This window comes from Xyrauchen texanus, chromosome 14 (assembly GCF_025860055.1).
Source record: "Xyrauchen texanus isolate HMW12.3.18 chromosome 14, RBS_HiC_50CHRs, whole genome shotgun sequence".
NCBI lineage: Eukaryota > Metazoa > Chordata > Actinopteri > Cypriniformes > Catostomidae > Xyrauchen > Xyrauchen texanus.
In genome coordinates this window covers 14225502-14369680 of record NC_068289.1, presented here as the reverse complement: position 1 = coordinate 14369680, position 144179 = coordinate 14225502, and the positions used below count along the sequence as shown (strand labels likewise).

Genomic DNA, 144179 nt, shown 5'->3' with positions numbered 1-144179 from the left:
ACCATATTTGCTTGTGTTTAAACATGTAATTTCAAAAACTATAGGCATCAATTCTCCCTTTGCTTCAATAACAGCTTTCCACTATTCTGTATGTTGCAGGGATGTGCTCCCATTCAGACACACAAGATCAGTGAGGTCAAGCACTGATATTGGGCGATGAGGCTCACAGTTGGCGTTCCAGATCACCCCAAAGTCGAAATTGTGGTTCAGGCCAGTCCATTTCTTCCACTCCTGTTAAACATTTCTTAATGGACCTCGATTGTGCGAGGGAGGATTGTAATGCTGGAATAGAAAAGGGCTCTCCCTAAACTGTTCCCACAAAGTTGGAAGCCCACAATTCCCTAAATCCCACTGTATGGAGTATTATTATGATTTGTGTTCACTGGAATTAATGGCAGAATTGAATGGTTGTATTTATCTGGCTCTCTCTTATTATCTTAATTGTGTAAAGATTAAATGAGCAGCTGAAAAAATGACACAGATACCATGTTTGTTATACTGAGAATATTCCTATTATTCAATATAACATTGAGCTGATCCCATTATTTTAAATCCATTTCAGAAGCACATTCATTTGTGTAGTGATTTGTATTGCATAGTTCTTTCTAAATATGACAGATCCGAGAGGATAGCATAAAGTGGTGCCTCCATTGGTAAGTTCAGCAAAGCAAAATGTCATATTTAGTTCCAGAAAGTTCTTACAAGTGATCATATTCAGTTACTTGTCCATACACTGAGTTGTATCTTTCAAAGTACTGGCTGTTTTGAGCCTGTATCCTTCCTCTGGTTGGTGCCTGTGACTAATATGAAGTGAAAAATGTAAACGTCACTCATTGTTTTAAGGAAATATTGTTTGAACGAAAATAATAATTTACAACTATGCAAGATATTTATGCAATGAATGAAAAAAACTCACAAAATCCAGCCCTGTTTCTCTGTGACCTGAGGTTTTGTTTTTCCATGTCCTGTAAATATGACAAATCATGTTTCGTTCTCTGCTTTTACATTTGGCAAATGCTTAATTATTCCAAAATAAGTACTAAAGAGATGCATCTGCCTTGCAGATATAATGGAATAAAACCTGGGATGAAATATTCACACTCATGTAAATGTGATCACTTATTTACTAGCACATACTATATGAAAAGAGAAAAGTTACTGTCACTTCTTTACTACCACATAACCAGGAATCAATTAATGTGCTCTAGACACCCGAGTCATCTGTACATCTCACCTGTGAATCCAGATGCTGAGGATTATTGTTAGACACATGATAATGACTCCAGTACATGCAGTGATGATCATGATGCGGGGGAATTGATTGTCTTGTCTGTTCTGGTCTAAGAGTCATACAAATCTGATATCAGACAACCAGCACTCATCTTAGTTCCACTATAAAATAAAACAGTTTATTTTACAGACCTATAGAAAATCTGATAAAAAAGGAAACAAGGAATAACCTGTTATTGTTATTGTTATTGTTAATATCCATCTTATTGCTGCTGGATAACAGGAATAGTTGCCTGCGTCAGACATTTGTATTTGAGATATTTTCAATTCCCTTGAAACCTCTGGATCAATATACATCCTTTCTGAGGTGAAGTTTGTCGTAGTTCTGTTTAAGTATGGGCTTTGAATAAATATAATGGAGTTGTTCATTTTCCATGTAATGTCTTCATCAGCCGGAGTTCTGTTGCAGTGAAGTGTAACTGTTTCCCCCACAAAGACAGTTTTGTTGATGTGCTGCTTTATCTTTTGCTCTGAACTGGATCTGGAATTATCTGATGAAAAGACACAGAAGATCACAGTCACTATTTTTTTTTTTTTTAAGTATGTATTGGGTGTTAAAATTTAGAATATTATTACAATATCATCATGCAGTACCAATGAACATGTACAAGTTAATGAGACACACATGCAGCTCATGTCCACAGACACTGCAAGCAGAAACAAGGACATTGCAGACAAATAGAGCAGTGGTTCACAAATGGCTTTGCTTTGGGACCCAGATTTTACACTGGACATCAAGTAGCACCTCAACTTGCAACACAGTACCAGATTTGCCTGGTCAAATCAGACCGATCTATTTGTAAAATCAAATGCTGAAATTGATCAATTGTACCATGAACTGTATAAGTGTGATTTACAGATCAAACACTGGGCCAAATAATACTGTATTAATCTTTGCCGTATTATTGCACCTGTGGAACAGACTCCTGACTCACCAGTTGAGTTGCAACCAACCACTTAAATAGAGGACCCAAAACTAAACAATCAATGACAAAAACAATGTTAAAACTTTAAAGCAATACCTGCATAGGTCAGTAGAGTAATGATGACACACAGAGACAGATGAAGAATCCTGGTTTGGAAAACCTCCATAACAAGAATTCTAATTTAATATGCGAGACAGAAATCAGCCTCTAACTCCTGCAGCATTATAAAGCACTTCTGATCTACTGAAGATTGTCTGCTGACAGGAAAAAGGGGAAGTGGTTACATAAGAGTGGGACACTACTGTGAACCACTGAGCTCAAAAGAGCAACATGATGATCAGTATGAAACAGGTTAAGATGATTATCATTATGTACCTTTTGAATAAAATTCACATATACATAACAGATTATATATCCATAGCATGTTTAAACTCATAGTTGTATATTGCATACATTAAAGTTACAATATGGGTAGATTAGCTATAACACGCCAAAGGACGTAAATGCACATGAATACATAGAGGAAACTGTATATCAAAAGTCCTGTAACTGGTCAACATTTATTTAATGTTTTTTACCATTTTTTTGCCTTTGCCTTTGCTAGTTCATGTTAAATGGTCGTGCAGTGTGACAAATATTTTGTTAAAGTACAAATATTCCATGTAGTCTCTCCATTAAACAATATAAAAAGGTCATAAAGACTTGTAATTATTTATGGAGTATAGCATTTCACACCACAGAAATATCTCAACTTCCCAAATGTATTTCATGTAAATATACATTATTTTAATGATATATTGCTATATAGAGATCAAGCAAGTTGCTTGTACAAAATGGTTTTGTATCTGTGATCTTGTATGAATTTAGGCACAAAGTAGCACCTCAAACTCTGAGCAAGTGTTTATGTCTTGAAAGTGCATTTCTGTCGAGCATTTGATGAAAATGCCCCTGAATTTATGTGCATAATGTAGTGACTTTACATATTTTAGCTTACATTTAGACACTATACTCAGTAGTCAACACAGCATATTAAAACAACCTGTTTGATGAGTTGTGAGACAAGCCTCATAACCCACACATTTCCTGTCTTCAAGGACCACTGAGACGCAGAGGATTATTTTGGACCAATGATAAAGCAAACTCTCAACGGTCCATTTTATGCTTCTTCCACAAGAGCATTTTTGTATATGCTTAAAGATTTAACATTTACTACTTCAGTGTGGGTGAAAATGAGAAAAGGATCTAAGAATAAAATGAGCATTTAGTTTTAAACAACATTTATTTTATTTTTTTTGTAAGACTGAAAAGAACTGTAGAACAAACTTTGTTATAAGCCAAATGAGGGATGTAGGTCTAAAAGTGTCTTGAGGATTAATAAGCAAAATAATTAAACCAGTGACCTTTGTATTGTTCTTTCCATTTGGCTTTTCTTGATACTAAAAGTAGACATGAAGCCAATTGACCAAAAGCCATTACCACGTGAGGTGGTGTACAGTACGTTGTTCGAGATACAAGTGTTTAACTGCACTAATGCCAACGGCAGCACAACACATTCTGTCACCTGTTAAACGACGAATGCTTCTGTGTAGTAAAAAAATGTGAAAGGAATAGTTCACCCAACAAATAAAAATGATCTCATCATTTACTCACCCAAATACCATCCACAGCCTTAAAGCTCCAAAAAGCACATACAGGCAGCATAAAAGTAATCCATATGACACCAGTTGTTTAATTCATGTCCTTCATAAATTCTCGGTTCACAAAAGTATTTGTATTTTAAAAAAATTTGTTGGAACAAATGACCTGCTCCCGTCCACGTGTAAATAGTGCACAAGACATCTGAATGTTTTCTGTTCTTTCAGACAAACTGTAATTATAAATTTTACATTTATGCATTGGGCAGATGCGTTTATCTAAAGCAACTTACAGTGCACTTATTAAAGGGACAATCCCCATAGCAAAAAAAGCTATGTTTTTCTTTTAAACCATTGCCTATACTTATTTACAAATGTTTCTTTACTGCTTAAATAAATTTTTTCAAAGTCAAATATTTTCCCCAACTCTGCTTTGTCATTTCTCCAGCAAAAGTGCTCGAGTTTTCTTGAAAAAATTAACATGACTGGTTGGACATTGTTTTACTTTGATACGAGCTCTATCATGTAAGTTTCATCATTTTGTATAAGCATCGATAAATTGCATTCAGTTCATAATGTATGGTCAATCCTAATGCTGTTAAATAACAACAGTTTCACAAATGATGCTGGCAAAACACTGTGAACTGAACCAGAGAAGGTTACTGGTGGTGGACTTCCTCCTCCTGGCGTTAACTGAACATTTTGTTTAATGCTTAATAAAAAGTAAAGTACAGCAACAATAAACCTTCTATAATATACCATCTGCAAATATGCAGACCAAAACAATTGATTAACTTTTAAAAATGTATTTCACAAACCTCACAAAACTTGCACAAATCCAGCAATTTTCTAAACAAAAACCAGAAGCTGCAATCAGCCATCTAAGCACAAAAATCATATTTTGGAAAATATTTTCTATTTCTACAAAATGTTGTGATTTATGTAAAAAAAATATATATATTTTTTCAATTTTATGAATGTCATTTTTAACCATGCCTTTAGTATCTGCATTTTATCGGCCTATATCAGGCCACCCTGATCACTCACCAATGCAAAGCAGCTGACCATTAATATGTAGTACAATATGATTTATACAGTAAAAGAACACATACACACTTTTTAACAAATAATTAACAATAGTAGATATTAGAGTTAAATGATAGACTGTATATTTTTTAACACCTTATACGATCAAATTTGTGAAATTTCGTAGCAAAATCTGGTCTACATAGCAGTTTATTCTGGCCAAGAGCCACCCATTTAGACAGCAAGGGTCTCTCTGACTTATATGTAAAGTTAGCATCACACTAAACAAAGTTTCCTTGAATTTTCAGGTCATTTACACCAGGGATGAGCAACTTTGATGTGATGAGGGCCTGTATTATTTTCTCCTTTCTATCAAAGGGCCAGATTGCAAGTCTGCACTCATGCAATGTATTTTAAAGATTTTAATAACTATAAAAACTAATTTTCTACATTTCGAATGGGGGCACAGATTTGCCAGGCAGTGCGAGTCTTGTCTTTGATAGATATGCACTTGCATGAGCTCAAATGATACATCACGTTCAAAATAAACAAATCTATTAAAATGAAAAAATAATAAAATAATTAAAATAATAATTAACAGTTACAATTTCTTGTATGCTCATTGTCTCACTTTCCAAATAATTAATCGTTTAAAAATAAGCATTATGTAAATGTTCATAAAAAAGTCAACAGTAAATAAAATTAACAGAAATATAACATTCCATTGTAATAAACTGGATTGAGGCTTGCCAAAGTCCTTTTAGCACGTCAGTTCACTCGAATGCCATCTTTGCTATTCTAATTTAAAAAGGGGCAAGTCAGTCCAGCTCCTATCTACTTGAATGTGAAAAAAATTAAATCTCAAAAATGGTTGGTCAAGATTATGATCAATAAATATGTTTTAAATCAGCAGTAAAATCAGACAACACGGATAAATTGAGCTTCTTTACCTCAAATTACGCTAAAAACGGAATTTTCCCACTTTGTATAGCTGATGCACATGTGCATTCTCGAGTTGATTGTCAGGCAATGTCTGTATCTAAAAGGTGATTGGCTCTTTTACCTGAAGGCAGGACTTCCTTTCTACATCTGTTGACCGTTAGAAGTGACCCGTTTCTGCTAAAGAGTCTCTGGGCTTGCAAACCACACAAACCTAAACACCTCCTAAAGCGGAGTGCATGATATAAAGTATGTTCACTTCCTGATAACTGTTGTGAACTAGAGGCCGCAGCCAGAAGATGCTTCTTTATCCCTTGCCTGTTAATGCAAGCACTTTAAAATATGCCAAAAATATAAAAAAAAAAACATTTTGTCTAATAAATGTCTAATCAAATGATCCTCTTGAGAGCACACTCCAAAAACTTGCCTATATTGCAGATTTACGCATTTCAGTTTCAAAACAGAATTCCATGAAATGTAAATGAGTAATCTTTAGCAAAATGAAATGAATAAAACCTAAATATATTTAAATGTTATTCATTTTGTTACTCATGTTACAAATGTTATTCATTTTGTTCTGAATTTTGTTTGAGTAAATTAAAAAATTTTTTGTCATGACCGAAAGAACTAGGTCACGAGTACAAGCGGCCGAAATGGGCTTCCTCAGAAGGGCGAGGAGCTCGGAGTAGAGCCGCTGCTCCTTTGCGTTGAAATGAGTCAGTTGAGGTGGTTTGGGCATCTGGTAAGGATGCCCCCTGGGCGCCTCCCTAGGGAGGTGTATCAGGCACGTCCAGCTGGGAGGAGGCCTCGGGGAAGACCCAGGATTAGGTGGAGACATTACATCTCCACACTGGCCTGGGAACGCCTCGGGGTCCCCCAGTCAGAGCTGGTTAATGTGGCTCGGGATAGGGAAGTTTGGGGCCCCCTGCTGGAGCAGCTGCCCCTGCGACCCGACTTCGGATAAGCGGTTGCAGATGGATGGATGGATGGAAATTAATTTCTATTAATTTATCAACTTAACAAATGTTTAAGATACACAACACGAGGTATTAAACCGCTGTACTCACAACTAGTAACTGAACGCAACGAGTGTCCTCTTGTCTTGAGGACCGCATCTCTCCACTTATGCTTGCACTTTTTAGTTACAGCATTCATTCATCCTTATCCTAGGTAAAATCCTTTTCTTAAATCCATTTCCTTCTTTTAGCCTTTGAGTCTCTGAGCTTTGACTGAATTATATGGCAGAAAACATTTTTCTAATTAAGAAGAGAGCAGTCGGTTGGCCAGACAGCGTAACTGCTGTCCTCCTTCACCTTCCAACCAAAATGTTCAAATACTCACTACAAATAGTTTAAGGATTAATTTGCTTCATTTGTCTTACTAATTTTACAATTTAGTTGAATATTAGGCTTGCAAAATCCACCTGTAATTTACTGTAATTGAACTACTTTTAAGGGACTACACTAAATGTTTCAGTAATTTATTTACAGTTATTTCTGATGTAATTGTGTTAAATACTGTATAGACTATAGAACAATTCTATATAAAACAATAGTGAATTTCAAATCTAAATGTAATGTCTTATGTTAAAATATGTTTTCGAATTTAATGCTGGCCCCTTAAATTATTTGGCCAGTTCATGAATAATAGAATTGATGTATATGATTTATTTGGAAGAATTAAAAGAACCATTTCATGCCTATCCATGTATTTTTTCATCTGGTCGAGGATGATCAGCGTTTTAGAAAGTAATTTGTAATATTGGTCCAACACTGATCCTGCTACACTAACATATATAGATGTATGTGTAAATGTTACCTTTGAATACCTAAGAATAATAGAGCAGGCTTACAGACCTGCTGAATCATTTTGTTTCTTTAACCAGCTAATTGAAATGGGAACTGAATCAGATCTCCCATTACTAAGTCAAAAGCAATATCCAGCTTCATAAGCATTTGTCACTTTAGTTTGCCATGCTAGAATGCCATTTTGCTACCGATGCTTTTTACAACTTTGACAACACTGCTATGGTACTCACCTGCTCCATCTCTTATTACAACAGTGGTTTCTAACATTTCTAAACAGAATAAACTCTGAAGAGAGAAGCAGGAAGTGTGAATAGTTTACCTCAGAGAGATGGCAGTCGGATGACTCATGTCTGTTTCCCTATGACCAAAAATGCCAAACTGGAACAAATTTTACAGAACTGAACTAATGATTTTACCTAAAACCCTAAATATACTGTAATGTGAGAGGGGAAAAAAAGTACAAATAGAAAAGTGACACAAGTATCTCTTTGGTCACATGTTTAAAAACACAATACACCACTCAACACATTACATGACACATTTTAATGTACACATATACATCATTTTTCTGTTCTGTTACATTTGTCTTCAGTGTTTATTTTAGTTGTGTCTTCTTGTATACATAATAAATGCAATTGCTCCTGTAAAACAAAACAAATTCCTGATGTGTGTGAACACACTTGGTGAATAAATCTGCTGATTCTGAACACATTTGGGATGAACAGTGCACTGTTAAACTTCCCCATAATTTGAGGTATAAGTAGCCTCAGAAACATTTGCTTCATCCCATCCAGCACAGCAAGTACACAAAAACTGCAACCACATTGAGGAACTGATATCAAAAATGTGTTTAAATAGAGTTGAAAGGAATTGTATGAATATACTGTACAAACTGTATGTTTCAAATGATCAAGGAACACTAGGCTTAAATTCAGTTAAAATAAACTTTGAAGGTTGGAAACCTTTGGGTGTGTACTTGTACCACCACAAATTGAATGAAAATGTCACATGACCCATTCACTGAGTTGATTGTGTACAAAAAGATTCACGATTAAGATTATGGAACAAATATACTGCATCAGTGGCCTACTTAATGTGTGGTACTCTAAGATGTTAACTGGAAACTATTTCTCACCTTAGCCACAAGGCAGAAGTGTGATGTGTCTTTGCAGCTTTTGTAAAAAAGGTTTACAAAATGAAAACAAGTTGGTATTGACAAGTATATTATAAAAATAAATACATTAATTGTTGCAACAAAGCCTTTGATAATTCAGAAATACATTTTCAATAGTGCAGAGAATGTTGCACTCACTAAGAAAGCACACAATAGATAGAACTGCAAACACTACTAAGTCTTCATTGTTACTAGTAGTAATGTTAGTAGAATACTACAAAGCAACCATGAAGACATAACTTGATATAAACTCCTTTTAGTCAGAAACAGTTGCATCTGGAAGTTTTACAACTTTTATTTTAATATCTGAATAGGCTCCTATGGACATAATGTAATATTGCATCATAAGCAGAAGTTGTAAAGATGTGGGTTTAAGCACCCTGTAATATGAAACCCATGCAGAATGATGTTGCAAATAATATGGCAATTTTCCACTGCACGTTACGGTTCAACTCGCCTCAACTCTACTCGCTTTAAATTTCCGAGCTTGCATTTCCACTGCAGTTTAGTGCCCTTCAATGTGGGTTGGATTATAGGCTGATCGCCATAGTTGCGCCGCATCTACTGCTGTGACATCATCTTAAACACGACACAAACTGACCAAATCAATAACACGACCGCTAGCTGTTAGCTACTAGCTCATTGTGCTGCATAAAGCAGTTGTTGCATGGTGATATTACACAAGTAATATGCCTGGTTGTTTTAGAAGCAAGCTTCCAGTAGCTGGTCAAATAAATAAAGTGATGCTTTCAAGCAGAGAATAGAGTTAACATTATAATATGTACCATCCTCCATCGTGGCTGAGTCCAGGGCACTCTCCCTCCCATTGCTCACCGGTTTAGATAGCGTCCGTTAGGTTGAACCACTTCCACTTTTCCTTGATGGTTCTGTTAACTTTTCCCTACACTATTGGTTGATCCAGTAGTAGCCATGTGCGGCCAAAAGCTGAGACACTTCCAGAGACTTTTCCGTTTCACTCATCGCTAATGAGTGTACCGTCTGCACCTTGTTTATTGACCACGGCGTGGTTTTGCGCACATCCGCTTCTTTTTTCACAATTCGAAATTTGCATGAACAAATTAGACTGTTATCGCTGTTGCTAACTTTAAAACTAGCGTGTCGATGTTGGAAATCCAGTGACGCTGGTAGTGATGATTCTCCCTGACCAATCAGTGATCTGCAGGATTTTGACGTCACATTTAGTATCGGCTCGGCTCGCTTGGAACCTCGACCAAGGTGGTACTAAAAAATACCAGGTATTATCCACAGTGGGAAAACCCCCAAAAAAGTGAGCAGAGTCAAGTTGTGTCAAGATGTCCTGTGCAGTGGAAAAGCTCCAAAACATCCTGAGGAAAGACAAGTGCCTTTCACATTTACTAGCGTACTTACTGTAGCTTACACGATAAAGAAATCTTGCTGTTTTAACGTAAAAATTTGTGTTCGTGCTGCCTTAACATTTTACGTTTTTCTTAAAAGGAAAAGACTGTCATGGTCCTGTCATTCTGTCAGGTTGTGTTTTTGTCTGGTGGGACCATGACATCATCATCACATGTTATGTCTTGTGTTTTGTGTACGTTCTTTGTGTGCTCTTTGGTCGGACTTATTTGTGTCCAGAGTATGGTGTCTGGATCCTGACTTCCTGTCTGGTTCGGTTTCGGTCGGAATCTGTACACTCATGCTCCATGTTCTGTTTATTTTGCTCTAATTGTGTTAACGATTTCTCCCTCATGTGTGTCAGGTGCCGTTAGCATGCGGAATCAGCATTTCAACGGCAACCATGATTGTTTCCTTGGGAAAGCTGATCATGCCAACTTTCAGCTGGCGAGTGGCACCTGTCCCTTGTTTGTTCCTGCTTATTTTATTTCCTTCATGTGTCATGCTCATGGCTGGATTGTTGAATGTAGTCTGTAGTGATTGTTGTAGTTTGTTGTGTGTTATCATTATAGAAAGCTGTTAGGTATGAAGTAACTTACCTCACTCTCTCAGCCTAGTTGGTCCTGTCTCATATATCTGTTTGGTTGCCCATCTCTGCCTGTGTGTTGGGAGTGTGGTTAACTTCCTGTCTGCTGTGCGCTTGATCTCTGCACCCACAATTCTTCAACAGAGAATTCATCATGGATCTCCTCCTGACTACCACGATATAAACACTCGCCTACGAACACACTCTTCATGGAGGATTTCTCACAGATCTGCTCACTGACGATGGTGTGCACACATCAACGAACACCTATCTCCTGATTACTGCAGCCGGTGCCGGGTTCTCCACTCTTCGCCAGCCCATTTGAAGTTACAATTTATTGTTAATAAATACTTTGAACTTTTCCTCTGCATTTGGGTCTCTTTGTCTCGCTTTCTGACAGAACAATCCAGCCATGATGGACCCAGTGGAGGAATCTACTATTCGCTCCCCCCTGTCTCAGCAGGGATCTTCACTGGGATGTCAGCAGGATTCAATCTCAACTAATAACCAGGCTCTGGAGATGATGGCATGGCAGCTCTCTGAGCTCACCTCAGTTATCCAACAATTCCGCCAGTTCGTTCCCCTGTCACTGCCTGTGCTCACAGGCATGGAGGCTGATCCTGTGATCAGCTCTTTCTGTTCAATGTAAATATTTGTTAATAACTTAAAAGATGTAATTTGCTACCATCTACTTTGTGCACAGGTATAATTTGCAGAAATGGTCAGTGAACAAATCATTGAACACATCTAATCAAATATTTTTGGTGAACAGATTCAAAAGACTTGAGTTACAGAGATGAATCAAAATCACTAAAATCACCTTTTGCTCTAATGCCTGGCAGGCTGTTGGGCTCATTAATATTAACCACGTTTACTCAAACTGATTTGCTGAACCAAAACATAGACAGCGACATGTGAGTGCTACTCCATGAGATTAATGTTTTTGCTTTAGTTCTGCACACTGTAGAAGCAACCAGCTTGTAGAGGCTTCTACTTGGTCTTAAAGGCTTCGTTTTATGGCAAATATTATTCCCTTGACCGAATATGCCGGAGAGCCCTCAACCAGATGTGGGGGCAGGGGGGGAGTAATTGGGTGCAAATTGGAATGAAAGACAGGTTCAATTTTAGAGATATGGAAAATGGGATGAATATGATGGAGTTTGAGGAGGACCGCCACCAGACTAATGAGCCTGGCTTTGGTAAATGGTACGATAAATATGTTACCCAGCTTACGTGAAGGGACACAGAGTAGAATGTCCTTGGAGGACAACCAAACCCTCTGCCCGCACATGTAATTTGGGGGCTTAGTCTGATTATGGCAAGGAGCTGTGTGCATACTCAACCCAAACTAAACTATCGCTCCAAGAAGAAGGATTACAGCAGGCCATACATCACTGAGTCTTTTCCAGTTCTTGATTAGCTTGCTTCACTTCCAAATTGTCTGGGGTGTCACCCAGAGGACAAACTCACTGTAGCCCCCAGCTGTCGACAGAACTCTGTCCAAAAACATGGCACAAACTGGGGGCCTCTGTCAGAAACCACTGTCTCCCTCGTTGAGGGGAATTTAGGGAGGGGAATGAAATGAGCCGCCTTCGAGAAATGGTCCACTACAGTCAAAAAGACTGTGTTGCCATGGGAGGGGGAGAGGCCAGTTACAGTCCATGGCTATGTGTGACCAGAGTTTTGATGGGACAGACAGCAGATGGAGGAGCTGGGAGATTACAGTAGATCTTATTCGTCATGCAAACTGGACAAGAGGCAATGAACTGGCAAATGTCCTGTGCAAGCGATGACCAACAGAAACGCTGCCTAATGAGTGCCTGGGTGTGAGTAGTCCCTGGGTGCCCTGGTCACACACAGATGCATCTTTCCATCTGAGGGAGAGCGCTGTGAGAGGACAGCTCCAACACCAAATTTGGACGCATCCACCTCCACCACGAACAAAGCTCATCCAATCAGACCCTGGGAAGTTACCATTTGGAAGCCAAATCGATGTCAATGAAGTTCCCTTTAGCTCCGGAATCCACCAAAGCCGAAACAGTATGACACTCGAGACCATTTTGCAGCGGGCCAGGAGAAGTGTGCAAAGTCCAATAGTGTTGCGGTGTCTTTTAATGAGCATGAAGCAGAGAGATGGCCCGGCCGAGTACAAGAGAAGCATAACCCCATAAGAAGTTGTCGCTGTCTTTCTTTATGGGACATTGGACCCCTACCAAACGCGGATCGTGCTTGCCGGTTCACCTGTCAAACACAAGGGAGGAAGAAAAACAAACAACAGAATGAGCTGGCACAGATGCCGGAACCATGACAAAGGAGATCTAAAATATGAATATGATTGTATAATGTAACTAAACTTATATTATATATGAGCGATCAATCTAAAGACTGCCGAGCCTGTGATGAAATCATCCGCACTGTGGTGAGAATTGTATGACTATGACATTTTGATGTTGCAGGTAAAAAGTCAGTATTCTTGTCATGAGACTGCCCTGATCAGCCACGTGGAAGTTCTTGTCTTGTGTTGAAACCAGGAAGTAAGATTAGCATATTTCTCTGTATTCACATTTGTTAAATAGTTATTTTAATTTTATGAAAATCACTCTTTTACCATTATCAAACCTGTTCTGTATTATTTTCACCTGCTAACTTTCTGACTTGTGAAAATTATGAATGATCAAATATCTAGTTTATAACCCTGATATTCCACTGTCTGAGTCACAGAGTTAAGCAAGACCATGTCAATGTGTCTGAAACATTTATTTGGTAAATCTGAAATCAAATAAGCAAATAGCATTTGTAGAATTAATACACATACAGAGAAATCAATCAATTTGAGACAGATTATTTGTTCACCAAAAGTCTTGTTCTTCATTGAGTTTATGAAGGCTGTAGAACGGGTGATAGAAAAGATAAAGATAAAGCAAGTGAGAACTGTTGAATTATAGGTTATTCACAATTGTTCTCACAAACACATGCTGACTGTACAGACTGAGGAAAATAGTTTACAATGTATGTGTATAATTGATCACTTAAAAAAATGAGACCATTTTCAATTAAATGAAGAAAAAAATAGTTTACATTTTTTCATCAATACTGTGGCTCCATGGATTCCTGTTAAAGTTTAGCAGCATCTGCAGTTAAACGCCCAGTGTTAGGCAAGACACAGTAAACAAACATGATGTGGTAAACATGCGATATGGTGAGGGTGTGTAAGTGGGTGTTAATTGGTCAACTGACTTACACATGCTGTTTCTGTTTGTCTAAGTAAGAGTTTGTTGTGATCTTCACCTGATTACAAAAAAATTATAATTTTGACTCATACACACTTTCCTTTTAAAAAAAGCACAAATATGGGTTCCAGTGCAGCATGGAATGTGGATGGATGTGAATGGATGTGAATGCGACCAATCAGTAAACATTAAAACACTCACTGTTTCAAAAGTATAGTCACAAGACATGAACATTATGTGTCAACATGATTTTAGTGTGTACTAAACTTTTCTGTGTGAAATTATAGCCAATTTTACAACTTAATTGCCATGATGACGTAATGTTAAAAAATACTGTAAAAATTACAATTTAAACAACTTTACAGCTCAAAAAATAAATGAGTTTTAACAGAAGAAGTGCTTGTGTAAAATTATAAGCTTCATATTTCTGCATTTAAACCCTCCAAATATTGTCCCCCTTTACTTCCATTGCCTCACTGTAACCTCGATTTTTGCTTTTTTGAAAGAAAAGGAGAGACAAGTCCAAATTAATTTGTGTGGTAATCAACATTATGCAAAAAAATGCTGATGATTGACTTGGATTGAACCCGAAATATTCCGTTAACAAAATAAGAAGAGCAATTGTCACTGGATTTGCATTAAGAATAGTGTATGTGTAATGTAACTTGTGATGCATTTTTATATATATATATATATATATATATATATATATATATATATATATATATATATATATATATATATATATATATATTATTTTTTATTCTTTAATAAATTATTTATTAAAGGGGTCATGAAGTGCTTTTTTTTTAAATAATTTTATTAGCATCCCTGAGGTCCAATGATAAAGTTATTTTATTTAATTTTTATTTCACCAAAACAGTCCCAATTTAGTAATTTATGATAATTTTCCACCCTGCCTCTGGCCCTCTGTCTGAAATGCTTGGTTTAGGCCTAAGCACCTTCTTAAAACTTAAATGCAAATGCCCACTGTTATGACACTGTTATGGCTAACATCATGCAGCCCCTCAAATTTAGCCAACTCAATCAGAAGAGAATTAAACTTGACATAATAAAACAAAATTGCAGGGTTTATACATAACACACATCCAAGCCATTGCATCTGAATATATTAAACTGTTCTCAAACGCAACTGTTAACACAAGGTACCATAAACCAGAGGTGGGGGACTCAAGTTACATGACTTGATTTGAGTCTGACTGTAGTTGCAAATTTAAGGACTTGTGACTTGATTTGACTTTAAATTGAGAACTAGCGACTCGAGACTTAACTTGACTTGAACTGCATGACTCGACAATGACTTGAATGTTTTTTATTATTATTATTTTCAATAACTTATTATAAACAATAATGAAATGTGTTTAAAAAAATATTGCGACATCGAATTAATTCATATGCAAAAATGCAAGCCAGCCAGCACCACTGATCTGCATCTGTGCAGTTAACGCTGTACTCACAAAATACCAAAATGGCAGATGATTGTCGAGTTCCCAAAATAATCTCAGATGGATATAAAGATTTCGATTTGGACCGTGTGAATGAAAAAAATATGAAAATATGCAACACAAAAATATCTGATATAGCCACCACAACTTTGAATTTCATCAGACATTTAAAAAATCTACACAGAAAGGTAAGTAAATAATTTCTAATCATTTAATTATCCAGAAAGATTCATATGTAAAATTATTGTTAAAATGTTTGAGGGTTGTCAGTAAATTAAAATGATTCACGATTGATCTCGTGTTTTGCAGCGCGACAAGTTTAAAATATACCGACAAATGTCCCGACAAGTTTGAAATGTGTCTGCCTTTTCTAAACCTTCTCAACAGTCAACAATATACCATAACCATTTGTTGGCAATATAAAAAAATAACAGGCAGATTTGCAGTCACAACACTTTATTTAAAACATGACAAGTAGTTTAAAATATATAGAATGACTCGTGACGAAATCCAAGTGCTCTCATAGTGATTATGACTTCTGAAGACTTGAACTAAAGCCCTTGAATGCAACACATTTATGACTATTTTATATAACTGTAAACCTGAAGGGAACTGACTGTCTTCAGAAAAGTTTTGTTGTCATTTTCTTTTCATCTCTATAATGCCTAATAAAGTATTGTTTATAATATATATATATATATTAGTAAATTGCATCAATGAACATGCCAGAGATGGGACCAAGTCACACATGTGCAAGTCTCAAGTAAGTCTCAAGTCTTAACCTTCAAGACTCAAGTAAGTCCCAAGTATTTTTTTCTTGGGCAAGTCAAGTCAAGTCAAGTCACAGGCTATGTCAAGTCAAGTCCAAGTCAAGTCACCTTATTTTTACCTGCAGAATCTGATCATAATAAAGTGAAAAGACAAGATATAAGTAACTGTCAGTAAATTACAATACTCATGTTCAGTAAAATACATCATGGAATCAAACAAAATTGTAACTTCATAAAATTATTTATTTTTCACTTCTGCCAACAGTGTTTGAAATGTTTTAAATTTTCAACATTGAGTCCATAAAACAAATAACAGCTTAACATCCAACAGACTCCTCTCTGAACACCTCCCTCTCTCTCTCTCTCTCTCTCAAACACAGTTATGTACATTAAACTTTGTTACATTTCTCCTCTCTCTCTCACACACACTCACTCTCACACACACTCTCTCTCTCTCACACACTCTCTCTCTCCCACACACACTCTCTCTCCCACACACACTCCCACACCCACACTCCCACACCCACACTCCCACACTCACTCTCACACACACTCTCTCTCCCACACTCCCACACCCACACTCACTCACTCTCGCGCTCACACACACACACTCACTTTCGCGCTCTCACACTCCCACACCCACACGCACGCACTCACTCACTCACACACACACTCAGAGTATATCCATTAGTCATTACCTCTTTTACAAGGTATTGCACCTTGAGGTACCAGCGCGCGTGAACGTCATGGCAACGTACAAAACAAAGTACCTCGCGCGGGAAACACTTAACGTAAATGCGCGTAACTAACGTAAATCAAGCAGGCTAGTATGCAGCATAACACCGTGTCCTAACTACACGCGACGCGATAAAATTCCAGCGACAGCAAGTGTGTCTGTCCACACTAGACGCGACGCGACTGTGAGACGCCACACGTCAATCAAAAATCACAGCCATTCAGAACAGCGTGTGGGCGGAGTCTCTCTGTGAAAGCGCACTGCTGGCCCGCACTCGCATTGGAAATGGTGTGCACAGCTCGGACTACTGTCATTGTCATTGCGACTCCCCACCCTGCCTGTATTTCAGTAGATTGTCTCGAATGACACCCCTGGATACAGGGACACAAATCGTCATGCCTATTCACTCTACTTTACATTGAAAATAAAGTGGAATTTGTTTTACACAGGTTGATGCGTCATTAGTAGCCTACTATAGCTAAATGCTACATTCATTCATTCATTCGCTGTAGATGAAAGTCTAAACTTAACTTACCATGTGTTTTCAATGCTTCAGCTATACTTCTCCAGACGGAATCCTTTTTCCTGATGTCTTTGTGGAATTTGTGGGATTTATCGTAGAGAATTGAATGCCTTTGAACTTCGACAATCAGTTCCTCGTCGTCCATGTTTGATGATTAAATATTCATGACACGCAGAACTTCCATCCAATGAGATCTCTGTGTGGGCGGATCTGTCAGCCGTGACGTCGCAGAAATAGGAACCGTTTATAAATTAGAAACTTCGCGTGTCGCCGTCGCGTCTGGTTAGGACAAAAACGCTGATTAACATGGAAAAGATACCTTTTATCGCGTGTCGCGCCGTCGCGTGTAGTTAGGACACGGTGTACACTTACTGGGCAGAATGGCTCTTCAAATGGCGGACGAAATTGGAGGTTGTCGTCTGGCTGTCCGCGATCTTAACGTTGCATGTCTTGCAAAGCGCTGTTCGTCTTTTGCCATCTTGATACAAATTTTTGAAGCCGAAAGCGATGACCCTCGGTAACGTTACCCCTCCGGCTGACATGTTGATGTGTTATCTGATCTAAGTGGGCGTGGTGTGCGTAAGGTACGAAGGGCATGGCTGATGATAGCCTATAGTGTCGTGATCCAGTCATGACAAAACTATTCTCAGCCTGCGCTCCAGCTGGATCAACTTTATTTTTTAAAATAATGTACATATTTTATATTCAAACTGAAAACATGATGTGATTAACACTCAAGTCATTCAAGTCTTCATGTCTCAAGTCAAATCAAGTCCCGAGTCTTTAACTTCCAAGTCCGAGTCAAGTCTCAAGTATTTTATTTTTTGTCAAGTCAAGTCACAAGTCATAAAAATAGCGACTCGAGTCGACTCGAGTCCAAGTCACCAAGTCACAAGTCCCCATGTCTGGAACATGCCCTGTAATTTTAACGTGGGCACTTCACAAAAAAAAAGTATTCACAAAAACTGTGAATACTTATAGATACCTTATTATCTGAACACATTACTTTTATACAATTCATATAAAACAATTAATGTATAGATATGTATATAAGTTCATTTTTTCAGATCAAAAATAAATATTTATTTCAAAAATGAACCTCTATTTATTTTAGTACTGTGGCTTGACTCGACTTGACTTGCTTGAGGTAAGTCACTGGCTTGACTTGACTTGCTTGATTTGTCTGCACTGCACTTGAGACTTGACTTGAGACTTGATGGTTAAGACTTGAGACTTGCTTATGACTTGAACATGTGTGACTTGCTCCCACCTCTGCCATAAACTATCAAACAGTCATGACACTTGAAATATTCATGAATAAAATTCCTTTGCAAAGCTTTAATTATATTTTGTCTGTTCACAAGCAATCCATGCTGTCATGAGCAGCAAAAAATGAGCACATCATATTCCAAAGAACGGTGAAATGATGCACAGTTGGGCGAAAGAACGTGTCTAAGATGCATTTGTCCTCAAATAAACAAGAGGCAGCAGCTAAATGAGAGAATTGCTTCTCCCTTTCAGTTCTAACTTGACAGATACAAGGCAGCAGTCACATAGTCTGTGTAGTTTGTGTTTATATACAAAACAATTAAAAATAATCCAGATGGGTCCCCTTTGGTGTTACGCAAGGCCTGCCATTTGGAGTTGAACTGTGCACCAGTGGGCAGGGCCAAGGGTGCGATGGCGCATGTTGTGGGATGAGTAAATACAAATGAGCAACGTGTTGTGATATCATTAACACAGAGATTTCAAAACGAGACATTAAAGTAGGGTGGCAAATATAAATGCTCTTTTCAGACTGGGGAGGAAGATTAGAGTTATTAAATTAACAGTATGAATTTGTAGTACAGTTAACTCTTTTATGTCTAAATATCAAAGGAAATTTGATTCTTCATTTCAGGACCTGTGAGAGCTGTAAAATTCATAAAAAATGTTTTGCTGGAAAATGATGGCATTTGGTTCAAAACCTTATGTTTATGTTATATCCTTGAAAAGGGACATAAAGAGAAAGTACATGAGAAGGATGTCTTTCGAGAGGCTGGTAGAGTGTGGTATATTCTACACCAGGGGGTCTACCACAAATGAAAAAGAAAATGTGGGTTGTGTTCGATTGTGCTGCTTCTTTTCAAGGTGTTTCAATTAATTCCGTGTTGACTTGGGCATAATCCTTCAGTTCATCAAGAATCAATGGCGATGATGGCAGATATTGAAGGGATGTTCCACCAAGTTAAGATGCCGAAGGAGGATGTTAACTTTCTGAGGTTTCTTTGGTGTCTTTTGGTGACATCGGTCAATCCTCAGCAGAATTCCATTTGGTGCAGTCTCTTCAACCAGCTGTGCTAATTATGCCTTGAAGAAGATGGCTGAGGACAATACAGATATAGCATATACAGAAGTCTTGAACACTGTGCGTAACAAATTCTGAGCGGATGACTGCCACAAATCTGTCTCCAGTGAAAGACAAGACATGTTGTTGGTGCAGAACCTTAGATCAGTATGTGCCACCGGAGGTTTTAAGCTCAGTAAATGGATCTGTTATAGTCATTATAGCCTTGAACTCAATTCCTGAAGAGGAGAGGTCAAAAGAGGTGATGCATCTTGATTTGCCCAGAGACAAACTCCCAGTTGACAGTGCACTTGAAATTCCAGTGGAATATTGAAACTGAGACTTTTGTTTTCAAGACCACTCCAAATCAAACCTTTACCATTCTATGTCAGCTCTGCCTATGGCCCACTAGGAGTCCTTGCTCTGATTTTGCTACCACCGAAAAGGATCGGACAAGGGTTTTGCAGAATTAATTATGGATGAGATGAAGAAATTCCTGAATCCTTTGAGCAAAAATGGTTCAAATGATTAATAGAGCTAGACATACTTTCAGACCTAAACATCAACAGATATTTCAATCCCAACAATTTTGGAAAGATATGCAGTGCTCAATTACACCACTTATGTGATGTCAGCGCAACTGGTTTTGGCACTGCTAGCTATCTGCACCTCACTAACATCTGTGGTTCAGTCCATGTTGCCTTTGTTATGGGTAAATCTAGAGTAGCTCCTTTAAAGTTGATAACAATTCTTAGACTAGAACTAGCAGCTCCAGTAATTGCTGTACAGAATGTTAAGAGTTTGAGCTAACTCTAAAAACTCTTTCTTGACAGATAGAACATCAGTCCTCAAGTACAAATTCAACGACACTCCAGATACAAAACATATGTGGCAAACAGGGTCTCAACTATCAGAGATCTACCACAGTAGTCCAGTGGCTCTAAGTGAATTTTTCATTTAAGCCAGCAGATGATGCATCTCAAGATTTGGCAGCTGTTTCTTTTCTTGATGGAAGGTGGCACAAAGGGCCACAATATTTTAAAAGCTCTGACTGGCCAAGGCTTCCTAAAGAACCACTTCGCATTTTAGATAATGATGCAGAGATCAAGAGGTCAGTTACAGTCTTTGGCATAACTGTTGCCAGTGAAAATCCAGTCACCCAGCTCATAGAAAATTTCTCGTCTTAGGACAAATTATGAAGGGCAGCAGCATGGCTTTTGAAGCGCAGACATGTGCCTTTGCACTTATCTAAAAAAAGGAAGGAAGCACATGCAATACATTCACAATGTCCTCAAGCTCCAGAGCAACTTGAAGAGCATATGAGAAAAGTCAAATCTCAGCTTGACATTCAAATGCTTTCTGTAGAAGACCTCGCAATTGCAGAAGTATCACATGTGCACCTTGTCCAGCAGCAGCACATTCTAGAGGAAATTGTATCATTTAAAAAATGTATAATTTGAAAAAGACTGTGAAACACTGTAGCAGAATCTACAAACTTGATCTGGTCTTGCACAATGGCATCTTAAGAGTTGGAGATAGGTTGAGTAAAATGGCAATATCAGAAGAGTTCAAGCACCCACTCATTTTGATAAATGACTGTCATCTGTCAAGAATCTTAATGGATCACATCCATAAAATGCTGGGCCATTGTGGGAGATGCCAAATACTTGCCAAACTCCGTAAGAAATACAGGATCACAAAAGATAATGCCATTGCCAGAAAATAATCCTAGAATGCTTGTTTTGTGGACTATGGTATACACTCTGCGATGGAGCACAAGATGGCTGACCTGTCTGTGAGTTGTATCACATCTGACATAACACCTTTTAGTCATGTAGGAGTAGATTACTTCCTATTGAGGTGAAGAGGGGTTAAAGTTAAGTGAAGAAATACAGAGTAATATTCACCTACTTCAACTGAAGGGCTGTCCATCTTGAAATGGCATATTCTTTGAACACAGACTCCTGTAAACATGCCATCAGAAGATAATCTTCATAAGAGGACAAGTCAAAGAGATTGTTTTTTATAAAGGAACCAACCTCGTTGGAGCACAGTGGTAATTGAAAGAAGTCATTACTGATCCAAACCAAGTAAAAGTCAGAACACAATGCTGACAAGAAAATGACAAGTGCAATTTAATCCTTCTTCAGGATCTAGTATTGGAGGCGTATGGGAGCAACTTATCAGAATTGTTAAAAAGGTTCTATAATCTTTTCTGAGACAGCAGAACATAGATGACAAAAACTTGCAGACCACATTTTGTGAGGTGGAGGCAATACTCAATGATCACCCATTTACAATTATATCTGAGTATTTCAAAGAGCCAGAAGCTTTGACCACTAGTCATCTGCTTCAGCTTAAGGGGATGCCTGTCTTGCCTGCTGGTGTCTTTTAAAAGGAGGACATCTATTCTAGAAGAAGATGGAAGAAATTACAGTACATTAGTGACCTCTTCGAGAAGAGATGGACAAGGGAAAACCACCCACTTATACAAAAAAGGCAAAATGTGGAATAAAATCAGAAGAAACTTCACAACGGGTGACAATAACTATTGTTGATGATGCTTCACCTCGAAAGTCATGGCTTTTAGGATGAGTATTGTATTGGAAACCTTTCCAGACAACAGAAGACATGTGCATTGTGTCAACATCATATCAGCAAGGTAGGCTCTTGAAAGACAAGACTTGACAATTGAGTGCAAAGACTTTCACCTCGACTTGACTTTACATCTGACTAAAGACTAATGTTGACTTCAGTATATTTTGTCTGTATATTTTGAATTATGTATTTTGATTATATTTGATTGTGTATGTTTATGATTATTGATTGCACATGTTTTATCATCACGAAGTGCTTAGAGCGGCAAGTCATGAAACACATAAAGATCAGTCTTCCATCACATTGGACCCATTTCAGTACGCCTACCAACCCAACTGCTCAACAGAGGATGCCATATTTGCTACCATCCACCTTTCTCTGGCCCATCTGGACAAAAAGGACAACTAAGTAAGGATGCTGTACATAGACTTCAGTTTGGCATTCAACACAATCATCCCACATCAACTGATAACAAAGCTTTACCTGCTGGGTATGGCCACCTCCCTCTGCAACTGGATTCTGGACTTTTTGACTGAAAGACCTCAGTCCATCAGGATTGGCAACACCACCTCCAGCACCTCCGGCACTCCCCAGGGCTATGTGCACAGTCCACTTCTGTTTACCCTGCTGACTCATGTCTGTGCTGCAAAATACAGTTCAAATCACATTCTCAAGTTTGCTGATGACACAGCAGTTGTGGGCCTCATCAGCAACAATGATGAGTCAGTGTACAGAGAGGATGAACCTGCTCGCAGAATGGTGTAGAGACAACAATCTGTCTCTTAATGTTGATAAGACTAAAGAGATGATTGTTGACTTCAGGAGGACCAAACGCTCCAAGTTTCTTGGTGTTTATATGATGGAGGGCCTCTCCTGGACTCTCAACACCACCTGTCTAGCCAAGAAAGCCCAGCAATGACCAGTAGCACTGCTGAAGAGAGCCAAACTCCCAACTCCTATTCTCACCACCTTGTACAGAGGGAAGATAGAGAGCGTCCTGACAAGTTGTCTCACCGTGTGTTATGGGAAATGAACACCCTACTACTGCAAGACCCTACAGCGAATTAAAGATAGCTAAAAAGATCATCGGACCCACCAACGACACCACATACAACAACCGCTGCTTTCGCAAAGCCACCAGTATTGCGGACGACCCCTCTCATGGACTCTTCACCCTCCTGCCATCTGGCAGAAGGTACAGGAACATCCATGCCACCACCAGCAGACTCTGCAACAGTTTCTTCCCTGAGGTAGTTAGATTAATCAACACCCTACTGCCTCCCAATGCTCACCTGGACTAGTCAAACTCCTAACCCAGTTTGACTCAAAAACGTTGCACACCTGCAATTTACAAATCTCCATCAGTCACTTATTATTTTGGAACTTGTTTATGCTATACTTTTAGTATAGTTAAATATACATATACATATAATTATGCTATACTTATTGCTGCTAGACTACAAAATAGTTTACAGTCTATAGCTCATCTTCTGTGTATTTATTGTCCTGTGTATATATTGTTCTTTTCTGTGTATTTATTGTCCTGCACTCACACTGTTGGGTATTGCACGTTATGTAGTCTTGCATGCTTTTCTGTGTTGCACCATGGTCCTGGAGTAACAACATTTTGTTCCAATGTATATTAGCTATATTTAGGAATGACAATAAAAACCCAATTGACTTGACTTTTATTGTTGGAATATACATCTATACTGACTTTAATTTGTTTGTTCTGGTTTTATACCTTTATTGGTTAGACAGACAGAGTAGTGAGAGGTCCTAACTGGAACTGGAAAATGTAGACTGTGTTTGACTACCGATGGGGGTAAATGTTTACCTGTCACCATCTCTGATGGTGACGAGTCCGTCTACAGGTTGGAGGTTGACCACCTGGTGACCTGGTGCAATCAAAACAACATTGAGCTCAATGTTCTAAAGACAGTGGAGACTTCAGGAAGATCTCAGCCTCACCTGCACCTGCCCCATCACCCTCTGTGACTCCACAATCGACACTGTGGAGTCTTTCCGCTTCTTGGAAACTATCATCTCCCAGTACCTCAAGTGGGAGCTGAACATCAGCTCCCTCATCAAGAAAGCACAACAGAGAATGTACTTCCTGCGGCAGCTGAAGAAATTCAATCTGCCAAAGACAATGACAATGATGGTGCACTTCTACACAGCCATCATCGAGTCCATCGAGCTGCAATCTGCCGCCGCTCCAGGACCTGTACGCCTCCAGGACCCTGAAGCGTGCTGGAAAGATTGTGGCTGATCTCTTCCACCCCGGCCACAATCTCTTTGAGACACTCCCCTTTGGCAGAAGGCTGAGGTCCATCAGGACAAAAACCTCACGCCACAAGAACAGTTTCTTCCCATCCGCCACTTGCCTTATCAACAAGGTCTGGTACCCACCCTGACACTCTCCACACTCCACCTCTGGCTCTACATGCCACTGTACTTACTCTGCTGCTCTTTTATTTGTATTCTTACTTTTAATATATACTATGTGGACATATTTATATTTATATTGCTTATATTTTAATACTTGTTTTTTATATTTAGAGAATGTGTGACATGCGCCTACAACACCAAAACAAATTCTTTGTAAGCGTAAAAAACAGACTTGGCAATAAAGTGTTTTCTGATTCTGATTCTGTGTTTTCTTTTCTTTTTTTTCTTCATGTTTCATGTATTAAATGCATTTGTAAATAAATCTTATGATGCCTACAAATGACAAATTGACAAATGACAAATTTCTTGACATGGTTAGGACAGAGTGGCTCAGTAGAAATGTATTTAAGCCCTTACAACTACTGTAATTACTCATTATATTTTGAATAGTTCTGCATTTTCATAACTTATAAATCATTTCATATTATTTCAGACATCCCAAGTCCCCCGGAAGTTCCGGGAGTCTCCCGCGTATTGATAGCGGCTCCCTGATGCCCGCAAATTAGTTAAAATGTCCCGGAATGAAGAGCGAGCGAGCAAGAGAGGTTAGACTGTGCTCCAAACCGTGTAGCGCGCACGGCAGAGAGGGAGAGAGCGAGGGACCTTGCATCAAGAAGTGCATGTAAGACAGAGAGCATCCTGATTGGCCTGTTTCGGTAAGTCAACCAATCAATTGTCAGTGTGGGCGGGCTTTTATCTCTTCTCCCGAACCCGAATCAGGAGGATAGTGTATCTAGACACAGGAGGGCCATGGCAGAGGGAGAGTGCCCCAAAAAGCGAAAATATAAGACACATTTTACGCCAGACTACACGAAAGTGTACCCCTGTCTAATAAGAGTGAAACATAATGACAGTCTTGCACGCTGTACAGTTTGTAACTGTGACTTCAGCATGCCCATGGCGGGTTAAATGATTGTAAAAGACATGTTGAGGTGAGTTAAACAAGTTTCATTTCATGTAAATATTATTCAGGCCGGGGGATACCTCCCTGAAATGACTTTTTGGAGGTTGGGATGCCTGTTATTTGTTGTAGTGCATACTACACTGAAATAATGTTAACCTAAAAAATGTGCTTCATGTTATAACAATAAAATTACCTAGTTTTATAATTCGAAGATATAATTTACATCACTGAATCAACCTGAATAAATTAGGTACCAGTTAAATAAATGTAGGGGTTAAATCAGGTAGGAAAAGCACCTTAAAGTAACAATTGCAGGTTTCTGCTTTTTACAGTGAACGTGATTAGCAGAAGAGCAAACTATTGTGACAAGGGTTGGGACTGAGCCCATATTTAAAAAACATAGAAAAATATGTTTTAGTGAGTAAAGCAGAAACGTTTCATTGAGAAAAGTGACAGGACAAGATAAGCAGGAAGCAACTAACCACAAAGAGCCAATAACTCTGATTAGCAAAATGTTTACTGTTAAAACGTTTGCTACCATGTGATAAAATACCTTGATGTACATCAAAATTACTTCAAAAATTACTAAATCTGTTTTTCTTTTGTTCAGAAACGTTTTGCAAACCCTTATTGTACCCTTAACTGTACACTCACCTAAAGGATTATTAGGAACACCATACTAATACTGTGTCTGACCCCCTTTCGCCTTCAGAACTGCCTTAATTCTACGTGGCATTGATTCAACAAGGTGCTGAAAGCATTCTTTAGAAATGTTGGCCCATATTGATAGGATAGCATCTTGCAGTTGATGGAGATTTGTGGGATGCACATCCAGGGCACGAAGCTCCCGTTCCACCACATCCCAAAGATGCTCTATTGGGTTGAGATCTGGTGAGTGTGGGGGCCATTTTAGTACAGTGAACTCATTGTCATGTTCAAGAAACCAATTTGAAATGATTCGAGCTTTGTGACATGGTGCATTATCCTGCTGGAAGTAGCCATCAGAGGATGGATCCATGTTCTCATTCTGTTTACGCCAAATTCTGACTCTACCATCTGAATGTCTCAACAGAAATCGAGACACATCAGACCATGCAACATTTTTCCAGTCTTCAACTGTCCAATTTTGGTGAGCTCTTGCAAATTGTAGCCTCTTTTTCCTATTTGTAGTGGAGATGAGTGGTACCCGGTGGGGTCTTCTGCTGTTGTAGCCCATCCGCCTCAAGGTTGTGCATGTTGTGGCTTTGCTGCATACCTCGGTTGTAACGAGTGGTTATTTCAGTCAAAGTTGCTCTTCTATCAGCTTGAATCAGTCGTCCCATTCTCCTCTGACCTCTAGCATCAACAAGGCATTTTCGCCCACAGGACTGCCACATACTGGATGTGTTTCCCTTTTCACACCATTCTTTGTAAACCCTAGAAATGGTTGTGCGTGAAAATCCCAGTAACTGAGCAGATTGTGAAATACTCAGACCGGCCCGTCTGGCACCAACAACTATGCCACGCTCAGAATTGCTTAAATCACCTTTCTTTCCCATTCTGACATTCAGTTTGGAGTTCAGGGGGTTGTCTTGACCAGGACCACACCCCTAAATGCATTGAAGCAACTGCCATGTGATTGGTTGATTAGATAATTGCATTAATGAGAAATTGAACAGGTGTTCCTAATAATCCTTTAGATGAATGTATATGGTTTAAACGACAATAAAAAACACTTGACTTGACTTATTGAAGTGAATCCAGGAACAATTAAGATTTAATTTAATAACCTTAAATTGTACATTTAGTCACATGACTTTAGACATTTTTATACAGGTTGCCCAATATTGTCTATACTTAGCTTCTGTATTCTCATTTAAATGGTTTGGGGTAAAAGTATCACCACATACATTTATTACAATGTGCTGTTTTTGGGAGCAAATTCTTAAAAAAGTCAATTCTTAAGGTTAAAAATACAAAGTGGAAATGTAAAGCTCACAAATATACATTGCTTGTATATTATGCATATTTTTGTTGTTAGTAATAAGATAAGATAACCAGTAAAACCACTGAGCACATTTCCACAGAAGCACTGTCACATCCTGTCACTATCTACCACAGTGTGTTTGCTTTAAGCCATATAAAAGCAACTTACACTTGTTCACATTCTAGTTTGTGTCTGTATGATATTCTAAAATTACCAATTACAACATCATTCTAACTATATTTCCATTTTCCTGATCTTCCATTTTCTCCCCTGTTGATTTGCATTATTTATTGCATAGGCTACAGTAAATGTTTATTAGTGTACTTTCCTTACTTGTGTTCAAATATTTTGCATTTTGAGGAAATTTGCAGTGTTCAAAAAAATAAAATAAAAAACTGCACATGCTTTTTGTGATTGCTTAGTGCCCCATTCACTAAGTAAATTATGCAGATCAGGCAATGGCACAAACACATCCACGAAATCGCTGCTGAATGTAATTTACACATGCGGTTATTATCTTGTGCGACAATTCTGAGCTCTATAGCGGAGGATGCAGCAGACCACCATATTCTGACACACCTTGGCAGCAGAGGGGTTACCAGGATATCATGTTTGGGGGGGCATTTGGCTTGTTTGGGGGGGCAACATAAACAATTGAAAAAATCGGCGCAAAATTAAGCTATACTACACACAATCTGTTTTAGTGCATATCTTTTTCTAAGCCAGGAACCCAGAGATAGGCACAGGGCCCATATTAGACTATAGGGCTATCACATAGTTAGTTAAACCAGGTCAACATTAATAATATGATGATGATATTATTATTATTTATTATTATTATTATTATTGACAGATTCATATATCAGATCACGGTGATTGCCTGGTGATGAGTGACAGGTGTTTGCTTGTGAGAAGACGTGCTACACGAGTAGGCAACCGAGACGAGAGAGTTTTTTAAATTAATCTGAAGTCACGTTTGTATAGACAAGAGCTAAATTTATTTGTTTCTTCTTCTAAGCTGTTCCAGACTTAGGTGCTACTTTTAGGGATAAAATGCTTCGTGAATTACTCTTAGTAAAACACATTAGGAGTCTAAAGTTATGAAGCTACTTGTAGCCTCTTATAAGATTCTTTGTGAATGCGGCCCCAGGTAAAACTTTTTGATATGCTAATTTGAACGGTATGAGAACAGTATTTTAATGTTATTCTCTGGTTGTAAGTGCTGACGACTGTGACTACTGCGCACTCTGGTTGTTAATGTGATCTGGCAGCAGACTGACACACACCCAATAACGGCCAATAGAAAAGCAATAGGCAAAATTTTTTTTAATGAACGTTCTAGTTAGGACTGTTTCGTTTTTTATTTAAGGGGCTACTGGAGGAGTTTTGAGACCTATAGTCAAAATAGACTTAGATAAATGTATTTAATTAAATACTACTATTTTTCACAGTCTCATTTTTACTTTAAGACCGGGGTAAAGCAAGGAAAACTAAAATTTACCTCAACAAGGCGAGATAATGAACGACTCTAGTCTCATTCGTGGAGGTGGAAAAACAAGTTCTTTGTGAAATGCAAGATTTATTGTATTAAAATTGAAATGCAAAAGAAAAGGTATGAGTCTGCTGTTTTTGTCAATTTTAAGTTTTAATTTAAAATGATTGAGATTTTAATATAAATATATGGTTAAATATTTTTCCACTTAATTGCTCGAGCAAATTAATATATACATCTGTATAGAAGTGATGCACTGAATACGTTGATTAAATTGGGTTTTAACGTGAATACGTCTATTAAAGAGTGTATATGTGTACAAAGAGAATCGCAATGCAGACAAAACTTTTTTTTTTTAAATAAAATTTGTTGATAACTTCTGGATTTGAACTAAAAAAAATAGTGAGTATGCCTATGTGTTTCTGGTACAGTACAGCCACGGATCAGTTAGCCTACAAAGTAACGCAGCATATGTGAAAGCATCTCGCGCTGCTTGTGCACCGCATACAGTGCACTGCACACTGCTTTCTCATCGCCGCACATTCTAGCAGTTCTGGCGCCTCGATCAGTCCCCGAAAACTCGACGTACATTCACATCATATGTTAATGCAGCGGTAGAGTTACACTCACAGGACACTGCACTTATTCGCAATCACAAAAGTTCATTGTTTGCTCGTGCTTTAAAGCTCTGCCAGGTAAACATTTCATTGGCGTTCTGTTCTGACATAATGCACTTTTTCTGAGCGCGTACACCGAGCTCGCCAAGCACTGTGAAACAGCGCCAAAACTGGATTTTTGTTGTGTCAGACCTCACTCATCTGCTAGCGATGGAAAAATATGCACAAAACAATCCACTTTTAAATTGTAATTTATCATCAGATGGACAGATTATTTCTAGGGGATTATCCTAGGCTTATCCTAGGGGAGGCACTGCCTCCCCCAGCCTCCCCCTAGACACGCCCCTGCTTGGCAGGACTGAACAGCCTCACTGACTACTGTGATCCAGACACCTGAATCATCTCTATAACATGCCGAAAGTGTGCATCATGTGCCCTCTGGCCCGCTATCCGGTTTTGTGACCTGTCTTTTAGAGATCTCCAGCTGTGTACTTATCACAGTCGTACATAGCTATGTGCTTCAGTTCGTGAGTCGTCTGACTGGTTTGTGTTGATCGATCTGTGAGACATGTACTTTTATGTGTATATAACACTTCTTCACAGGTCATTCTTGAGATTTGCATTCAAAGGGACTGCATACCAGTTCAAAGCCATGCGTTTCGGCTTGTCCCTGGCACCCCGCACAATTATGAAATGAGTATATTAATGAATCGACCACTTCTCCATAAATCTTCAACATGTTTTGCACTAAACAACCCTTTTGGAGTGTACTATGTGTGAAGTTTACTATGGTAATATGTATAATTTAGAAGGTATGTGTCAGTTTAAGGCTCTTCCCATTTATTTGAATGGCATCCACAAACAGTTATTTAGGCTGCTTTCAAAATGTTGGCAGCTGACTTGTTGCTTTGCTGCTTAATAAGTTAACGGCTTAAGCTGACTCCACACTAGCAGACTCAAAACAACATTTTGATTATGTTAATTAAGCTAACACCAGAAAAGCATTGGAAAAATCAGCTAGTGAGATACCAGCTTCAACCGACAGCGTTTTTGAATGAATGGAACTATTAATGAAACTGGTCTCAGAACAGTTTGAAAAGCTTATTTTCATCCTGCCTTTTCATACAGCCTTTTCCAGTTTTTCAATCCAGCCTTAAGGCCTTTGTACATCAAATGCAAATGGTTGACATGATTTCTCACTGCAATCAACACTTTGAGTTGAAACAATAGATTCCTAATGAGACATTCTCATCTGGAGCGAACATTCGTGCACAGGGACAAAGCAAACCTTTTTTTTATGGTGAGTGTGTGGATTTTGTTTTCTTCACTCCATGAACAAATGCCCTGGCCAATAATATATAAGCTATAGATCATCTGTCAGAAGCAGTTGCGGTTACCTAAACCAGAGCAATTGGTGGCAGTTACACACAGATGCTGTTTTGACCACCAACATTAAATGCTGAGAAAGAAACCCTGAACCAGCAGTGAGGATGTTTATTAAATCTGCATCAAATGCCTTAACAACTGATTTTTTTTTCTCTCACATGGGTTCTCTTAACTTGTAAATGATATTGCTGCATTGCATTCCCTTTAAAAATTATCTAATCTTATATGGATTGTCTAAAATATACCTTATACTTTCCCTTCTAAAGGGACTTTGTTCCATTCTCACTCAAAGCGCTCGCGCTTGTTACAGTGTGGCGTGCTGTCATAGCAATCATGTTACATTCCGTTTCCGTTTCTCCTATGAAGGCCTTCCTGTTTAAATGAGGCTTGTTTAAAGGAGGACACTCGGTATACTGCAGCCTTCAAAGGATGCGTCCTACCTAGCACGCAGCCTTCCAAACAAGACACAGCTTTGAGTGTGCATTACAGTGATTTTAAACAAATGCACTTAACACAAGTATATACAGTATGCGTGGCAGTTTAATATAATTAATATTGTTCCAAATGATAATGTTTTTTAGTTTTTTTTAACTGTTAATCCAATTTTTTTACCACTCTATTCTTTCAAATCACCCATCAGACTGTGTATTCAGGACATTGCTGTCATGTTGTCCAGCAGGTGAACTGAAATAGTTTGTGAAGATTCTCAGAAGTTTTCTTCCTCATTGAGCAAATCAACAACACACTCGTTATCACAGCTTCAGCTGGTAGAAAGATGTGTTGTATTTTTGTGATCTGCTCGCTAGAGAATTGTTTTCTTTTCTTTCTTGTTTGATTTGCAAACTTGTCAAGTGGTTAGTTCTTCTTCTCCTCAGAGATTAGCGCCACCTTTTGTAAAGGCGTAAATGTGCTAACGGCGAACATTCGCTTTGCTTTGTATGGGAAAAGGCCACTCATCTGTGATTCGCCTCTCATAATCACATCGTGTTTGGTGTGAAAAGTCTTTACTGTCTTGACACTCTCAATGCAGTTCATTGACATCAGGGCTATTAGCCTGTATGATTGGCTTAGACTCACATGATCCAAGTTGACACATTGATCCAAGTTACATTTTCTCCTGTGGTAGAGCCATGGAGCATGGCATCTCAATTTTTAAATATTGTGCGTTCCATTCAGAAGGGCTCATCCCTTTGCCCTAATCCCTTCAGAGGGTTTGCCCTCCAGAGTGAGAGCACAAAGGCTCACATGAATGAACATCACCTGCACCAAATCAAAAATATTCTCATGTTTAAAAAGTTGTAAACAAATGTATAGTGCATTTACTAAATAAATAACATGCCACTGTGTATTATTATTTTATTTAAAGTCCTTTAGAATAATGGATCCAGCGAATTTACATTAAAATAATACAAGCTTTAACCAGTTTCAAACAAAAAGCCAGGGGGTTAAAATTATTTTTAAAAGTTAATTATAATAATTAAAAGCTATTATAGACTATGAAGTTGTAAAGATGTCACATGTTTTCCTTTCTAGAAAGAGATTGATGTTGCAGCTGGTTTAATTCACACTTGGCAAACCTCCAGATTTGTAACGCATGCTGGTTCCAGTTCGCTTGGCAGCAAAGTGTCCATTAGTTGAACCCTATGTAAATGCCCGTTTGACATTTATACCGAACCTTATAATGAATGATCAAAATGGGTTTGTGCTTGGAAGACAAGCCCTCCATAACATACGTAGAGTCCTAAATATACTATATAAAAAACAAAATGCCAAGGACCATGCGATCCTGTCGTTGGATGCGGAAAAAGCCTTCGACAGGATTGAATGGGGATACCTTTTTGAAGTGCTTAAGAGATTTGGGCTGGGTGATGGGTATATTAAATGGATTAGGCTCCTTTATAATGATCCACAGGCAGAAATAATAACAAATAACCAAATTTCAAAACCCTTTAGCTTAAGTAGAGGTACACGACAGGGGTGTCCATTGTCCCCTTTGTTATTTTTATTTGCAGTAGAACCCCTTGCAATGGCAATCCGGAGGAGTTCTGAAATAAAGGGCATAACAATAGGTGAGAGGGAACATCGTTTATCTCTGTTTGCAGATGATATCGTGGCATTTCTTACAAATATAGACCCTTCTATTCAAGCACTTAATAATATACTAACTATATTTGAAGAGTTTTCAAGTTACAAAATTAATAATAATAAAAGTGCCTTGCTATTAATGAATGATGATGAAAAGAGTAACTGCCTGATCTCCAGGCAATTCGCCAGCTCTCCTGAAGGTTTTACATACTTAGGGATTAAGATAACCCAAAACATAAAAGAAATCATTCCAATGAATTACGAGCCATTAGTAAAGAAAGTTATGGACTCACTCGAGAGGTGGAATGCATTGCCAATATCTATTATTGGACGTATAAGTATCCTAAAAATGTCGATCCTACCTACATTTTTATATCTTTTCCAGTCAATTCCACTTCCTCTTCCAACTTCCTTCTTTGCTATACTCAAGAAAGCATTCGCAAGATTTATATGGAATAACAAACGTTATTTATATGGAATAACAAACGGTTACGTCTCTCCTTACTTTACCTACCATACGAACGGTGAGGGCTTAAAGTACCAAATATAAACCTTTATTATTGGGCAGCTCAACTTAGTTCTGCTAGATACTACTTCATATACACAGACATTCCAGCGTGGATAGATATAGAAAGAAATGGAATAATGATTCCATTACAGATGTATCTTTACTCTTCTTCAATTAAAATGCTCAAAAAAAATACACATAATCCTTTCCTTAGGAATACCATTTCATTATGTATGAAGCTCACAAGTTTCTAGATGAAGCAATTACAATGTCAGGTTTGTCACCAATTTGGGGTAATACAAAGTTTGCACCGGGTAGAAGTGATAGGGGATTTGAAAACTGGATGTATAAGGGAATAAGTCAAGTAAAAGATTTATACGAGGAAGGTATAATGTTGTCATTCCAACAACTGATGAGAAAATATGATATCCCTCAGAAACATTTTTTTAAATATTTACAAATAAGAAGTTTTATACATTCTGAAATTAAAAGTTATTCAGAACCCCCTTTGTCAGCTATAGAAAATCACACTTTAAAACACTCAAGGGACAAGAGCAATCTGTCATTATTTTATAATATACTTCTAGAGGGGTCAAAAGAGAGTTCGCTGTCTTATTTAACAACATGGAAGAATGATCTTCAGGAAGATATTTCTAAAGAAGAGTGGATGGAATCTTGTGTATTTGCCCAAAATCACAGCATCAATACTAGGAGTAAATTGCTCCAATATAAATGGCTTTTGCGGACATACATCACCCCAGTCAAACTACATAAATTTAATCCAAATATTCCAGATAGTTGTTCAAAATGCAAACAAGAAATTGGTACCCTTTATTATTGTATATGGGAGTGTAATGAGATTCAAGGATTTTGGAAGGAGATTGTTTTTATGATTGGTAAACTGACTGAAGTAAAAATCCCTCTTGCACCCAAATTTTGTCTGTTTCATATATACCCAATAAATCTTGAGGTGAATGCAAGAAAGCGCAAACTAATTGATTTTAGTCTAATTCAGGCCAAGCGTGCTATTGCTTTAAAATGGAAGGAAACCCAAGGACCTAATCCAGGTCAGTGGTTTAAAGAAATGACCAGCAATCTTGCCTTGGAAAAACTTACTTATGTAGTTAAAGGGAAACTAAAAGACTTTAATAAAATTTGGGCTCCTTTTTACATTACTGTAACCAAGTTGACCAGACAATATGGGATGATTGAACTACCCAACTCTTTTGTATTGGGCATGTCCAATAATTGACTCAGTTCTTGTAATCCAGCAGAATAAATAATAGCTCTGGTAAAATAGCAGAATTAATCTATAAAATGTCAGGTTGTGTACTGTGATATATCAAAATGTATATTTAATTTATTTTATTTTATTTTATGGATTAGTGTTGTTTTGGATGTTCTGTAATGTGTTGCTTATTATCTTTATTTGTAATTGTTTATTTGTTTATTACTCATTTTTATTTTGTTTATTTTGTTGTTTTTTATGTTCAAACAAAAAACCAATAAACATTTAAAAAAAAAAAAAAAAAAAAATGCCCGTTTGAAAGGGCTCTTTGAAGCAGCTATTTATGAGCCCTTCGGTTGTGACTGACCCCTTAACATAACAGCCAAAATCGTTACCCCTTCGAAGTGCACTTCGGAGTGATTTATCCCATTTTAAATGCAGGAAGGGTCTGATATCAGCCTCTAGATTGTGCACTTCCGGAGAACTCTGAACCAGGTGTGGTATTATATACAGTATGTGTGTATATATATATATATATATATATATATATATATATATATATATATATATATATATATATATATATATATATATATATACCCTTTGTGTTGGCTAAGCTCCAATATTGTAGATGTGCATCATCTGTTTTGCAGCTTTGCTGGATTTGTGCCCCCTTGTGTAATTTCCTCTTGCAGTCAGAACTTAAGGACTTATGAAATTTGATCTAGATGGTTTAAAACTCTGATATTCCTCTCTGAAAATTAAAATGTAAGAGTCACAGGGTTAGGCAAGTCTAACCCATATATTTGGTGAATTTGAAATCAAATAAGCAAATAGCATTTATAGGACTAATACACATACAGATATATCAATCATTCTGAGACGGAGTATCTTGTGCAGCAAACGTCATGTTCTTCATTGAGCCTATGAATGCTGTAGACCTGGTGATAAAAATGACATAGCAAGTGAGAGCTGTTGAATTATAGGCAGTGGCAGAGCCAGGAGCTTTTCACAGGGATGGCCGGGCAGTCTGTGGTGGCACATTGTCAGATGGGAGGGGGGATGATGGTGGTTGTTGGTGTAGAAAGACTTACAGTACTAACTTTTGCCCAAGACAAAAAATTAACAAAACAGCAATTGTGAGTGGGTAGTCATGTGGCCCATGGTGGCCACAGTCACACCTGTCCACCCCCTAGCTCTGCCCCTGATTATAGGTGATTCACAATTATTCTCACAAATACACACAAGCACATGTATGTTTAATTTTCACTTTCAATTCACATTGTTTTCATCAACAACAATAACATGATGTGCTAAACATGCTGAGGGTGTGTAAGTGGGTGTTAAGTTGTGCAACCGACTTACACATGCTGTTACTGTTTGTCTATCAAAGTAAACGTTCATTGAGATCTTCAAGTGTGCACATAGGAATCAAAACAAAATAATTAAAAAAAAGATGTTAACAGACCTTTCAAAGGCTACATTTAAATAGCAGAATTCAATAACAGGTTCCCATTTACAGTATAATTAATAACAACATACTGTGCTGTTTAATAAACACAAAGAGTACTTACAGCCTTCTTGTCTGTTTCACTGACATCAGAGTTCACCTTCTGCATCTGTTTCCTGTTATAATAATGAAGAATATACAGCAAATAAGATTTAAAGAGAATGAGAATAAGATTAAACATTTTAATATCTAATCAATTCTTAATATTCATATTTAAATAACAAAATAAGGAAAGCATGGGATTGTCCCTGGATTTGTATTATACATAATGTACTGTATCTGTATTATACATAATGTACTGTATCTGTAATGATGTTTGGATACTTGTGATACTTGTGATACTTTTTCATGAAACATTGTTTCTTAAAAAGATATTTATAAATAATTATTTATTTATAGTATTATATAAATGTCAGGGTTTATGAGGTGAGAGAGAGGATCCAAATGCACCTCTTTCAATGATTAATAACCAGGGGGGCCTGGGTAGCTCAGCGAGTAGTGACACTGACTACCACCCCTGGAGTTGGGGGTTCGAATCAAGGGTGTGCTGAGTGACTCCGGCCAGGTCTCCTAAGCAACCAAATTGGCCTGGTTGCTTGAGAGGGTATAGTCACATGGGGTAACTTCATGGTCTCGATTAGTGGTTCTCGCTCTCAATGGGGCGTGTGATAAGTTGTGTGTGGATTGCGGAGAGTAGCATGAGCCTCCATATGCTGAGAGTCTCCACGGTGTAATGCACAACGAGAAACATGATAAGATACACGGATTGACTGTCTCAGAAGTGTAGGCCACCCGGATTGAGGTGAGTAACCGCGCCACCACGACGACCTACTAAGTAGTGGGAATTGGGCATTCCAAATTGGGATAAAAGGGGCTAAAAAAGGAGGCGAAGAAGGAGGTGAATCAATGAAAAAGGTAAACAAACCAAACAGCAGTATGCTGGCTTAAAATGCTCTACATACATACAAGACCCGACAAACAAACAAGGAAAAAAAGAGCATATATATACACACAAGTGCTAACAAGATGACGAGACAATGGAGGGAACTAAGAGTCTCAACAGGAGTCCAATACATGACAGTACTGGACAGTACTTGATGCCCAAAAAGAAAATGATAATGGTCCATGGAGGAGCCAGTGGAGGTCCCAGAGACAGGCATAGACCAGGGGTCCAGGGTGGAGCCAGTGACCAGGGAAATGACTTCAGGAAGGGAGTGGGGTTTGGAGGCCAGGAAGGTGGCTTTATGAAGTGAGCGGGGTCCAGTGGTACGGGAGGTGGATCCAGGAAGGGGGTGGGGTCCGGTGGCCTGGGAGGTGGCTCCAGGAAGGGAAGTGGCAGAGGATCAGGAGACCAGGATGGAACTGGCAGAGGGTCAGGGGCGGAGCCACAGTAGGTGGAGACCCAGGGGGTAGAGCTGCTGAAGGTAGAGACTCCGAGGGCAGAGCTGCAAGGGATGGAGGCTCTGGAGACAGAGCTGCAGGAGGCATGGGCTCAGGGAGCAGAGCTACAGGAGACGAGGCCCAAGAGGCAGAGCCGCAGGAAGTTCAGGAGATGGAGCCACAGGAGTTAGAGACTCAGGGGTGGAGGAGGATGCGTAGAGCCATGGAAGAGGGCTGGAAGGGCAGAGCTATGGAAGGTGGAGCAACAGAGGGCTTAGAGACTGAAGTCATAGGAAGCGCTGGAGGAGGAGCGGGCGGAGCCGATTGAGGACGAGTGGGTGGAGACACAGGAGTCTCAGAAAATAATGTTGCAGGAGGCAGAGACTCAGGGGCGGAGCTGTGGAAGTGGTGGAGGAGGAGGAGCGGAGCCGTTAGAGGACCCTGGATTGCAGCCAAGGCCGAGTCATGGCAGGCCATTTTCTGCCAGACTGTATTGGCAGTTAAGAATATGCCTGAGGTATTCTGCATAACCGTGTGATTGCTTCATTTATTAAACAGGAAAGGAGGACTGATTTTCAATTGAAACAAATTGAAGTGCTTTTTGCATTGTTATAGCAACATCAGGAGTTTAGTGTAAATTAGGCTGCTTAAGCATTCAGTGTCGGATCAAGATTTGAAAAGTAGTGGTGCGTACCATTCAACTCGGAATGTCAGATTTTACAACTTGTTGGCTCATGCAGAAATTCTCAACTCCGATTTTGCTGAGATGCAGGGACATGATGTCACACAAACATGTCGACACTCAGGGAGATATACAAAGTAAATGATAAACATTCACTGTATTAAGTAATATCGATAAATGAGTTTGTTTCCACATTACATGATAATAAAGCTTGTTTATCAAAGGCCTGCAGAAACAGGTGTATAAAACATTATAATCTCTTTTGATAATCGTACACCTGAAGCACAAATGCTAGCGCTGCAGCATTGTTTATCAGTTGGGTTACTAGGAGACATCACTAATGAGAGTCAAACCCCTGCTAAGCTAACGGAACCATTGCAGTTCCCGAATATTGGAAAATGGAATACATTTATGGTCAGAGATATCGGAGGTACAGCATAACGTGTACCCTGACGAAACAAAATTTATTGCAAGCAACATTTAAATCACAAATATTATTAGATAGATTTTTCCCAGGTATTATAGACCTCCTTGGTAGATTAATATGAAAAATAGAGTTTTGACGTACATTTCACAAAACTATCATGCTGCAGTTAAAATTAGGCTTGCTTAAGCTTTAAATGTAATTTCAAGTTTTGGCTTTCGTGCATGGATGTGTTTTTAAAATGTCATTTGGTATTACTAGTTGACAGCCACATAACGTATGTAGGGTGCACTGGTTGGTTAGATCAGTTTTACTATCAGATGTAATTAATAATGAATGTTTATTAATTATTAATTAATAATTAAATAAAATATTATAATTTAATTTGTTAAATTCTATCCTCGGGGCACCACTCTTTGACAAGAGAAAAATTATAGTATGTGACTGATCAAGTCTCATAAAATTCTACCCTGAAGATTGAGTATTTTGATTGATAATCAAAATAATCAAAAAGGGAAGAAGCTAGTCAAATTATTGCCATACGAATCCAACAGCAATCTGGTTACAGTTGGCTTCTAACGACAACAATTTAACAATACTGAAGTAATACAGGAGTTCTTGACGTGGCAGAGGCTGGCTTCAACACAATATTCAAACAAACAACTAGGAGTACTTATTATAATATAACAAGATTTATTATAATCAAACAGCAATGAACACTGCCAATACTAGATGAACATAACACATAAACATAAAGTGGAAATCCTAACTAAATGGTGGAGCTATATGCTAGTGTGTGTGTGTGTGTGTGTGTGTGTGTGTCGATTCGGTAACAAAGACACAAAATGGTGGACTAAACTCCTCGTGTGGAACTAGTTCAAACTGGAGGGCTAGGCCGGAAAGGGCGGAGCCAACGATTATTTGAAGGTGTAGGGAAAGAAAGATGGCTGGATCAGATCCAGCACAATGGAGCTAATACCACGTGTGGGTGATAATGAGCAGACACACAAAGGAACTTTATGAAACAGGCGGGAGAATTTGAAAAACACCAGCCTGATTCGTACATAAACCGCAGTGCTGCTCGCTCCGTGAATTTCAGTGTGTGTGTGAGAGAGAGAGCGAACAAACAGGGGTTCATGCATGGAAACAGCGCAATTGAATCGTTAATTCAGATCACTCAAATAAAATAAAATTTCCCCAAAAATGACGATCTCATAAATCAACACAGAAATCAGCGATCGTAGTTAAATGTACAATTGTAAACAAAACATCAAATATTCTGCGATCAAATATATGATTTAGCTTTATAAGAAAAGTCACAGTTTCTAAACTAAATCTGCCCAGATATAAACCTTACTTGTGAAATCCTGTGTGATTTCAGCAGGGTTGTCTGTTGAATTCCTGTTGCATTGAGCGGTCAGGACAAAACGATCTGGATTTGGTCCTTTGTCTTTCGCTCGTCAGCGAGAAGACACGTCTCTGCGTTGTTTCTCGGGTCCGGTGATCGAGAGAAACGCAGGAGGTAGTCAATGCCTTTTCCGTTTTCTAAATAAATTCACTGTTGTCTCGCAGTGAAGATGAAATGAACCGGTTGTACTAAGTACACTACACGACTGGAACAAAGCTAAGTAAATCTTACTCTACCATGGCCAAATGGTGAGGTTTAAAAAAACGTGGTCTCTCTTAGTCCAGAAGGAGGGAAATTCCTTGGTGTCTCTTTAAAGTGCAGCTTGTGCAGTAGTATGCAGCAAGGCTGTAAGCAGAGAGAGCTAAATCAAATCGGACCGCTAGTTTTGTCAAGAAGATGACGTCATCGGTCATAGGCCGCGTTTGACCAATGAAGTTTGAGATTGAGTCCATGGGCGGGACTTCCTGTTTGGCTGTGAAGCATTCTGGGAAACCGAGTTTAGGGGCATTCTGTCTCTGCTGCCATATTTAGTGGGGCAAGGCCCTACATGTATGATTACGGCATACGGCGTCTTATTCATTGTGAAATTCATGTGGGTTGCCAGAATGTTGAAACACAAGCCGAAACATAAACAGAAATTCCGGCCTTAAAACTTCAAAGTAGAATATACTGGCTGATGCATTGTTATCGGAGAACGCAGTATTTCAACTTAGCATGTTTCCTAATTCTCTAATGACATATTATGGCCATTTTATGATTTAGCACAGTATAAATATTACAGATAGCACCTTTAAGTTTGCAAGGCATAAAAATACATGTACATGATCATTGGTAAAATGTCAGGGCATAACCGCTGGTCCATCAGTTCATGCTTCTTTAGCCATGGTAGTAGAACCTCTTGAAAAAGAAAAGAAAAGGTTATGTCTCTCACCTGTGAATGCAGATGCTGAGACTGATTATCAGACACACTATAATAACTCCAATACATGAGCTGATGATGTAGAGGGGGATTCGGTTGTGTAAATCTTGTCTGTTCTGATCTAGAGTCAAACAAATGTAATAATCTTATCAATTAACCAGCACTCTACCTATATATTATGTATGTATGTATGTACTGTATGTATAGGCTTACTTTAAAAAAGAGGGTTCCTTAAACTTTCTTTAATAGTATTAATAATTCAATTTAGATCTACAGTATAACTATGTAAAGAACGCTTTTGTCTTGAAATAATTTTTAGTGTTACAGCTTAGGGTTCTTTACTATTGTTGCATTCAAGTCCCCCTTAGTCAAGTCCGAGTCAAGTCCAAGTCTTTAAAAAAACGAGTCAGAGTCGAGTCAAAGTCCAAAAGGGGCCGAGTCAGAGTCGAGTGGTGTGGTGGTGGTGTAGTGGTCTAAGCACATAACTGGTAATCTGGTAATCAGAAGGATGCTGGTTCGAGCCCCACAGCCACCACTATTGTGTCCTTGAGCAAGGCACTTAACTCCAGGTTGCTCTGGGGGATTGTCCCTGTAATAAGGCCTCTGTAAGTCCCTTTGGATAAAAGCGTCTGCCAAATATGTAAATGAGTCCGAATGAATCTGTAATTGAATCAGAATTCAAATTTTAACCATAAACATTTAGCTTATTTTAACTTTCACAAGTAAGAAAACACAATTGTCAATATAAATGCAACAAAAACACTTAGTTTCATGCTGAAAAATTGAATTTGGTTTCAGAATGAAAGCTTTAGGTGTATGAAGACAAAACTGTCCTTCAACAAAATTATTATTGCGTACTGTTGACATTTCCGTTATTTGTTGCTTTTTTTCTGAATTTTGATTTTTATATTTTGTTTTGGTCAACCGTGAGAGATGATGTGGGTGACTTGACTTAATTAAGCTCTTAAACATGATGAAACAGCAATTCGAGCACCGTCTTAACTGCACAAAAGCCGTGTGTGATTTTACTAGTAGTCAGGTCCTGTGCCGTGCGAAACTACCTTGTAGTTTCTAGTAAATTGGCTTTATGTGTTTTTGCGTCATGCTAGCCACCTCAGTAATCGATGTTATACAGCAATCTCCGTTGTAACGTTCAAGCTTATTGGTTGACTGAGTGTACCAGCCTGCAGGTGTGTTTGCTCAACACAGTGATACAAAGTCTGGCTACCTCTATGACATCAAGGGGTGCTACAACTGCTTGCAGACAGAGTACATTTATTTCTGTTTCGTTATTTTTATTAATAAATTTTTTTCATTGCATCACAAATCAAATGTGAGTCCCAAAGGCTTGAGTCAGAGTCAAGTCAGAGTAAAATGCATCCGAGTCCTTGTCAAGTCCAAGTCCATTAAAATTGATGAACTCGAGTACCCCAACTCTATTCTTTACACATGCACTTTCAAAACAGTGTTCTTTATAAACCTAAAAAAAAAGGTTATTTAGCACCAAACATGCTTCTGTTATTGTTACAATACAAATATCTCTATTCTGGTGTTATTTAGAAATATTTTTTTAAAAGAGTGCCGTTCCTCTATATACTGTAGTTAATTAAATTGTTTATATAGAAATAAATGAAAGAAAGTGAGCAATACCTGTTATTGTTAATATCCATCTTATTGCTGCTGGATAACAGGAATAGTTGCCTGCGTCAGACATTTGTATTTGAGATATTTTCAATTCCTTTGAAACCTCTGGATCAATATACATCCTTTCTGAGGTGAAGTTTGTCATAGTTCTGTTTAAGTATGAGCTTTGAATAAATATAATGGAGTTGTTCATTTTCCAAGTAATGTCTTCATCAGCCGGAGTTCTGTTGCAGTGAAGTGTAACTGTTTCCCCCACAAAGACAGTTTTGTTGATGTGCTGCTTTATCTTTAGCTCTGAACTGGATCTGGAATTATCTGATGAAAAGACACAGAAGATCACAGTCAATGCATGTTTTTCAATAACTGCTTTGTGGGTGGTAAATTTATGAAAACTATTACACTGTCACAAAGCAATAGTAACAATGCATACATACAAAAATACATGAGACATATTGTTAATGTCAAATTGAATTTGATGCTTACTCTAATGCATATTGGATTTGGAATAATCCGATGGATAAAAACACAAGAATACAATCAGAAAATGTAAAAAAATAAAATAAAAAAGAACAATATAATAAAATAAAACAATTGTATAATATAATGCACTCATCAAACTTGTCCTTTGTTCCCATATCAAAGTGCAGAATCCTATTTATTGGACATCACATAAAATTGAGGCAGGTAAGATATAACAATTTAAATTCAGTGCTTGTGTAAGTCAGGAGAATAATGATGAACAATCTGGGTTTGAAAATGTGCCATTACTAGAACCAATAATTGCAAGATGTTAAGAAGTATAAATTGTCTTATTGTCCGCTCAGTATATTGAGGGTTGTAGACATACTGTACTAAAGAGAATGTACCAGTATAGGAAACAGGTTAAGACAGCCAATGAGTTAATACAAATCTGATGCCGCCAAAATAATGACAGATGATGTGAAATTACAGGAACTAATGTTTTCACAGTCATCCTTGTCTTTTAATAATATTTCAGGGATGTCAGTTAGTTTTCGAATGAAGAGTTCTGTAACAATGACCGATATATATTTGTTTTAAGTTGAAATTAACTGAAATCAAAATAAACACATGGTTTAATAGTAAATGTTAAGATTCCATTCTAACCTTTTAATAATTTGTCTTTGTTTAGAGTGAAACATTAACTGAATGTTGTTCAAATGTTGTTCTAAAAGGTAAACTCAGATGCATCTGAGTCACATGCATCCAATTTTGAATCATTTGTGGTTTCATTTATTAGAACACAACACACACACACACACACACACACACACACACACACACACACACACACACACACACACACATGTTGTGTTTCCATGTTTTATGGGGACTTTCCATAGACATAATGGTTTTTATACTGTACAAACTTTATATTCTATCCCCTAAACCTAACCCTACCCCTAAACCTAACCCTCACAGAAAACTTTCTGCATTTTTACATTTTCAAAAAACATAATTTAGTATGATTTATAAGCTGTTTTCCTCATGGGGACTGACAAAATGTCCCCACAAGGTCAAAAATTTCAGGTTTTACTATCCTTATGGGGACATTTGGTCCCCACAAAGTGATAAATACACGCTCACACACACACACACAAACACACACACACATTTGCTTTACTGTACTGAATACTGAGTGTGACAAGCAGAAGAACAAACCATTAGTACAAGGGTTGGGAACCTATGTTGAAACAACACTGAAACATTTGGTTTAGTGAGTAAAGCTGTTGCATTTCACAAAGGAAAGTTAAAGGAAAATACAAGCAGGAAGCAGCTAACCACAGAAAGCTAATAACCCAGAAAATCTAAACGTGTAACAATGTTTCATTAAGAACGTTGGCAAATCATAAAGAACTAAAACCTCAAATTCAACGTACAACTGATGATACCATGGAATTAATGAGGCAAAAAGTTCATAAACATTAATTTACTGAGATTTGAACTTGTGTAAGACACAAGAGCTCATGCAATCTTGTTGGAAATACATAGGCAGCGCACTAGTGGTTGTTACAGCTTGCATTGGTACCACATTTTTAGTTACTTTACAGCTTTTTATACTGGTTGGCATTCTCTTATGAGTTCCACCTATGTGCCACACCAGAATCGCATTCCAGTGAGGGGCGGTGGGAGTATTTGAGGAGAGAAGACAGCAGCAGACAGAGAGAGAGAGACGCATGAGCTCTGTCTTTGTGTGTGACGTGATGTTGAATGTGTCTGAAAACAGCATGTGCGTTGAATGTTTTGGCTGAAAAGCCTTATTGTGTGACACTAAAAAGTGTATGTACAACAAATGTCTACGTGTTGTGTCAAGCCGGTCCCAACTGTAAAGTACCTACGATGTAAATTTTCATTTTTAATGGTTTGGGTTGATAATATGGCCTATAATGTTTTTTGGATGTTCATGCCGAAAGTAAAAAAAAAAACACAAAGCAAAAATACAAAAACATGTCACCTAAATACTTTGCTCACCTATTCACTGCTTGTAAATGTAATGAATGTAAATTTGTGTTTCTAATGTAGCAAGACTAAGAATTACTTTGTGCTGCTGTTCGCAGTGACCAGAGAAACCACAGAGCACATTTTATACCATCAAACAGTCACATCCTGTCACTCTCTACCACAGTGTTTGTTCACATTCAGCTTTATGCCTGTATTTATTTTCTTTTTTACATTTCTGAGTACAATATATTTCAACCTTTTGATCAAATATCATTCTATCTGTATACATTCTAGCCATTTTTCTGGTATTCCTGTTACAAACCATCAAATCATATTTGCAATTATTAGCTAAATATTAATTTATATTATTTATGGTATGATTGCTTCTCAGTGTACTTGCCTTACTTGTGTACTTTGGATTTTGGGGAAATTTGCAGTGTACAATGCAAAACATTAAGTATAGTATTCATACAATAAAATTATTGGTGTGTTGAATATTAAAGGATGAATTTGTATGTTTAATGACTACTTTATCCACATTCCCTGATACAATCTCTGAAGGATATATATAAGGACTTGACACCTGACTGCTCAGGTGCTGAAAATACAAATAATTGGTTTCAAGCACAAACGTTTAGTCTTAAAATTAATTCAAAATATTTGCAATGAATCATCCTTTTCATACAATTTGTTCTTTTGGATGTGTTGAGCCGGTTTGTAAATTGAGCTGAAATAACCACTTAAGTTTTCAGAACATCAAGTCAAACTCAATTGCTTAAAATAATTGATGCATCAAATATGTGCTTAATCAAACATTATTGTAGACAATCATTTTTGACTCAAATATTCATCATAATAACAGAATATTAGAATAATATACAGAAATGCCAGGTAAGTAACTGATAAGACAGAAAATAAAACCAAATTCATTCCTGATCTTTTTGTAATGATCCCAGGACCTCATTGTGCAACCATTGAAAAAGACCCAAGTGAAATGTCTGCCTGGCCACTGAAGCTATAAATGTCCTTTGTGAACCTGTGTGAAGACTGTAGATATTTTTAAACTCAACATATACAAAAACTAGATACAGCAAGTGAGAATGAAACAAAAGACATTACATAAAAGGAAGCATTTAACATGTTTTTTCAAGACATGTTAATTACTTCTATCTCAAATTTATATCCAACATAAAATATTGGCTCTCTATTTTTTTGTATCAATATAAGGGTATAAGATCTTATTAATAAGTTAAAATGTATGTGGGTGTTGAGGTGTGAGTGTAGGTTTAGCAGTTGACTTACACAAGCTGTTAATGTGTCTCTGTCAAAGTTCACTGAGCTCTTCACCTCTATAGGCCATGTATTAATGCAAGAAGAGCTGCCTGCATCAGACGCTTGTATTTGATATATTTTCAATTCCCTTGAAATGTCTGGATCAATATACATCCTGTTATAGGTGAATTTTATCATAGTTCTGTTTAAGAATGAGGTATGACTAAATATAAGATAAGGATGCATGGAGCAGACAGGATGAGGACTTGTGCTCCACCTTTGAGAATGCCCTTACTGGAAGGGTGGAGGCCAAGCTTAATATGTTTAGTGATATTGTGTACTAAGAATGCATAGGTAGATTTTTTGAAACAGTTGTAAGGAAGAGTGGTCCCAGGGTGATGTTTTGGAGAGAGAAGGAGATACTTCAGTGGGAACTCAGAAGGCAACAGATTTCTGACGTCACTGGACTTCCTGTTCCTGTTGGCATGCTGCATGAGTGTTTATAGCCTGCTTAGCATTGCTCATTCTTATTCTCATACGTTCATCTTTTTATCCTTTGACATTTTACTGCGTGTTTTGGGTTTTTCCACTTTTATACTGTTTTATCTGTATGTATTTTACCTGTTGCTGTTGGCGCCTTAGCTCAAGTCTGTATTTGTAGCCTGCTAACTTTTTTTTAGCATCGCTTATATATCTGTTTTCATCCTTTAAACCTTAACATCTGCCATTTTTCAGCATGCATCGGGATTTCCCCAGCATTATTCTCTTATTGCGACTCAACTGCGTGCAATTTCCATGTGCTTCCGCTTTCTATTTTTAGCGCGATTGAACTGCGTGCATTTTTCAGCACACCCCCATTTTCTCCTCTGTGTTACACAGATTATTGCATCAATCTCAAAGCACCACTTATCAAGTACAACCAACAACAACAAATAATTGCGTGAGGGATTCACATCAATCTCAAACCCTAACCGCTCAGGAACAACCAACAACAACAAACAATTGCGGTAAGTCATGGCATCCGCTCATATTATTTCTTCCTGCATTGCATGTCACATGTTTCCAATAACCTCTTCTGTCAGCAGTGATGAATTCATATGTGATAAATATAAGGAATTAGTCAGGCTGACGGAAAAGATTAATGAGTTACAGACACGCATCCGAACGCTAATGGAGGTCAGTAAGAAAGAGAAACCAGTAGATAATGTTTCAGATGCGGGCAATACAGAGAGCAACATGCACACTTTGGTTCCGGCTGTAGAGCCCATGCAGAAGGGCGTTTGGGTGACTCACTCAGCAAAGCGACACCACTCTCCCATTCCTGTTAGAGATTACAATCGATTCTCCCCACTCAGTGATGCACCCACTGAGAATCTTGTTGAAAGAGCCCTTGTCATTGGTTAGGAACTTTGAAATAGAGACTCCAGCCACAATTGTTAAATGCATTTCGGGTTCCAGAGCGTCTGACATAAAAATCAAATTTACAAGTGCTGGCTAATAATAAACATAGATTTTCTAAAATTGTTATTCATTTCAGCACTAACGATGTCCAGCTTCGCCAGTTGGAGATCACTAAAAACAATGTTTAAAAGTGTGTGAATTTGCATAAACGATGTCAGACACTGTAATATGCTCTGGTCCCCTCCCTGCTCATTGTGGTATGGAGTGCCACAGGGATCAGTTTTAGGGCCTCTGCTTTTCTCCTTGTATATGCTTCCCCTGGGAGATATTATGAGGAATCATGGAATAAGTTTGCACTGTTATGCCAACGATATCAAACTTTATATTTCTTTAAAACCTGATGAGATTTCACAATTCTACAAATTAGCAGAGTGTATCAATGAAATGAATACCAGAAATGGACAGCCATACATTTCCTTCTACTTAATTACGACAAAAGAGAGGTACTAATTATTGAACCAAAAACCTCTAAAAAATAAAATGCTAAAATATAATTTGACTCTTGATGGATGTACTGTTTCATCATCTTCAACAGCAAAGAACTTTGGTGTTATATTTGATACCAATCTGTCCTTTGAAAATCTAATTTCCAATGTTTGTAGAAGACCATTCTTCCACCTAAGAAATATTGCTAAATTATGACACATGCTCTCTGTTGCTGATGCACGAAATTCATGCGTTTGTGACCTAAAGACTAGATTATTGTAATGCATTACTGGGAGGCTGTCCAGTAAGATCAATAAATAAACTTCAATTGGTTTAAAATGCAACAGCCAGAGTCGGTGCCAGCCAAACAGTCTACTACGATGGACATCAGTCTATAGGATGAACTGATGCCAACTCCAACCATAAGACATGGGACACTACATATGCCATTGCCTGAACCTTGGATTTAGGATAGACCTCATCAAAATTACCGGCCAGTTTGAACTGCGATGCACCTCACTGATTTCTGCCTGCATCACCTCGGTTTAATAATGGACTACACTCTTGAAATGGAATACATTGACTATCAATGAATTGCCAACAAATCCCTTCATCAGCCAACTAACAAGGACAATTGCATCTATATGAACTTCAGCAGTTAATACAGGATGGACTTAGTCATTAGTCATTGTTTGAACACTGCCCCATAACACTTAATTAGTATAATCATTTTAAACCTTGACTTGCACTATACATAAGTAATATTGGCATTATATTCATGATGTTAGCCAGAGGGGAACAGACCCCCACATTGAATCTAGTTTCTCCCAAGGTTATTTACTCCACTAACCAACATCTTATGGAGTTTTGTGTTCCTTGCCACAATCGCCTTGCTCACTGGGGTTATAAATACAATGATTATTTAATTAATTATTTTTAAACACAATTCACAATCATATTTTATCAAACTACACAATGATGATTCTAAGACATTATAGACATTACAATTTTATCTTCTGTTAATGCCTGATCTTCTGTAAAGTTGCTTTGAAACGATGTGTGTTGTGAAAGGCACTATACAAAGTAAAATTGACCTGAGTTGACTACTTCAGCATGTGAAAGAGCGATGGCATAAGACATATTGTGGGATGGCATAAGGGCTAGATTAGCGGTCTTGAGGAAGGCAGAGAGAATCTGACTGCGGATTCTCTCTGACTATACAAAGTAAAATTGACCTGAGTTGACTACTTCAGCATGTGAAAGAGCGATGGCATAAGACATATTGTGGGATGGCATAAGGGCTAGATTAGCGGTCTTGAGGAAGGCAGAGAGAATCTGACTGCGGAGAAGAAAGAAGGGGCAAGAAAGGGTGAAATTCATCGAGGATCCTTTTAAGTGTTCCAGAAACCTGCTGGATGAAAAGAGCAGCTGGTGATGGCAAAGGAGGAACTAGAAGATCACATGGAACAGCAACTTGCTGACCCCTACAAAGACAACCAGCTTGGCTCCCCTGGATATGTCCCACAGCCAGTAAAGCAAGTAGTTGAATTTGATGTAGATCCACCTAAGCTGAGTGAGTTGAGGCAGGTGGTAGAAAAAGCCAGGGCAACTTCAGCACCAGGCCCAAATGGGATACCATACAAGCTGTATAATAAGTGCCCCATGTTTCTTAAAATGTTGTGGAGACTATTTAGGGTTGCCTGGAAGAAGCAGTGCATACTCATGGAGTGACAAATGGCAGTGGCCATCTTCATACCAAAAGAGCAGGGATCCATCCACATTAGTAAGTTTAGGAACATCGCTCTATTGAACGTTGAGGGAAATCTTTTCTTTTCGGTGGTAGCAACGAGGATACCAGGTTTTCTTAGATGCGTTGAACATGTGTCAGTAATATGGGAGCAGATCCAGTTTGCCAAAAGAGATAAGAAAGACATCCACATAGTCTTGCTGGACTTGGAAAATGCCTATGAATCAGTTCCACACCAGCTTATTAGCTCTGCACTGAAGTTTTTCCATGTACCAGAGTGCATTAGGAGCCTGGGAGACAGCTACTATGGGGACCTAAAGATATGTCATGCAACACAGGACTACACAACGCTAAAGTTGTGAAAAAAGGAATAGCAATGGGATGTTCAATCTCTCCCATCCTGTTCACAGCTGTATTTAAGACCATCCTGATTGGTGCAAGACAAATTGTCAGAGGAATCCTTGCACAATCTGGGGTGAGACTGCCAGCTCTCAGTGCTTGCTCGCAGTTATATGGATGATGTCACAGGCATCCATCAGAATGCTGCATGTCAAACCAGCTCTTGAAAAAGCTGGGAGGGGACCTGGGTAGCTCAGCAAGTGTTGATGCTGACTACCACCCCTGGGTTCACGAGATAGAATCCAGAGTGTGCTGAGTGACTCCAGCCAGGTCTCCTAAGCAACCAAATTGGCCCAGTTGCTAGGGAGGGTAGAGTCACATTGGGTAACCTCCTCGTGGTCGCAATTAGTGGTTCTTGCTCTCAATGAGGCGCATAGTAAGTTGTGTGTGGATCATGGATAATAGCATGAGCCTCCACATGCAGAGTCTCCATGGTGTCTCACACAGCGAGCCATGTGAAAAAATGTGCGAATTGATGGTCTCAGAAGCGGAGGCAACTCCACCACCCGGATTGAGGTGAGTAACTGCACCACCACGAGGACCTACTAAGTACTGGGAATTGGGCATTCCAAATTGGCAGAAAAGGGGATAAAAAAAAATTTGAAAAAAAAGAACGAAAAAAAGACTGGAAGAGCTTTGGCATGGGCCAGAATGAAATCCCATAGTCTTTCTATTAGAAAGGGGATGAGTGATGGTCAGATTTCATTTGAGGTGGAGGGGGAAAGAATCCTTGTTGTGGTAGAGCAGCCTATTCGAAGTTTAGGGAGAGAATACACAGCAGATCTTTCAAACACATGGCAGAGTTGGTCCTAAAGCAACTGAAAGAGAGACTGGATAATTGTCATCTCCCAGGCAAATTCAAGGATTGGTGTTACCAATTTACACTCTACCATCACCTGATGTGGACCCTAAAAATGTGTGATTTCTGCAGCAGCATTGGCATGGATGGACACCAAAAACAACAGTTATATCAGGAAGTGGCTTGGCCTCCCACGTTGTGTCTCAGATGAATCAACATTTGGGAGAAATGCTTTACAACTGCCTCTAAAATCACTCACTCTGGGCTACAAGCAGGAAAAGACCAGTCTTGTTTTGCAGTTTCGGGAAGCCTCCCGAAAACATAGATGAGCAATGGTAGTTATGGAATTAACTAGGATAGAAGAGGAAGGGTATAGGTTTAGGGCAGTCAGCTAGATGAAGCAACAGGGCTGGACCATATGGAAGGGGACATCTGATAGAGCAGGGGTTCTCAAAGTCTACATTCAAAGGTCCAAATCTGATTTTCATCAATGTCAAAGGTCCGGAACTATTGGTTATTACAAAACTTATTTTTAATAAACATGCATAAAAAAAATCAACATTCATTTCATTTCAAAAATAAGGTGTTTTTGAAAAATTTCCAAAAAAATTCTTAACAACACACAACAAGAGGTAGGCCCAAAGTAACATGGTGCAAAATACTGAACAGTCTAATGTGAGAAATGGCACTGTCTGTCTCCCATCAGCTGTCGAAACCGTGGCACAAAAGGTGTGGTTGCCAGACGGAGACACTGGCCTAAATGTTCATTAGTCAAGCTGCTGCGGTATGAGTTCTTTACAGCATTCATTGCTGAGAATGCAGACTCACACCGATAGGTCGACCCAAACATGGTAAGAACACAGATGGCTACTTTCTGCAGATTGGGGAAATTTTCAGCTGTGACCATTTTAGTCCAAAATGTAACAGTGTCACAGTACACTTCCTGCAAAGTCACATTTTCCTGTAAGTCAATGAGTTCAGTCTGCAGAGATGCCATGCTTGCCCATGGGAAGATGCTCTTGGTTTCTTTTGAAAACTCCTCAACATTCTTGACCAGGAATGGAGATGGAATGCAGAGCAGCACTTGTCTGCCTACATTGAACCCCTCAAAGCGCATCCTGAAATTTTCAGCTAGCTTCTCCAAAAAGGAAAGATGGTGACGATGGTGATTGCCATTAGTCTGCTGGAGAAGAGTTGGAAAGTGGATATGTGGCCCTGTGATGTCACCCTTAAAGATCTCCAGCCGCCTTTCAAAGGAGCTGCACGGCTGCCATCAGATCACACACTGTGTTGCCTTGGCCCTGGAGCTTCAGATTCAGTTCATTTAGATGAGATGTTATGTCCAATAAAAAGGCCACAAGCTCCATGCTGTCATCATCCCTCAAAAAATCCAAGTAATGCCTGGCTTTGACATTCTTCTGCTGGGACAAAAACATCTCCAAATCTTTCCTGATGGCCCAAAACCTTTCCAAGACTCTTCCATTACTCAGCCACCTAGCATTGTTATGGAGGAGTAAGTCGTCATAAGCAGCATTTACCTGATAAAAGAAAAAAAAGAAAAATAATACATTTTTTAATCAATAATACAAGAAAAATACATGATCTTTGTGAACACAAACACCTTTGTAAATTCTGTAAGTCTGTTGTATGTAGATTTTGATGACAAACTTTAATACTTCCAAATGCATATAATTACATTATCTCCTACATTTTATTCACAATTAAAAATGATTATATAAATAAAAAAACATTTGTGAAATAAGGGTTGACTTAATATCAATCAGTGGGGACATATTCAGCATTTCCTGCATTAATTATGCCTTAGTTTCCCATTGATAAAAAGTGTTAAAGATTTAAATGCTTTGGCTCTGAAGCAATGTGTGTGTGTGTGTGTGTGTGTGTGTGTGTGTGTGTGTGTGTGTGTGTGTGTGTGTGTGTGATCATCACTTAATAATCCCCTATTGACCCACACACACAAAAACACAGTAGAAAAAGTCAAAATAATTCTCACCTCAGTCAGGAATGCCCGCAGAAGACGGTGCTGAAGGGCAGAGGATGCTCTCAGGTAGTTCACAAGCTTCATAATAGTTTCCATGACGTCTGAATATTCTTTTCCAAGGCTAGCACACAGCACGGACTGGTGTATAATACAGTGGTATGTCAGCAGGTCGGAGTGCTCCTCTTTCAGACGTTGAACAGCTCCCTTCTCCTTCCCTATCATGGCTGGAGCACCATCAGTAGTGATGGACACAATATTCTTGACATCAATTCCCCGTTCATTAAGCATCTGCATGATAGCTTCATAGATGTCCTCTCCTCTAGTGTGACAGAGTGGAGTAAGGCCCAGTAAGTCTTCACAGAATGTCCCCTTTGCCTTGCTGAAGTATCTGACAAACACACATAGCTGGGCTTGGTCTGTGCAGTCTGTTGACTCATCCACCGCAAGTGAAAGGCAGGGTGCATCTTTGATATCATCAGTTAACTGATTAATTAAGTCATGGGCAAGTATCTCTGTCCTCCTGGTCGAAGTGTCATTGGACAGTGGGATTTTCTTTAATTTATCTGACATCTCCTGTCTCTCCTTTCCCTCAAACAAAGCATCTGCTATCTCCACTAAACACTCCTTAACTATCTCTGCATCAGAGAACGGCTTCTTGTTTTTGCCAAGTACCCAGGCCACTCGGAAAGATGCTTCTGTAGCTCTCTCTTTCTGTGTCACAGCTCTCACAAGCAACTTATTTGTTGATTCATATGATGACTTTAGCTGTCGTAGTTTTGCTGTCCTTACCTCTGTATTTTGTGGATATTGCTGTTCAAAATGTTTGTGTTTTGTTTCAGTAATGTCGTTTGACATTTCCACTCTTCACAACTCCAACGGTCTCATTACAAATTAAACAGAATGGCTTCGTGCTGGATTGGGGCAAAATGAACGCATACCTCTCGGTCCAATCATCTTTAAAAATTCTGTTTTCTCCGTCAACTTTTCTTTTCTTGGACGATGCCATCCTCCACACCCATTCAAACGCTTACTGCGGTGAACTTGAAGTGTCGCGTCGCGCCCGATTACGTCAAAAATCAACGCTCACTGGATGTCATGGCAACTAAATCACGGAGGAAAACTTTAAATATCTCGCCTTCACTTTAATTTCGGACCATCTCACAAAAGACATGTGATTTTACAAATGATTTTAACATGCGTTTATCAAAGTAGAAATCCACACTTTTAATCCATTACACACAATTAGTGCTCTTGAAATATGAAAAGCAGGCCAGTCCGGATTGAATTCCCTCCGGGTCCGGATCCGGACCGGAGTCCGGACTTTGAGAAGTACTGTGATAGAGTGTTAGAATGGGCTGACCAGTGGAAGGTATCCCAGGCCAGGCTAAGTTTCTAATAAGATCCACCTATGATATCCTACCAAGCCCTTGAATTTGTGATGTCTCTGTGGTATGTCAAAGAGTAGAGTTGCTCCCTCTGTGATGTCCCAAGAGCAAATTTGCAGCACATATTGGTTGGGTGCAAGACAGCCCTGGCACAAGTATAGTACAGGTGGCGGCACGATCAGGTCCTGTGGAAACTGGCAGAGATCCTAGAGGTGCATAGAGTAAAGGCAAACAAAGACAACCATGCTCCCCAGAGGCAGGGTGTTGATATTGTTAAAAGGGAGGTGCTGCACTAGGCACAGCATGGAAGGAAGCCAGATCAATCTTGGCGCCTGGAAGTGATTTGTCAACTACATCTTGAGGCAGATGTAGTGTTGTGGTCAACTTCAGCTAGGAAAATAATAATAATTGAACTTACTGTTCCATGGGAAGAGGGTCTGGAGACTGGCTATGAGAGGAAGAAGCTAAAATATGCAGTTCTTTACTCTTTTACTTAAAGGGGTCATGATATGAGGAATAACATTTTCCTTGGTCTTTTGACATATACAGTAAGAGGTCATTGTATTATAAAAATATTTTGTAAGTTTCTGAACTAAAAACTTTATTTAAACCATGCCGCAGAAACGGCTTGTTTGGAATTTGTGGAACTTGTGACGTCATAAGGACCAAATACATCTGCATATGCAATGCCTATTTTTCCATCATTCCACCCTTGGTCCCACCCACTGGTGCTCAGAGTCAGTCACACATGACCTGGAGAGAGATGGAGACTTTCATGGGAGATTCATCCAAAGTTGACTTACACAGGACACCTCTATGTGCCTGTCTGGATTGAAATGCTTTTCTACATAAACATGCTACTAACCGAATGACTTTGACCATTACATACATCTCGCACTGCTTTTAAAAGATGCAGTGTCAAGTTACAACTCTAAGGGCGTACTCAAACTAGGACAGTTTGCCTTGCACTGTGCCCAAGCACAATTTTGCCCACTCCCCACTCCCCCGCTGGCCTGTACTAACATTGCACTTAACGTTCCGGGCCTGAGCATTCTTACGTTATCACGATACATGGCCCTTTCACATGTCTAATTGTTGACAGCATCGTACCACTGGAATTTATCCTTTTCGTCCGATGAGCTGCCAGCTGCCATTGTCCATCCCGTACCTTCAGATACTTAACCTGCAGTTTTTTTCAGCATTGCTCAGTGGTTCTTTGGTATCCACGAGCACAAATATAGTCACACATTTTACCAAATATCTCTGAGTTTTTGTGTGTTGTAACCAGTTGTTCCTGTATACTTTTGTCTGCCCAAATTGTCTGTCCAGTAAACACTGCACCTCTGCCGTAGACCAGTGATCGCTTTGCTGCCATGTTATTAAATGGAACAATCGCATCACTGACATCATGTTTCAAGTTCCGTGTTCGGACACAGTTAGCGATCACACTAGATGCATACCATGCCTGAGTCCAACTGAACCGTGCCCGAGCCCACCTCTTCAAGGGCACAGTACAGATTACCAAACACCCTAAAATGCAGACCCCATTGTTTTTCATTCAGATGTGCTGTTTTTCATTGTAAACATCTTTGATAGTTTTGATGCGTTTCTGGCAATGTGTGTGTGTAAACAAAACGGGAAAATGTGAGATTTGAAGACCAGCATCTCTACTTTGGCCTGTTGAGGCCGGTTGAAGCACCAAACATCCCCATGTATTGTCCGTATGTATTCAGAAGATTTGAGTGTGAATTGCTTGTGAAATAGTCACAATATGACACAAGATTTGCAAAGGAACTGTTATTGAAAGATGGGACAGTTAAAATTGGACTACTGAATAGAAAACTGTAAGTAACCAATTGAATTCATGAATATTTCGTATGTCATGACTGTTTGATAGTTTATGCTGTGCTTGAGTGAACAGTTTGATATATTCAGATTAAATTTGTTGGGTGTACATTATGTGTTAACCATGAAATGTATGGTGGGCTGCATGATGTTAGCCAATCACAACAGTGTGCATTTACATTGAAATCTTAAAGGGTCAAATATCTTAAAACCAAGTGTTACATACAGAGGGCCAAAAACAGGTTGAAAAGTGGATCTCAGGGAAGATAATACATTTATATAAAAAAAAGAGTATGTCATGACCCCTTTAATGGCTTTCACACAGAGATCCCAGTTTTGGGATCTCTGTGTGAAAATTGTAATTCCCGCAACTGTTCATTAACACTGCACCAGTTTAACTGTAATCTGGGCTCACATTCACACACATCCTTTAAAAATACAGTAAAGACAAAATTAACATCATGATATAACATCTAATGTACATTGTTTTTAGTTCACTGATGTTTACTGAGTTTTATGGCTTGAGAAGATTTTCATACTATTGTAAACAAATAAATTGCATACAATACCACTGAACTGATGGTTAATTTCATCGTCAGCTCAGATGGCAAGTAGCGGGTCTTGGCATCACTCAAATCCGTAGTAATTGTTATCCTATTTTTTGCTCTTTTTTTTTTTTGCCTTCATGCAAAGTCAGAGCCAGGATAATTTACCTGAGGTGGCATTTTAAATTTCGAAGAGGGCACAGATTTTCCATTCTGAAAGGCAGTGCGAGTCTTGGCTTTGATAGATATGCACTTGCATAAGCTCAAATGATACATCACACGTTCAAAATAAACAAAATCTATTAAAATGAAAAGAAAAAACACTTTCACAGTTTGCACATTTTCTCACTTTCTCACAATAATTAATCATTTAAAAATAAGCACTACGTAAATGTTAAAAGTAAAAAAGTCAACAGTAAATAAAATTAACAGAAATATAACATTCCATTGAAATAAACTGGATTGAGGCTTGCCAAAGTCCTATTAGCAAGTCAGTTCACTCGATGGCCATCTTTGCTATTTTTCTCTATAAACAAGGGGCATGTCATTGCAGCTCCAATCTGCTTGAATGGGGAAAGACCGAGATCTCAAAAACGCTTGGCCAAGAGTGACATTTTCCCGCTTTGTATAGTTGATGCGCATGAGCGTTCTCGAGATGACTTGACAGGAGATGTCTGTATCTAAAAGCTGATTGGCTATTTTACCTGAAGGAGGGACTTCTTTCTACATCTGTTGGTAACCGTTGGGCATGCTGTTTTATTGTTCATTGAGAATTAAAATATACTTGTGCTTTTTCTATGAAGTATGCTTTCTATTTTTTGTCTGTATATAGTTACAATAAGTGAAGGTAGTGAAATATAAAACTATGACATACTCTCTGCAGAAATGCAATGTACACCCGAGTTATAAATTCACAAAAACTGCAGAAAATATTTATATGGTCCTTTCAAACCCTTTATAAACAGCTTGAAACACATTACCTACACATTGGGTTGTTGTAACCCAGCAAAAAATTATCACTACCCATAAGATGGGTTAGAAAATCAACCCATAGAGTTGGGTTGGTTGTACAACCCAACATGTTAGGTTAAAATAACCACGGTTGGGTTTGTCCATATTTGACCCAGCCATGGGTTGCAAAACAACCCAAATTGGGTTCTTTTCAACCCAACATTTTTTAGTGTGTACCAATTTCTCCCATTAATTGTAATAGAAGTGACCCGTCTCTGCTAAAGTGTCTCTGGGCTTGCAAACCACACAAACCTAAACACCTCCTAAAGTACAGTGCATGATATAAAGTATGTTCACTTCCTGATAACTGTTGTGAAGCAGAGGCCACAGAAAGAAGATGCTTCTTTATCCCTGGCCTGTACATGTGTACAAATGTACATTCTGTACATTTGAGAATCCAGTGCTGGGTAACTTTTGGACAGAACACATGCTGGGTTATTTTTGAATCAGCTTGCTTGGTTATATACATTACCAGTGTGGTGGGTTGTTTTTTGAAACAATGCTAGTTTAAAATGACTACATATCGAAGGTTACTCATTTTAGATAATAATGATAATAATAACCATAGTGATAATGACAGTAATAAAAATAACAATGAGGGACAGTGTTTATTATGGGATCACTTCACAAAATTCAAAATAAATAATTAAATAAATAGACACATTTATTTAATTAAATACACTCCAGGATCAGAGTCCAGTGTAAATTAGTTTTCAGTTGTTCTGTTCTGGTTAAGAAAATGTCTGGTTACCTTGCACACAATTTTCTCCATGCATATTAGGGGAATCTACAAACCTGCATGACTTTCTTTTTTCCATGAAACACAAATTAAATTTTATTTTTAAAGAATTTTACTGACCAATTTTTTAATATAAAAAAGTTAATGAGGACTTGGGCTGTTGAGTTTCAAAATGACAAAAATAAAATAAAAAATAGAAATAAACAAACAAACATAGAAGTACCATAAATGTACTTCATATGATTTGTCTACTGTCTTGTATGTATTTTAAGCCATGTTGTAGTGATTATGTGAGGAAGAGACTGACATTTAAGCAATTATTCACTGAAAATCTTGACATCTGCACTAAAGCGCTCCATATGGGAGGAGTAGCGATGTCCAATTCCTCAACTAATCTCTTTTTTGAGTTGCATCTTTTCAATGAATCAATTGGTCAACAAAACCAGTCATAATAATCTGTTTACAAATCAGACTGAATCCAAACTGAAATCAGTGAATAACAACTTAAATTTCACTGTGATTCTGTTTCTCACTCAATCACTACGATTTACGAACAAGAGTGAGAAGTATTTTCTTAAAATAAATAAATAATCACATTCTGCTTTCCACAGAAGCAATAAAGTAATACAGGTGTGGAACAAAATCAGGGCAAACTATTTCTTCCTTTTTGGGTGAACTGTTCCTTGCAACGTATGAAAATTGTTTCGTAAAAGTACACATCATTTTTAACACAAATTATTCCATAGAAAAATGTATCATTATTTTAGCATTACTGTATTTTAAGAATTTCAGTAAAAGCAATGTTATTAATATTATTATTAAAATCTCAAAAGCAGTATTTATGTTTTACATATTATTTTTAATTCAGAGACAGATAAATCTATTCAAAGTTAAGATCGTCTTTTACGTGGGCACAGGACAACACGATATAATCCTCATATAATCTCTTTAGTTATCCCTAGCAGGGACAAATGCATCAGGTACTGTAGGTAGATCTTCAGAAATTATTGAAAACATTTTAAATAATAAGTTATGAAATAACCTTACTTCTCTAGACATTAAATATGTTTAGCATTCCTGAAATTGATGCATGTAAATACTTGCACATTTAATTTGGAACAATCAGAAAGGCAAATAAGAACCAGTCGTTTTCAACAACTACATGTATAGTAAATGCTATTGTAAAAAGTGAATAATATTATACACCAATCAAATGCTGGACTGGGATTTGTACACGCATTATGGAACATACTATTACTTTTTATAATAAAAGTGGAGGAGGAGAAATAAAAACCTTAAATCAGTACCTGCATAAGTCATGAGAATAATGATGAAACAGAGATCCAGAAGAATCCTGATTTGAAAATTCGCCATAACAGCAACCTGAAGAAGTGATTATTCTCTTACTGCTCACACAAAGTGTTTAGGAGTTACGAAGAGAGTGTTCTGGTAAGAGGAAGAGGCTAAATGAAACGTGCTAACTGAACGAAAAGTCAGCGTAGTAATGATCAGAAATGCAACCATTTTTTTTACCAAAATGTAAAAATAGCCTATTGTTTTTCAGTAGTACTGAGCTGAAATCAGACTGCTAAATATTTGATGAAATAAATACAAATGCTGAAATTCTTATCTCTTATTTAGGTTTGTCTGTGAAAATTAAAACTGTAAAAAGTAAACTGTTATCAGACAAGTGTTTGCAAGCACTCATTATTCCCACTAGGTGGCAGTTCATAAATAATAAATAATAGTAATAAATAAATTACATCAATTTAGATAATTTAGGTTAGATTAAGGTTAGATAAACTCCTAATTAGTAACTGTTCTATAGGCCCTGCATTTTTATTCTACATGACACATGCATGCACATGTGCTTTGTTATACTGCTTGCTACTAAATATGTTATAGGCCTACTGTATGGCAGAATGTTGTATGGCAGCAATGTAGTGCACTGATATTTCATTTAGAAAAGTGACAGGAAAAGACGAAAAGCTTTGTGTATTCTAAATAATATGTAACCTCTTTAAAGGTGCAATCAAGTCATTATTTATGCATGTTGTCTTGGACTTGGACTGACACCTAGGGGCATAGATGCAGCATAATTTAAAGGCAAAACGTTTTCAGTTACTGATGCCGTTGTAGAAATTCACCATTCACAGTGAGCCATTATAAATTCAATCCAGGAGTGAAAGTGTCCAATAACAGGGCGGTTGCTCAGATTAAGTGAGAAATATTCGGCTTGTCAAGTGATCAAAACATGGCTGACCGATCCACAATGTTCTCAGCGAGCCCACTGTATAGATGAAATTACTCTGACGTCACAACGCTGGAAACCGCGCTTCCGGGTTCATTCGAGCAGCAGATTTAATTGGTGGAAATAGGCAGCGCAGCAGTTTTAATAACCTTCTGTGTGGGTTATTTTCTGAAATATCAGCAAAACAACTTTAAACTTGTTTCAATGAGCCTGTATGATTATGCTGGACATGTAAAAGTTTGATAAATACACATCCTCACATGTTTAATACACATCTAAACCCTAAGAAATGTGTGTGTGTGTGTGTGTGTGTGTGTGTGTGTGTGTGTGTGTGTGTGTGTGTGTGTATATATATATATATATATATATATATATATATATATATATATATATATATATATATATATATATATACTAACACTTGAAATGCAATATGTGTCTTTACTGCTTAAATTATTAACCCACCTACAATAAATAAAAATATTCTTCAATATGATCAATAAAATACTTCAATATGATCATATTCCATATCAAAACTTAATAACAGCCATATTAATAACTTAATTAATGTTAATAATAATAATATTATTTACTGTATTCAAAATAAATGCAAATATATCATGAAAACCATAATTAATAGATGAGACATGAACAGTAGTGAGAAATTTATTGTATTACTATTTTCCTTTTTCCTCCATTTTTCCTGCTTCAATTCACTTTCTTTTGAGTGTCTTTGCAGAATGTGCATGTCTTCTCTTAAGGAGAAAACGTGATTTGGAAAACAGTGTGGATATAAATTCAGTATCAATTAAATTTATTTGTGCAGTGCTTTTAATAATACATACTGTGTTATGGTTGCTTTAAAAGGAACACTGAAATTTTGTGTTTAATATTTATAGTGTATGTCCAAATACATCTTTATTTGTATTGGCTATTGGTTAAATTGGTCAAAAATTGGTTATTTTTATAACAATATCGACTCGCTATAATTCTGTGATCATTTGTCATCTTATGCGTTTTTATAATGGGGGTTTTGAACTTATGAGTAAAATAAGGTCTGTGGTAAACATTATTTGAAGATACGTGGACATTTTGTTCAACAACATAAATTACACACAGTTGTACCTCAAACATGAATTTTGAAGCTGTATTGAATTACATACTTTTTTTAAAAAATCGACCGCCTGTTTCAAAATTCACGTTTGAGTTATGACTGTGTGTAATATAGCAAAAACCCTATTATAAAAACCCATAGGAAAATCCAGAGCTCTATTAAACAAAGCTTTTTCACAATGAACCTCTGAACTAAATCCCACTTTTCACATGATCACTAAGGGGAGGTGTTGCATGTGTCATGGTCGCCATTTCCCATTCACAATTATTTGCTGACTCTTCCACAGACTACAATAATTATGGGCATCTGCATGAACACTCGAGATTCAGACACTAAATGTGGTTCTGTTAAAAAAAAAAAAACATTCTGCAAAATAAATTCTGTTTTTATTAAAACTGAGGTTTTTAACTCAGTCGTGGAACTATGATATTGTTTCATAACTGTATTGGTTTAAAAAGTACTTGGACACTTAAGAATGAATGTATATACTTTGGATGCCAATCAAGTGGCTTTTATTTTAAAGGAAGATAGCAAAAGCACTCTCCATGTGCTTAAATTATGATGAACTACACCTGTGATTACTCTGCCAGGCAGGGCACTTCGTGAACTTCAAGCTTTAACTAATAATTACATAGGGGGAAAAAAGAAGAAGATTAAAAAATTATATTATAGAGACTTGGGGTGGGTTCTTTTCAGTAACTCCAGCACCTTAAGAACCTCCTACAAATGCGCTAGCTAAACATCCAGAACACACTAGCAACCCCATAGCAAGCTGCTCTTAACTTCTCAGAACACCTAATCATTGTGGCAGCGAGTTGCACTGACAAGCATTCTTATTCTGTATATTTGTTTCTAAGATAATCACATCCAGTCCACCTTATTTTGTAACACAGACATATGTAACGACATTCTGGCGAATGTGACCAAGTTTTGCTGGCACTGACCGCAGTGTAAATAACTATATTTATAATATAGTTATAATACCAGAATTTGGTGATATGGGCTAATAAACTATCACACAACCACAGGATGTAGAGCAGAATTATGTGGCAATGTCGGATAATTTTCTAACATCAGCATTTATAGTAAAGGAGTAAGTAAATCATTCACTTGTTGCTGTGTTGTTGTATTGAAGTGACGGTAATAAAATTTGCTTCTTCCTTTTCCAAGATTGTAATGATGCAGTCTTTCTTGTCTCCATGTAAACCTCCATTCATCTGCATAACTGCCTTTGTTTATTTTCAAAGGCGATGTTTCTTAAGTCATGCTGAATGCTGATCTGTGTGTCTGTTTACTATACACTGCTAAGAAAGAGAGAATGCTCTCAGAGTAAAATGCATTTATTATTTTGCCAAGATAAAGCAAGATGCAGTTTTTGTGCAAAGAAAGTTGAAGCTGCTTTTTCCCGGCAGCTTTCTTCTCTCTAATGTTTGTGGAAAGTTTGTGGAGACATGACAGATGGCGCGGGAGACTGTCGGTGTCACCGCCTGATTTCATTCATTCTGCCAGTGCAACAGTGTGTGATAAAACAATGGCAAAATGCGTTAAACAGTAAAACTATATGCGTTCAAAATCAAGGAATTTATGAAAACCGTAAATAATGATAATAATATGTTGACATTTATTTACAGCCTGTAATACAGATCAGCATGTAGTATTTTTGTGTCACTAAAATAGCTGCAAGTGGCTTATACAGGAAGTGGTCCACATTCAAAGTTGATAATGGCTGCGCCATATTTGCTGAAAAGTACGGTGGATAGAATGGTTTCAAGCTGAACAGGTCAAGCCGATAACAGTATACTAGGCTATGTGGCCATTGTGTAATACATTCATGACTTCAAGGAAAGCATCTGTAATCTTTGCTTTCAAGCATGCTGCAACAGTAAAAAATAAATTAAAATAAAAAGCAACATGGCCACACAGATTCCGAAAAAGAAAATGGGAGGCAAAGTAAAATCTTTGTATAATAGGCCCACTCTAAAATTAAATCATTAAATAAATTCAATCACTTATGAGTTCTTGTTTAGAAAGAGAGTTCTGTTAGAATTTACAGTAATTGTCCACTATTTTTGTACACTGAATAAAATGTCCAAACAATACATTTCAGTTTTATAAATAAATCCATTGTTGTACTGGTGTATATATATATATATATATATATATATATATATATATATATATATATATATATATATATAAACACAATTTACCTACATTTAGCATACAATTTACATAAAAATTATATAAAAATAATCATTAAAAAACAAAACTGTTAAAAATATATTTTTGTATATTGTGTAAAATGTAGTCTAATAAAAGAATAAATACATGCAAAAGGTTTAAAACTCTGAGATTGAGTAGAGAAGCGTTAAGATTCTCTCTTTTATAAATGCAGCACATTGATCATTGAAACATTGACATACAGATTTAATGTTGTGAACTGGAGAGCTGACTCAATTCTGCCATCCTCTTGTTGCAGACTTGTGTTGTAACATCGGGGAAGTTATTATTGTATGCCAATATACTGTCACAAATTTGGCATGTTAATTGATTATGAGTTTAATCCAAAGTAAAATACCGGCAAACTATCCAGGTCTGGAAAGCAGATGTGTTGAAGGGTTTGTGGGATTACTTCATACAGATAGAACAAACAGAGCGGATTTGACTCTGAGTCAGATTGAGGATCTCTGAGGGGGGACTTCCTATATGCTCCAAAAGAGTGATCAGCTTAGTATGACATCTGCTTTGAAACTCTAGGGTTTGATGGGAGGGAGAAAATCTCACACACATACCTGTCTGGCAGGAAAGGTCTCTCTGTTCTTTTTGCTGAGGTTGACTTCATTCCAGAAACAGTCACAGAAAATTAGATCAAATCATTGCGGTTGAATATATTGAATAAGGTGGAAATAGCACAGGACAGAAAAATAGAGAGAAACAAAAATTATACTGAAGTGCTTGATTCATAGAGCTCAAAGTTTTAACATGAGGATGGATGTCTGACATGGACACACACAGACCAAACAATAAATAGCCATTAATTATCACTGTTTCCATGTTTTAATGTAATTAATTTTACCTTTTGCTCCAACACTGACTTTTATTGTTCTCCTATCTGACTGCAATAGAGGTTCTTCAATCGTTGAGTTGGCTTTTTGGTTCTTTTGGTGATTAGAAAGTAATTGATGTAACATTATAGGTTCTTCAAATGTATAGTATTTGTGTATGGCAGTGTATTGGTGTCTAGGTTTTTTTTAAACACCAGTAGTGATAGATGCCTTTCTAAAGAACCACAGAGTAAAAAGTTATTTGTGGAGCTTCGAAATGTTCTTCTAATGTAAACACTAATTTGAGCCTTTATTTTTAAGAGTGTGTATCTTGCTTATCTAAACAGCCAAACCCTTAATTCCTTTCATCCCTTAGTACCTGCTGGACAGCTAGGCTGGTGGTTATGTGAGAGAGGAAGATAAAGGGATTAGACAGGGAGAAAAACAGAGGCTTCATCACCACCGACCTTGCTTTTAAATATCTGAATGTACAGTCCAAAATGGAATATACTGGAGATTCAATGGAAGATTTTCAACATTCATTAATGAAGAGAATGTATGCATATGCTCTTAGATAAACAGTCATAAAAAGGAGCTGTGGAGAGGCAATTACACTGTTCTGATTACCAAGCACACTTGATTAAAAGAAATTATAGGGGGTTAAGACAATGGAAGGCAAAGGAAGCCAACATTTGCACTTCATTATTGGCAAGTCTTGCCATAAAATTACAAGGCTCAACAAATGTATTTGAAAACTTACTTGAAGGCAAGGTATGTCTGTTTCATGTGTTTAATAAACATGATAGAGGTGTCAAATACGCACACACATCGACTCAGCACAGCAAAAGTCAATTCCCTTCCTTTGTACATATCTGAAGATAAAAGTGGGCTCATTTTCTCTTTTAAAAAGAAGAGGTCCCTGTGTGGAATGGAAATGGAAATCATTTAAATTTGATCAGTCAATTGGCAAAACCACATCGCATTAAAATTCAGCATTTCACATAGGCTAATCACAAGAGATGCTTCTTGGTCTGTGAAGCATTATCTAATCATAGTTAGCAAGTTAATGAATGATTAGGTTAAAGGATCATTCCACCAAAATATAAAAATAATCATCATTAATGCCTACTTGTCCTTAGTTCCAAACCCATCTGGTTTTCTGTCCTCTGTAAAACATCAAAGGAGACATTTTTAAGAATGTCATGCTGTTCTTTTCCTAAAAGGATAATCAAAGCAACATAGAGGTATTCCACTACTTTTATGGTGCTTTTTGTGTTCTAACATTTATAGGAAATCTGATGTATTTCCGTGAATTGTTTCTTTTGATCAGTTTCTTTTAATGAACTTGTTGGAAAAAACAATTAACAAATCTTTTACGTCATCACATTTTTCCAGTTCATTTGATTTTTTTATTAAATACAATTGCATTTCGCCCCCTCATTCTGATTCTTAGTACAGTCGTACTCATAGTATCAGCAGCTCACTCAGTAGTTCTTCTGACATGTCCGATGGATACAGTTCTCAATTCAGTGTACCGTTACTTGAGAACTGTTGAGACCGTATCATTATACATTGATAAAACTGTAATACAATCAAGTCATAAACATATTTCTACAAAAATTTCTTTTTTAGCTATTCTGCAAAATACATTAGAAACACATTTTGCCCCCTCAGTCAAACCCTCTGTACAAGGGCACAGATTTGGCTTGAATGTTGTGGGGGGTTGTACTTGCTTGTTTTGATTATTGTTACCCCCCACTAGAGACTACGCACCTGCCTAGAGAAAAATAATTTGAATCAAAACAACCTACTGTTATTATTTATTTTCACACAAATTATATTGCTCCATCAATATTCAATCAAAAGTAATAAATGTTTTCAATCTTGATACACTTTGTGACAGCAATTTTTCCTTAAGGGTTCTTTTAGCCCTGTTGTACCCCTATTCTTATTGTAATTACAATAATTGCAAAGCAGCAGTTTATTTACATTTCTCAAACATTCTGGTTAGCATTTTTTTTCTAAACACTAACGCTAAATATTAAACTTCAAGCCTACAATTAATTCAGCCCGAAGCACATTACGTTCAGAACTTTCAAACTTTGTTTTCTTGATAATGTAAGTATTGGATGTGCTATCTATTTTACTTTAAACATTTTAAAGAACTTTAAACATTTTAAGAAATGTATGATTAAAATGGGAAATCTTCAATTTACATTTGTCATGCAAACTTTTACGATAATAATGGCATCACCAGTATATTTGCATATTGAATGCCGATTGGTCTTCTTTCTCTCAAGTATTTGCATACTGAAGCAGGACTCATCTAGACTGCAAGGATGTACAGATGTTGCTTTTATCTATTTTTTCATTTTATTTTTCATAGGCTTTCAGTCTCTGCTTCTTTCTCCCTTTCTCTCTTTATTCAGGCTCACAATCTTTCTAACTATCATATCATTTGACCTATAAAAGGCCCAGCAGAGGTTGTATTTCATTTGCCAGTTGAGGAAGTTCAACCTGCCACCGGTTCTGCTGATACAGTTCTACTCAGCAGTTGAGTCTGTCCTCTGCACTTCACTAACTGTATGGTTGGGTTCAGCTACGAAATCAGATATCAGAAGACTACAAAGGATGGTTCGGACTGCTGAGAGGATTATTGGTTGCCCCCTATACACTTGTAGAGTGAGGAAAAGGCTGGAAAAATCACTCTAGACCCCACTCACCAAGCCCACTCACTTTTTTAACTGTTGTTTTCTGGCCGGCGCTACAGAGCTCTGAGTACCAGAACCATCAGAAACAAGAATAGGCTATCCATCTCATGAACAGTTAAAACTGCCCCATTGAGCAATAATTAATGTGCAATACACAGCTTAGTCTATTTATATTTATCCAACATACCACACCTCTTGTGCCGTTACATTTCCTTGCATTTGTATATAACAAATTTGTATTTGTATATTGTACAATATATATATTAGGGCTGTCAATCGATTAACATTTTTAATCAAATTAATTACATGGTATCTCGATTAATTAATTGTGATTAACTGCATATACAAATATTTGCTGAGAAAGCCCCTCATATAACAATAACTCAATATATAATGATTATACATATTTATATCAATATATAATTATACATAGTTATCTTTAAATATGTAAAAATTATATATAATATAATATAATATATATATATATATATATATATATATATATATATATATATATATATATATATATATATTCAGATAATTAAAATGCATAACATTCCTGCATTCCAGCAGAAGAGTTAATAATTGATAAGGCCATTCAAAAAGCGGCTTTAGAATTCAATGCATTGTTTACTACCATATTATTTATCATAAGTCAGTCATTGTCATACAGTTCACAGCAATCCATTTCACAAGTGAATTTAACAATCAGTAGGAGATTTATTATGAGGGCTTGTTTAAGGGCCCATCAATTTAAACCTATGTTAGACGTCTCGGGTGTGTTGCGTCATAAACATAAAATGTTTAGGCCACTGTGTCAAGTTAAATATAGTTTAATACTCAATCTTTAAACACATCTTGAGATCCCTTAGTTCTGCCTACTGAAGTGTTGTTTTCTTCAATATATAAACTGTGCATTGCTCATACAGCTGAAATTTCAATTACTGCCCTCTTGAGTAAACAGGGGGTACTACAAGCTTGCGTTTATCAGGAATCTTCCTTATTACGGTCCGGTTTTATTTTATTTTATATTTTGTATTTATGTATTATTATCTCTGTCTTGTTGTATTGTTTGTGCGCTGGAAGCGTCTATCACCAAGACAAATTCCTTGCATGTGTAAACTTGGCAATGAAGCTCATTCTGATTAAACACACATCTTATGCCGCCTTGCAAGCTAGTATTTACTTTAGGAAATGTTAATTATATTATATTATGTTATATTTGCATTTACCTAAAATATGTAGGCAAGGATAAGATGTACTGTAACATTTTTCAGCAATGCACAGTTTGAGATTTCCGACCACAGTTATAGGGCACTCGCTGAAGAGAGAAGTGTTTGTGCTCGCTTTATCTGGGTCTGCTCCATGGCTTTTCACGGGCCACGTCACGGCACGGAGGGGGGAAGAAACAGATTCCTGAGCGCTGCTCGAATTTCCTGCAATCACATCCTCAGATTCATAGTCTACAGCGGAGAGGGACGCTGCGCTTTCTTCTTCTCCAACACACTCAACCGGCTCTTTCTCCGAAAATGGTGAGAAACCAGAACGTTAAGTACAACCTTTTACACCGTCTGAACAACTTATATGTTATTTTCTTGAACGCTTTCGGTGTTTGTAATGTCTTTTTCCTCTGTGTCTGTCTCTCATAATTCCCTCCGCCCGCTGCGCCCGTTACAGATGTTTCGATGTTTTCCTGCTGTGGTTTTCCTTTTGGCTGTAGTGTACTGTCATGCCGAGGTAAGTTAAAGGAAACCTGCATTTATTACGGGAAACGAGGGATCATCTTTTTAACTGGACTTGCACTTAATGAACTGTATGAGAAAACAACATTACATGTTACACGGAATACATGCTAAGACCTTTTCATGATAATAAGTACAATTTTCTTAACATACACTGACTACAATCATTTGGCTATAGTACGTTTGTTGAGGGGCTTTCTGTAAATTTTTCTTTCACACAGAGGTTTAAGCTTTAAAATAATTGTTTTTGATAGTGATTTATTTAAGAATGTTGAACGAGCCAAGACAAAACACATTTACATCACCTGGTTTGTGTTTGTGTGGTTAATGAACTTGATGTGTGGTGAGAGTTTGGTGGACTTTGGATTGGGAATTCACAAGAGTTGTAAACAGACAGCTGTTAAAAGCAATCAGATAACAAACTGTTGATGTTTGTCAAACAGATGTGATGACACTGATCTCAGTGTGGAGATGCAGCTGCTTGTTGAGGCCATGTTGTGCTTGTTAGTGTTGAGTTAATAGTGTTCTTATATGTATACTGAATGAACTCGCCAGATAAAGTCTGTTGAAACCACACAATAAGAGGACCCATCACATACAAATACATACATTCTTACACTTTATTTATATGCTTTGTGAAATCAATAATCATGTCATAAATTTTGAGAAAATGCCTCCAGTCCAGTATGTACTTTATTTAATATGTTTTGGTGCAAAGTTTAAAGTAAGAGTTTGGAAAAGGCTCAAATTTAACATTCATGTTTCCAAACTTTGAAATGAACGATCTATGAATGTTTGAATGTTCTAAAAAAAATCTATTGGGTATTTCTTTTCATTTTCCCAAATAATTGAGTTATTATGGTGACCAGGATTTGTTTTCTCCCATGTTTAACCTTACCCCTAGTATTTGAGACTTTGCCACATCACATACATTTCCACATCCAAACTAATCCATTTTCATTTGAAAATGACGTTTTCAGTTTCCTAAACTATGCAATAATGGAGAGTGTTTTCGAAATGCAAAATTTTTGGTGGAGGAAAATACAATTACATTTGTAATAAGAGATGTGAACATAGCTAAATTAATTCATTTTTACTCCAACTAATGGTTTTAAATCCTTCTCATATCAGTACACTCACTGAACACTTTATTAGGAACATCTGTACACCTGCATATTCATGCGATTATCTAATCAGCAAATCATGTGGCAGAAGTGTATTGTATAAACGGGCCAGGAGCTTCATTTAATGTTCACATCAACCATCAGAATGGGGCAAAAATGTGATGCCTGTGGTATGATTGTTGGTGCCAGACAGGCTTTTTTTATCCCCTTTTCTCCCAAGTTGGAATGCCCAATTCCCACTACTTAGTAGGTTCCTGTGGTGGCGCGGTTACTCACCTCAATCCGGGTGGCGGAGGAAAAGTTAGTTGCCTCTGCTTCTGAGACCGTCAGTCAATGCATCTTATAACATGGCTCGTTGTGCATGACACCGTGGAGACTCACAGCACGTGGAGGCTCATGCTACTCTCCGCGATCCACGCACAACTTCCCACGTTAACCATTGAGAGCGAGAACACAAGAAGGTTACCCCATGTGACTCTACCCTCCCTAGCAACCGGGCCAATTTGATTGCTTAGGAGACCTGGCTGGAGTCACTCAGCACACCCTGGAATTGAACTTGCGACTCCAGGGGTGGTAGTCAGCGTCAGTACTCGCTGAGCTACCCAGGCCCCCCAGACAGGATTTTTTTGCATATTTCTGTAACTGCTGATCTCCTGGGATTTTCACACACAACAGTCTATAGAATTTACTCAGAATGATGCTTAAAAAAAAGAAAACAGTCAGTGCCTGGCAGTTCTGCGGATGGAAATGCCTTGTTGTTGAGAGAGGTCAACAGAGAATAGCCAGCCTGGTTTGAACTGACAGAAAGGCTACGGTAACTCAGATAACCACTCTGTGCAATTGTAGTGAGCAGAATAGCATCTCAGAATGCACAACATGTCGAACCTTGTGGTGGATTGGCTTCAACAGCTGAGGGCCACATTGGGCACTTTATTAGGACCAAAGTGTTCGTAATAAAGTTCTCAGTGAGTGTATTAAAGCCAGCATCTCACTAGCGAGTTCAGAAGAACTTGATTTCGTCAGAGGATGTGACACACATACCATTGTGGGAACACACATACCATTGTGCTTGAGGTCTCATTCTCTTCAGTCGGAGGTCTGTCACACACACACACACACACACACACACACACACACACACACACAAACCGACAAAGTCCTTCAAATTTTCTCTCCACTTCCCTGTCACATGGAGATCAGCGAAATATCAACAGGAGTACCGCGTGAATTGTAACATACTGAATTAGGATGTGATTCATAAAGTAATTTTGCCCTGTGTATGTGTGTGATTGTATATTTATTCCCTTTGGGCCTGCTGTAGAAGGCGTATGTCCATATGCAGCTTCAGTGAGAAAATTAGTTATTTTTAATAAATAAACTGTTCCATTTGCCTTTTCTGATTTCTGAATTTATTGTCACGTATCATCATTTTAGTGTATGAATATTGCTGTGTCATGTCGCATCTAGTTTGAACAGACTGAGTGCTTGACTTTGGACATTCCAATGGGTCGATAATGATATTTATCACAATATACATTTCATGCATGGACCTCAAGAATTAATTAAACATAACTTGTTTTTTTACAAGTAAACTCCAGTGGGTAAGCTACCTTTTAAAGTACACTCAGTTTAGGATTTAATCCTACAATAGGTGTGTGACCTCTTTTTGATAACACATCATCTTCACCTGACATTTGAGTCCACTAAAAACTTTGTGATGCTCCACACTACAGCTCAGTAGGAGACAGTAATATATCAAAAGCTGGATTGTCAACTGCCAATAAACATCACAAGAAGAAGAAATACATTCTTGCCTGTGTCAGCGCTATGAATCATGAAAAAACATTTAACTAAATAGTACATACTGTAAATAGACAGCAATGGTGTTGGATTCAGAGTTGTTGTTGTGTTCAGTCGATAGCTGTTGTATTGCATTGTCAGTGCTGTCTTGTTAGGCACATAACAGTGTTAAAGTAGCTGGATGGCTAGCTGCTAGCTAGTGACTACCTAGCCTCATTGACAGTTTCCATGACAGCAGGGCTGTCTGCTATTACTTCCTAGCAGGCTGATTTCATGATTGTGATTCAGTTAGCTAGTTGTCTGTATAACTTTGCCAAACTGCTTGCGTTTTTGTTGACACATACTGGGTCCAATCGTCTAGATATAGAACATAGGATAAATATTAGTATTTTTTTTTTTAAATATCGATATAATTTTATATTATGTGTAGATATAAGATTTTGGTTGCAATCATATGGAGGATTTTAGGCCACATCCACCCTTATCTGTTTAAGTTTAAAAACCTCCGTTTTCAGTTTCCAAGCTCATAATTTTCCAATGTTTGAGGTTATAGAGAGCACTTTCGAAAGTCTCCATTTTGGTGGAGGAAAACATAGAAATGTAGCAAAATCAATGCATTTTCAAATGAAAAAGGATTAATGTGGATGTGGTTTTAGTTTTATAATTTTGGGTGTAAAACAATTCTTGAAATGTTCAGTTTTACAGTTAACATAATATTGAAATCACAAAGGATGTTTTTTCTTCATTGCATTTTCATCATACATTTTTTAACTGGATAATATTTAAAGTTTCAAGGTGCAAGAAAAATTTGATTTGGGGACCTTGACAGTGCTGGAAAAGTGCTTGAATTTTACTCCAAAAAAGCAGTAAAACCCTGAAAGTTATCCCCTGTGTCAACGACGCATGCGAAGACGAATGTGCTTCCTGTAACAACTCTTCTGTTTTTCAAACACAGATATACTGGGCACTAATCTCAAAGTGGCTTTAATTTAAAACATTTATCACATAAGATCATCCAAAGCATTATTTTTTAATTTGATGAAAAGTACATTTGTAGTTGGAGCATGTTATTGTATTACAACATGCACACTGTTGTGGGGTAGACAGACTGCCCTAGAGTAATGTGGAAGTAATTTCACATTGACAGGCTTGATAAGAAAATACTTTAGCTAAAATAAGGGCAGCTCATAATGGTTGTCATGCAATCCTACATGATTCTTCTCTCCACTATTCACTCAGTTCATAGTTGCGGTTTGTACTTTCTTGTTTCTGACTCAGTGGGGGCTTTGGAGCTGTCAGAGCTTGTGTCCCTTAAGGGCATGATGTGCTGCTTACATAGACATGCTCTTAAAGGGTGTCGCCCCAAATTAAAACCTAATGATGTACCCACTGCAACAAATAGTCCATGCTGAGAGGATTTAGTGACTAATTGGTTGAAAATCACAGAGAATGTGTTTACCTTATAAGAATATGGATATATGTGTGCACATACTGAGATTCATAAGCCCCAAAAAAAATCTTAATTGTTTGGGATTGTACATTGTCATATAGAGCACATTTTAGTTCCAGAAGTATTTTTTCCATTAGTTTTCTCCATGGGATTAAAAGAAACCTTCAATAAAAAGTGCAAAGCCATGAACAAAACCGACTGAGATCATTCACACTTACTTAGAAGCATGGAAGGAGAAAAAGTAAATGAAAAGACTGTACTTCAGTTTGTTTAATGAGGGAATAAACTGTTTTTCCATGAAGCATTGCAAATGCTGTAATCAAATCAGAAACAACAGTATAAATCTATACATATACAGTACAAACAATACATTTTAGTTTATAGCAAATATCCATAATTTAAAAGTAATATTTAAAGTAGTCTGAGAGTTTATGAAGAACGATCCAGTGTACGTTTCCATGGTCAATGCACTTCTCTGATTGGTGGATCTCTCTTCAGGATTATGGGTAGTGTAGTTCTTCTCTGGGAATTTTGCTAGTAAACAGTTTTTATAATGAAGTTGAAATAACTTGACTTGTGACTTCTGCAGAAGCATATACTGTATCATTAATTCATAGATCATAGTGTGTCTGCATTGAAAGGTTTCAGGGTTTACACATAATGCAAATCCAACACATTGCATCCGACTATATTAAACTGTTCTTTTTTTTCTCTTGGCAACTTTTTTTTTTTATCAGGGCTTAATGCACATTCAACTCACCTGCTTTAAGGCAGTAAAAAAAGCTTTACTAACATTATCAGTGAACCTCAGGGAAGATAATAAAATTATATATTTTGCATATGCATTAATTAGTGCCAAAAGTGTGCACCAAAACAATATCTCATAATGGAAACAAGGACACTGATTATGAATTTGCGATGCACAGGTGTACAGTCATGCAATCATCGGGCTTGCTATGTATCACAAGAGGTTCCTAACATCACATCCATCAAGAGATTTAGTCCAAAAGTATTGAGAATATAAAAAAAATATCAACAGATTCTCCATGGTTGATGTATCATGTTTGCAAAGAGCATTATGATGCATGTTCAAATGTTCTTTCTTTGCTGTTTCCTTTGTATAACAGCCTAGCGATATGTTTGTAGTCTTTTGAAAAGTGTTTTGTAGTTTCTGAACTGGGACAGCCCACCTCAAAATGTTTTGTCCAATGATCTTCTTTCAGAAAAGCCAATAAGCAGTTCGGAACGCCCTTTCCTGTGTTGTCACACCAATTGCAATCTTGCATTTTTGGAAACATACAGCTAATGTAAAGACATATTTTTATTCATAATTTTATTTCAGTTGTTTTCAGCCATCAAACTCCACTCAAGATCAGTAAGTTTATACTGTACATATTTTTTGGTATTCGTTCATATGTTCAATATTTACTAATATAGTGATGGCATTTGATCAAATTGAATAGTTTGATATAAAAAAAATAGGAGATAATTACTGGAAAATTGTTATTGCTGGGTAAATAGCTGTAAGACTGTCATGATACATTTTTATAGAGACAAATAATTGATTTCTGTCAGATTCATGTAGGTAAAACCATCTTACTCAAATTATTGTAATACATTCTTTCTTTTTTCTTTTACTTCATAGCATTTTTGGGGTCACCAGAGACTGTTTTTATAATATATTTTATATAAAGAAAAAAGTTTGAAGTATATTTTCATTAAAATATACTTAAACTTCTAATTCTAATTTCAATTATTTCACTTCAAAAATAAACCACTAAGTGTCTTATTTCAAACAAGACCAAGATTAGGTATGTAGTCCAAAGCATTCATGAATTACAACCATTTAAATCTGTGTATGTCATTTTCTGGTAAATGCTCAAAAAGGGGGGTGCCAGTTAACCTAGAACAAATTCAGGTGAGCTTAGATATAACCAAGCAACTAATTTATTTCATGACTATAATTTTTATTTAGTTGTAGAAATGGATTTAAAAATCGAAAATGGACATTTATGAATTGATTGATTTCTTTCAACAACTCCATCAGATACCATTTTTTATTCCTTCCACCAACCGCTGAAGTACATGGATTGTGAAACAAGATTGTGGGATATCAAATGTAGGATCTATGTTGCCTTAAAAATTTGACCAGATGATAATATCTTAGTAAACAGGATGTTACTCAAGCATAGGTTTCAGACGTGCCTTGATGCCTTACTACTTTGGTATCCTGCTCGGTTAGGCTATATATTTAAAGTTTCACAGATAGTACTAATAAGGATTCACTCAAATGCTTTCAGTAAAAACAGGTCACAATGAACCACTCTTGCAATTTGGAAGAGTGCAGTTCTTCCTTGACAGGGTGTGTGTGTGTCTAAAACAGCTGGTCAGTTATAGACACTCACATGGCCTAGGTATGCAAATAGCACATATACAGGAGAGAGAGAGATTTATAGAGTTCTTCTGCCTTCGGTTCTCTTTTCTTGTGTTTATAATGACTAATCACATCAGGTGCTTTTGCAAACTTTTGGATGGAATGTTTGAAATGTTAGCAAACTGTGAAAACATGATACTCTGATATTCTATGGTCTTATCCAATATAAAGTTGCAAATTTTAAGAAATTTCCTTTAAAAATCGATTAAAATCGATTAATCATTAACAAAGCTTTATTTATTTATTTATTTTGACTGATTTACTGTTCTAAAGCAAACTTGAAAACATCAATGTCTGATAAAATTTCTATAGTGTAGAAAGAAACGTGAAAATATGAAACAGCCACCTACATTATGTGCATGTATCCTACTGTTAAAATATAATTTTAATACAGTAAATACACTTAAGAATTGCAAGTATTGGAATTTCCCTTTTATTATATTTTCAGGTCTGTGTATTTTAATACATTCAGGCAGTGTTTAGTATGAATGTGTGAATTGTTTAATTTACTGTTAATGTATTACAGTTAATAATAACTTGTATAGAAATTAAAGATTCAAGTTCATTAAAACTTCACATTTAAGATGTGAACTGCAGCCAGCTACCTGTTGCTCGTGCTCACGCTCGTTCACACACTCCATAGGGATGCAAGCGAGCGAGCATCGACCAAAACAATGACGTAACGTACAAAGAGGCTGAACATGATTCACCGGCATGATGCTGACAGATGAGGTATCATGATTAAAATTACACAGTTAATGATTGTTTTTCTTCAAACTTTGAGACTAATCTAAAACTACTTATCAGCTAACATAGTATACTGATACACACATACAGCTACATCCTACCAAACTATACCAGACAGTTTACTGTTGCACTATTGTATGTTTTGTATGTCATATGTTGTACTACGAATAAGAAACCAGCGTATTTGCTTAAATTGATCCTGTATACCTGACTTTTAGTATAAAGAGAAGATTGTTGAAATTATTTGAAAGAAATGCCCTGCCAATGTTCACTCTAGTTTTCGCTCGACCCAGTTTCAGTAGATAGAAGTTAGATAACGTTACCTAGTGTTGCAGTTTGTTGTCATTGTTGAATAGTGGAAGAGAAGATATTACTGTCTGAGGCAAGGCTCTCAGGAGCATGCAGAAGCGTCACATACTTTGGATTTTCCCTGCAAAAGCGACCTGCTCCCTTCACATGAACATCAGTCTACAAGCTTTAATAACCTAGGAAGTCCGGGAAGGGCTCGTTTTTTAAGTTGCGTTACAAGCCGTTCACACATTGGCAAAAAAAGGCAAATATTACATAAAATTGTTACATTTTGCAAACCTTTAATCCAAACTTAATCACTGAATCTTGAGCTGGGTGATAAATAAAAAAAACTTTCCGAAGAACAATTACACTGATTGCAATCGTAATCGGGGTAAATGTCAGTCATCGTTGATATCCGATTACATCATCCTATTTGCCAGACCTAAACCTTACTTTGGAGTGGTGGTGGTGTAGTAGGCTAAAGCACTGCACTGCTAAGCAGAAGGTTGTTGGTTTGATCCCCACAGCCACCACCATTGTGTCCTTGAGCAAGGCACTTAACTCCAGGTTGCTCTGGGGGGATTGTCCCTGTAATAAGGGCACTGTAAGTCACTTTGGATAAAAGCGTCTGCCAAATGCATAAAACAAAAAACAAATTTACTCTACTTGTGCTCTCTTAATATAACAGAAAATTGTGTTGTAAATGTACTGTGTTCTGTAGTGAATTCTTCTTGTAGATTCTTCTTGAAAGATTATGTGTGACCTCATAAGAGGGGTAATTGTTTGTCTCTTAAGTCTTGCGCACAAAGAAGTCTTAGCTATGCGCTAAGACCGTGCGCAATATCTTATCCAATGTTTGTGAGTGCCAGCACAAAGCACAAGTGGCCATGGGTGGGAGTGTGGGTGCTACTGTGGGTGTAGGCATGCAAACTGTGGGTGTATAGTACGTAAATTAAGTGGCGCAAAGCGATATAGAAATATAGAAATATGTCATTGCGCTAAGAAGTCCAAATTCATTTCCTGCATTTGCAGTTTGGAGATTTGCTAGTGCTATGTTCTACCAGTTGAACTAAATGAACTTTGACCAATAAAGGTGTATTTCTAATAGCTCTATTTAACACATTTGATTGTATTTAAATCCACTCCACATAATTCCGCTGATTTTGCTCTATAAGTGCAGAAATTGCATAAAAATGTCAGCAGATTTTGTCAAAACCTGGTCATGTGTTAATTTAAACCGAATGCCAAAGCTAACTCCCTCATACACAAACGTCTTTTGTTTGAAGAGTAGTGCTGTTTTAAGCCCTATGGTTGTCGTGCTGCTAGTGAGCTGTTATGTATTTCAATTCTAACTGGAAGCCATCTGCTACATGTTTACAATAATAATAATACAAATACTTCATCCTTATTCAAATTTTTTCTTTTATCACTCTCTCTGTCACTGTCTTGTTATCTCACCTTTGCTTTGATAACCTTGCTTTCATTCTTATCTTGATTGCACTCTTGTTCACTCTTTTCTTTCACATTTCCCTCATCACTGTTCTGTATTGTGCATTATTTACCATCTGTCTTATTTCTCACATTTTACTTCTTCATTTCCCTCCCCCTGGCCTCTCTATGAGCGCAAAGTGTCTTGTCAATGGCTTTGTGCTGGTGTTTTATGGCCTTGTGTTGTATAGCCATCACTGCTGGCAGTGCTTGAAAGAGCCTTATAATGAGCAGGAGGAACAGACAGAGTGAAGGATGAGGTAATAAAGGGAAATTACATGAGGATCAAGACATTTAGGTCTGCTAATTTTGATAATGGTATATGGTACAAAGGGAAAAGAAAGCCAGAATTGAGGAACATTTACAGATTATTATTATTATTATTATATATTTTTTTGTTTCTTTTTATTACTCATCATTCTCTATTTGTTTTTCATGCCTTTAATGACATTTACATTTAGTTGCAAAGGCCACATGAAAGCATTGTGTGAGGCGCAGACTGAAATTTAAGTCGTTATTCACTGATCATCTTTTCCCCCAGCCTAAGCTCTCAAATGTACTACAGAAGTCACATGGATTAGAAAAATGGTACATTGGCATCATTGACAGCAAACGGCATTGGCTCTTGTGTGTCTCATGATGATTTCAAACCATACGCAGCACATTTAAAACTGCTATGTTTGATTACAGAGCAACAGCAGATGTGAAAAAGACTTCTGTGGTATTTGTATGATGATATATTATTCTTCATTTTGGAATTTGACTGACCCAATCCTCCTTAACTTTCATTATATGAAAAATAGTCTCCAGGATATTTATTATTATATAAAAATCAACACTAAGGCATTCTCTGTTTGAGAATACAGCATCCATGTAACAGAGATGTCCTTCATCACATTGTGTTACCCTTTGCAAAGAACAAGGCTGTTGTGAAGAATATGGGACTGAAAACCACCACACTTCCTTCTGCAAACACATGTCAGCATTAACCTAACTCTCTCAGTCCATGAACCCTTGGAGAGAAATCAGCCGACAAGCCTGACCAGTGGAATAGAGCCTAGATACAGATGGTAGGCGGGAGGCAGATTGAGAAACATTTAGGAGAAAGAGAAAATTTGGAGGGGATTGGCAAAAAGAAAGACAATATAATTTTAGGAACTAAGAGGTGGGAAATAAAAACTATAGGGACTGTCTCGAACACTACCCATGCTGCCTGCAGTACATTGGCATCCATCCACCATCCTATAAGACCATATGTGGAAACAGCTGAATGGACATTAAAATGTACTCACTTTTAAAATGTACTCACTAGAACATTATTGGATTCATTCAGACATAGAAGTTTATAAGAACTCATACACATCAAAGTGCTGCAAGGCAGCACTGTTATTTCTCAAACATACTTAAACCCCTAACCCCTAGTATTGAACATCTGCAATAAATACTGTCTTAAGGCTCTGGTATTAGGGAGGGGTGATACCACTTATTTTCTTTTTGATCCAATACCAATAATTTCAAATCCAATATCATCCATACCAATACCAATACTTCTATTAATTATTATTATTATTATTATTATTAATATTATTATTTTGCCATTTCTTGGGATAAAATATAATTTTTTATTAATAATAATTTAAAATATAATTTTTCATCATAACATTTTTTTTTTTTTTTACATTTGTGAGTCTAAACAGAAAATGATTTGTCTTCTGTTTTGTTTACCCTTACAAAAAATTAACCATGGTTTCACTACAGAAACTATAGTTTAACCATGGTATTTAGTTAAACCATAGTTACACAATTAACCATGGTTACTACAGGGTTTCAAAGAGATCATCAAAAACTAGCAAGTGTGCAATAACATGCAGTATTTTCACAAAGTTTAATTGCATGACTTAAATGTGTATATATATAAATATATAAACCTAATATGTAATTGTATTTTTTTAGAGAAAGCATTAAATAAGCACTCTATAGCTGAGACAAATAAAATATCCGAAAAACTTTTTTCCCAGCATGTCAATTAATAATTCATGTCAATTACACAAATAACTGTTTGAAAAAATCTGTGAAAACAAAGTTAGCCAGAATATGTACATATATAAATATAAACAAATATAAATATATGTCAATAAATAAACATACCTCTTAAAGTGTAGATCTTTGCAGATTAATTGTTCATATTTTCACTCTATGTGAGTTTGTTGCATTTTTTATATCCGCAGAGTTTTAATTCCTTCCCCAGATTATTTTTGAGAAAAATTAAAAACCCTATGCTTTGACAAGTGCTGTTTCAGCTATCATTTAAACAAAGTAAGCCTCAAAGACTAAAATAACCACAAAGTAATATTTTTCATGACTTATTTTCTGTATTTTTATCAGGCGTGAGCATTATTCAGCAAGCCACTCTTCAGCTCCCAGTAACGCTTTGCAGTATGAATAAATGATGCAAATGACAAAGTACAGCTCATAGCTTTACTGTTTGCAAATTTTATTTATGCAGCTGTATTTGTATTTGTTGTAACTTGAAGTTATTTGTTATTTTGTGATTATTCAGAGCTCATCTTATACTTTATATGTTGTTTTTGGTTGTCACCATTACTGTGATTTGTATGTCAAAAATTGAGGTCCACACGAGGTATAGAGTTAATGTGCTCAAGTGGAAATGCACCACAATGTGCAAGAAATTTCAAAATAGAGGTCATTTAATTATTTAAAATTGAAAACCATTGAATGGCTTTACTTTACAGAGTTCACTGAACATTTGTTCTGTTATGGGGTCCGCATGGGCATGATGAACCCAGAGGCTGCGTATTTTGCCTGTAAATTGTAATGGGTAGAAACCGGCTGGCCCAAATTACCCAGCAGCCCACCTGGAAAACTCCCGGTTTTCCAGGCCAAAGTAAACTGTGGGGGAACCACCACAATAACTTTCAGATCAACAAACCTAATTAGACATTTAAAACACCATCACCCAGCTGAAAATGCCCATTTTAAAAAAGAAGCTAAAAAGTGAAAACGGCTAAAGCTAGCCAGAGCTCAGAGCCAGTCACAAGTCAGCAGCCTCTCCTATCATTCCTTGGTATGAGCAGCGAAAATACCAAAGCAATTACGAGGAAAATTATGGAATTCATGGCCCTGGATGACCAGCCGTTCTCCATAGTTGAGGACAGAGGGATCAGAAATCTGATAAATTTCCTCGATACAGAGTATGAGGTACTTTCCGACGTCGCGTTGCCCGAGTTGTTTAATCTCGTGTCATGTAACTCACGCAGCCTATTATCTGTCAACATTTGCGGGAGAGGGGAAGGGGGGTGCTGGATGGCAGAGGCAGGCTAAATACATACAAATTGTGCCGTTGTGATTTAACGTAATTTTTCCCACCGTGTCCGATATTAAAATCAGTGCGACACACATTGCAAAAGGCGTGGGCATTGTCGATATGGCTTCGGGATATGAAATTCAATTCTTCCATCCAGCTGTTGTTAAATGTACATGTATATTTTGTTTTTTTCACCGGAGCACCAGCTGAGTCTTCCTCTCCCCTCTACCAGTGATGCTTGATTTAACAACCCGCGTCTACTACCTGCGCAGATATCAACAGCGCAAATGGGTTGTAGGTTGCCAGATTGTGGTCATAAATGATTTGTAATGTGTATGATGCATCGATTGTGTGAGTAGGATGCGTTTCATTCAAGATCTGGCAACTGGACCACCTTGGAATAATATATTGATTTGATTATTCATATAACGTGGTTTGGGCCATACAAATTACGGGAGTAATAACAAAACGGGAGACTCCCGGGAAAAATGGGAGTGTTGACAGGTATGCAAGCCGTTCCCGAAGCAGTGCTCAGTTTTACAACTGATATTTGGACAGCTAACGTAAGTTGAGCGTATTGGACACTTCAGTTTTTCAGATCTTTGGAATTGTTTTGTTAGACGAGTAATAAAGAGAAAAAGGTCAATTTATAAAAATAGTGGAAAATTACATCTGTTATATAAAGCAACTCATTTGCAGTTAATTGTTATTTCTACCGCTTTCTAGTCACAGAGCACTTTATTTTGAGAGTTGTTTAAGTGAGAGGAGATCCTGTAACTTAGTGCAGTTTGGGGGAAATTGTAATGTTTAATAATTTATTTTATTATGAAAATAAAATTTAGCATTGAAGAAAGGTAGATTTTGTTTGTATATGTGGTCAATAATAGTTCTTAGAAAGAAAATCTGGAAAAAAATCAGTATCGGCAGGTCACACTTGCAAAAAATCGGAAATCGAAATCGGCCAAGAAAATTGCAATCGGTGCATCTCTAATATATATATATATATATATATATATATATATATATATATATATATATATATATATATATATATATATATATCTATCTATCTATCTATATAGATAGATAGATAGATAGATAGATAGATAGATAGATAGATACTGTGCACACACATACACACAATTCACTCAACGGTGCTGTTGCATTGTTTTAGTAGATTGAAACATTTTCCTGGTGAAAAGACTGCTTGTTGTTCTGGCAGCTGTATCATCACTTATTTCAGGTGGGCATACAGAAAATCCTAAGAAAGATAGGTGGGCATGCACCTAGACCTGTCACAGTTTGTCTCCACAGTGTTCAAGGACTCTTATTTTGGAGTTTTCTCCTGCACTACATTTCCCAGCATCCACTGCCCTAATAATTTATTGTTATTCCCACCTGTATGCCATTCCCTCATTAAGTTTCCAAGTGTATATATACCCTCTAGATTTGTTTAGTATTTGTCAGTCCTTGAATTGTGATGTTTGAATGGATATGTTTGGTAAAGCGTTTGTTTCCACTCCAGCGAATGTCCTACTCCTGTGTTTGTAATTAAAAGATTCAAAGACTCTACTCCTGCGTCCACTCCTTGGGCACCAAACGTTACAAGACCAGGGGTTTTCAATCTGGGGTCTGGTGACCCCCAGGGGTCTGCAAATTTTTGGCCAAAAGTAAAACTATTTTAACAGACTACAGGCCAATTCCGATGTGACTGTATGCAAATAATTTATTTTGTCAGATAGCGGTTTTGCTTAGGAATTATGCTTTAAATATTTACAAAGAGGTATATATGCTATTTTATGCAATCAAAAGCATAAAAACACAGATATAAACAAATGCTTGTTGATATTGGCGGTTTATATCCATGGTTATTGAATTTGGTCAATAATTGGCCGATACATTGGTACATCTTTACTGATAATATTTTAATAATTTATTTTAGCTTTAGTACGATATCAATATAAAAGCTAATTATGACATTTTTCTTTATAATATTACACTTTATGTCTCTATACACAACAAAGCAACATTTATATATTTCAGGAGGGGTCCCTTGCAAGGTGGTTGTCATATTTGAGGGTCCTTGCAATCAAAAAGTTTAAAAACCCCTGCCCTAGACTGCACTACTCTTCAGAAGCTTTTTCTCTGATATTCTGTCATTATTAAGGCACATTACTGTCTTGTAATGGAGCAAGTGCTTGTCTGTGTCTTTCAGCATGCATGTTAAGATGAGCGGAAGAAGAAATAGTTCCCATCCTGCAAAAGAATTTGCTAATATAGCTTAATCGTTTTTTTCACTTTGAAGCTTGTTATTATTGTCCATGTTCATGTAAACCAAATAATACATTTGAATCTATGTTTTTGTGTGAGGATCGATATTTTTGATACAACATCAGTATCAGAAGTATCGATATTTTAGGATCAATCTGCCCATCCCTACCGGGATTACTTCCTTTTTCAGTATTCCTGATAAGATCGTGAGTATACTTTTGTGATTGCGAACGAATAGGAACACATTCAGCACATTCACTCTACAACTGCTTTGTGACAGTCTTTTAGTACAGTCGATGGGCAGTGAATACGCAGACGACACACACGGCCTAGGACCACATGCACGAGTCAATAAAATCTAAGAAAAATCGGTCTTGAGTTTTGTGTGCGCCACTCACAGGATGCATTTCCAGTTTATCTAATCTTTTCCTTTGTGATCATGCTCTTACACTGCTGCAGAAGAACCCACATGGCTCATTTAAACTTCAAAGGCTCTGCCACATTCACAAACTCTGCCTTCTCTGGTCTTTTGTGCTTGTGTCATTCAGAACACACTCCTCAGGCTTCAGATCGGCCATTAGCTGAGAGCTCCATACAGCTTGGAATGTGAGGCATTAAAAAAGGATGACATCAATCTGCAATGGCATTCCTTTCCAATGAAGGAAAAAATGAACGGATATACCTTTTAGGTATTTAGTAGGTTTTAAAATGAGAACATACTTGAAACAAGCGTTTTGGAAACTTTAAGTGTACATATAAAGGTGTAAATTAATTGAAATAAATGTTTTATTATTTAATCATTTTCAACTTGTTTTCTGTTTGTTGGTTTAGGAGAAAAAATTACTATTTTGGATTAATTCACAAAAATAATCAGAAGTTTATGCTATTCAAAAGCATACACAGACATAACTTAAAAAAATACAGATCTGTGCCATGTTTATATAGAAAAAAATGAAAAACAGTGTGGATGGAAGCAAAAACACGTTCTGTGTTAATAGCCCCTTAAGCTTTTACTCAAAGATTTACTAATAGGTTTGGAATCAGGCCCTGAATCGAAACTGAATCGTAAGGTGCCTAAAGACATGTGGCAAGATCATTGCGATATGTTGGAGAACAGTTTAGTGTATTGGAAATTTCAGCTGCATACAGTATTTGTGATGGCTACTTTATATATAACTTATTTTTTTAAAGGGACAGATACTAGGGCCCTATAAAATTATGTTTTCAATTACATTTTTTTATCATAAAACTGTCTATTCAAAATAACAAAAATGTTCAACATACCATTCCATTATTTTTCTATACAGATCCTCACTGCACAATCCAAAACACAACATTATAATTTACTATAAATTATATAGTTCTAATTTTGTTTTGTAATTTTTTTCAAATGTAATGTAATAATTATTGATTTATTATTATTACTACTACTACTACTACATTGAATACTACATTTTACTATACAGTAGGAATATATTTCTGTCACAATTTCATGTTTCTACTTAAAATAATCTTTTATTTTGGCAGAAAGCCGAACAAAGCACTTTCAGTTTGTACTTTATTGATGACAGCTTTACACCTCCTGATAAGCACTTCGCTATATAGGATAATGTGCTAATTAAAGCCGCAAAAAGGCTGTGATTTAGTTATGTAAGTATATAGTCTGCATGTGCTGCACACTGTAAGGTTAATAATCGCTCTGCTCTCTGTCATCTACACACAGAGTATGCTTGATGCTTATGATGATGTGTTATCAGTGTATGAGCAGCTAGCTTAACACATTCATTTTGAAGCATGCAGCACATGCAGACTATTTATTTAATTAAATCCTAGCCTTTCATGGTTTTGTAATCACACACAAAGACTACCACAAGTTTTATGTAGCCTGTTTTGATGAAATTTATGTTACAGTGGCCACATTTTTTCAAAGCAAAATAAATGCAGTTTCCCTAGTGAAATGTTCAGCAGGGGGTGCCACAAGAGAGCAAAATTATTTATTAGATGGTGTAAGGCTGTCTATACAAGGATGACAGGAAGCCAGACTTCAAGATACGGTAAGCCTTTTTAATTTCCCCTGTTTGTGCCAACAGTATTCACAGTTTTTCACAATAATTTTCACAGTCTCTTTATGTTCGAACGCTGAGTTCGTAGTCCGTCTCTGACTCCCTCTGTTCTGTGGCTGCTGGCTTTTTAACCGCTCTCCTCGCTCTACTGCAATTAGAGACAGGTGTTAGACATAATTTAGCCCAGGTGTGAGCGCCTTACCGCTTTTCTCTCCGGACGGGCGCTTGACCACGCCCCGCTGCCACATACCCCCACCGCCCGACTCAGGCCGGGCGTCATCCGGCCTGCTTACCACTCCCCCATTTCTGGAGAGGAAGTCGGCGGCAGCCATCTGCACCCCGGTCTGTGGACCACCTTGAACTTAAAAGGCTGGAGGGCTAGATACCAACGGGTGATCCGGGCGTTAGTATCTTTCATGCGGTGGAGCCACTGCAGTGGGGCATGGTCCGAGCAGAGGGTGAAGGCCCGCCCCAGCAGGTAGTACCGGAGGGTGAGGACCGCCCACTTGATGGCCAGACACTCCTTCTCCACGGTGCTGTACTTAGTCTCCCTTAAGGAGAGCTTCCGGCTGATGTACAGCACCGGGCTCCTCTCCCTCCACCAGCTGCAGAGTACGGCCCCCAGCCCTCTGTCTGAAGCGTCCGTCTGTAATAAAAAGGGAGAGAGAAGTCAGGTGCATGCAAAGCGGCCCCCACAAAGTGCAGCTTTAATCTGCGTAAACGCCTGTTGGCACTGCTCTGACCATTGGACCGGATCTGGAGCCCCTTTTTAGTGAGGTCAGTCAGCGGGCTGGTGACGTCCGAATAATTAGGCACAAATCTTCTGTAATAGCCAGCCAGCCCCAGGAACTGCCTCACCCCCTTTTTGGTCTTAGGTCTAGGGCAAGTCGCAATCGCCACGGTCTTGTCAATTTGGGGACGCACCTGGCCATGACCCAAGTGGAACCCCAGATACCGTACCTCCACACGCCCAACCGCACACTTCTTGGGGTTTGCTGTGAGCCCCGCCCACCGCAGCGATCTCAGGACGGCCCTCAGATGTTGCATGTGCCGCTGCCAATCATTGCTATAAATGATAATGTCATCTAAATAGGCAGCGGCGTACGCGGTGTGCGGTCTGAGGATCCGATCCATGAGTCGCTGAAACGTGGCTGGTGCCCCAAACAAACCGAAAGGAAGCGTCACAAATTGGTGTAATCCAAACGGCGTGGTGAAGGCGGTTTTCTCACGGGACATTGGTGTCAAGGGATCTGCCAATAACCCTTTGTTAAATCCAAGGTCGAATAAAATCGAGCAGTACCTAACCGATCGAGCAGTTCATCAACACGGGGCATTGGGTACGCGTCAAATTTAGACACCGCGTTGACTTTTCTGTAATCCACACAGAATCGAACAGACCCATCACTCTTGGGGACAAGAACAACCGGGCTGGACCAATCACTGTGGGATTCCTCTATTACGCCCATATCCAGCATGGCCTTTAATTCTTCCCGGACTATTTTCTTTCTATGTTCGGGTAGGCGATAGGCGGCAACGCACCACCGCGCCCGGCTCGGTCTCGATGTGGTGCTGTATGAGGTTTGTGCGGCCCGGTAGAGGGAGAATACATCTGCAAATTCCCTTTGTAATTCCGAAACCTCTGTGAGCTGCCGCGGTGAGAGTTGGTCCCCACAAGTAACCGGAGTGTCGAGATTGTAATTTTTATTTATCTCCGGTCCGAGCTCCGCCCTCTCCGGAACTACCGTGGCTAACGTCACAGAGGCCGCCTCCTCCCTCCACAATTTCAGGAGGTTGAGGTGATAAATTTGACGCGCGCCCTCTATCGGTACGTTTAACCTCATAATCGAGATCCCCACTCGTCGTGTGACCTCAAAGGGTCCTTGCCACCTGGCGAGTAATTTAGAGCTTGATGTTGGGAGTAATACGAGTACCTTATCTCCCGGTGCAAATTCCTTAGCCGAGCACCCCTGTCATACAGCCGGCGTTGGCGTTCTTGAGCTTGGAGCAAATTTTCCTGTGTTAGCCGCCCCAGTGTGTGGAGTTTTGCTCTAAGATCAAGAACGAACTGAATTTCATTTTTACTATTAGAAGGTCCCTCCTCCCATGCTTCGCGGATGACGTCAAGGACACCGCGGGGCGTCGCCCGTACAGCAGCTCAAACGGGAGAACCCGGTGGAGGCTTGCGGGACCTCTCGTACTGCAAATAACAGGGGGTCTAGCCACTTATCCCAATTCCTAGCGTCATCGTGTACGCAATTTACGAATCATGTTCTTGAGCGTTTTATTAAATCGTTCCACTAGGCCATCTGTCTGAGGATGGTAAACGCTAGTGCGAATCGATTTGATGCCCAAGAGCTCGTAAAGTTCGCGCAGTGTCCGTGACATAAAAGTCGTGCCTTGATCGGTGAGGATTTCCTTGGGAATCCCCACCGGGAGATTATCTTGAAGAGTGCCCCTGCAACACTACGTGCGGAGATGTTGCTCAGAGGCACTGCTTCCGGATATCGCGTCGCGTAATCCACTAGGACTAACACGAAGCGATGTCCGCGTGCTGACCGTTCTAATGGCCCGACGAGGTCCATTCCAATTCTTTCGAAGGGGACCTCGATTAACGGTAGAGGGCGCAATGGCGCTTTTGGGGTGGCCGGTGGGTTTACCAACTGACATTCACGGCACGCCGCACACCACCTGCGGACGTCACCGCCAATGCCCGGCCAATAGAAACGGGCTATTAGACGGAGAAGTGTTTTCCGTTCCCCTAGGTGACCGGCCATGGGATTATGGTGAGCCGCCTGGAAAACCATTTCCGGCGGCTCCGTGGAATCAATAATTGGGTTACTTCCTCCTTTGTTTGGGCGTCCTGCGTCACCCTGTATAACCGATCTTTAATAAGTGAAAAATACGGGTATGAAACGGCGACACCCGGCCGGAGATGTTGACCATCGATTACTCTCACTTGGTCAAAGGCGTGCTTAAGGGTTTCATCCCGCGACTGCTCCAAGGGGAAGTCCCCCTCCGAGAATTCCCGGAGAGGAGGAGCGTCCACCTCGCCCCTTCCCACGTCACTCGGAGCAGCAGAGGACGGCCCTGGCTCCGCCTCCCCCGCCAAAGCATCGCACATCACACACCCCTTTACTTTCACGCAGGACCCATCCGCACAAACTCCCTCCAATAATTTTCTAAAATTCGGCCAATCAGTCCCCAAAATTAGCGGATGGGTGAGGCGGGAACTAACCGCTGCCTCTACACTATGTCTTTCTCCCCGGAATTTGATCGCCAGCGTCACCACGGGATATTTGTGAACATCCCCGTGCACACACCTTACCCTCACCAGTTTAGCTGAGCCCAAAGCCCGGGTTGAACCAAGCGTTGGTGGATGGTGGTCTGGTTACAGCCGGTATCCAACAAAGCTTGGTATGTACCCCCCTGGATTCTTACCGGAATCCGGTACGCTCCAGCCCGATCGGGGCAGCCTGCGGAACATCGGAGACCCGCACCACTGCCCCTATTTCCATCAGCGGACACTGATCCCGGAAGTGGTCCGGGTCTCCGCACCTCCAGCAGACCGGCCCAGGCGCTGCGGCCGCACCCGTGCTGGCGGGTGCCCCCACCTGAGGAGGAGAGCGGCTGAAGGATGGGGAAGGGCTTGGCGGGTGTTCCCAAGGCCGGGAGCTGGGCGCAAGCGCTCAGCGCCTGCGGGGCAGGAACGGACCCTGGGGAGAGAGCAGAGCGAGAGGGAAGAGGGGAGGGAAAAAAACAGGGGAAGACACAGGGGAAGGGGAGACAGACAGAGAGGGCTCATCCGCCCTGGGAATCGCCGCCATGTGGTCCTCCGCGAGTTGGACGGCTTCCTCCAGCGACGCCGGGCGGTGGCACTGGACCCACTCGGCCGTCTTCCGGGGCAGACGCTGAACAAACTGCTCCAGTACCACCTGGTCGATTAGTTCCTCGACGCCGCGGTCCGCGCGAGCAGCCACCTCCGACAGGCATCACGGAGCCGCTGAGCTGAACGCAAACGGGCGGTCGGACTTATCGAGCTTCAGGGCCCGGAAGAGCTGGCGACTTTCCTCCGGGCTCCGACCAACCCGTTGCAGGATGGCTTTCCTCAGGTCGTGGTAGGCCAGGAGGCTTGTTGCCGGCAGTTGTTGGGCCGCGAGTTGTGCTTCCCGGACAGAAGAGGGACTAGACGGGCTGCCCACTGGTCTTGGGGCCACCCCCAAATTTCCGCCGTCGCGTTCGAATAGGTCGACAAACGCTTCTGGGTCATCTGCCGGCCCCATCTTCTGCAACGCGGGTGGGGGCAACGTGGCGCGGGTGTCCGGGGTCGCGGCTGCGGCTGGAGCGGCCTCCTGGCTGAGGAGGCTCCGGATGGCGAGCCGGTCCTCTGCTTGAGCCCGCATGATCTCAAAGAAGCGACGATCCTGGTCTTGCCGGAGCTCAAGCAGGGATTGTTGGTGGCTCTGATGGAGTGTAGCGAGGGACTGGAGGACTTCCGCCAGCTGGGAGGACTCTACGGGGGCGATTCTGTTCCATCCTTTGGAGGACCGGTGTTCCTAATAATTGTTCCCGGGTTTCGGCACCAGTGTAAGGCTGTCTATACAAGGATGACAGGAAGCCAGACTTCAAGATACGGTAAGCCTTTTTAATTTCCCCTGTTTGTGCCAACAGTATTCACAGTTTTTCACAATAATTTTCACAGTCTCTTTATGTTCGAACGCTGAGTTCGTAGTCCGTCTCTGACTCCCTCTGTTCTGTGGCTGCTGGCTTTTTAACCGCTCTCCTCGCTCTACTGCAATTAGAGACAGGTGTTAGACATAATTTAGCCCAGGTGTGAGCGCCCTTACCACTTTTCTCTCCCGGACGGGCGCTTGACCACGCCCGCTGCCACAGATGGATATTTGAATTATAAAATGTACCTCCCTCACCTAAAACTTTAGCCTAAACCTTACCTATAGTGTGTCAAAAGATACAACCTATAGTGATCAAAACAGACATCCTTACCCTTAACCAATGCCTAAACCTAACCGATAGTATTTTAAAAGCAAATTTGACATGAAAAGAAAATTTACTTAAGCAGAATACTATGGCACCTCACTTCACGTTCACTCCTAGTGTCCTTAGCTGGGCTTATTATGTTTAGGAATACGTGTAAATGTAGATGAGTCTGCGATACAAGTGTTAAAATTGATAGTTTTTTCAAATGATACGTTAGAGTAAAGGTGTTTCGATATCATAACATAGTGGTGTGTGAGTAAAAAAGCCAAAAATATGTGTTTATAAAGTCATAAACAGCAATAGTACCCGTGATTTGTGTGAAAGTGAATTAAATGCAGAATTGTTGTTCATTTCACCAGAAAACTGCAGCAAAATGTAGAAAACTTCACATAAAGCTCAGTTTTTTTAAATGTTGTTAGAGTAATAGTTATTTTATGAGACATGTCAAGTTTTATAGTTAATATTAAATGTTGTTTTTATGATTGGATTCCGTCCGTGTTTTCCGTATTATAGAAATCATAGGGCCTTGGACAGAGACCCATGAAAGACTATTCAGAGATGAGTCCCAGTGCATCATCATGTCTGGCTATATTTCTGTCCTGGATCCAAAACGGGCACTTTTTACAGAACTATATTTCTCTTGCTATTGCTATACATCTCTTGAAATTAATGTTCCCTAAACCAGTGATTCTCAGAGTCAGCAGTAAACTAATAAAAAAATTATAACACCATTGATTACAAGCGCTCTGCATCATTAGTTACACACTGCTTGCTAGTATTGTTTGATTGTTCTGAGCTGTATTCTGTATAAATGCTTTAGCCTGCAGTCATATTCAATAGAATTCCACATTTGTATGCATTCTGTATTCTGGTCATATTTTTCTTACCGCTTGCAGAACCAGTTCTTGCATTATATTGTATATATATATTATCAGTATATTGCCAGTAAGCAAAGCTGTAACCAACTATTCAATATTTATTTTTGTAAAATAATTTTTATCCAAAACAAACTTATGCAGGTCTAATAATATAGGCCTATATCATGTTGGTGACTTGCAATTTGAAAAAACAATATAAATTTATTTCTAACAATTTGCCAAAAAATTACTTTATTACATTAAAATTAAACTAAGCAATTTCCCCAAATGGTATCTCTGGGGGCAGATGCTACAGGGTAATGCAATGGCTCCTAACTGTTATTGATGCACCTGATCTCATGAAATGATGTGACTGTGGTGAATTATTTGAAAAACACACTATGTGAAAAAGTTACATACTTCAGCTTTAAACCTAAACCTAACTGAAAATGTTATAAAAAGCAAATGTGAGATGAAAAACAAAATTATTTAAGCAACCATGTGATCTTGTGGTGCTTCCATTTATTGTCACAAAAAATCATCACGTGCATCAAATTAAGACTTTTTTTTTAATGTTATTCCTTAATGAGTGTATAACCAAATTATTTATTGTACCACTTCATCTGATTCAGCTTACCCCTAATGTGGGGTAATGTTTTGTTTTTGGCATATTTCATAAGTCATATTTCTATGGCCTATTTCACTTGATAGCAATTTAAATAGTCTAGTTGCATTAGTTTTTACATTTACATTTATGCATTTGGCAGACGCTTTATCCAAAGCGACTTACAGTGCACTTATTACAGGGACAATCCCCCTGGAGCAACCTGGAGTTAAGTGCCTTGCTCAAGGGCCCAACAGGTGCTGGGGCTTGAACCCCTGACCTTCTGGTCAGTAACCCTGAGCCTCAACCACTGAGCCATCATTTCACCTTGAGAACAATGTAAACAAAGAGTGGCTCAGTATACCCCAATTTTCTCTGCTCTTTTCTCTTTACCTGATATAATCTTCATCCCTTATCTTTCTCTCTCATTTATCTTTCTCTTTTTTATTATCATTACATTGTAAGTGTATACTGGGGAGCAGCTTTGCATCTGAGTTTCATAGGTTCTTGTTCAGCTGTGGCATTGCCATGGTAATAGCAGAGATACTTATGACATGCACATCATCTAATCTGCTTAAAGTGAAGCTAGAAGGAGACCTTAATTGCGGCATGTACTATTGCATGCTCTCTTTTGCTTTTTTTTTCTCACTTTCTTTCCTCCTAGCTCATTTTCAGCCAGCCTCCCACCTGGTCCCTCTCTGTGCTGTTGTGTGTGATGAATATGTTTGGAGGGTGGGGGGGTCAGAAAGTGAATGCTTGACTTTGTTTAGAGAGGGACAGAGGAAATATTTCTTTTCAAATTCCAAACCTACCATGTGCAACAACTTATCTCTGAATTAAGTGAATACGGTTATGTGGACACGCAAGCACAATTCGTTTCTAAAATGTCTCTATTTAATATAATAAAACACCAGCGATCACGGTTGCATTAGTCATCATGGTGGCACAATTCTCACAGTGGAGTGGACCAGGTGGTTGATCACATTTATTCTCCATGCAAACCAATAAGTGAGTTTTCACAGATAGCAAAAAGGCTAGTGTGCAGATCTGGTCATGAATTTTGGTGCATATTCTATTGGTCTCAGACAGGTTCAGGTGGTGATGCTCTCAGATTGTTTGCATTCTAAGATCAATGTGCTTTATGCAAATATTTGTCAAACAGCATCCAGGGGATAGAGTTAATGATGTTTATAAAATGAGCTCTCAGCTAGAAATTTGAATTATTCACTCAGATTCCCACATGGGGTTGTGTATTTTTTGTATATTAAGTTATTAAAAAGTATAGTAATAATGTAATTTATTCAGCCACTGACTTGAATACACTTTTTCAACATTTCTAATTCCTGAATTTATTTTTATATTTTTTTGGGGGATTGATGCTCATAATGTTTAGGTGGTATAACTGTCTGGAGAATGTATTAAAATCTCATTAAAAGACTGAAAGCTTTTAAATAGTAAAACATTAAAGATAGTTTGGCACAATCATTTAATATTATTTCTTTAACATATTAGCAGCATAAACACTTGTTGGAATGGCAGAACCTTTGCGATGTGTCCACCTGGAGTCATTACACTGATTGACACACCACAAACACACAGCAGTAATTCATTGTCAGTGATAAGTGATAAGGATTGGAGCTCTTAATGCTATTTGTTGCACATAACAAGCCTAGATGGGACTTGTGATATATGCATTTATTTAGCCTATTTAAGGCACATTTTAATTATCATAGAAACACACAAGTCTTAACTAACACCAAAATGCAGAATGAGACATTTTTGTTTGCAAGCGCTTTTCATGTGGAGTTCAAAGCGTGGTTTATGCTGGCACTGACGCCTGACGCAAATCATGAACGCGGCTTCACGATTGCTGAAACAAAGCAGATAGCCATAGTCTACCGGGTGATTAATATTGTGGAGGATGAGAGTTTAAGAGGTTTAATGACCATTGCAATGAAAATGCAACCTGTGTTGGGACTAGTTCTTTCACTTACTCCCCACTCCCACTTAGACTTTGGGAAACTTTTAATGTTATATTTTTATACTGTCGAAGACTTTGTTTGGAAAATGTTAATAAAACATTATATTGTTTTGTTTTCTTTCCTAAGATATGCAGTTTGACAGGAAATGAAGTAGTATAAGTTGTTACATTTCAGCATTTTCAAAATCTGTGATTAACAAAAAAATATTATGCGAAATTAGTAAAAAAAAATAAATAAAAAAAAAAGGGGTAGTATAAAAACACTTTTCAAAATGTAAGAAAACCATTTTAAAAACTTAAAACATGCAGTTTAAGCTAGATTAAAAAAAGTTTGCTCTTGTTCATCATCTTCTTTATTTTTCATAAGACCTATTCTGTATAAGTACACACCCACATGAAATAAACCATAATTTACCCTGTCCACTATAAAATACATTGCTGAATTTCACCCATATATTATGTTTAACAGTGGTTTAACAGAGTGGTTGGTCATAAAGTTTGTCTCAAATTTACTGCATTTTCTTAATACATGTGGCAATGCACACACTGAGTCTTGTAGTCTCCTTTGGGTACAAGTATACCCAAGAATATCACTTATTTTTTTTACGACCTTTACAATGTTTTTGCCGATTGTTTTCATCTGCATTTTACTCTTGTTCACAAAGTCATAAGCATATTTCTCTAGCAGGGTGACATTTATGCTTAAGTTATGGATATTCACATTCTCCTGGAGAGAGATCAAAAGAGGTTTTTGTCAGACTCTTGACATTCCCTCTGGCAGTGTTGGCTCAGAAATAAGGTATACGAAAACAAACAGGCTCCTTTAAGGACCCTCTTGCCACATTGACAGGGCATTGTTTGGGCTACATCCATCTGTGATTAATCAAGCACACACTACAACTGACTTTATTAAGGAACAGCTCTTTTTTCTTATTGTCAGCATGACCCATATACACAGAAAACAATGGACCCTTTAACTAAAAATAGGGGCATGGAGTTCTAAACAGTGGACTCTGGAAATAATTTCCACCTTTTTTGGCTTGGCACGCTATTTTGCCATTTCTTTGTGTTTTATGATCAGAGATGTAGCAAATTTTGTATTTGTGGAGCGGAGGGGTGGGGCCGGGTCGGAATATCGCGCGCCCGGTCCCCAATCGGCCAGATGAGGCGCGCGAGGGATAAAGGCGGCCGGTGACGATGGTTCGAGAGAGAGAGAGAGAATTACGGGCATGTCCGTCGTGTGTATTGATGTTTGTGTGAGTTTTCATTAAATATTATTTATGTTGACAAGCCGGTTCTCGCCTCCTCCTTACCCATCGTTAACTGTGTTACAGTATTCTAAGCTCTTTCTGTAGTGTTTGCTCGGTTAAGGCTCCGGTATACTCATGGCAAAGTTCTTCATTCTTCGCTCAGAGCCAAAAAGAAATTAGAAACAGCTGAGCAACAACATTCTGTTTGTGAACATTCAGACACCAGCCACACTGCTGGGGGAGGCGTATAGAGGATCATTTAAAGATGAGGACATACAAGACTACATGTAAAATCTACATGTAAAAACTAATGTGGCTTTAAAATATATTATCAATGACTTTATGCCTCATTCTATGAGTAGAATTCACATGGAGAAGATGCTACTTTTACCACTCAATAATGATTTAAATAATATTTATACAGTAGACAATATGTAATTTGTCATTTTTACATTCTACGTTCATGATGCTAATGCTCTTAGACTCTATACGTTGCCATAATATGTGCTGATTACACACTGTTATTGTAATTTATGATATTTACACTGATCATTTATGATACTGACACTGATACTACTGCAAAGGTGGCTGTTAAAGAGGGTTAATGGAAAGAATACAGACAAAATAATATGATAAAACGGGGAAAATCTTAATGGGCAGGTGTGTGAATTACTTTCACTGCAGAAGGCATATTAGTGAAGCAGCTTATCAAGCAATAGTGTGAATGGTCAGTTGAGATTATTTGTGCAGATTTGATTCCTTTTGTAGACTAATAATAATAAAGCCACATGAGATGGTCTTGGAAAATGTCTCTACATGAATGATCGTACAGATGTAACTAAGTAAATTTGCATGAGCTCACTAATAACTCTGCATGCCAGTGTGTTCATGTTGATTGATCTTATCTGACTGAACATCATAACAGGAAATAGCTGTTGGCTTCAAAGTAGGTGGAGCTCCAGTTCATGATGATGAAAGTTCACACTGGTGAGATGTTACAAACGACCGAAACAAACTAGAAACCTTCGTTCTGGCCAGATTTTGTCCGAAATTACATCATACCTGTTTGTTCTTTATATACAAAGGCATTAAGGAATGATTCTTAAGTTATTTTCCCTGTCAACATCCCAAAAGTGATGCTACAGCTTTTGTAAAGGAACTAGTTGATGGATTTGTTTTTCAGGTTAGGGTATCTCATCTTTGAAAGATATTCATAGTTTTGTTTGAGGCAATTGGTGACAAGTCAACTATATAATCAGTATCCAGAAATGTTCTTACTTTTGGATTGACATAAATTCTAATGAAAAAAGCCTACACATCACTGATGTGCAATTATATAAAACTCTCTTTTTTATATATATAATAAAAAAATATTATAATATGTCACCAGCTTAGCTGCTGAAGCTCTTTGTTCTGAGTTGACTTGATTGTTCAGTTCTCTCCCTCCGGCACACTAACACAAACTCCCTTCAAACAGAAAACCTCATTTCTTTTTTCAACAGGTTCCTTTCTGAACTGCTTTTAAAAGCAAGGACAGTCTCACCAGCCTAGTATTAGATAAATTGCATATAATTTGAAACCATGTTGACTTAATGTGCATTTTAAAGGACATCATCACTCTAAAACAGGTCTTCTGTTGAAACGCATTCCGTTTGAGCTCATTATCATATTATAACAAATCACACTCTCTCTTTTAAATGAGAGAAATGACTCATGTTGCCATAATGTTTGTCCTGTTACATAACTTTTATTCTTAGCCATTCAGAATAAAACGACTCTGGCTACAGTTAATATGTACATTGAAATGTTTGATATAATGTATATGCTTATATAGACACCTTGCCTAATTAATTTGAATTGCTCTTGTGTTGGCTAAAGCTCATTGAAAATCTACCTAGTGGTTCAGTAATTGGTAAGTGAATAATGTCAAAGCTATAATAAATACTCAAAGGTCATTAAGAAAGAGCTGGAAGAAAAGAACAGTGTGGCAGAATCTCATAAGTTGCAATTCAACATCCACTTATTATGACATATGGAAATTTTGCTCTCACTGTATTTTTTTTAATATTTTATTTTAGCCCCTTTTCTCCCAAATATGGCATGCCCAATTCCCACTAATTACTAGGTCCTCGTGGTGGCGCGGTTACTCACCTCAATCCGGGTGGTGTTGGACAAGTCCCAGTTGCCTCCACTTCTGAGACCGTCAATCCGCGCATCTTACGTGGCTCGTTGTGCATGACACAGCAGAGACTCATGCTATTCTCTGCGATCCACGCACAGCTGCTCTTTGAGAGCGAGAGCGAGAACCCCTAATCGGACCACGAGGAGGTTACCCCATGTGACTCTACCCTTCCTAGCAGCCGAGCCAATTTACTAACATCTTCTGAAGTTTTGGGCTGCTTGCCACAGTCGCCGTTGGCCTGTTACGAAGACTTCCATAATAGTGTGTTGACTACTTTACTGTGGTTTTCTGATGTTTTTTGTTTTTGTTTTTCACTCTTATGAAAAAATACAAAAACTACAGTATGTGGTAAAAAGATGTGTGAAGATTTTTAAACAGTTTTCATTTTATGTGTCATGGAAGAAAGAAAGTCAAATTGGTTTAGAACCATATGAGATAATTATGTTATTGTAAAATACAGTATACAGGCAACGAAACTCTGTCCTATATTGTCAACATATTTTTATGTACATTTCTGGCAACCACAGCTATCAGCTTTTCACCATACATCTATGAGGATTTTTCTCTTTCATATAGTTATAGCTTTGTGAAGGTTTCTAGTCATTTTTGTGGTTAGAGGAGCAGGTAATGATTCTCTCTGCTTTAAAGATGATGTCCACTAATGAAGCTGTAAGATAGGTCGACACGTTAAGTCAGCGTGTCAGTACTTAAATGAGCTGTACAGTGTAAAGTTTTAGCATGGAGGAAAGACTCGGATTGAAGGAAAAAATAAGAAGCTGTCATCAATTATACTGTTCTTCTTTGAACCTGCAGCTCTGAGTCAGACTTTCTTTTTTGTCTTTCAGTCAGTGTTCTCTGCGGCCATTCATTCTTCCCCTAGAACTAATATTCCACCCTCTCCTTTCTCTGCTTAGAGTCTGGCCTTTACCCCCTTCATATATATATGTGTGTGTCTGTGTCTGTGTCTGTATGTGTGTGTGTGTGTGTGTGTGTGTGTGTGTGAGTGTGTATTTATCACTTTGTGGGGACCAAATGTCCCCATAAGGATAGTAAAACCCGACATTTTTGACCTTGTGGGGACATTTTGTCGGTCCCCATGAGGAAAACAGCTTATAAATCATACTAAATTATGTTTTTTGAAAATGTAAAAATGCAGAAAGTTTTCTGTGAGGGTTAGGTTTAGGGGTAGGGTTAGGTTTAGGGGATAGAATATAAAGTTTGTACAGTATAAAAACCATTATGTCTATGGAAAGTCCCCATAAAACATGGAAACCAAACTGTGTGTGTGTGTGTGTGTGTGTGTGTGCAAAATGGTCTGTCCTTTAAACCTTAATTTTATGAAATTCAGTTGGCACAAGGTATGATAAAGAAGGAGAAGGAATAAAATGGAATAGACGTGTAGGCTAAATTAAAGTTTAAATTCTTTTAAAACTCTTTCACAAAGCTAGGGAGATAAGACATGATTCTGCTTTTATTGTAAGAGAAAATGAGGGACCTTTTACTTTAAATTGCAAAATAACAAGTTCTCTTGAATATTGTGTAAGAGAGGCATTCTTTAAAATGTGCTTTTCTTTTCCACAAGGTCCATTTGGACCAAATAAGAACAGATGGACTGCTGGTTTATGGAGATTTGACAGACATACCGTATCTCAGTGTATGAGACAAGGACAGGAAAACTTATATACACTGCAAATAACTCCAGCATTGGTTCTGGCAGTATTTTTGCTCTATTGTCTCCAATACGTTGGAATTCTATGAAATTCTTCAATAATGAATTCTAAGCATTGAGCCACCAGTTACAATTTAATTTGGCATACTGTAAAGCAGAACATCCCATATTATTGTTCACTCAAAAATAAAGATTCTGTCATTACTTTTTCAGTGGGACACAAATTTAGAAGAATGTTCACACTGTTCTTTTGCTTACAGTGAGAACATACTACTGTAACCATTTGGTTCACAGCCACTGACCAACCTCTGAGCTAAGCAGTTTGTCTAATTGTCAGGTTGATGTAATATTACTGTAGCATGTTTGAGGGCAGTGCTTGTGTGTAAAGCATTAGAGATGCAACAATTATTGTTAGGAGCTATGCCAACACATGAGTTACATTTATTTCTTAAAATCTAATAAGCCTGCTATGCGATTGGTGTGTTTGTTTGTAGAGGTCGAAGGGTCATAGAGAAGATATTTTTCTGACATAAAAGGCTCTTTATTTGGCAAGGAAATGTTCTCAATGTTTTATGATTTGCAATTTAACTCTCACTTCATTCTATTACTTCTTCCAGCATCATACTTTTGCATATACTCTAGGACTGCATTAGTCTCAGCCTCAGACAGCACACCCACAGTCAGTTCACTGGCCATCAGAAAATGGAATTTGTGAAATAATCGGGACTATTATATTTGCTTCACAGAGAGTACCATTCCATTATTTTAATAGTTTTTTCCACAATAGGCTATAGTTTATACCATGGGACTGTTGAATGCTTGATTCTGATTGGACTGATGTTCTAAGGTGTACTGTTATTTTCCAGTAAACGCACGGCTATAAAGTAGCTCCAGGTCTTGACCGCATAACTGTTCCGTATCAGTTGGCCAAATTATTATGTTATTTCCAAGAGCCAAACAGACTACCACAGCAAAATAAGCAATTAAAACAAACATATTGGTTGAGTAATTAGGATAAGAAGGACAATCAATGTCTGTAATGTCTGTAATTTTCAATTCTCACTATTAACCCACTCGGTCGTGAGTGGACGCTGGCGCGTTTTGCAGCCGCTGCTCTCTGATAACTATTTTAGCTATTTTAAGTTATTTTAACGTTCTTACGGATTACTGGGCCGTGTATTTACACTCAAGCGTGAGCAAAAGCCTTCGCTCGGAACGTTTTTATTTGAGTTATTCTGATGTTTTGGTGTCTGAGTGTGGTAAACTAACCTCATTCTCCACCTCATTCTCCGCTTGTCTTCTCGACTCCACGCGGCTGCTGCTGCTGGCTAGCTGCCCGCTGCCGTTCATAATGTGGGCTTGCAAGCTCTACAGGTGGTTTATCCTCCTCTGGACTGTTCTTTCAATTCTGCATCGTCCTGGGGCTGGTCTGACCCAGTATACAGCGGCTGATCTCCTCCTGCTCCGCGGGCTTCTGTCTGTGTCTACCCCGCCAGTTTTACAGCTTCACCCGAGATTGCGCTCCTTCATCGCCGGAGATACATCCACCGCGGATCTCGCCGGAATTTCCACCTCGATGAATCCAATCCAATAACTTCATTTTGGTCCACTTCTCGCCGTTCCGCCGATACTCAAGTCGGGTTGCTGATTGCGGTTCAGCTTGCTAACCTGGCTAGGGCAGCAAGCTCCGCTCCTGGCTACAACAACTCTACTGTCAACTTTGGTCTCCTGAATGTCCGCTCTCTCACTAACAAGGGTCAGCTCATCCAGGATCTCCTCATTGACCGTAAGATGGACTTTCTCTGTCTCACGGAGACCTGGCAACAACCTAATGACTTCTCCCAGCTCAACGCCTCCACTCCACCTGGGTTTGTTTACCACTCTCTTCCTCGTGGCTCTGGCCGCGGGGAGGTCTCGCGCTGCTCTATCGCGAGAAGTGGAAGATGTTGCCAGTTTCCACTCCAGTTTTCCGCACTATGGAATGCTTTGTATTTAAATTGCCTGGTCGCACTCCAACAGTTATTGCCACAGTTTACCGTCCTCCCAAACCACACAGTGACTTTTTAAACGAATTCTCTACACTACTCACCCATCTCTCTACTCTCTCTCCTAATGTCATTCTCCTTGGTGATTTTAATATTCATATGGACAATATAAACCTCCCACTCACCAGAGACTTTACCTCCTGCTTAGACAGTTTTGGATTCTATCAGTATGTTGAATTTCCCACTCACATAAAAGGTCACTCACTTGATTTGATTTGCTGCTCTGGCTTAATCCCTTCAATTGTTCTGCCGATGATGTTCACATTTCTGATCATTTTCTTTTGTCCTTTAATATCTCCCTGTGTCTGGCTGTAATCAAGCCAGTCCATGCCAGATTTTCTTTCAGTAATATTAACAACATAAATACAGACATCCTATCTTCCTATATTGACAATTTGCCCATCCCTGACTTTTCTTCTACGGACCACCTTGCCACTTATTATAACTCTGGACTTTGCAATATTCTCAACTCCCTTGCCCCTCTCAAAACTTCGATCTGTTACTTTTTCACGTTCTGCCCCATGGTTCTCATCAGAGCTTAGCCTCATGAAAGCCAAAGGTCGCCAACTTGAACGCCTACATAAAAAACTGGTCTTTCCATTCATAAAGAAATGCACAAAACTCATCTTCTTCACTACTCAAACTCAATAGCTGTAACTAAGTCAAACTACTACTCTGATCTCATCTGCTCCAACGAAGGTAACTCCAGGTCTCTCTTCTCAATCATGCATAACATTTTTAACCCCCTGATTCCTTACCTTCTCACATGTACTCAAGTGAGACTTGTAATTCATTAATTATCTTTTTTAATAAAAAAATCACCTCTATTCACCAGCAATTACATTCAATCCCCTTGCCTACCCCTCCCCTTTGCCCCTCCCCAATAGTGACTCATTTTGCTGCTTTCTACTGCCCTCCTCCTCTGAAATTTCTGATCTTATCCAGTAAATCAAAGTCTTCAACCTGTTCTCTTGACCCCCTCCCCACAGCCCTGGTCAAAACCTGCCTCACTTCCCTCCTCCCTTCATAACTTCCATTATTCATTCATCTCTTTCCTCTGGTATTGTACCCTCACTTTTCAAAACTGCATCTGTCTCACCGATTCTAAAAAAACCTGGCTTAGATCCCACTAACTACAATAATCTTCGATCCCATCTCAAATCTTCCATTTATTTCTAAAATACTTGAAAAAATAGTGTCTGCACAACTCCACGCCTTCCTTACCCTCAACAGCCTTTACTGAACCTTTCCAGTCTGGTTTTAGCCCCTCCCATAGTACCGAAACTGCCCTAATAAAAATCACCAATGATCTACTCATAGCTGCTGATTCGGACTCATCTCCATCCTGATCCTCCTTGATCTTAGTGCGGCCTTTGATACCATTTCTCACTCTATTCTCCTGAATAGACTATCCTCTCTTGGCATCTCACACACTCCTCTTGATTGGTTCCGCTCATATCTCTCCGACCGCACTCAGTTTATTCAACTAAAATCTTTCACATCTCACCCTTCCCCTGTCACTACTGGTGTCCCTCAAGGTTCAGTTCTTGGCCCCCTCCTTTTCATCACCTACCTACTGCCCCTTGGCAACATTTTCCGCAAATTCAACATTCATTTTCATTGTTACGCTGATGACACCCAGCTCTATGTATCCAGCAAACCCACTTCCTCGCTCCCCCCCCTGTCCCTTACCAACTGCTTATTGGAAATTAAAGACTGGTTCACCTCAAACTTCCTTAAACTTAACAGTGATAAATCTGAATTCCTCCTCGTAGCCACCAAATCCACCATTTCCAAAATCAATAGTTTCACACTACCCATTGATAATTCCTTTGTCTACCCCTCCCCTCAGGTCAAGAGTCTGGGCGTAATCCTCGATTCATCCCTATCATTTCAGTCACACATAAATAATGTTAGCCGGTCTGCATACTTCCACCTCACGTAACATTAACGCCTCCGACCCTCACTTACCACTCACACTGCCTCCATCCTTATCCACAGCCTCATCACCTCCCGCCTTGATTACTGCAACTCCCTTCTTTTTGGTCTCCCCAGAAATCTCTTCATAAACTTCAACTTCTCCAGAACTCAGCAGCTCGTGTCATCACCAGAACCCCTCTTTTCATCATATAACCCCTGTCCTTCAGCAGCTCCATTGGCTCCGGTTCAATTCAGAATACAATTTAAAATCCTTCTGCATACTTTCAAAGCTATCCATAACCTTGCTCCTCCAGTATCTCTCTGCTCTCCTTCACATCGCCACCTCCTCCCGCTCCCTCAGATCTTCCTCCTCTATTCACCTCACTGTACCCCCTGCTCGACTTGTCACTATGGGGAGCAGAGCCTTTAGCCGCTCTGCTCCCCAGCTCTGGAACTCACTACCACCTGACCTCCGCAGTATCGACTCTCTCCCCCTGTTCAAAACCAGACTCAAAACCCACCTGTTTCAGCTTGCTTATTTGTAAATGCACTGTTCTTGTCCTTTTTTTTATAATTTAATCATTGTTTGTTTATACTTTTATGTTCCTTGTTCCTGTTTTATTATCTGTAAAGCGACCTTGAGTGTTTAGAAAGGCGCTGTTAAATAAAATGTATTATTATTATTATTAATATCCAAAATGTATTTTAGTTTCTGTTGTAAAGCACCCTTGCGCATTATTTTTCAATAGTTCAATGTAGAGCTGGGTGATATGGCCAAAATTTTTATCACGATAATCTTTTTCATGTTGTTCGATATCGATATTTATCACGAGATACATTTACATATTGAACTTTCTTTTTTTATTTCAAAGTTGATGGAAGAAAAGAAGAAAAAAGACATTCTAAACAGTCAAAATAGTCTCTACAAAACTGCACAGGGGCTCCAGAGACGGCCAAAGCAGTGGGGTCTGCGGGATGTTTTACCAATTTTACCGTCTTTTACCGTTTATCAATTGAAAATGAATGTTAAAAGATCATCTGTTAACATTCATCTTAAGCATAGTGACTGCAGTCCAGTATTTGTTGGAATATTTTTACATTAAAATGAAATAGTTTTTGTATTTCAGATACCCAATTATGGGGCATAGAAGCCCTTGTGACTGTGGAATGATGCTGAATGTGGGTTCAGGGATGTCTCGAGAGAACATTTAGAAAACTTTTTAAAAAAAAATTAAAAAACATTTGTATATTTTCATTAAAGTGAGAGACTATAGTCTACCATCTAGTAATTTTAGTCTTTCCTTATCCATTCCAGACATCCAATTACCTAATTAATCAAACTTCCACTTAGACTTTGGGAAACATTTAATGCTGCTTGATATAGGAAGATATTTTTGTGCATTTCTATCTTTATACTGTGGAAGGATTTGTTTGGAAAATGTTAATAAACCAATATATTGTTAAAAAAAAAGTAATCTTTAGTATGAAGGAAATAAATGAATTTTGACAAGAAAAGAAGTATATTTAGAGTCATTTTGAAAAATGTTGCAATAAATTATGAAAGAAATGTAATCGACTGACAGCACTAACATAAAAATTAGCAAACTACATTGAAGCTATTAAATGGAAATATAATATACAACTTTTTTATGACTTTCAAGTAATAGGGCTATTACTTGATTCTACTTCAATATAAATAACTATGATCTACTATACTAGAGTCAAAAAATATACTACATTTTACATAAATTAATTTAAACTAGTGCAATTACCTTAATATTCTTCTTCAAAAGACTGTAACTTCTACGCATGGGCTCAAATGAATCTGTGTATCATTTATTTGAACCTGATAAATTTACATGTATCATACAAAACTGAACCAAATGTCATTAAAATAATTTGGCATTCATACTTCTAAAAAAAATGCAATTGGTTCTGGATAAGAATTTTCTCAATTCCCATCTCTAGCAGCTAGTATTTTCAAACTCATCAATCTCCACTCCAAACTTAGGAAAAGTGGCCTTGTAAACCACCAAAACTCTGATGCTGAGATTGCATTTATTCAAGCATTGTACAATGGGAAAGCCATCAAGAGTGGAAAAGAGAGAGATGGCTAACAATGAACAGTGATTAAAGGTTAAGATCAGTTGAGACAGCCTGATTCCAGTTTGAGAAGTAACCAAAGACCTGGCGGTATGATATCTTCAATTCGATTTTAGAGGTCATTGTTCAGCTCCAGGCTTGCCATTGTCCATTGACCATTATTAGACATTGTTTAAATGTTGATATTTTTATTTGAATAGTATAACTGTTTACAGACTATGAAAATGGTACATCTGTATTATTTCACAAGTCTGCCAAATGCATAAATGTATTCCTCTAAAAATGTGCAGGCAAAAAAATTAAAAAACGCCTTTGGGATAGAAAATCTCTCTTGTGGAAAGTTTGCTTACATAGTATGACTCATGCATGAACTGGGAAGGGGGGAAGGGTGTGTGTGTGTGTGTGTGTGTGTGTGTGTGTGTGTGTGTGTGTGTGTGTGTGTGTGTGTGTGTGTGTGTGTGTGTGTGTGCGTGTATTTATCACTTTGTGGGGACCAAATATCCCCATAAGGATAGTAAAACCCAAAATTTTTGACCTTGTGGGGACATTTTGTCGGTCCCCATGAGGAAAACAGCTTATAAATCATACTAAATTATGTTTTTTGAAAATGTAAAAATGCAGAAAGTTTTCTGTGAGGGTTAGGTTTAGGGGTAGAGTTAGGTTTAGGGGATAGAATATAAAGTTTGTACAGTATAACCATTATGTCTATGGAAAGTCCCCATAAAACATGGAAACAATACGTGTGTGTGTGTGTGTGTGTGTGTGTGTGTGTGTGTGTGTGTGTGTGTGTGTGTGTGTGTGTGTGTGTGTGTGTGTGCTTTTAAGTGTGCATTAGGGAAAGGCAGGGTGGGTGCAACAAATAGTTCATGGGAATGGAAAGAACAGGCAAGATTTCAGATGTGACACCATTCTTGAAACACTCACAAACACACACTGTTTTTATTACGGGTAGATGCAAGGGAGGTTTTGGAAAGCAGGAGGGGTATTTCAGGAAACTCCTAAATCATTACTCCAGGCTCAACTTGGCAGCATGTGTGTCTAGACCGGGATCCTGTTACAAAGGAACGCATAGAAAAAAGGGACAGAGAAAAAGGAAATGAAGTACATCTGAATTTTAGATATGAGGCAGATACTAAGACCTCACACATAAATCTAATTAAGGGAAGGTGAAGCATAGCAAACATTTGAGATATTTGGCTAGAGCTCAGCAATGTTTTTATTTAATCTCTGTCTGCTTTTACATGTGTTATTAGCTACATCATGAACTCTTAATGGAATAGTTCACCCAAAAATCAAACTTTTGTCACACATATTACATTATAGTACTGACCCTGTTGTTCCGAGTCTGACCATGTATTATTATCTTTCTGCCATGAAACACAAAGGCAGAATGTTCAAGTTGCTCTTTTCCAACAAATGATAAGGATAATTTTTACTGCCAATCTGCAAAAAAGTCAAGAAAATAAAAATAAATAGCTTTCTGTGAGGAACAGATACAAATTTGAGCAGAATAAGCTTCACTCCGCTGTAGCTTACAATCTCATTTGAGTTTGTGTTATCTGTCCGCAAATGAGATTTGAGAGCTCAGGCGGAGAGGAAGATCAGTGAACAACAACTTATTTGTCTGTCTGTTCCTTTAACAAAACTATCAGGTGGCATCAGAAGACTTAGATACATTTTTAAAAACTTTTATGATTGTTTTTTTAATTGACTAAATATGTTTTTTGTATATTCAGAGCTTGGCAGTATAAATTGCTGTATGGAAAAGAGTAGTTCTGACAATCCCAAAACCTACTTTTGTTTCATGGAAGACAGAAAATGTTATTTTACTCGTAAGTTCAAAAACCCCATTATAAAACCCCATAGGAAAATCCTGAAGTAACCCATTTAAATTCTCATTTGGACTACAAGCTGAACAGCTCACTATGTTGGGTTGGAACAAAACAAACTCACACAAACTTGATATCATTGCTCCATCTGGTGGTAGGAAGGAGTAACCACACTATTTGGAGACCTCCTAGAGTCCTTTGTGTGCCATTGTTTATTGATAATGATGATGTACAAAAACCACAAAAGACAAGGACTAATCATGAATAAACAAAGTAATACAAAACTGCAAATCTTTCAAACAGTCTTTTTAGTAGTCTTGAACATTGAATAGGTTTTATGTGTCATTTTTATTAGACTATAAGTCTTTTTCTAATACATTTGTACTTTGAGGGACTCATTTGTTACAGGACAAGAGGTACCTGTTCTAAATCTGTACTTGCTCTAGTTTTCAAGGAGAACCGCTAGTTGTCAGGGAAACTGGTGGCAGGAGGCTCTCTAGAGTGTTTACAGAGTGCAAAGATTTTGGCCATTTTTAGAGATAGTTATCAATCATCTGTCCCCAGACATTGTGTGTGTGTGTGTGTGTGTGTGTGTGTGTGTGTGTGTGTGTGTGTGTGTGTGTGTGTGTGTATGTGTGAGTGTATTTATCACTTTGTGGGGACCAAATGTCCCCATAAGGATAGTAAAACCCGAAATTTTTGACCTTGTGGGGACATTTTGTCGGTCCCCATGAGGAAAACAGCTTATAAATCATACTAAATTTTGTTTTTTGAAAATGTAAAAATGCAGAAAGTTTTCTGTGAGGGTTAGGTTTAGGGGTAGGGTTAGGTTTAGGGGATAGAATATAAAGTTTGTACAGTATAAAAACCATTATGTCTATGGAAAGTCCCCATAAAACATGGAAACCAAACATGTGTGTGTGTGTGTGTGTGTGTGTGTGTGTGTGTGTGTGTGTGTGTGTGTGTGTGTGTGTGTGTGTGTGAATGTGAGAGAGAGAGAGAGAGAGAGAGTATGGTATGTATGTTTGTCTATGTTTGTGTGGTAAAAGTGAATTTGTGGTCCTGTAGCTAGTTTCTGTTTCTAGCGGTTTCCAATTTAGTGGCTGCCCTGGTTTCATGATCGATTAAAATGAAGTTGTGAAACCACAAAACATCCCTCACAAACAGCCTTGTCTTCAAATTTTGGAGAAGTGAACAGTATACACTCAGAACAGTGCAATTACATTTAATGCACATTGCACAAGCATTTATACATGTAATTAAATGCAATTTAATTAAATGATTTAATTACAAAAGATTTGATGTCCAACATTTAGAAACAGCAAATATTTCCAGAAGTTGCTTCAGTTTTAGGTAAATAGTAGACTTCCCTCTAGTGATGAGAATCAGTAGGTGCCCCAATATTCTTTTTTTCTAAATGATTATTATTATTTGGGGAAAAGAGCAGCAATAGGATCGGGACATGACCCAGTCCTGACCGGACTCAAACCGGTGTCCCCAAGGACCAACGGCTCTTATAATATATCAAGATAACAAGCGATACGGCTCTGAAGCACAAACGTGGTTTGACCAGTTCTGCTCAGTACTTATTTACAGCCTTGCAGCTGTGTTTGTTTGTGTATTATTAATATGGTTTATCTGACGCCATTTTTATGTGTCTGTGTGTTTGTCAGCAGGAGGCTCAGAGCAAATCAAAGGTGTGTGCTAATGTGTTCTGTGGTGCTGGAAGAGAGTGTGCAGTGAATGAGAAAGGAGAGCCCAGCTGTCTGTGTATTGAGGTAAGTCATTGTTTTAAAATAATTCACAAAAACCCACTAAAACAAACATGGAACCTGATTTTTAGAAACTTGCCTTAAAGGGGTCATGAAATGGAGAATCAAATTTCCCTTGATATTTAGGTATACTATAAGAGGTAACTATTATTAAAAACATACTGTAAATTTCAGAACTCAAAACTTCCTTCTCAGTCTAAAATGAGCATTTATAATTGCCCCCCTACTTTAACGTCTCGTTGTGAAATATGTCTGTTTGTGACGTCACGACATGTTGCTCATTTGTAGTTACACATCCCACAACATGCGTCATCGCACCCTTGGACCCTACCGCTGGCATGCAGCTCAAGTCAAGAGAGCCGGCCTTGTGTGGCTAACTATTCAAAACATAACCCCAAAGGGGACACATCTGGACTATTTTGGATTATTTTTGAATATATGCATGCACTAGACAGACATCTTTGACCGCTCGATACATATCTCGTGCAACTTTTAAAGGATGCGGTATCAAATTACAACTCTGAAAGGGAGAAGCAATCCTCTCTCATTCAGCTGCTGCCTGTGTTGCTCTGAGCAGAATGCATGGATCTGCGCTATTTAATTGTTGGTCTATGTAAACATAGGACGTCTTTGATTATGGATGTCTTTGACGATGGACGTATTTGACTGTTTTGGTGTGTTCCCGGCGATGTGCACCTCAGTACGCCTTCTGTATGTGTGTGTGCAATTTCACCGTGCTTTGGACTATGATGTGTTCATTTTTTCTGGCTCATGTCAGCGTTGATCGTTTGTGAACTGTCATAATACGATTCAAGCTTTGCAAAGGAACTGTTAGGAAGGGGCAGTTAAAAACACTTCAAAAACGTAAGTAAACCGTTTCATTCATGAATATTTCAAATGTCATGACTGTTTGATAGTTTATGGTGCTGTGTTAACAGGTGTGTTTGAAATTAACAGTTTAATATATTCAGATGTAATGTGTTGGATGTGTAAATCCTGAAATTTTGTTTTGTAATGTTCTTCCAATTGAGTTTGCAGAATTTGAGGGGCTGCATGATGTTAGCCAATCATAACAGTGGGAGATTACTTAAAATATTTAAAGGAGGCTCTTAGGCCAAAACCGGGCGTTTCAGACAGAGGGCCAGAGACAGGATGGAAAATGATCATATATTAGTAAATTAGGACTGTTTTGGTGCAAAAAAAACTTTCATAACATTCTCATTGGACCTTAAAATGATAAAAAATAGCACTTCATGACCCCTTTAAAGGCATAGTTCATCCAAAAAGGAAAATGCTGTCATACTTTTCTCACATCCATGTCGCTGTATTAATTTATTTATTCTGTAAAACACAAAAGGAGCTGATGTTTATAGCCAAACCCTAAAATGGACACCAAAAAAACCCCACAATGAAAGTCATAAATGTAGCCTAAGTCTTCTGAATCCATATGATAGCTTTGCAGTATATATCACCATACCTGTATACAGTCTGTCGTATAAGAAAAAGAGCAGCTCAGACATTTATCCTAACATTCCCTTTTGTGTTTCACTGAAGAAAGAAAATAACACAGGCTCGGAACTACACAAAAATGTTTGTTGTAACTTTCTTCACTTTCCTAAAGTTTTACACCATCATAAGTGGCAAATATTAGTTTGGCCTGGGATACCGACACCTTTAATGTTAATCTTAGGATTAGTAAACTTCCATTGTAAGTCAAAATTGTTTATAACACTGTTCTGAAAAAAGTATATTTATACAATAACTATAGTGTATGTAAGATTGGGGACAACTCTCATGATGTATAGACCATTTTGTGTGTCTCCTACTGAGCTCAGGAGATTATATACACTTCAAAGCCCTGATTAGCTGACCTAAACACATTTAGCTCACAAACATTCGCCATTTTGTGCCACCCAGCCATGCTTTAATTTTATTAAAGGCTTTTTGTCAACTTCAAACCAAAGGCAGGATAGGAACATTAACCCTCAGGATTATGAATTTAGACACTATAGCTTTGTTTGTGACTGTAAAAACAGTTTTTTGACTCATTATTTGATCAGACTACTTAATATTAAGTAATTTAGTACACAAACGTTGATTAAAAGTACCTGTTCTAAATCTGTACTTGCTCTAGTTTTCAAGGAGAACCGCTAGTTGTCAGGGAAACTGGTGGCAGGAGCATATTGATAACTAGATGGCACTCTCTGAATTATGTTATGAGGTCATGTGACAAATGTAGTGAGGTACTGTATAATGTTATATCATGCTCTCGCTTGCAGAAATGCAAGACCCATAAGCGCTCAGTGTGTGGCAATAATGGAAAGACTTACCGGAACCACTGTGAACTGCACCGTGATGCCTGCCTTACTGGACTCAAGATCCAAGTGGCACATGATGGACACTGCAAAGGTGTGTGTGTGTGTGTGTGTGTGTGTGTGTGTGTGTGTGTGTGTGTGTGTGTGTGTGTGTGTGTGTGTGTGTGTGTGAGCGTGCATTTATCACTTTGTGGGGACCAAATGTCCCCATAAGGATAGTAAAACCCGAAATCTTTGACCTTGTGGGGACATTTTGTCGGTCCCCATGAGGAAAACAGCTTATAAATCATACTAAATTATGTTTTTTGAAAAGGTAAAAATGCAGAAAGTTTTCTGTGAGGGTTAGGTTTAGGGGTAGGTTTAGGTTTAGGGGATAGAATATAAAGTTTGTACAGTATAAAAACCATTATGTCTATGGAAAGTCCCCATAAAACATGGAAACCAAACGTGTGTGTGTGTGTGTGTGTGTGTGTGTGTGTGTGTGTGTGTGTGTGTGTGTGTGTGTGTGTGTGTGTGTGTGTGTGTGTGTGTGTGTGGAGATGAACATGCAGGAGAACAGAAATAGGCTGAATTTAATAACTGTAGGATTGACAAGTGGAGGCTGGTATAAAAGTGTCTATATACTGTAGGTTACTATTCCCTGTGGATATTTGTACAGTGGCCCCAAAAACTATTTTAATTAAAAATGTATGAGTGGTTTGCATTACAGAACAAAATACTAAACCAAGTGGCATTTATAATATCAAATGCACTTTTCAAGTAAAAAAATTTAATCATTTTGTTGGGTTTTAAATTATGCAAATGTAATACATCCACGAGGAAAAAAAACTCTGCATAATTCGTGTGCAGATGCCACATGGTTTGATATTTTCTTTCTAATGCAATGAAATGGATACATTTGTAAATGTGATGTAAGTGTCCAAATTGGCAAAATATGTTTTGGGAGCACTCCATGTTCATTTCAAGGAATAAAGGACATAAGGAAACAAACCCTTAGACTGGTGTTTTAATTTAGACAAAAGCAGTATTTACCATGGTTTACAGTTCAAGGACTTAGATCTTGTGGCTAACTGCTGCTTACAGTAAGAAAAGAGGATAAGCTTCATCACACGCTTCTGCTGGACAATGGGAGAAAAAAGAGAGACGCAATATTTTGATTGCTAGCTTATGACTAAGGAGCCACCCAACAAAGTCAATATATTTAATAATTTTCTTAATCCGTATTGTTTTGTATCCTGATAGCAGGATAAGTGTATTTAAAATGATGTCAGATAATAAGACTTGTTTGCCCTACTCCTATTTTTTCTTTCTTCTCTGTAACTTTTGTCTTTGTGTCATCTTGGAATTACACTGACACCTAGTGGCTTGGATGCAGCATAATTTAAAATCTATTGTTTTCAGTTTCAGATGCCATTGTAGAAATTTACTATTCACAGTCAGCCATGATTATTTTAATCAATGAGTGAAAGTGTCAAATAACAGGACGGTTACTGAGATTAAGCGAGTAGTGTTCGGCTGGTCATGTGATTTTAACATGGCACCACCCATGAGCGGACCCCCTCCATGTAGAATAAAACTGCTTATATAAGGTGACTGATTTGACTGGAGTCTTCATTTTAATGTGAGTGCTCATGATTTACTAAATATATTGCAAAATTACAATTAATTTATTTAGAGGATAAATGACTAAGTGCACCATTAAATGTAAACCCCTTAAGATTTTTGCTTAAACAAGAAAAAACACATACAGGCCTTTTGTCTGTCACCGAGACGTATAAAGCTCAAGTTCTTACCACTCTACTCATCAGTAGACCAACTTCTGTAACTTTGATCTGTTAGACTTATTATCATCTCAGCTTAGTGTGTTGGAGGACTGGACGTTGATCATACAGTCAAATCAAGTTATCAGTCAAATATCAGGTTATTTTGACCCCATATATTGATATTTTGAATAATGAAAGATCATAAATAGTCATTTAATCATGCTACTTATGGGCTGACATGATCACCTGATGTCTATATTTGATGCATAGAGGTGCTCTAATAACCAATGGAAGCTGCAGCTATAATCATATGCAGCGTGTTCACCTGTAAAACAGCACTTCACTTACAGTCTTATCTCTGTTTCTTATAGAGAAGAAACTGGAGAAGGCTGCAGCAAGTCCAGGTGAGTTGGATTATGACAGTTGGTAGAGAGCCAAGCAGGAGGGCTCTCTGATAACTCTACTTATCTGCCTGCTGCACAGATTCGCATTAATTACCAACATATTATGAGGTCATAGAAAAGAGACATATCTTCTTTAACACGGTGAAAGTGGAATTGCTTAGTCATTACAACTTTTACTGTAGAAAATATTGCATGCTTAACATCCTGAGACCCAGCAAGAAGTTTATTAATAAATAAAAAAATTCAAGTTTATTTATTTATGTATTTTTGTCCATTTGTAGGAATGAAAACTAATTGTAATATATATATATATATATATATATATATATATATATATATATAATGCATATTAATATTTATTAATATGTAATGTATGTATTGTATGTCCTGAAATTAAGGATACTGTAGATAAACAGGACAGTTTGCCAATCATCAATTCATCAAGTTGTTGTTTTTATATATATTTTGTGTTTTATGCACACCAGTAAACATATTAATTAGCAGTACATGCATTTAATTGGCGTATAATCTAAAGGAGTATTGTTCAGTATTTTGTCATAGAGATTTTCAATTCTACTAAATATATTTTACAGTAACCAAACTTTGCACATTTGTTCTTAACTATGTTATGAAACATATTACTGAATGATTTGTTTGTTTGATGTAAAGTTTGTGTCTGACCCTTATTCATATTGTCAAATGTTTTAAATTAACATATATTATTGTGGCATATTAGCATACTAAAAAAAAATGTAATAATCAGTGTAATAACTTGGCAAAATTTCTTAGAAATTCTCAGATTTCCTGGAGGTATTGTTATCTTTTTTACCCTATTCACCTGTAAAAAACAAAACAAAAAACATGCATAATGTACTACATGCATATGCAAGTCCTAATTTCCATTAAAGAGGCCATCAAAGATATTAAATGTACTGTATGTGTTTCTCGTGAAACAAAATGTTAAAACTCACTAACTTTTTTCTGAGATGTTTATTTACATTAAATAATCTGATAATCCATCTAATATAAATAAGATTGACAAAATAATACTGTTTCTCCTCCTATTAAATCTGCTGAATTGTTGCATAGCATGTTTAAAAATCAATTAGAGGAAGTTGTCATTGGCAAACCTGAAACATTTGGTATCTCTAAAAAGACCAGAATGTCCTCTATAAGATATATAAAAAATGCATATATCATCTTAGAGAAATTCACTAAAACCCAATGTCCTCTACAGAGGATAGAGAGGATAAAGCTGATTCTGACACTGGTTTGAAACATCCAGTAAAGTATCTATTGAGATATTTTTCAGTGTGTTCCATATTATCCCTGTCACTCCTTTCTTCATTATAACTTGTATATTTTGTCTGGTGGTGTGTGTTCTGTGATCTATGAAGTCGTGTGCTATGTTGCTGATCGTAATGAGCTGCGCAGACGTGTGATCGACTGGTTGCAGACAGAGGTTGTTTCAGATGGCTGGTTCTCCAAGGGTTCCAACTTCACTGATATCCTTCTCAAGTACTTCAAGGTGTGTGCACAGGTTTCAAATACTAAATCAACAAGAATTTGTGTAGTTTAGTAATTACATTTTTTATTGAATGCATTCTTGTCTGCAAAGGGTAGTATATGCAGAAATTGACTTAATAATGTTCTTTTCCTTGGGAATATGTACTAATGTACTACGCATTTGTCTAAACTAGTCTAATCATCCTCCACTGCATGCTCTAAAGGCAGTTTTGTGAATTGACAATCAATGCAACCTAGACTCATAGAATGAAAATTACTATGTCTACATTTTTGCAAACTAAGTTTTATGTGCCTTTTTCTACGAATTTCTATGAAATTAACACTAGATGCTCTACAACAACTTTTATTCACTTTCAAACAAATCAAGAGTACTCTGGCTGTTTATGACTTTATAAACACTTATTTTTCACTGACGCACTTCTATGTTATGATATCTAAACCCTTTTACTCTAAAGCATCATTTGAAAAATGTTAATGTTTGTATAACAGACCCACCTACATTTACACACATATTCCAGTGTGATTAACTTCTGCTTCAGCTCACCTGATAGTTTTGGACTTTGGACTAGGAGATCAAGGTTTGAGCCCAGCCAAGGACGCTTGAATCAAAAGTGAAGCGAAAGTATTAAAGAAGCTAAATGAAATGACATGGTTGCTTCAGTAAATGTGCTTTTCATGTCGAATTTGCTTTTATAATGCTATCGGTTAGGTTTAGGTGTAGGTTTAGGGTAAGTTTGTCTGTTTTGATCATGTCTCTTATATCTTTTTGAATACTATTGGTTAGGTTTAGTCTAAAGTGTTAGGATAGGGAGCTACGTTTTACTCAATAAAACCTTTTCGGATTATAAAGTCACTTCACTCGCTTTTGACGCCCCCACTGGACATTTCACTAGGAAACAGTAGCGCGTAATTTTGCAAAACAGTTTGCCATTTGCCAGATGTGCACTGATGATAGCAGAGCTATAAGACAATCCAAAAAAAAATAAAAAATTGTAGTGGAATAATAATAATAAAAAGTAGGTTTAACAATTTTAAAATGCTTTCTCAAAATAGAATGAAACCAGCATGAATACAGAAAGATTTCCTTTCTAAGAACTTGGGAAATGTGTTTCAAAAAAGTTTTTTCATAGATTTTTGTTTTATCTTCTCATACATCCTTATTTGGACACAAATTTTGTATTTGCATATGAATATAATTAATATGCTAGAAGCATTTAGGTATTTTTATTTTTGTATTTGTGCATAAATAACATGTAAATGTTAAATTCACATTGGCACAAGTCTAAAACTTAGATGTAACTGTCGGTTACTACACATTTTAAAACCAATTGAAAATAAGTATCATTAGGTCATTTTACCTGTTCAACACACATTAGGCCCACAGGCTACGTAATTTGAACATCCCTGACATTTATTCATCATTTCTTCTTTTTACATTAAGGGTGCCTTAGTCATTTCTGAGTGATAGGACAGACTTTTATTATGGTATCAAATCATCAGTTTGATTTAGTCCCTTCAGCCTCAAGGCTTTGTCTGTATTATCCTCCACCAGGAAATATCTGCTCTCCTGTTGATCTTCAAAGTTGCTTCGGATTGCGACCTATCATTTTTCTGACAAGCACCTAAGGCATTTAAAACATGACTAAAATGACTTCATAGCAGCATTTCAAGCAGTGTCCTTTTGATGGATCAGTATGTTCAATGTTAGTGGTGTTTCCCCTTTTGCACAGCTGTGACGCTCAGACAGATGAAGAACAAGCCGGTACAGCCTTCACCAAAATCCATTTATTGGCCTGGCCACTTTCATTTTACAAGAACAATTAATTTTCAGATCCTGTATGTTTTAACCTCATTCTTTGAAATCATTGCTGTAAATATACATATTGAACGGAAGCTGGGTGTAGTGGACTACAAAGCCAGGAAGTTTGACTCAATCTTGAACAGTACTTCTACACATGAAACGTCCTTTCCCTATCTGTCGCTCATCTGGAGTTGTGTCGATGTAGTAACACTAGGGGGTCGCCCTTAGGAGCCCCAAGAGCTATAAAGTATTTTTGAATGATAAACATTATAGTACTGTGTTGGGTCGCTTCTTGATGTCCTTGAAATCTGGAAATCTGAAATCAAAACCAACTGAGAACCACTGGTGAAGCACATCTCTAAGTCTTTGGCCTCACTGTCGCTTACCTCCCTGCACAGATTTGTAGACACTCAGTAGATAACTGGAATGATCAGACATATCAGTCATCAGATTATCTTACTCTGAGCAAACTTCACTGCAACACCTGCAAAGAGAAAAGATAACATCACTGGTCGGAGTCTGGTCTGTGATCTCACCCAATGCCATTCCCAAAATGTCCTTCAACTCTCTTCACTGTAGCTGACCAACAAAGCCCCAAAAAGAAGAAGAAGAAAAAAAAAGATAACCCAACTGAAAGTGCTGTCTAATTGACATATTCATGGAAGTGTGTGTGAGGATGGTGGGGGGGTTGGCTGTACAAGAAATCAATAGCAAGTTTTTATCTGCAAAGAAATATGACAGAATAAATTTAATAATTTATCTGCAAATGCTGACTGCATTGTTTTAGCAACCATGTCACTTAAAGGGATAGTTCACAACAAAATTATAATTCTCTCATCAATTACTCATCATTATGCTGTCCCTGTCACAGCATTTCCCACCCGGCATTCCCAGGAGGACACATTTGTAAACGTGTTCAGCGGGAGACACTGATGTAAACATGGAGATGGTGTATCACATGGTCATAGAGAAACAACGTTTCGCAACTGTAATTTTAGGGTGAACTATTCCTTTATATGGCTTGGTTGCAAACACAATGTAGTCAGTATGTGCAGATAAATGACGCAATTAGTTCTGTCATATTTGTTTGCAGATAAAAACATGCTTATTGAATTCTTGTACAGTCCCTTGAAAACTATAAACTTCACTGAGTAAACATCTTGCAGGCTGGTTCTGTGTGCTTGGTTTTGGAAGATGCAGCAGACTACCACAATCTGGCATACTTTACTAGGACTATACAGAATTACTCCACCACTGCAATCCAGGCACTTCAACTTGTTCTTTAAAATGCTCCTGGTGTGCAAACCGCATTGCGTGTCTGGAAATACGTCCAGTTATAATGCTCTTCTTTATCATTTGACCTTAATTTTAAGAATTGCTGCTGCCATGGTCACTAGAAAATGTATACAAACCTCTCTATTAAATAAATAACATTACATTTACCGTCTGCTTTTCATTGTCCCAGGTGCAATTGGTAATAAGCTTAAGTTTAAGCCTGCTTGCACTTAAAAGAAGGACAATGCCTTCATTTAAATATGGATGACATAGATCTATTCCAGTGTGCACCGGGTTAAACTAGATTTTAGGTGGTTTAATAAACACATTTTTGTACTGAAATACTGTAAGCAAAGATGAAGCAACTGTTTAGTGAAATTGCACTAGTATGTCTTTCATATTTGATTTAAACACTGAAAATGTTATGTTCCATGTATATATACAGTATATACACATATAGATTTATTCAGTATACTCTTATTCTACCTTTGCCTTCCCAGAATTATGATAACGGTGACTCTCAGTTGGATTCTGCTGAGCTGCTCAAGTTCATTCGGCACAACGAGACCGCTGTTCAGATGAACTCTTACACTGAAGAGGAGAACAACCTCCTGCTCAGGTTACACACACACACGCAGTCACAATCACACTCATTCGCACAAACTGAATCTGTACAAACTCCTATGTGGTGTACCTGCAATTTGCTGGTTTCACACCTGTGTCTCCATTAATTTCCATGATAAGCTGAAAATGCTGACCATGCGAAACAGGATTTACTCGGTACGTGATGGTTTGCTAAAGATCTCCTGAGCATGTGTAGGTCATTCTGATAACAATGTGCTGAGAAGCAGCTACTTCGCAGTTGGGTAGTTGGGTAACTATTCCTTTAACCACTTGACTACACAATCCAAAGGTTTTATCATAAGAGAAAAGAAAACATATGTCCTTGTTATGTTTTCATTAGTTTTGCTCATAGCAGGTGTGTTACATGATGTAATAATCACACAGAAGCTTTTCCTGTTTCTGTCACAGTCGAGGTTATGATTGTTTGTTGTGTCCATCTGTCAGGATGCTCCAGAGGGGAAAATCATCCATCCACAAACACTGATAATAACACGCAAACTTTCCACTGGACAAATTTGTCCTGCTTATCTGGTTAGCAGGATAGTCCACTTAAAAAACAAATGTATATTCAACCCAAAAATAATTTGGCATGTAAACAGAACATGTTTTTTAAATTCCACTCTGGATTTCCTCAGAATAAAAAACTAATTCTTGAGATGAATGTACAAATTATCAAATATTTAAATAATCCTTACATGTTTCTCTCAGGAGCCTTTGTGTGGATGCTCTTATTGAGCTCTCCGATGAGAATGCAGACTGGAAACTGAGCTTTGATGAGTTCCTCAATTGCCTGAAACCAGGCTTCAACCCACCTGAGAAGAGTAAGCCCCCAATATTCTTGCTTCTATGGGCACCAGCATGGAGATTACGTACAGTAGGCTTTATGGTGACTCAGGTTTTTGGCGTATCTGAATCGGTTTAGTCTGAACAGTCATATCAAAGAAGTTTTACATCCAGGATGCAATGCTGTAATGTTACTGTGGCAGGGTGAGCATGAGACAAGACACAGCGTTTATTTCAAATAATAATCAACAAAACATTTTCAAAAGGGGGAATTAAAGTGCAAATGGGGAAAAGTATCCAAAAAGGGGGAACTACTGAAGCATAGGGTTGAACTGTATCGTCATAGCATTAAGCCTAACAAAATATGTTGTTCTGAAGACAGACCCATTGCAGACAAAAATATCGGATTAAACTATATATATATATATATATATATATATATGCACAGTGTAAACAAAGCCATGGTGCTTTTTAACATTGAAGGATTAATAGAAGCTCTAGCTTTGGCATATTGCTTCCATATATTTATATACAATTTTAGTTCACAGTTTTCCCAGAAGTGTAGTTCTGTGTAAAGAGAGGGCAAAAGAGTATTTTCCACTCTTCCACAGAACTTTCCTCTGCATGCAGAACTGGGTGAAAGTTCAGTGGGAGGGGACTGATTTTCTTTTGTTCTTCTCTTGATGTGACCTCAAAACTAGCTGCATTTACACTGCATTGTAAACCAGAACATGGACCTGTTGATCTTTGTGGCCATGGTGGAGAAGTTGTTAAAGATTTGGAGAGGGATATATAACATTTGCAAACTCTGTGGATACTTAACTAACATACTACATAACAGCTTTCAAAGCAGCATTTGTTATAATATACAGAATCAAAAGCAAATATCCTGGCCAGAATTCCAAGAACTTCAGACTCATCTATGCAGTCATATTTGTTTCCCCTTGATAGTAGAAACAGTATTCCACATACCACAACAGTAATTTCCTGTCTTGTATTTGGGAATCTAGGACACAGACAAATTTTGGATGCAGGCACAGCCATGCAATGCATTCATGCCTTGTGGCAGCTCACGCTATTTACAACATAGTTTTTGAGGAATGAAGAGTTGGTAATCACTATTTAATATTTTAGAGCCTTCTGGTCCCTTGTATTGACAATTACAGCAGATTTCAGTAAAAATGTTGCTTCTCCATGCATGTATGCCAATTATGAATATAGTTGTGGGCAATGATTCATACTGTATATTCTGTGTGAATGTAGTAATGAACCCAGTATGTGTATAATAACAGAGTGTGCTCTGGAAGACGAGACCTATGAGGACGGAGCCGAGACACAGGTGGACTGCAACCGTTGCGTCTGCGCATGTGGAAACTGGGTCTGCACTGCCATGACATGTGATGGTGAGATTAAATCACCCAACTCATGTTATCATCATGTTTTTAATACAAAAACTTTGATTCCCTATTATCGTAAAATGATTGATGCTCTCCACAGAGAAAACCCCTGCTATTGAGACTGATGGAGGTCAGGAGATGACAGAGGAGGAGTGGACACGTCGCGTGGCTGAACTCAACAAGCATCAGGTCATCTGACCGGCTTTCTTCATATCAAACTAATGTCATTAGAGCTCAGAGTTATAATATTATAATAATGGAATCCTTGACGTCTCACATTTACTGTAAAAAAACATTGGCTACGCAGGCAGAATTTTAAGGTATCATAGACTCGCTGGCCATTAGGCTTTGAAACAGCCGTTAAATTGGACACATGGCCCTTCTCAAACCAGCATGCCACTATTCTTTCAAATGTGTTTTTATTTAGTGTTTATCCCTTTCATTTAGGGATGTCCTGATATCACGTCTGATACTGCGCTCATGTAATTTTACTCATGCTCATACACGTTATGTCCTAGTGTGATTTATTAAACTGCAAAGTTTGTGATTTAATGAGATAAATATATAGTTTGCATGTGCTGCACGCTTGAAATGTGAGTGCTTGTGATTGTGTGGAGCTTGTGTTGTGCCTACATAAAGACACAAAGTGTGCATACCTTTTTGAAATTCTTGGGCCATACACGGAAAACACCATCATGAGCATTGCATGCACTGTTTGAGCAGATAACTGCGAATATAGTGCTAATTGACATTGTAGTGTGAGGCACATACACGCTACATATGTATTTAATTAAATTGCAGCCTTTTGTGGTTTAAGGTGAGAAGGTACCATCCAAACACAGAGAAACGGAAAGGGCTTGATTCCAAAATAAAAGCTTCCACCAAAATAAAGGCTTAATTTAAATGAAAAAAGTATGTCAAAAATAGATCACTACTGTATGTCATGTAATATTCAATATATAACTACTACTAATAATAATAGAAATAAATGATTAGTAATTATATTTAAGCAATATCTCACATCTGTGATGCTCTGTTTTGCAGCACTTTATTTGACAAAAATAATTCCAATGTTTTATTTTGGATTGTGCTGTGAAGTTCTGTATAAAAGCACTAAATTTGATACAAAATAATACAAAATTATGTTGAAAATTAATTGCTCAATTTTCATTTGATTACATTTTAATGAATTAATTTAGTAAGTCACCATTTTGAACTGTTGATATGGAGTTAAAAAACGAAACAAAAAAATTTATTGGTATTGGCGAGTACTAAAAGGAAGTATCAGTACTAGATCTCGTTCTCAACCAATTAAAAAAATGAAAATTATTTTAATATGTGTCGGGACATCCCAACTTAAGTATTACATTGCAGGCACATAGACAGTACAGACTTCAGTAAAAGCAAGAGCTTGCTGATTAAAGGAATATTTTATAGTCTTACAAAACTATAAAACTATCAAGTAAAATGAAGTAAAGCATAATAATAGCTTTTAATATAGTGTGACTGGCATTGTAACTAGTGTTTCATTGTGTGGCCATGTCAAGTCAAAACAGGTTTACTTAAGCCTTAGTTTGTAGCCTTGATATTTCAACTGACTTTTTACAGGGCTGTAAACTGCAGGTAGTGACCTTCCTCATAGGCAGTTAAATTACAAAATGGTTACTGCTTTTTGATTTTCTGAGTGAAATACAATCTTGTACTGTCAGTTTGTTAGCCCAGGGCAGAAATGGGCTGACTTGTAACATTTTTCCCTCTATTAGGAAACCGTGGAGAAGATGAAGACCAGCACAAAAGAGGTCTAAAACAAGAGATGAGAGGAGAGAGATGTGGAAGAAATTCCTCTCCTAGTAATCACAATCAAGACTTCTGAGATTACGAACTATTATGTTAAATGTGTTATTGGAAGAGTTAGGTTATTTCCTATTACTTTCATTGCTATCCTTATTGCATCTATTTTTGTTTGATTTGAATTACAGTATGTTACGTGTGTACTTTTATATCTATTTTACAATTAGCTTTCCACCATTTTGTACGTTCATTTGTATGTCTTCAAGTGCTGTAATTTGTTTTATTGTATCACTCCAAAATTGGCTGAATAGGCCTCAGCACTTTGTTTTGGGGGCTCTCTGTTTTATTAACTATTGTTTTATTGTATTATTCTTTTTACCATTTATTTGTCTGTCTACAGTTATATGTGGTAATATGTTATCTGTGTTTGAGACAATAGCAATAGAAGAAGAGAGAATTGGGAAAGAGGAGGGAGTGAGTTTGACAACCAAAGATAACTAAGAAATCCACCGAGAATACAAACTGCTAGTTTGATCACAGCTTCAAAACAAGAGATGTCCTTTATTACTGTAAGAAGGTATATATTCAGCAGCTGAGGCTTGGCCATGCCCTCTCTCTCTCTCTCTCTCTCTTTCACTCTCATCATTGTGAAGGCAGTCATAGTCTTGAGACCTTTCGTAAAGGTGCTAATGTTATTATTCTTCTCTTTTGCTGCTTTGTCCTCTCGCTTTAGAATGTAGATGATACTAAGGGCAGAAACATGCTTGATGCAAGTACACATACGCAGATGCAAGCGCTTTGCCAACACATTGCCAACATGTGGGTGATAGTTACCTTTAAAAGTTTTAATAATCTGGTAAGTTGCTATAAATATATTCACTTTACCTTACTTGCTCAGCAATATTTTCGTCAAACTCTTGCTCTAATATAACAATTAAATTGAAAGAGAAAACTCATCGTAGAAGTGGACAGTTCACACTAATATCCGCTATAGCGCCCTTGTGGCAATGCTGAGAATGCAATACATATTTGAATTGTGTTATGAATTGTGGTTTGACATATTTTGGAACGCCACGACGCACAAAATCGAGCTTGCGTAGTTACTGTAGCATCTGCGTTCAAGTACTTGCATAGAGTAGGCCTATGTTTCGACCTGAAACAGGACAAACAACATTAATTTTGTAAACAGCAAATGAGACATAAAGTGATGAAATGTGGCTCAGAAGGCAGAGCAACAATACTTTTGAATTTTAAAGCTGAATTGTGTAATTTCTGCGCTACTAGTGTTCCCAAACAGAGTTGCGATATAAAGATGTTTTCTTACAGAGTATTTTAACATTGAGAAAATTACACAGTCAAGCTTTAATATCATAATAGGGTGGCAAACCTGCCATGATATTACTTGACAAACTTGCTCTTTCTGCAATGACCAATGTCACTGCAGGCCTTCTGTGAACATCCTTGAATTAGAATAGATCAGCTCCTTCATAGATTAGCACAATTTTGCAGCACAAATGTGTTAGCTAAACTTGAGATTTTTTTTATGTTAGTTGCTAGAGGCAGTTTATTCTGAAACTCTTAAACTGTGCTCAGTCCCACTCTGATGCTGTTTTTCAATAGATAATAATTAATGAACGAGCAGAAATCAGATTCATATTGGACCTGAACTGAGGCTAACTGTGTTCTATCAACTAACAATTTTAGCTCTCAGAATCAAGACTGAGTACAGAGAGAGTGATGTGAAACCAAAGCCTGATGTTTAGGATGTTGAAAATATACGAAAATCTCCAGGTGTACAACTACTCTGGACCCAGCAACTACTTTATACCTGTTACGTAAAATAACTTTCAGAAAAGTAATAGAGTCGCTATTGCCTCTGTAGAGTAGTTGCATTCTTACAGAAGCAAGAGGGTTTGTGTGTATGCGCGAAAAAAAAAAAAAAAAAACGTTGTTTGTGTGCGTGTTAGCTTGTTGAATTTCCACTTAATTCCACTAACAGTATGATTCCTTTGTTGTAATGAGTGCCTTAAATACACAAACAGCATGCCATAAAGTGGCCTCTTCTGTAGGTATACACCACCTAATATAGGACACAGTGTACATTATCTTTACAGTATTATGGTAGACACCTAGTAATTGCTTTTTTATATGTCTGTATGTCTTATTCAGTGGGGCAGAATTAAAACATTTTATTGTAAAAAAATATTTCATTTCCTTCTATGAATAATATCTGAAATGTACTGTGTGTTATACTAAGCATGTAATAATTAAAATAAAAGGCACCACAATTTGATATCCCAAGCCTCTCCAGACTGTCAAAAACTATGGTGTGGAGTATATGTAGATAGTGTTGGGAGTAATCTAAATACTTTTTAGTACAATAAGAAGTGTATTGCATTACATTTTAAATTCTTGTAATCAGATTGTAGTTATTGACTTTCAAGTAATTTAATTACTTTTTAGTACATTACTTGGGTTACACATATTTGTGAAATAATATTATTTTTATAAAATGCATTTAAAACATGAATCATGTTAATACGTCCATCTCTGCATTTCTGCTGAAGAGTCACTAATAAGTAATTGTCAGGGAAAACGTGTGTTGCTGAGTTTGGGACTTGGTTCGACAATGGGTGAAATGTAGGTAATACAGATGGAGTTTTTTGAGCGGAAAAAAACTTTTCTTTAAAAAGCGTTTTAAGATAATGTCTTAAAATAAATAATGTGACCACTTTTTCAATTACGTAATCAGTAAAGTCAGTACTTTCCCAAATTACCCAACTTGCATTTGTATATGCTACATAAATTATTGCAGCTAAACAAAAATGTTAAAACAATTTCATATTTCAGCTTTTGTATTTTTGTATTTTTTTTCTATAAAGTGGTTACATAAGTGACAAGTTCTTGCACAGAGATGGTTAATCAAGCTTGAAAAGTGTGTAAGAATCAAATTGTCAACACTGTGTCTTTAGATTCAGACATGTAGTCAGATTCTGGAGTTATTCAATTATGCAGCATGACAAAGACATCCATTTTAAACAGCCAAATGCATACCATTAACAGGTGTAGAATTAAATCTGTACATTACAAATGAACAGCCAAGGTCATGAAAACTCACTCCTTGCATAATGAATATTAGCAACAGCTGTGATTGCATAACCATCAAAGTGCCCACAAACATTAAAAAATGTAATGCATTGTACTTGAATTGTAATTCAAACACGGTTTTCAAGAGTTAGGATCAGAAATGTTATATTTCTGGTCCATGAACACTGGAATTTTCATAGGAGTTCATTGTATAGTAGCATTCAACTTTTCTCTCTCTATTACTAGTAAAGGGTTAATCCAGTGGGGTGGAACAAGCATCCAGCTCAGCCCTGAAACATGAATGATAAATCACAGACTGTAATGTGTGCGTGAGGCCATGAGGCCGGACGGGGGTTATACATGGATGTCGGCGGCTCTTTGTGTTGGAAATAGACTGTATTCGGAATCAACTAGAACTGTTTTTGCTAAATAAAATGGAGGGGTTTGAAGGGGTCAAAGTCGGTGAGGGTGTTTTAGATCTGTCCCGTTTGAATCTGAACAATTTAAATTTTGATATTGTTAGCGAGAAACGACGGAAAGACGCGAAACATCTTTATGTGTGTTATAACCGAATCTCGCTTCTGTCCGACTCCATTTGTTTATTCTCTAACCTGGAGTTTCTGGACATCAGCAATAACACGCTGTCGGTCATCTGTGGGGACATCACCCGTCTGAACAAACTCAAAACACTCGTAGCCAAGAATAACCGTTTAAATGAGTTTTCTCTGCCTAAAGACTTCGGCTCTCTGCAGCTGGAGGTGTTGAATCTGAGTGGAAACAGGTTTGAAGAGATGCCGACCCAGTGTTTGCAAATGCAGCAGCTACAGTCCCTTTCACTCGGAGGAAACAGACTGAAAAGCATCCCAGCAGAGATAGACAATCTAACCAGGTAATGTTGCATCGATTTACCGTCTATGTAGGCAGCTCACTAGGTTTATATATATATATATATATAGCTTTGCAGATCCTTGGCATTCTAGCTGTCAGTTTGTCCAGATACTCCAGGGACATTTCACCCCACACTTCCTGTAGCACTTGCCATAGATGTAGCTGACTTGTCGGGCACTTCTCACGCACCTTACAGTCTAACTGATCCCACAAAATCATAATGGGGTTAAGATCCATAACACTCTTTCCCAATTATCTGTGGTCCAATGTCTGTGTTTCTTTGCCCACTATAACCTTTTCTTTTTGTATTTCTGTTTCAAAGGTGGATTTTTCTTTGCAATTCTTCCCATAAGGCCTGCGCCCCTGAGTCTTCTCTTTACTGTTGTACATGAAACTGGTGTTGAGCGGGTAAAATTCAATGAAGCTGTCAGCTGAGGACATGTGATGCGTCTATTTCTCAAACTAGAGACTCTGATATACTTCTCCTCTTGTTTAGTTGTACATCTGGCCTTCCACATCTCTTTCTGTCCTTGTTAGAGCCAGTTGTCCTTTGTCTTTGAAGACTGTAGTGTACACCTTTGTATGAAATCTTCAGTTATTTGGCAATTTCAAGCATTGTATAGTTTTCATTCCTTAAAACAATGATTGACTGACGATTTTCCAGAGAAAGCAGTTTCTTTTTTGCCATTTTTTACTTAATATAGACCTTAAGGCATGCCAGTCTATTGCATACTTTGGCAACTCAAAAACAAACACAAAGACAAAGTTAAGCTTCATTTAATGAACCAAATAGCTTTTAGCAGTTTTTGATATAATGGCAAGTGATTTTGTAGTACCAAATTAGACATTTAGCATGATTACTCAAGGACCAGGTGTTGGAGTGATGGCTGCTAGAAATCGGGCCTGTCTAGATTTGAAAAAAAAAAGTACTTTTTTAAAATAGTGATGGTGCTGTTTTTTTTACATCAATAACGTCCTGAGAATACTTTGTGATCAGTTGAAGGCCACTTTGGTGAATTAAAGTACCAATTTCCTCCCGAAACAGCAAAATCTGTACAATATTCCAAACTTTTGTCCACCAGGGGTAGGTGGGTGTGTGTGTGTGTGTGTGTGTGTGTGTGTGTGTGTGTGTGTGTGTGTGTGTGTGTGTGTGTGTGTGTGTGTGTGTGTGTGTGTGTGTGTGTGTGTGTGTGTGTGTGTGTGTGTATATATATATATATATATACACCTGTAGTTCAGCTATTTCAAGAGTGTTGCATCCTTCTGAAAGGTATCTCAATAGTTCAGCTATTTCAAGAGTGTTGCATCCTTCTGAAAGGTATTTTACAATATTTGACTTCAGTGTCAGCTAAATCTCTTTTTTGTCCCATTTTACCTGAGGTAATGAAGCTGCCTAATAATTATGCACACCTTGATATAAGGTGTTGGTCACATTCACAACACCCTCACTCATTACACAAATACATACCACCTGAAAATGATTGAATCCAATAAGCAGTCAAATTTATATGGTTTGGAGTTGAAGAATGTGCATGAAATAATTATAAGATCAGAATACTCACTTGCCTAATAATTGGGCATGCAATATATATATATATAATCCTTACACAACCTCGTTGAAACCCTTATACAATCACACCAATCTTCTGCTTGGCAATGGTGTATGAGCCCCACTCTTGCAGTATTCCTGTATAAGCAGGCGTTCAGTCACCATTTCTGTCTGAATTTTCTCTCTGTATAGATCACTTCTTTCAAGCGGGTGAGCCCACTGCCTTATTACAGGTGGGCTACCAACTAGAATCAACACAACCACTTATTATATGCTTTTGGACTTCCTTTTAACTCATAAGCACTCCCATAAGAAATAAACCTACTTTCCCAACCTTGTTGTGAGAAGGTTAATAATCGATACTGTGTATATCTATATGGTTCATATAGATCCCAGACTACATTAGTTTCCATCTGGCATCTGCCACATGGGACTATTCATTTACTCTTCAATATGACTTATAAGTCATCGGCCTGCGGCCTGTGACTCCTTATAACTATATCTATTTAGTCTTATATCTCTGAGAGTGTAATGTCACATAGTGTGGCATGATGGGATATTGTTCCCCATAGTGCTTGCAGCAATGACGAGTGAACTGAATCAAAAGTGTACGTCTCCGGTTACACATGTAACCTTGGTTCCCTGGGATTAAGGGAACGAGACATTGCAAAAGCTGTCTGCACTACTACTTCAGAGTCTTATAATACGAGTGACTCACTCTTTTCCCTCTGTCAGAAAATTCTGAAGAAATGGTGACCGAGCGCCCGCTTATATAGGCCTACAGCGGGCCAAAAAGGGCAGAGCTCAGACACCGTAAAGCAGTTCAATGGAAAGGAGGAGGCGCGAACCAGCCTGGCGATATAAACTATATTTTAATGATTAACTTAAACAAAAGACTAACACACACACATGACTCGTCGCACCACCATCCGCAATCAGCCTTTATCCCTCTCGGAGGCTTAATTAGCCTGATAAGGGACCGGGTGTGTATAATCACGACCCATCCCCGCCCTCCGCCCTGTAATGGACACCATTGCCAATCTTAAGATTGTCGTGATTGTATAAGGGTTTCAACGAGGTCGTGTAAGGACACTTCCTCATAGTGCTTACAGCAGTGTCTTGTCTTGTTCTTCATCTCAGGGAACCAAGGTTACACATGTAACCGGAGACGTTTTCTATTATTTTAATTGATAATCAATTTGTTGTTTTTTTCATGTGTTCTCAAAATCTCTTCCTGTTAGTCTTTTGTAATTCTAAAAGTCAGTTTCTTTATGACATCATCCTCCTGGAAGTGACAATTGTTTGTGGGAAAACAAAAGCACATACATCAAAGGATTTATGTATACTGTGTTGTTTTGTGCTATTGGTTTGGTTTGTCTCACTCATTGTGGTCATTTACAATGTTGATTGATTATCGGTTATTTGATGAAAGTGAAGGCAGCACATGTGTTCTGTGAAAGGAGCTGCTTGGTATTCTGAGTGAGTTTTGATTAACATATGAAAATCAATCCAACATATTACACAACATTTTTAGAGGTAGAGCTAGGCCAGGCAAAAAATGTAGGTGAAACAGGATATGTAGTCAACATGAAGTTACTCAACTAGTCTGAAAGGATGAGTATGGTAATGAATCTTTTGAAGTATAATGTGCGATCAGTCACAGTGTATATGAGCCAAACCCTCACTTCACATTCACATTTGGATGCTGGTCCCACACTAATACATATGCTTTCTATTCTTGAAAAGAGAATAAAACGGCAGAATATTATTAACAGGCCTGACACAGGGACCATTTTCATTAGGAATAACCAGTAATGTGACATTTTCATGCTCTACTTCATGCTGGCTTATGCAACTTCAAAAGTTGTTTAAAGCTTGTGCTCTGAACAAAGTGCAATGTGTACAAAAAAATTAGGTCATTCTGACTCGATGATATGATCATGCTTTTTTAACGCTCTCCATAATTTTTTACCTAATAACTCTCCTTATGCTGTTCAGTTCATTCTGTACCTTATTAGTGTTAACCTTAATTATTACTCACGTGCATATTAACGTCATGGTTGGGAATGGAGGGAACGAGACGTTGTGTCAATTGTAGTGACACAAGGGGTCTTCCTTGGGAGCCGCGCTTGCCTCTGAACTTGAGAAAACTTTTGCATGTTCCTCCCCCGGACATACGGGTATAAAGGAAGTGGGTGTGCGTCTGTCAGTCAGGTTTTTGCACTGAGGAGCCAAGAATAATGTATGCTGCATTACAGTGTTAGGAATAGTTCCATAGCAAGGGGGACACAACGTCTCATTCCCTCCATCAGGGAACGGATGTTACAACAGTAACCATGATGTTCCCCTTCTGTCACTCACTCAACCTTGTGTCGATTGTAGTGACGCAAGGGGTCCCATTTAAAAACGGCATGCACTAAACCGTGTTACGTGAACTGCTTGCCAGGTGCAAGCAGGCTGTTGCGTGCTAGAAGCAGCTGTGTCGGCCGCACGTAACCCTCCCCAACTCCCCCTATAAAAGGTGTCATATACCGCTCTTAGGTTCCCAGTACCTGCACGGGAACAGGTGACATGACCAGCATGGGAGCAAGCCCAGCAACGGCGGCCTTTTCTCTCTCTATGTCTCTCGCATAGGGTGTGAAGCGACTGGGGCTATCTTAGCGCTATGAAATGCGTCTGGGAAGGCAGTCGTTCAGCCATGGAAAATACATCACGGGGAGTTTGCCTGAGGAGGGAACTAAGCCCGCGGAGCCCTACCCCTTGTCAAGTGTGCTCGGACCCGAAAGGGGGCAGGCACAGCCTGAGTCTGGAAGGCCAAGGAAATGGAGCTGCTCAGAACTTCTAGAGCTCTGCGTGTGGTCCAAATAGATACGCAAGTCACGTACCAAACACAGCAACAAGAAGGCTGGGTCTGCCTCCTCCCGGAGCAGCTTGCTTGCAGGTTCACGACCTGGTCCCCGAAGGGGGTCTAGGAACCTTGGGCAGGTAGCCCAGTCATGGTCTTAGGATGTCGTGATCATCTGCCGGACTGAACTCCAGGCAAGTGTTGCTGACATAGAACAGAGATCAGGAGGGCCGTCTGCAAGGAGAGGGCTTTGAGCACGACTGAATCAAGCGGCTCAAAGGGGGGTCTCTGAAGGCCTTAGAGGACCACTGAGAGATCCTAGGAGGGGAACTGGCTTGGCCGGGAAGGGTTCAACCTCCGGGCGCTTCTAAGGAACCTGATAATCAGGTTGTGCTTACCAAGGGACTTGACGTTTACGTCCACTGCGTAATGGTGGGCTGTGATAGCAGCGACATACACCTTCAAGGTGGAGTGGGACAGCCTCCCCTCCAACTTCTCTTGCAGGAATGAAAGCACTGACCGCATCTCTGCGGGTCTTAAGATCTGGAAGAACACCAATTTGTGAGCATACGCCACTTGAGGGCATAAAGCTGCCTGGTAGAGGGAGCTCTGGCTTGGTTGATCGTGTCTACAACTGCAGGTGGTAGACCGCTTAAGTCTTCCACGTCCCGTCCAGGGGCCAGATGTGGAGGTTCCAGAGGTCTGGGCGCATGTGTCAGAGGATGTCCCATCCCTGAGAAAGAAGGTCCTTCCTCAGGGGAATTTGCCAGGGAGGCACTGTCGCGAGGAGGGTGAGGTCCAAGAACCAAGCCCGAGCGGGCCAGTAAGGAGCCACTAAGGTGACCTGTTCCTTGTCCTCCCTGACCTTGCACAGCACCAGTGCAAGAAGGCTCACTGTGGGAAATGCGTACTTGCGCAGCCCCCAGGGCCAACTGTGAACGTGTCTGTGCCGAGAGGGGCCTCCATTAGGGAGTACCAGAGTGGGCAATGGGAGTTGTCCTGGGAGGCAAAGAGATCTATCTGTGCCATGCCGAACCGGTCCCAGACCAGCTGGACCACCTGGGGTTGGAGCCTCCACTCTCCGCTGAGCGTAACCTGTCGCGACACCGCGTCGTGGTCTCCCGGGATGTGAGTGGCGTGCAGCGACCTGAGTTGCGGCTGACTTCAAAGGAGGAGATGGCGGGCGAGTTTTGGCATATGACGAGAGAGCACGCCACCGAGGCAATTTATGTATGCTACCGTTGTGGTAGCATACATAAAATCAAGACGTGCTTGCCCCGAACTAGCGGGACAATATTCCGCAGGGCAAGGAATACAGCCAATAACTCGAGGCAGTTGATGTGCCAATGCAGGTCGGGGCCCCGTCCAGGAACCAGCGGCTGCATGCCCGTTGCACACAGCGCCCTAATCCAGTTGAGAGACGTCTGTGGTGACCACGACACGTCTGGACTTCTGGTGTATGGGGACTCCTGTCCGCAGAGAAGGGGTGATTAACACACGGTATGTGCCGCGCCGCTGAAACGGGGCAGGAGCCGGGCGAACTGAATCGCGTAGCCAAGTCGGATGGTCCTGTCAGGCGGCGGCGTTCTCAGGGCACAGGTGGATCGCAACAGCTCTATCCACCTGCGGGACCTCCGTGTAACCGTGGGCTGCCCCGCCATCCACGGTAGTGAGAGCAGAGGGAGCAGAGGTCACATCCGGGCGATGACCTCCACCACCGCGTCAGCTCGTCATGCACTTCCGGGAAGAAAGGACAGGGGGGAGGGGGGCCCAGTTTTATCACAGAGGAGCCATGCAAATTTTCTTTCCATAAGATGGAAGGCGAAGAGGAAATGCTGGCTGCTTCACTCCACTGAGTCATGTGAATGAGTCTTTAGTTTGCTGCGTCTGGGTTTGTTTTGCATTAAAAAAATCACTCCATCACTTTGATGCTGTGTGTTTGTTTGAGGTCAACCCGGTTACATTGCAAAGGTTTCGCCCTGTTGCAACTAGTGTTTAGATCTCACACATATCTGAGTGCAATGCCAGAATCTGTTAAATTGGGAATTACCCATAAAAAAATTATTTGTCAAATGTAAATTAATTGCATGCCTTAATTTCAACAGCCCTAGTTTAGATGCTTTAGATCTGCGGTTTTGTTCAATGTGAAAACTACATTTGCAATTGAAGCTCCATTTATACTGCAGTGCAGCTGTTTAACTGCACTGAACTGTAGGTGAACTACACAAACTACAACTGTACTGCATTGATTTGAAAATGTACTTCACTGAACTGTGATTATTTTGCAATGTACTGCAGTTATGCCAGTGTGGAATGCAGGTATACTTCACTGAACTGTAATAGTACTACACTGACCTGCAATTGTACTGTAGTGCACTGTATCAGAACTGCAGTTTAAAGGCATTGTAAGTGCAGTACAGTTTGTCAATGTAGTACAACAACATTGTACTACACAAAACTGCACTTTTACTACTTCAGTCAGACTGCAGTTTAACTGCAGTTGATTTTTGTAAGGGATCGCATTGGGGATGGCACTTTTAGCATAACCACATGTGCTAAAGTATGTTAAAAACGATAAAAAATATTTATCATCTGCTTATATTGAAGTGCAGCTGTTGTAATGACAAGTGCTTATTTTCTAAACTAACCAGAGAAAATACTCTCATTTGGGCTTTGTTTTATCCTGGCTGCCCTGCAGTGACAATGCATGTGAATGGTATGTAGATCTGCAGGCTGCAGTATCAGTTTTGCAGAGGAATGGTGACCGCAGTGCTGGAACAGCACAGCTTGCTGAAGCCAACGTGGCTGGGTGCCATCCCATCATAAAGCAATATCTGCCCTGTTGGCCCACATTACACACAGAGTTGGTCCTTTTTGAGTGATCTGGGCCTCTTTTCCCTTTGCCGTCTCTGTCTACTGTGGTAATTGCAGAGACTAAGCCAGGATGGATTGGCATAGGGAATAAGGTATTGAAGCAAAAATGAATGCCTCTCCTTAGGGCCAGTTGTGTTAAATGGTTGAAAATCTCTCTCAAGTTTCTCTCTCTCTCTCTTTCCCCAATTGTCTAATTATTCACAGCTATTTTGACAGTAATAAGATTTAGGAGAGGAGGACATTCTTTGTGTGAAGCCCTCTATAGTCTTTGGGCTTCATTGGACGTGTGTTGTCTAGGACACAAGTGTTTGTTAACACAGACACAACAAAAAGAGATGTTAGCAGAAGATCTCTCCATTATCATTAAACCTTGATCTGTTTTGACTGTTTCCTTACAACCTACTTTTGCTAAATGCCAGTGTTTGATTTCTTCTGCATTTCCAAATATGTGACTATCATTATTCATTTCTGTCCACTACGTCATGTGCATTATTTTGAGGGGGCCCACCTTGTCATGATTAAACTGCTGAATGACCTCCTTGCTTCGGGGACAGTTGCATTTGCGTTATTGGAGCATTTGTACATAGTTTTATTAAAGCTGCCAAGAGACACCACAAAATGAATGAAATATTTAATATAATGTAGGCTTAAATGGCTGCTATGCCCATACACCATCAGCCTCTGTATACGTGGGAGTGCCTGCACCCAAATCTGCTCTGGCAGATAGTGAGGACACATTTTAATGAACATCTGTGGGTGAAATACTAAATGTCAAGAGCTATGTTTGAAGAATTGTGTGTCAAGTTCGGACCTTTTGCTGGGCCAGTCGCATCAAGCTACCGTACACCAGTATCGTACACAAATGGTCAAAACACGTTGTCATTTTGCAAATAAAGTGTTTCTATCACCTTAATGTGCATTTTGACCAATGCCTATAGCGCATAAAGTGAATTTTGAGAGTTAATGCTCATGAAGCATTTCCTGTCAGGTTTTCTTAAAGTACAAATGTAAATTTTGCATAGAAATATTTGGATGGAAACACAGTAATTGGCTTAATATTGCTCTCGTCTAGAGTTAAACTTACTGGCAAACCATAGAGATATAAGATTTGAGAGAAAAATATTTTTTGAGTCTTGTGTTCCGTTCAGTGAATCCATCAAAACAGTTCACATATCAGTCTAAATTAATAATTTGAGAATCTATTTCCATTAATCACTTATTAAAAAGTTCCATTGAAAAGTCATGGAAATTAATTGGTCAAAAACTGTGGGAACACTGCATGTAACAATAACTAATCTGGCTGGTATAAATGTGGTCTTATTGAACTAATTTTGTCACTGATGCATTAATCTATTTTTGACATGTGTTGTTTGCACATAGTGTGCTTTCATTTATAATCACAATGGTGATAAAACTGATTATAAAAACCCATTTTCTCTCTCTAGCATGGAGCTATTGTATTTGGGTGGTAACCAGATCTCCTCCATCCCTGCTGAACTAGCTAACTTGACCTGCCTCAATTACCTGGTTCTGTGCGATAATCGCATCCAGAGCATCCCACCCCAACTCAACAGGTTTGTATTGATATGTACTAGGGATGTTCCAGGGTGGTTGACTAATCAACTAGTGGTTCAACAACCAACTAGTCAATTAGTGGGGGTACTTAACAGTGAAATACAGTCAGCACAGTAAAACCCTCTGCAAGTATTTCCGTCTCTTTAATGCTTTATGCTTAGTCTTTTTATGTGCTGATGTAACACCAAAGCCCTGCATCGACAATACATTTCAAGACGATCACTGTCAGACGTTTTCTGTCATTCTTTGTTGGAGCTTTTCTTATTACTTTTCTTAATTGATAGCTTTGTGCAATCAGACGTTATAGTTCTTTAGTCTATTTATTTGTTGAAAATCCATTAGTCACCATGTTGAATCACTGCGCTTGGCATCCAAATTTCCATCTGAAACGGGTCTGATTGAGGTCACGTGAACAAAACTGAGCATATTTATATATTTTTGGGTTCCTTTACACTGACAAGTTGGCTAGTTTTTCAGACAACTGACCGACTAGTAGATTATGAAAATTTGTTATTTTGCACATCTCTAATATTTACTGTGCCCATGCTTCATTTTGAAGTGCCAAGTGTGCTCTCTAGGGCACCCAAATTTCACATTAAGCATCAAGTATCAATTTAACACTTTATCAAAATTGTTTATCATACACATTGTTCTTTAACCAATCAGATTTAAAATGTATTAATAATATAAATGTTTTAATATTATAATGAACTACATAAGCCCAACAATATGCAAAATCAACATGAAATAGGCTGACAATTTTGTAAATGCATAAAAAACATCAGAAATGTAACTTACCAGCCTAACAAATGAACCTGGGCCAAATGTTGTAACAAGCTGCTGAATATGAGAAATGGACAGCCATTATGTTAATAAAAACATGAATAAGATTTCAGTCAGCACAAACCATGTTAATTGTCATTGCAAGTGAATCGAAGTTTAATGTATATTTAATTGACCAATTTGTTATATTACCTTTCATAGATTTATGCATGGTTTGAGAATCTTGGCATTTGCCTAATTTGCATCTACCATGTGACTTTTGCGTCAAAATTCAGTAGAGTTTTATAGGACACCGGCTTTGACGTCAATAACAAAAGATATGATCCATTTTTAAAGTTGATAAGCCTGTTTATTTTTATATTCTAACTATGCATGATTAAATGGTGTTTTTGCCATTTCTTTCCTGCAACCTCTGCCCTAAAATATTAGTTAAATGTTTAATCAGGGTCTTTTATCTTCTATCTTGACAGACTCCATTCTCTGCGCTCTCTTAGTCTGCATAATAACTTGCTGACCTATCTTCCAAGAGAGATCCTGAGCCTGGTGCATCTTAAGGAGCTCAGTCTCCGCGGCAACCCCTTAGTCGTGCGCTTCGTCAAGGACATGACATATGACCCCCCATCACTACTGGAGCTGTCTGGACGCGCCATCAAAAGTAGGAACCTTCTGTACTCTCATCAAGACCTCCCAACCAACCTGGTCAACTATCTCGACATGGCCAGCAAGTGCCCCAACCCCAAGTGTGCAGGTGGGAGAAAAAAGATTAAAAGAATTAGATCAGTTGGGAGAAATTAGGTTTAAAAAGAAACAATAAGACCATATACTCACTGCAAAGTTTTGGGACTAACAACGGTATTTAAATGCCCTTAATTATTGGTTTGTGTATGTACGGAATACAGGTGTCACTCCCAAAAATGTGATAGATGATGTAGCAATGACAACCAAAGCAACGTATTAATGCCTAGCAAACGCAGCTTCATGATTGCTGTAGGAAAGTGGAAAGCCACAGTCTACCAGCAGATTAATATTGTGGAGGATGAGCGATTAAGAGATTTAATACCCTTTGCAATGAATATGCAACCTATGGGGAAACTAGTTATTTCAATTACTCAAACATCCACTTAGACTTTGGGAAATGTTTAATGTTACTTGAATTGTGCATTGCAATTTTAGTGCATTGTCTTTATATTGTGGAAGGCTTTGTTTGTAAAATGTTAATAAAGCATTAAATTGTTACATATTGTTTAGTTTTTTCCTAAGATGGAAATAATTGAATTTTGACAAGAGTCAAATTTCAGCACTTTCAAAATCTGTGATTAATCACAGTTAACTACAAACAAATGATGCTATTTATTGTGATTTAAAAATGTAATCGCTGACAGCACTGATTTATATCAATGCAAGTAATTAAAATTGAACATCATATTGTAATGTAAAATTTGCTTCTAACCAGAGTATATCTAATCATCTCATATCCAGGTGTTTATTTTGACTCATGCGTCCGTCATATCAAGTTTGTGGATTTCTGCGGGAAGTATCGCCTACCCCTGATGCACTACTTGTGCTCCCCAGAATGCACCTCTCCCTGCAGCTCCAATCCTCAGAGTGACGCTGACTCGGACGACGACCACAGTGTGCCCGCTGACCGCCTTCAAAGAGTTCTGCTGGGATAACCTTGCTCACCCCTCACAGGATCTTGCTCTCTCAAAACATTATCAGCAATAACATTGAACTTTGCTCTAAATTCTCTCAACTTAAGCCAAATCGTATTGCCAAGTGAGTGAGAATGCATCAGAAGTTTTTCCATTTTTACTAATTTAACAAATGCCTTACCTTGCGATGGCAAAATAAATCAAACACTGGTAGTTCAGAATATTTGTTGTTTAGAATAGTTATATTAACATTTTTCATCAAGCTGTATCGCTCTTGCACTTTTGCAGTACATAGAAGAAACAGTTTTTGTACACATTTATCTTTTGCTCTGCAAAAGATTGCTTGGTCTCAGAGTTGAGATGGTGGATTCAAGGAGATATTGTCTCATAATGCACAAAGATTTACTATGAAATTCATAAAACATTGAAAGAACTATTGCTTTTGGGGGTTTTAAATGGGTTTAAATGTGAAAGGAATTGCAAACAGGTTTTCTGAACACTCCCACAGTCATTTATTGGTTGGATTTACAGATAATCCCGCCCCAAGCTCAGGCCATTGGTTGAGCCAATGTTGCTGTGTCAGGCTGGTTGGCATTCTCAAAATAACAGACAGCTTTACACTTTGGGGGTAACCAACTTTCAAATGCTCAATGCTTATCATGTAACCTTGCTTGAAGTTGTCTCGAAATATTAGGCTTGGTTAGTAGAAAGTATTTTAACATCCAAAAACATACACATTTCACCTATTAAAAAGTGTTTCTTTGTGATGTACAGTATTGTTGTAGTCTACAATGCTGAGACCTCACAGCCTAACACAGCTTCCCAAACAGTTAATGCGCTTATTTTTCTGCAAAACTTTAACATATTGCGTTTTGTTATCAATCTTTGTATTGAATATGCTAACACTAAGGTTGTCTCTGCTGTTTGTTAATCTTCTCATGCAGTCACAAACTAGAACAGCATTTGAATCCTGAGATAAACAGTGACAAAGGTCATCAATGCCTAAAGTGTAGAACTTGTATTGATGGTTAATTCTTCATGTAGACCTCTTTTATATCAACTATAAATATATGATAGTGTTACAGAGCCAATAGCAAACATTGTTAAGTGGGTGTGGCATTTTTCTAATGTGTTGATTGAATTTTAGCACTACAAGGAACAGAAGTGTTTGTTTTTTTAAAACAACCTTTCTTTGTTCTTGAAGCTTAAAATATTATTCACTCACTTAAGTTTCTTCATGTTTGTCTTACACTTTAGGCTTAACCATTGTCGTATTGACTATGTAAATAATTAATTAAAAAAATTCTGAGTTTTTAAATTTACATTTACATTTATGCATTTGGCAGACGCTTTTATCCAAAGCGACTTACAGAGCCGTTATTACAGGGACAATCCCCCCGGAGCAACCTGGAGTTAAGTGCCTTGCTCAAGGACACAATGGTGGTGGCTGTGGGGCTCAAACCAGCATCCTTCTGATTACCAGATTACCAGTTATGTGCTTAGACCACTACACCACCACCACTCCAATAAAATAATATCTAAGGATTTTATACAAAATAATCTTTTGTGATATTTGTAATATCAGTGACAAGATAGAATGTATTTTATTTAAGATGATAAAGGAAGATTTGAGTTACACTCACTCCTCTAATGGTTTATAAACATGTATTTGCACTTCTAATGTAGAGTACCATATTAAAAATAATTTGTGTACGATTCACTGTGTATTATTTTTCCATATTTATGTTAATAAATTAATAAAGCCAGCCATTATGTTTTGTCAAAACCAATCAAGCAGTTAACCAATATTAAGATCATTGTGAACTTCACAACTTAGTTTTATAGATTTGATTTATAAATGGGAGAGTTGGACTGGGTAGTCTTTCTTCAATACTCTTTAAAAAGCATTAAGTATGTTGAGAGAATGACCAGAGTGTGCAGAACTGTAATCTGGGTAAATGGTGTCTGGTAGTTTTGATTTGTTCAACATTTCAAGTCACTAAACAATTCCCATTTTTTATATATATATATTTCAAGTTTTGATGGGTAGAAATGAGACTCAGACTTGGTTTGCACTACAGTCACAAAAAAACACTTAAGACTTAACCAAGACTTGTGAACAACACAATCTAAAAAGAGAAAAGGAGAGTGATCAATATAATACTTTATTAGTATTATTTTCCACGTTTTCAAATAAAGGCATTTCCAAACATAAAATATGAATGAGTTGTCATGTCCAAACACCTGGCATTTACAGTACATGCATGCTTTTATGGTCAGTATACAATGTTCTCAAACACAACAATTTCTTTTGATTAGAACACTCAAATTTATTTTTGCTCCATGTTGAGTTTAGTTACTTAAAATGAGCTAATGTAAAACAATTATAATTTTTTTGTCACAGCTTAATTTCACTGTCTGTAATCTATTTAATTTTGTAAAATGGATGTTCACTTAATTCATTTGTGTTGGGACAAATTAAAAACCTTTTGTTGGCCTTGACCAAATGTGCATGTGATGTCAGGTCCTCAGCATGCACTGTGGCATGAATAAAAACTGTGAATTATTGTCTTAATATTTGCCTATTATTACTGTTTTTGCACTGGTGGTGTTGTGTTTGTGCCTTTGGGTTTTGTGTCATTTAGATGAATCTATTTCTAAAAAGATTTTTTCCAAAAAGATTGTTGTGTGTCATTGTGGTCAGTGTGTTGCATGTCAAGGACCTCACATGCTGGGTTGGAAATATTGATTTAAAACTCATTGGCAAGATGTCGTCCTATATTGCTGTGACTACAAGCTCACAGTGTCAAAATCAATGACGGCACGTAACCCAATAGCAGATGCAATTAATTAGATTTATTTGAAAACATAGAGACCCTCCTGGGTGTTGAAAAAAAAACAGGAAAATTACACAGATAATGAAGATGGTGGAGCCCCTTGTGGTGACACAGACTTGGTTCAGATCCACCCAGGGTGCTGAGTATGAGCCGATGAGAATGCTCAGCTCGGGTATAGAGCATGCAGTCAGCCGGCTTGATGCCGAAAGGGTCTCTGTGTCTGGCAAAACAGCTGGAGGTACACACTGGGCTGGTAACACACACACACAGAGAATGAGGGTGAGAGCATCTAACACAGCAGACATGTCCAAAAAAGGGATGCAGAGATTGGCTGCTAGGAAGACAACAAGGAAAAACAAAGCAAAGAATCACTGGGAAATAAACAGCTAAACATAGAAGAGCGGCGTATTGCTCAAAATGTAGCGCTAAATGAATGAAGTATACAGAGAATGTTGGATGACTGGTAACAGGACTAAACATTTAGAGAAAAACCTGTGAAGTAGTGAGGAATGAAGAGGAATATATACATGATAAACAGGTGAAAACATTCATAAAAACAAGTTCGCGAGCTGGTGCGTTGAAACGTTCATAATTATAATAAGTTCAATAACATTTTTATTGTTTGTGTGAACTAGAGCTTTGGAGCATGGGAAAATGGTAAATGCTATTGTTATACAATCATTGTGTGGGCCGTTTGCTCACGTTTTTTTTATTTTTTATATATATATATAAAAAATGTATGCGATGTCTGCATTTCTCAGAACATATGTGATTACCTGTCAATTTTGTGACCTCTAACCTCTGGATAAATCAGAACTTTGACGCATTTAATGTATCATTTGATTTTAAAGGTGTTGCAGTTGTCAACATTGAGTCCCCTCAGAATCCATTAGCCAGACACTTGTCAGTTCAGATAGTCAAGAAAGGATTCTTCATTTGGCCAGCTAATATACAGGACTGGACTGCATTTACATATGAATGAATCTCCTCAGTGGTACTGAATACAAAAGGACTTTCTTTTCACCTTCCAAATTCAAAGTTTCACTCTATATAGGGCTCTCTTTCTTTTAAGTAAAAGGACCTGTAACACAAATAGTTCCCGCTCCTGTTTTCCACTTTGTTCTTTCCTGCTTTCAATCTCCTCTCTCTTGTCTGATGAGTTTTGAGGGATAGATGTGTTATTTGTCTCACAGTTTGACCACTTTTTAAGCACTTGTTTGGAGCTGAAAGCCCCATGATGCTAAGAAGACTGAAAGTGTCTCTTCTCACTTCAGTGCACCTCAAAGTAATGTTGTGGGTTGTTGAGATGTCTTTTACCATAGCTTGCACATTTTTTTTAATGTGCAAGCTTTTAATGAGCACATCTTTTATCTTTCCTCAGTGATTTGGTACTGTGTGAGTATTCTTAAGCATTCTACAGTTTAGAAATGCCTCTTAATGTCTCTGCTTTACTTGCTTAATTGTTTAAAATTCAAGGAACCAGGGAGTCTGAAAATATTTTTCCTGATACATTACATTGAATATATTATGGACTGACTAGCTAGAGAAATAAAAGTGCTTCAATAGTTTCAAAAATGTAAATGCTGTCATTATTTACTCACCCTGATGTTGTGCATTATAGTCCAATTCTTCCGAAGTCTTTACAGTGTCATTATTCACAGAAAATCATGCACAGCTATCATATGATTTCATGCTTTGAAAATGTAATTGTTTTGGACAATTTTTATTGTGCTTTTATATATATATTTTTTTTATTTATTTATTTATTTATTTTTTCAGAGCTTGATTGGTGTGGTAACTAAAAACCTGTCATTTTATGGAAAATAAGTTTATGACAGTTTTCTAAGATTCCCCTTTTGTGTTCCACAAAAGAAGGTCATACAGGTTTGAAACAACATGAAGGTGAGTAAATTTGGACAGAATTTTTATTTTTGGGTGAACTATTCCTTTAAAAGTTTTAAAATGAGAGATTTATTAAAATCAAATCTGTTTTAATCTGTCAGGGTTCTGAAAGCTGTTATTAAAGGCAAAGGTCAAGAAGTGTATAATGTTAAAATAATTAAACGTACTGGGCACATTGTACATTCCATATACAAGATATCTGTGGGCTTTACAGGCCTAATACTGAACCGCAGGAATGCAGTCAGCTATGTGGGCGACTAAGGGTTGGTCTTACTATTCACATTATTTCATCTTACTGGGGAAAGATGAAGAAGCCCTTTCTCTATAATTAAAATATTCAGAATTTC

General features: G+C 38.1%; 3 protein-coding genes across 4 annotated transcripts in view; 2 read left to right on the top strand and 1 right to left on the bottom strand.

Annotated features, from left to right (window-relative positions):
* LOC127655413 (uncharacterized) overlaps window positions 1-2463 on the bottom strand; it is a 2597-nt gene extending 134 nt beyond the window's left edge. The window contains exons 1-5 of the mRNA XM_052143243.1: window positions 2313-2463; window positions 1461-1781; window positions 1235-1340; window positions 917-965; window positions 1-800 (exon numbers count right to left, since the gene is read on the bottom strand). The exon at window positions 1-800 is cut by the window's left edge and continues 134 nt beyond it. Of these exons, the coding sequence (XP_051999203.1) occupies window positions 699-800; window positions 917-965; window positions 1235-1340; window positions 1461-1781; window positions 2313-2382 (648 nt within the window). The 5' untranslated portion in view covers window positions 2383-2463 and the 3' untranslated portion in view covers window positions 1-698. The remainder of the gene's footprint in view (window positions 801-916; window positions 966-1234; window positions 1341-1460; window positions 1782-2312) is intronic.
* Window positions 2464-69559: 67096 nt separating this feature from the next.
* Window positions 69560-126135, top strand: fstl1b (follistatin-like 1b). 2 transcript variants are annotated; one of them, XM_052143239.1, is made up of 11 exons: window positions 69560-69750; window positions 69896-69955; window positions 110062-110166; window positions 112440-112569; window positions 114610-114642; window positions 116040-116170; window positions 119746-119864; window positions 120578-120690; window positions 121945-122055; window positions 122150-122238; window positions 123813-126135. In XM_052143239.1, exons 1-11 carry the CDS (start codon window positions 69748-69750, stop codon window positions 123852-123854), a joined length of 936 nt encoding a protein of 311 aa, XP_051999199.1. In that variant the 5' UTR covers window positions 69560-69747; the 3' UTR covers window positions 123855-126135. The 2 variants fall into 2 exon arrangements, with proteins under 2 accessions (XP_051999199.1, XP_051999198.1); XM_052143238.1 differs by having other exon boundaries at window positions 69611-69750; window positions 110065-110166.
* A 1122-nt stretch (window positions 126136-127257) lies between these two features.
* Window positions 127258-141645, top strand: lrrc58b (leucine rich repeat containing 58b). The gene is made up of 4 exons (XM_052142780.1): window positions 127258-127816; window positions 136529-136657; window positions 137912-138189; window positions 138921-141645. The coding sequence occupies exons 1-4, from the start codon at window positions 127362-127364 to the stop codon at window positions 139112-139114; spliced, it is 1056 nt and encodes a 351-aa protein (XP_051998740.1). The 5' UTR covers window positions 127258-127361; the 3' UTR covers window positions 139115-141645.
* Window positions 141646-144179: the final 2534 nt, after the last annotated feature.

What these genes read in the sequence shown, in the direction of transcription:
- lrrc58b (XM_052142780.1), top strand. Translation starts at nt 127,362, where the DNA reads ATGGAGGGGTTTGAAGGGGTCAAAGTCGGTGAGGGTGTTTTAGATCTG. An exon ending in GAGATAGACAATCTAACCAG is followed by an intron (nt 127,817 to 136,528) that starts GTAATGTTGCAT and finishes TTCTCTCTCTAG; the next exon opens with CATGGAGCTATTGTATTTGG. An exon ending in ATCCCACCCCAACTCAACAG is followed by an intron (nt 136,658 to 137,911) that starts GTTTGTATTGAT and finishes CTATCTTGACAG; the next exon opens with ACTCCATTCTCTGCGCTCTC.
- fstl1b (XM_052143239.1), top strand. An exon ending in TAGTGTACTGTCATGCCGAG is followed by an intron (nt 69,956 to 110,061) that starts GTAAGTTAAAGG and finishes TGTGTTTGTCAG; the next exon opens with CAGGAGGCTCAGAGCAAATC. An exon ending in GAGAACAACCTCCTGCTCAG is followed by an intron (nt 119,865 to 120,577) that starts GTTACACACACA and finishes TGTTTCTCTCAG; the next exon opens with GAGCCTTTGTGTGGATGCTC.